General features: G+C 40.8%; 3 protein-coding genes across 11 annotated transcripts; all 3 read right to left on the reverse strand.

The window, feature by feature from the left end:
- Window positions 1-18,425: 18,425 nt before the first annotated feature.
- Window positions 18,426-31,214, reverse strand: SMPDL3A (sphingomyelin phosphodiesterase acid like 3A). 3 transcript variants are annotated; one of them, XM_039569467.1, is made up of 8 exons: window positions 30,872-31,214; window positions 29,171-29,384; window positions 27,934-28,078; window positions 24,892-24,988; window positions 23,459-23,637; window positions 22,140-22,320; window positions 20,124-20,248; window positions 18,426-18,948 (listed from the first exon to the last, which is right to left on the reverse strand). In XM_039569467.1, exons 1-8 carry the CDS (start codon window positions 30,960-30,962, stop codon window positions 18,637-18,639), a joined length of 1,344 nt encoding a protein of 447 aa, XP_039425401.1. In that variant the 5' UTR covers window positions 30,963-31,214; the 3' UTR covers window positions 18,426-18,636. The 3 variants fall into 3 exon arrangements, with proteins under 3 accessions (XP_039425401.1, XP_039425402.1, XP_010400526.1); XM_039569468.1 differs by lacking the exon at window positions 30,872-31,214 and adding an exon at window positions 30,598-30,753; XM_010402224.3 differs by lacking the exon at window positions 30,872-31,214 and adding an exon at window positions 30,263-30,463.
- A 2,065-nt stretch (window positions 31,215-33,279) lies between these two features.
- Window positions 33,280-37,149, reverse strand: FABP7 (fatty acid binding protein 7). Its single transcript, XM_039569469.1, has 4 exons — window positions 36,984-37,149; window positions 36,170-36,342; window positions 35,427-35,528; window positions 33,280-33,987 (listed from the first exon to the last, which is right to left on the reverse strand). The coding sequence occupies exons 1-4, from the start codon at window positions 37,054-37,056 to the stop codon at window positions 33,937-33,939; spliced, it is 399 nt and encodes a 132-aa protein (XP_039425403.1). The 5' UTR covers window positions 37,057-37,149; the 3' UTR covers window positions 33,280-33,936.
- Window positions 37,150-48,598: 11,449 nt separating this feature from the next.
- Window positions 48,599-102,443, reverse strand: PKIB (cAMP-dependent protein kinase inhibitor beta). 7 transcript variants are annotated; one of them, XM_010402234.3, is made up of 3 exons: window positions 102,278-102,443; window positions 53,632-53,806; window positions 48,599-49,472 (listed from the first exon to the last, which is right to left on the reverse strand). In XM_010402234.3, the coding sequence occupies exons 2-3, from the start codon at window positions 53,777-53,779 to the stop codon at window positions 49,387-49,389; spliced, it is 234 nt and encodes a 77-aa protein (XP_010400536.1). In that variant the 5' UTR covers window positions 53,780-53,806; window positions 102,278-102,443; the 3' UTR covers window positions 48,599-49,386. The 7 variants fall into 7 exon arrangements, with proteins under 7 accessions (XP_010400536.1, XP_039425626.1, XP_039425627.1 ...); XM_039569692.1 differs by lacking the exon at window positions 102,278-102,443 and adding an exon at window positions 101,806-101,918; XM_039569693.1 differs by lacking the exon at window positions 102,278-102,443 and adding an exon at window positions 101,606-101,753.
- Window positions 102,444-114,446: the final 12,003 nt, after the last annotated feature.

Here is a 114,446-nt window from a genome sequence, read left to right on the forward strand (position 1 = left end):
TCAGCTGATGGCAACTACACAAATGGTAAATGATGAACGGGAAATACACCACATTTGAGAGCAAGCCTCGATCTGGATGTTATCAAAGACCTTTTAGGGGCTTCTGCCTTGTGAAACTAAGTTTGGGTTGTCCCAAGCATGTGGTTCAAAAATAATGCCTCTCTTCTAGAAGAGCAAAATTCTGAGCAAAGCAGAAAAATTTAGCAACTGAGAGAGCCTAACCCTTTCACAACCAGTGCTGAACATCAGTATATTAGCTTTGTTCAAGCTCCTGTGTGAAATTTCCTAGCTTCAGGCTGCAGCCCATCAAGTCAAAAACACTTCTTGACAGAAAAGAAAGCTACATTTTGCCAATATAAATCAACTATGATTTGAAAACTTGTTTCTGCTAAAAATTCAAAGAGATTGTAGAAGCAGGATAACCTGTCTAAGAACCCTACAGTTGGAAATATGCCTGTTCCCAGTAGAGTTGAGGAATCTAATTTGTAAATCATAACAGCAAGATATCTGCACATTTAGAAATCTACAATATTTTCTACACTGCCTTCAAATATATCATAGTCATCTGCTGAGAGATTCTGGTTAATCTTTCCCACTTTCCAGACAGAGTTGGAAAGAGTAATAGGTGTGATTCTGATTTCTGTGTGCGGATACTCTGGTGAGGTGCAGGCAATGGACTGGTTTGCTGCTTGCCATACACTTATCTGGCAGTACAGAAACTTACTCCAGCTTGGTAAGGAACACTAATATTACACAATTCATGTTATTTCAGGATAAATATAGAATTGTAACCAACCTCTCTTTCAAAGAAAAGATGATGTTACCTCTTTCTGGCCTGAGCAGAGAGCCAAGAGCCTGGGGTCTTGTGATTTATTTCAAATGCAGGACAAACTGCCAGAAGCCAGCATATCTTGGATATAAATTAGTTCATTACAAAAAGTGTTCAAAGTCACCTTTCAAGAGAAAAGATAACAAGGGCAGGTTTCTCACCACACAAGTAAAGGTTGTCCCTTTTGAACAACACTTAGAATTCTCTTTCTGTTTTCACCCTTGCCTGTTTATAATTGTCTTTTGTAGACTTTTCTCTTGGTTATTTCTGTCATTCTGCATCCCACAGATTTGAAAATCATCATATGGCAAAACCCGTTTGTGCTGTTGTCTATTTTAGATAGAAACTGTTTTCAGTTTTTTGAATACCTACAGAAGCATAATCTTTTCTTACCTTTATCCCTCACACAAACCTTTTGTTAAACCTAGAAGCATTTAATGACATTTAGCCAACTATAACAACATGCTGCTTCTGAACCCTTTGCAACAGCTACAAAATTTCTCATTGCTGTGAACAGCAGCCATATACATACAGCCCTGTGCCCCAACATCTATTTCAGCAAAAGGCAGATAAAGAAAAATTATCCTGGTATTTGGAGATAAAGAAACAGTAGCATAATAGTTCTCATATGTTTTAGTGCTTCAGCTTCACAGAGGTGAAGTGACAGAAAAGGAATTGACTCAGGAGTCACTACAGGCTACACAGCAGGATAAGCTGGGTGCTGGAAGAGGGAGAGATCACAGCAGTGCTGCCTTTAGAAATCCTGTCAGTAGGTGAATGTTGTGAAATATACAACAAACAATAGTATGGATTCATGCTTAGCAAGACCTTGAAATGTGGTCTTACTTGTCTTTCATACTGCATTTCTGGAATACTGTTTTTGTCTTAATAATACACACACACACACATACACACACACACACTCCTTCCTAATTAGCCATATCCACTCTTCCTTTTAGTTTTGAACTACTGTGGGCAGACATCTATCTAGATGTCTGTGAGTATGTCTGCAGTGCATGTGAAGGTCTTGAAGCCTTAATCCTAAAGTGAACTCTACACAGCAAACAAACAAGCTTTTTTTTGGGTTTCAACTGAGACACAATATTTACAAAAGTATTTACAAAACTATTTTGAAATTTAAAATAAAACTCATGAGGGGTTTCAAAGCAATGTTTATAATTGATTTGGATAAGCTCAGCTTTTAGGATTACTTCCTGCTACTTTTTAAAATAACTGGATTATCTGAAGGATGAAGAAATCTTTGACCTATATATTCTAGTTACTGTCTCTTTCTTCCATTTACTTGGTTTTAAAGCATATTAAGACAAGCTAACCCATATAAAAGTCTTACGGGACATTAGATCCAATTTTAGTCATGCAAAAAGTACCTGTGTACCACAGGAAGACAGATGGACAGACTCTTATTTTAGCACACATTGCATGGCAAAAGGAAACCGGTGGAAAGCAGGGTCTGAATTTCTCTCTACCCCAGAAAATTACAATCACAGAATTAACCCAGAAAATTGTGATGAAATAAGATTTAAAAAAAACCTCCCAAAACAAACAACAACAAAACACCCACAAAAGAAATAAACAAACAAATAAAACCTCCCAAAAAATCACCTTCATGCTGCTTGTATTGATACTTCTCATATCAGTGTTGTTTAAATGTTCATCAAAGCTACAAAAGCTACATATTATCAAGAAGAAAGGACAGACAGTAATGTAGCAACTTAATTTATCAGTGAATTCCAATTCCTGCATGGAGGATGTGACAGGCAGATGAGAGAGTAGCATTTAAGGAAATTGTTCTTTACTAAGAAGGAAATGAGATAGATATTGTGTAAGGAAATACTGTAGAAGCACTGGTCCAAGGGTGTGAAGCAACAATCCCTTTCCAAGCAAGAACCACAGCTATTTCACATTACACCTCCCAAAAGTCCAAGGAAATCTTAGTGTCTTGGCTGCACATCAAAACTTCTTGCTCATGCATGGGACTGGCACACAGCGGCACGCAGTGAGGCTGCCGTGAGGCCCAGGGCAGAGAGGCTGTGGAAGTGCTGCTCTGGCTCTCCACAGGGCCTGCTAAGCCATCTAAAAGTATGGATGAAGTGAATCTCCTGCATCTGCACACACAGTAGATATTTGACTTCATTCTCCTGTACGTTGGCTCCACCACCTTTATGTTCAGTCTTTCTTTGAGTAATGTGTTGATTTAGATAGCACACACAGCACGCCTGTACTCCCTTTCATCCAGGAGAAATGTGCACAATGTTCAATGCTAAATGACCCAGATGGAAGAATATCTGACTGACCCAGAGAGTGGCAAGTTTTATTACTAACTTATTTTTTTCCACTTGCCTCTCTGACAAACTTCACTGAGAAGTCAATATCACTATGACCCCTGGAAACAATATGTAAAACAAAAACATGGCATAGTCCTTTGGTGGTTTTGATTTCTTGTTCTCTAAATAAATTAAATTCCCCCTTTCCCACTCTTAAGACAAACAGATTTATTTGAGAGATAAAAAAGACAACAGTAATATTTCAATTTAGTAATAAAGTCACAATATTGTTTTCTTAACCATATTTAAACGGTTTTCCTACCAAACGTAGGCATTTCCAAACTGGGACAGGGGAGGGCACTAAAGAGTTATACATGGATCTGAAAGCTGAAGCGGTGCTTTGTCCAACATATAAATTGGCTCACAATGATTTCAGGCTCAGCAGGTACATTTCTTGAATGAAAAATAAGCTTTGATACAGCCTATTTTAGCTGCTTCAACCACTTCCTTAATCGTTGAGAAAAGCTGCTGAAGCCGAGCTTTCCTTTTGTACTTTATCATCTTTCAGCCACATAAGGAAAAATATATCCCTCTCAATAGTTTTCTAAGAATATGTTGGACTCTGAGAAAAGTAGACATGGTTTGAACAAGACTAGTGTGTTTAGATGTGAGTTTTATTTGTCTCTAGTCAATCAAATTAACTTATAGGTTAAAAAAATATGGTTATAAGCTCTTTGTTCTACCTGGGCTAATACCACTAAAGAACTGACACAGTTCTTGGACAGCGTCAGTTTGGACAATGGACTGCAACCATTACTGCACTGTCAAGAAATCTCCTGCAAAACTATTTACAAACTTACTGCACTTGTTAGCTCCTTATGGGAAGCAATGAGTCATCTTCATGTGCATGTGTTTTGTCGACAGAAATGAACAACACACAACTATTTACATAATTAATTACCATCAGGCTCACAGTAACGTATGAAGCTGAGACAATTCTTCCCATTTTCTGCCTGTCAGAGTCCACTATCACAACTAAGAACATGAACTGAGGTCTTTTTTTATACAAGCACATCTGAATGAAGACTCTTTTAATTCTAGCAACTTCTTTTTAATTAGTGAATAATTCTATAACCAGTGGTAACATTTGTAATGGTGCAAGGCTATAATCAGATCTCACGCACTGGTGGACGAATTTATCACTGCAGAGATCAGGAAGGCTTTATGAACAGCATTCAATAGTTCAACAAAGTACACGTTCTGTATTTTTCTAGAGATCTTCTTTTCTATCTTTCATACTATGCAACATGTAATAGAGCAGGAGTAAACCTGGGTGTGTTGGCCAGTCACGGGAGAGTTATGAGGCAACGGTATGCAGTGCACACAAGGAAAAGAAATTCTAACAGAGATGGAGAGATATGAATGCCACTCTGCACGTCACTGATACAGTTCTGGCCCACAGTTCTGGTCAACCCTGATCAAAAAGGTAAGATTAAAAAAATGGAACAGAGATATCAGAGGGAGACTGTTAAGCAGCCCTGAAGCTCTTGAGTTGATGGATGTCTCGTATGCAATGAATACATATGTAACACATCCTAGGGCTTCATTCTGATAAACATCCAACTCAGCATCATAGTTTTTATTTAACAACTCCAACAGATGCTCTAGGGTAAAAGGGGTTCCTCTAGCCATCTGGATGACATCCTCCTTATTGACATTTTAGAAGGAGTATCACATGCAGCAGAAACAGAACCAGGGAACAAAGTGAGGCATGGAGGAGAATGCCTGGGGAGTCCTAGAAGACCTCAGCCCCTGCAGAGGTGCGGTGAACAGCAAAAGTCCTCCAAGAGCTCACCACCCCATGGCCGAGCTCTGCTCTGGTTTCCAGAGAAGGACAAGCTTGCTGCCTGCCTTCATGGTACAGAGAGACAAGTCCCGTAATGGCTCACAAAACTTGTTTTTCTTTCCATGATCACAGTTTCCCATGACAACCGTGTTTCTCCATAGGGACACTATGCCTGCCTGCCAAGAGATGGATTTTTGTGAGAAACAGAATTTTCACAGAAGCTGAACCTGTCCCCAGCAGACAGAAATGGTTCAGGTACTTATGGTGTCCAAAGTATATACAATGTGAATCCATTTTTCCACCTTTGAAAGAAGCAACAATGAAAACCACATTGCAAACAGAAAAATTAAGCTTCTTTTGAATTTCAAAACAGAGGAAAGAAGGAATCACTTTCTCTTGAGAAAATACCAGGAGCTTGCAAAAACAAGGACGAGCTGTGCAAATGTACCCATCTTGACTTTGTGGGTGTAATAGAAAACTGGAATCACAAATGCACACCATGTGTTACAATATTTTTTTTTGAAAGAGATCTGGCTGCTGTGCTACCATATTGACACAGACTCTCCAAATCAATTGTAAGGACATTGCCACGAAAAACAGGATAAAGGGAAGTGCTTGGTCTTCCCAGGAGCCGCAGCGGGCTCTGCGCTGGGGGTTACTGGAGGTTATTTCCTCCGCACACTATGCTGCCCTCGCCCAGTCTTTCCGATTACACACCCTGCTTTTGTGTGTCCCGGCTTGCCGGGGGAGAGAGCTCTGTGTGTTTGCGGTTTTGTTCCCTTCATTACCATGCAGACAATATTAGGCTGTTCTCAAGGAAGGTCTGGGATCCCTGCTTTTTTCCCAGGCTTTCTTCTTGTCCATGAAAAGAGGAAAAACAACGAAGAGCCTGTTTGGCTCCGTCTCGCCAAGCCATGGGCTGATGCTGATGTAACAAGAAGCCCGGTGGTGAGTGGCTGCAGCCAAACTGGTCATGCTCTGTCCAGGCATGGCGTGGCCATCGCCTGGCAGCCGCCTCACACCTCAGCCCCCGCCGCCGCACAAAGGCTCCGAGGGGGGAGCATTCAGCGGCGACCAAAGTGCCAGCCAAGCATGAAGTGGAAGGGGATCTCCCCCTCGGCACAGGGATGGCTCCCAGCCCTCACCCGAACGCCTGCCCGGAGCTCGCACGCTTCCTGGCTCACGCTGGGGAGCCTGCCTGGGGCTGCGGATATGATGATGGCGATCATTATTAGCTGGTAGAACGGGATTTTGTGAAGCAGGGGCTGGCTGGGGGGGGTACGCGCAGAAGGAAGAAAACCGAGTTTGTTTTCGTTTCGCAGATCTCAACTGATGTCAATCAGCATAGCCTCATTGCCTCCAGCGGCAGATACATTCACATACAGGTCAGCACAAAAGCCGGTCCATGATGTCAGATAACCGAAGGCAGTTTATCTCTGCAACTGTTGCACAGTTCCTTGTTGGGCAATTAGTAAGCTAAATGTCTACTAGCATACGTTTAAACAGAAGCATTAAGGCAGTAGGTTTGAAACCAGTTTGCTTTTTTTTTTTTGGTCACTTTTGAAATTTCGTTTTGCATAAATTTATTATTCTCAGTGGGGGAAAAAAAATCCTTAGTCAATCCTTTGGTAATTGCTTGTCAGCTTCCCGGTTTTAATTTTCAAAATGAGTTACATGATTATAACTAGAGATAGGTTGCCACAGAAAGACAATGAATAATTCTCAGGCTTATTGTGTGATCTTGCCAGACACACAACACGGAATGCAAATCCCCAAATATTTGGAGTTTCTTCACAGTAGAAAGCAGTAAATACAGGATTTGTCCTTGCTAACAAACTTGTTAAGTAGCTACTTTTACAGTCTTCATTCTGCCTTCACTCTGCCTTTTAAAGACTGACTCCTGGGGTGACACATTCAAACATTTTGTCTCTCACAATACTTCTAGCCTCTTTACAGATCCATGGGGAATGAAAAGCACTGGAAGTTTGCAGCTTGTTTTCAGAGGGGCAAGACACTGAAAGCACGTAGCCAAATTCTTCTGAGAAAGTATTAGACCTAAGGTAAAGAGGAGGAGGATGAGTGGGAGGAATTAAGCATTCCATGTTATCTGAAACATCTCTCACCTTAAAATTTGATCAACTTCCAAAGTACCAGTCGATTTACTTTTCAGATGCAACTTCCCAACACATTGTGGTATTATTTAAACTTGCATAATAGGTGTCAGACAGCAAGCAGTTTTACTTGCCTTCCAGAGCCTTGAGTTTGAAGTGTGCTGTGTTTAAATTCAGCCTACTTATAGGTTGTAAATAAATTAATTTTTCATTATAAAGAAAATAAGTGCCCAGGTAGCTAACCTGCACGCCTTTATACTCATTAAAACATTAAGTACAAATAAACAGTAAAGCCCTGATTATCACCCAGCAACACAAATGTTCCTCAAAAAAATCTATCCTCTCATGTTTGTCATCAGACTTTTTAAGTGCTTCACAATACATTTGCAATTTTCTTTCTGCTACAGTCCACTTCTCAAGAGTATGCAGGTGCTGCCTGTTTCTGCAGCTCAATGACATACAGTGCATGCACAAAAAGTGTAATGAACATTTTCATTTGGGAGAAGTCTTATGGGCAGTTCAGTCTCTCACTGGCATTTGGAGATTGACACATAAAAATGGTGGTGCCAAAACTGAGATTTACAGCAAACCCATCCACCCACCAGGACATTCTAAGTCTGTCTCTTTACCTTGCTGTATCTCATACATGCACACACAAAAATATTTATGACAGCAGGAAATGTATGCAGTAGAGGGACTACAATTACACTAGTAAAATCAGAAATTAAAAGTGCTTGGAAAGCGGAAAGGATTTCTGTATTAAAAAGTAAAATTAACAATAACTGGTGAATTCCCTGAGCCTGCCACTGGATGTTTTTACAGCAAACGGAGCTGGGGAGAGGAGCATTTGGGATTGATTTGTTATTTAAAGAAAAAAACCTAAACAAGTCACAACCTAGAAAATTTCAAAGTCTTCCCCCAAGCAGTTCTCTTTGCTGATTAATTTGTCTTTATCATTAGGCTGTTTTCTTTTCCTATAATAACAAACTATGTTGTATGACCTCTCCCTTTTTCTTGATGGTACTTTTCATCTCAGTGCTCTACTCTCTAGCAAAGACTACAATTCGCACAAGGTTATTATTATTGCAGTTCTGTGCTGTCAGGATTCTTGTTTTGACTTGGCAATTCACAGTTCAACCTGATTTTACCTTACTGCCAGTAATTCCATGCCAAAGTCACCTTTGAACCATGAAATCTTAAAAAAACCTAACAACAGTGATTTCTTAAAGGCTAGTCCTGTTCCACGGGTTATCCAAAGCAATGGCTTCTGGATGTAGATGCCCCATCCCTAGAAGTGTTCAAGGCCTGGTTGGATGGGGCTTTGAGCAACCTTATCTAGTGGAACATGTCCCTGCCCACTGTAAAGGGGTGGAACTAATGATCTTCAAGGTTCCTTCCAACACAAACCATTCTGTGATTCTATGAACTCTTGTATTTCTCCAACCGCTTCCTGTTTTTTACTGGGTCCTCTAAGCAAAGTCAAGAATTGCTTGAGCTATAATTTTTAACATATAAACATTTAAGCAAAATACAGAAAATGTGTCTAGAAAGAGGAAGGCAAGGCCTGTGGACAAAGCACGTGGCTTTGGTTTTATCTACTTTGTTATCAGGCTTACAGTTGCATTGCAATAGTATTTCCTGGGCAAAAACTACCCAGTGTTGATACTGATAGTGACTGAAAAGCAGCAGAACAAACAGAAGGTAGTGAACATATTCAAACAAACCACAAAAGATAACTAGGGCACTATGCCACTTCAGAATCATGGGTTGCTTTGGTAAAATTCATAAATTATGTTAAGAAAAAAACAGAGAAAAAATAAGTAAAAGTGACATAAGCCTCCAGAGGAAAAAAGAAGCCATCTATCTGTACTTATATGAATATGTGTTTGGTTGGTTCTGACAACAGTGAGCTCTATTGTAGGGAATAAACTTTCCAATTCCAGAGGGGAAGCCTTCACACTTCAGAAAGGCAAAAAGCAGAAGAGGCTTTTCATTCTGCTGTGAGATGCTAGGTTTTGTACTTGTTATGTGTGTGGGGACCCAAGCTTTCATGCTCATGGGGAAGTAAAATAGTTCTTTATGGAGTATTTTATAAAGGACTATCAATCATTCCAGTATGAGTCTGAAGCAGAAGGGAGGCAAAGGAGAGGTCATGCACAAAAATGGTTGTGTTTCATGCCATGCAACGAAAGATCTGACTGTGGGAAAGCAGATTCACATTCATGCAGACCCTGAACTTGGCCTTACAGAGCAGATAAGTGCTGCTTGTGCCTGCAGTATCGTCTCGCTGAGGTCTACCACCTCTAAAATAAATCCTGTAATGAAAGCAGATCACCTCATAATGCAGTCCTGGAAGGGGCTGATTCATCCAATATCTCTTGCTTACAAATGTACCACAGGGTTACCATAGTTCAGGCAGCCTCATTAAAAGTGGTGCAAAACACGGAGAGCCTGAATGGAGATGAAATAAAAGCCTTATAGATGGCTGTTACACATAATCCATTTGTTACTATGCTTTGGGCAAACAAAGGAGCACATTGTTTATAGAGCTGCTTTCTGCCAGCAGCAGAACAAATTCTTATATGATTCTAGTGAATATTTTACAACATTCAACAAAACGAAGAGTGTGCCTCCTTCATAATGCTAGTAATTCATAACTGGGAGAGGGATGAAGGCAGAATAGAGAGTGTGAGAGTAAAATAGTGAGATCAGGTAATTTGTAACAGCTGTACAAAGAAACCAATTTTATTACTGATTCTGAGCACCCGAAGACCTGTGCTGGAAAAGAGATGGAATTTTTCATTCTTTTATATGCATTGAATATAGTATGTATAAAGTTTAGAATCTATTCCTTAAACACTAAATTCAATGATTTATCATTTTGCATGCCAATAGGTGAAAAAGTCCCACTAAGTTCAGAAAGGCAAAAATAAAAGGATATTCTTGAAATAAAAACCGGAATTGAAGGCACTGAATGAAGCAATGTATTTAACAAATATAGGACCTGTCTAGTTACACAATAAGAGTTTAAAATATAATTGCTATTTCTGGTTCTATATTTGGCATGTATGTTGAAGGCTTTTTTTCACCTAACAAGTTATTGAAAAACATATTTTGCAGTCTACATATTATTTACTTTCTCATATCCTGGGTTAAATTATGTAGATGATGTAGATGCAGACTTCATCCTGACCTCACTGGAGTTGCACCAGACTCTAAACATGCCAACATAGGTGTCAGCCTAACCAGTCAGCACTGGTTAATTCATATTTTTTACCACACCTAGCTTCCTTTTTCAAACTATGTCTTCAAGAGTACACTCTCATTGTTCATATATGTGAATAAACAAAAATTCCCAAAGTTGGATTTCTAAAAGGAGGCTAAACACTCCTTAGGCTGGCATAAGATGAGAGGTGGGACTTATATCTAAACAAAGGAAATGTGTGATTATTCTTCAAGCTGAACATGCAATACACTGCACACAGCTAAACCCCTCGCAATTTAAGCACAGGACACTGGTCTGTCACTCCACCTACACACACAGTGTTAGAAAACGTATCACTTGAAAAAAATTCTAACAAAAGGGGTATCAGAGACAGAGCCCAAAAACCCCCAAACCTATTGTGAGGTTTTATTTAGCAGCAGTGTGATAACAGTTGTGCAACTGCAGCTGAAGCAAGAGATTTTCACCTCCCCTGGTCATGATATGACTTACCCCAGCTTAGAGGAGATGGGGCAGGTCTCTCTCAAATGGCCTTAGCTCTCCTTTGGGAGGGAAAGCAAAGCAGAGAGACCCTGAATGCAGCTGGGGGCCTCAAAAGGGAATCGATGTACATGCAAGGAAATGGCACACCATGAGGCCCTGACTGTTAATACTATCTTTGTCCCGTGAAGAGAAGTGGCAGCAAAACATGGCCTGGTGAAAAGACGTGAAGACAACACTAGGGCAGATATGCAAATTTCTGTGGGAAAACATCCCATCGGAGGCATTGAGAAGAACTGACATGTTTTCACATAAATCATTAGGCAAGACAGGACCCTATTTTTCATCCAAAAGGACTCCAGAAGCTGAGGGCCACCCCTCTTCCATGCACAAACAACTGCTTCTGCCTCTATCCAGTGGCTCACACAGCAATTGCCTTTCTGTATAAGTATATGAAAGTAGCAAATACGATAAGGGTTGTAAGGAGTTTATTGTTTGTGTATGCACAGTAAATACTGACAACTGGGATACAGGAAGAAACACATTCAGATTTCCCAATTGCTGATTTTCTGGATTCTAAGTTTCCAAAGTCATTCAAGGCACTATGACACTGTTTGTGTCAGTGCAGCAAATATATTCAATACAAACTCCACCGGGATGGATTTCTGCTGCAGCTGTAAGGTCTTATGGACTAAGTTAGCAAGTAAATGCAGTGGGTGAGTGAGTGGGAATTTTTTGACTGTTTCAATGGATCAAACCTTAATTGTGGGCATATTCTGAATGCCGGACTCTACTGAAAGCTTGAACTGGTACTATGCAAGAAAACTAACAGGCAATAGCTGACATTTAGCAAATAAATAAAAGAGGAAATATGACTGGGTGACAGAGAAGGTTGCCAAGCTGTGGATGTCCCATCTCTGCAAGTGTTCAAGGCCAGGTTGGATGGGGTTTTGAGCCACCTGGTCTAGTAGAAGGTGTTCATGACCATGGCAGGGGGATTGGAAATAGATGATCTTTAAGCTTCCAGCTAAACCATTCCATGATTCTATGACAGGGAAAAACCTGGGGCCTTAGAGAGGTGACTTTAAAATCCAGAGCAGAGGGACGGGCTTAGGTGAGGGGTGGAGGCCGCCCAGGGAGCTACTGAGGGCACGGAGCTCATGTTCCTGCCATGAGCAGTGGCACCTGCTGAGCAGCGCTGCAGCTCCAACACGCGATGGAGAACTGCTGAACAAATGCCTTCATGAGCCCAGGGAGAGTGTTCTGCTCTGCCCTGCTGCCCCACCAGCCTGCCTCTGACCCACTCCCCCACCAAACTCCCTGCTCCTAATCCTTCCCCTGACCAGACTGAAGGGAAAACTCCCGTTTCCTGCTGACAGGAATCCCTCCATCCATCCCTAGAGTCTCACACGCTACAAGTAACACACTCCACTTCCTCCCATGGGTCACTTTGAGGGGAGTTCTTCACCCATACAACTATTTAGCAACCGTTTTCAGTAGAAAATTCCCAGCATCGCATTGGATGAGACTGTGGGCTGAGGGCAATGCAGTGATTAATGGGTCCTCTGCAGAACAAAACCTCCTCAGCTCTGTCACAAGATAGTTGCTATGGTTTTTTGACATTGCTTAGCAGAAATTTACTTTGGCCAGGGGATTGGAGGAGGGGAAATATAAAAAAATACTATAGAAAAGCCCTCCATTGTACACTGGCAATTATTCTGAGCAAATCCTGTGCCTGTCTAGAATTTCAAGCTCTGTATAAATACTTTCAATTAGATTTAAAAAACAAAACCAGAAACAACAAATGAGACTTTGTAAAGAGCAGACAGCTTGAAACATGTCTTGTTAGCTATCAACAAAGTCTGTTAGAAATGCTGGAAGGTTTCAGCTAGGTTGATGTAAAAACAACATCAAATATCCCCTCCTGTGAGAAGATGAAGTTAAATGTTCTTTGCAGTGACTCAGTTAAGGGTAGGTAAGAATGTACACTTCATTGCAATCAGCTGCAACAACCTCAGAATCTTTCAGCATGATATTTTACCAAGGTCTCAAGTTTCAGCTGTCTCTGTGGCAGATGGCAGCTTTCATAGGTGTAAAATGTTCTAATATATCAGACAAGTTCTGCCTAAAATGTTCAACAAAATAGGAATATGAAGTTGGCCAGGGAATGTTTTTGAATGTGTTAAAAATGGATGCTTCCCATTTTTTTTAAGCATAAAAAGGCCAGAGCAGCATGCAAGTGTTTTAAGGCACTCTACCCATCTGGAAGAAGAGTCTTTCTGCATATATTTTGAGTGACACAACCACAGGCTTGTATCACCACCCCCACTTGAAAGAAGATCCTGCTAGACTGAATACTGGAGATTTGGGTTTCAAAGCTTATATAAGATCTTAGAGAAACTGCTATTCTTTGGCAGCCTTAGGCATGCCTAAACTGTCTTGTAAACTCCAATCCACAAGATGCAGAGTGCCCCACCTCCTTAGAAACACTGTATTAGGGTGTTCCATCTATAGTCAACAAACATCAAACTAGAACATCTGGGAGTACAATTCATCTGGGTTTGTACACTTAAGTCTGTTGGTATGTATCTGCGTATCATAAACCAACCTTACGTAGGCAAACATCCAGGGTAACTTGGAAGGGAAAGCAGGAAGCTGTGCTATCATGTCACTCTGGGCTACAAGGGGAATTATTCCAGGAAAAGCAGTATACTGATACAGATACTCTGCTACTGCTACCTGCGTCTGCTTGTTCAGTTCCAGGAATGACTGCATTATGTCACACAGAAATGCTTTTTAGGTGTATTCAAAAACCCAATCCTGAATCTCAAGTGGAATTATTCATTTCTTTTATTAATTCATCACTTCACTAATTTCAGTGCTCCAAAGTTAGTATTTACCATCTGATTATCTGATCTGCACAAATTATCAAAAAACTTAGACTATTCAGGACTAATAAAGCTGCTGCAGCTTTATTGACATCCATTGGCATGTACTCTGTTGGACAGGCAAGGTGTCAAACATTATAGCATGTGGGAGAAGTTTTGAGAATTGCTTAATAGTTTCAGTGGAAAATGCTGCATCACTACCAGAATTTTTTGCATAAACGTAACAGTCCCAATGAAAATTTTAATTTAGAAAGTTGTTTAGTTCCAGGGTAGAAGGAGAAAGCACAGTCAACACCATGACAATGCACAGCAAATGCTTGAGGGGGAAGGTGACAGGCTCAGGTGCAAATCCCCACTTTGCATTTCTCCCTGCGTAAAACCAGTGTTGGATTTATTCCAGTGGGGAATACTGAAATCTCAGGATGCTTTCTAGGGTGGGAGAAACTTTTTCTGCCCAGGTCCCCATTTGCAACTTCTCCAGCTCAATTATTCCTGATGTCTGAGTGGTTGCTTTCAAATTCAACAAAGAGTTTATAGGGTATGAGAATGGTGTCCATTTTTCTTACCCAGTGCAAACTGGAAGGCATGATGGGGGAATATTTCAGTAATTAACTGTAGCATATTTGACAGGTAGATTCAGATAAAACTTGAAGACATTTGATACATGCAGATAATAGAAGCAATTTTCTAAACAGTCTATAAATACAGCCCTACCACTGAAGGCAACATAAGTTTAATTTGAAAAGCTGCAATTTGGACACATCTGTAAGCATGTCTATGCTCTTTCCACTCCTTCACTAAGTCTTGGAGGCTGAGGTTGCCACATTTCCAGTAGTTTTCCTTTCAACATTTTTTCAGTTGATTCCCTTGTTGTATTTTCAGTCATCCACCAATTTACTGCATGTTCCATCCTACATGTGACCACTCTCCTGATACCTACTTTGGCAGGAATTCACAGACAGTGATCAGTAGCACAACAGCAGTGTTTAGTACTGTGCCTTCTCTATTCCCACAACCACCAGAAACTAATTTGGCATTTATAAGGTACTTTAAATTTTTGGTTATTTTTTCTCTACATGTATTTTTTTCTCAGTTCCTACAGCTGTTATATTCCACACACAGTATGAAAACAACATTCACTTCACACTAGAGTTCTTTACAGACCAGGAAATAACTAAACTGGTGGAACTCCTAGGTAGGATGTTCCTCCAGCAGAACAAGAAAGCTAGGGCTGACAGACGATGAGTTAATTACCTAAAGCAGTATCTTCTTGTTGAAAGCTCTAGTGATAAGCATACAGAAGCTAGTCTTCAGCTTTTGCAAAACAAGGAAGGAAAGCAATCTTGAAAGGTCCTTTCTTCATTGTCATTGTCATAGCTTCTTTTGACTGGGCATGAGAGGGACTTCCACGAGGTTTATTTTATTCTTGACCAGTGTGACAACTCACCTTCTTGAGACTGCTTTTTCCATGGAGGGAACTTAGATACAGCATTAAACTAGATACTTATCCTTGGAGATGTTATGTGCTCATCATTTGTCCATTTTACCACAAGAGAATACATGTACTTGGTACTTCTGGTCTTAGACTCATCAATTTTACTAACAATATGTTACTCACATATCCTCCAATCCCATCTCCTCCAGTCACTTCATTTCTTCAGGCTGACAAGTGAAAACAACAGAAGTGATGAGATCACATCCAGACGCTAATGAATGCAATCTAAAGCAATTAACATGTCCATCTGGATGCACCTTCACTTTGGTTTGGATCAGAAGCACACTTTTGAACACAGTTTACTGATCATCCTCACATGTGCCTTTATTCATGTTGCAGAGTGCTCTTGGAGAGTGTTTTTTCAGATGTAACTTCAGCTGGCAGCTGCATTTCAAGGGTACCTCTAACATTCTTCAACTGTTACTGAAATGTGCAGCAGTCAGATCAGCTCCTCAGCACCAACACTCCTGTTAAAGAAGGCACTCCTACTAGGCTGCAGTACCTGTTAATGTAGACATAAGCTTCCACAGGATTCGGTTCTTCCCTGGATGGGGGCTGAGACCTGTACCTACTGCGACATGGCCTCTAGAAGCCAGCGACCATTTAATACTCAGAAGAAGGGTGCAACGTGGCAGTACTGCTACAAAGAAGTAGCAGTACTTCCTTCGAAAACTGGTTACCGTCAAAAGCTAGGCGTCACATCCTAGAATATTTGAGAGATCCTTGTTTATATACCTCTAGTTCAACTGCAGATAAATTAAAACCCTTTTACTCCACTAGGTGGTGTAATTTGTCTTTCTGTGAAATGTGGCCTGACAAATATCCCCCCTAATTCATTTCAAGATGGGGCCATAAAAATATCACCTGAAAAGTGAAGCGGGAATCTGGTCTACAGCAGTCAGCTACTTTATCAGGTCATGTTTCTTTGGCATTTTCCATGATTCCTTAGAAAAGCCTCTGTCAGCACAGGATAAATTTCTTGTAGAACACGCCTAGATCCATGAAGGAATAAAGTAGGAAACCAAAACAAAAACATCACGGTCTTGCTCTATTTCCTCTTCTACCCAGGCATGGTGCCTAGGTATCTAAGATATTAATGTGCTTTATCTCATGTATTTTAAACTGCAGCATTTCTAGAAGCTCTTTCCTTGGTTTACATCCGAGTTACAAGATGGTGCAGTCAAACATATTCCTGGATCTTTCTTGTCTAGTTATGCTTGCACTTCCATGGCTATAGTTACATTCAGGAAAAGCAGAGAATGCCAGCCTGCATAACTGGATGTATCTTGGGAGATATATCCTGGCTAAATGTAACCCTGGTGGCTATAACTCTCTGTCTTTAGCAAAAAACACCTTGGTTGGTGCCACTCAACTCTTGGCTTCAATTGAAGTCCACATTAAAAAAAAAAAACAAAGGTGTGCCTGGGTCATAGATTGCTATTTAGATATTTGCAAGCATTCATTTGTTCATGTTCATTGAATAACATCTACTGACACACAGACACCAAAAAAAAGAAGTAATCTAGTAAGCAAGATGCCCAACATCCCATCAGCAGCATATCTCTCTTCCTAGAATTCTGTAGCTGCTAAATCACCAATCATCATGGTCCAGCTCTCCCTAAAGTTTAGCAATAGAGAAGCCTGTAATCAAAGAATACAAGTAGATAATTTTTATAGTGTTTCCAGGATGTCTTGTAGGTATTAAGCTTAAACGGAAGCCACAGAACCCACAGAAACAAACCAGCATGGTTGAAAGCTCAAGACTGAACTGAACAAAATCCATCTGGCAAATTGGAGGAAGCTCAGCTGTCCTACCAGCTCCAATTGCCCTTATGCTATCCACCCACAGCTCTGCTTGCTTCTCTTGGAAAACTGGTACTGATAACTGTGTTTTGAGAAACACAACCAAGGAACACATCCAACACTCAGGGAATCATGAGCTTTCAGAACAGAAACTTTATGGCACTTCCTCACAGTCTGTACACTCACAGCCTGTACAGTGCCCACGTTAATTTAGGTTATTTACTTATCCAGATTCATTTGAGGCCAGGCAGAGCAGATAGCTCTAAACAGTTTACATGCTCACTGTATCTTCTCCAAGCACCAAATTTAAAATACAAGACTGCCTGCTGTGCACTGGAGGATTTGTTTCTGAATGCAAATTTAACAAACCAACCACTTCCTCTGTGGATGATTGATGCATGACAAATCTGAGGTATCTGAATTTACAGTTGTGCATGCTACAGACTCAGAAAATTTATCTGAAAATTTTCTGCTATATATTTCAAGCTTGGGTGGAAACAAACCCAGGAAGTTACTCAACTGCTACAGTAAAGGCTTTAATCTCATTATAAAAACCCATCAATTGGATTTGTCTCGTAACCACTTCTATGGCTCCACTTACTCAGGGATAATATAGAGCAGGGTCTGTGCTGTACTTTATTGACCAAAGCTTCCAAAAGTATAGCTCTTTGTGTGGCAGAAAAATGGGTAAAGGTCCTTCTTGGTTATACACACACCAAATAAAGGACCATCTTAATAGCGTCATCTTGTGCACTTATTTAGCCTTAAGAAGAAGAAGCAATCTCTGCAATTGTAAATTTGAACATGTGATAATCTTCACATAAAGTACTAGACTGCTCTGTGAAAAAAGGGAAACCTAAAAAACAGCCTGACAAGTACATGTGTATCTGTGGCACACAGAGAATGTATATGCTATGTCCAATTACTGATGTTGGTGAGTTTAAACCTGATTTATGGTCTGCTGCAAAATCTCATACCAGGACAATCCTTGATAGCTGTACTAATGTATATAGTTCTATCATAAGAAAAAAAATACTCCATGCTGGGCAAACACACACATTCTGAAAAATTATTAAGCATTTACAGGATCGAGGTTTGTGTTCTGTTAAGTCACTTTTTATGCCATCATTAGAAAATGCCCCTAAGAAGAAGTGAGTTTGAGGGATTAACAAGGAAAACTTGGCACAGGGAGATATCTAATACTGGCATTGCATCAACAACATAGCTGCACTCAAGTCTCAGTAAGTGCAGGTTTTGCCTACTTCAGTTTGCAAATTTTGCAAATTTTGACAGCAGAAGGTTGAAACCTGCCCCCATAAAAATCCCATGCCTGAAATGGTATTGCGTATGGTTAGACGCCCTGAGAAACAGGGTTTACAAAGACCTGAGTAAGTAACTTCTATTTGCACACACTGGGACACCTGTTACAGAGGATACAGTTCACTTGAGACAACAGCAAAGTATCTGGCCACTATTACATAGTCAATAAACTTTTATTTAGATGATAAAGGAAAACACATTTGCAAGAAGAAAGATCGAGGGAGTTTTACTGCTCCCCTGAAATGTAGAAAAGTCCCACAGGCTCCCTGTAAGCATGTCAGCACTTGAGTGAGAGAACAAGCAAGTTCTTTAAATCACAGGCTAAAGTCACTATCTGCATTAACTGCACAGAGATTTCATCTCCATGTTGCCTCCTGATTGATGCAATCTCTGTATGAGGAGTAATCTAAATATTGGATTGCACATATTTGGCAGGTCTTGCACCCGTCTTCACAGAGAATAGTTCTGTCATAACTCACAATGTAGTTACTGTAATACTGCTCAAACAGTGTGCTGTGTGGCATAGACAACTGCTTGGCCATTTCATATAGGCTTTCTGGCTTCAAGTCTTCAATGCCATAAGTTTTAGTCAGGATGTATTCTAATTTCCAGTTCGATTCATTTTTCTTGTTGGCATCTCTGAGGTCTAAGTAAAACTGCCAAAGATCCTACAGTTAAAAAAAAAAAAAAAAAGAAAGAAAGAAAAAATTAGGCACCGCTGTATTGCTTTCTTCCCTGCTTCATTAAGTCTCTGGAGTGATATATTGATTAGGAAGCTGTCACTCCTCATTATTCACATGTGAATAGAAGGTCACGTCCCACCCCAAGAGCTGGGCTTACACCCAAAGCTGGTACTTGCAGTGTGGTAATGGTGGGGGGATGGGGAGGAGAAGAAAAAGGAGCCACAAAGGCAGCAGTGGCAGTGTTAGAGGTTTTTCCTGTCCAAACTCCACAACACTCATGACTGCTGTACGAGTGGGGCAAAAGGGTGAGAGCCAGAAGGTTCCTTTCGGCAGACACTACAAGAGGGGCAGAACAGACAGGAAAAGAACAGCCCAGGGAGAAGTTAAGGAAAAGGAGAGATGTCGATGCAGGAGTGAAATCTGCACAAGAAAGGAGCAGCCTGAATTAGCATAGGTCTCCAGAGAGAAATCCCAGTCCCAATAAAACTGCAGGGTGCATTGTCACTGAACTCGGCAGGGTCAAGATTTTATCCTGAATTCCAGAGAGAAAGTCTAAACCATTCACAGCCAGAATAATTACACTGGATTCACTTTATCTCCAAAAATCACAGGAAACTACAAAGTAGAAGCTTTCTACTTTTTATTTTCCTTCTAAATTTATGTTAGATAAATTTCCTATAAAGACTCTATATAGGAAGGTGCATGATTACAAAAGATGTTATACAGTTAAAAGTGCTTACTTTATCAGCTCTTCTACACCTTTTAGAAGCATTTCATGGGCTGCATCCCAAAACTCAGGCTATCATCAGCAAACAACATTGGTATGTAAATAAGACCAGGATTTAGGTGAACCTCTTTAAAACTTGCAGAGCTCCCTGCAAATAGTTTTAGGATTTTGCCCAGAAAAATTCTGACTGTCTTTGCTCCTACATCATAAGAATATTCAATACAGAAGAGAAAGTACTGGGTAGTTCTGCAGGCACAGAAAGACCAACCAAGTTCTCTTTCAGATTTCCTTTCCTTTGCCCAGGTAGAAAAACTAAGAGTAGACACCAAACTTCCATCACCAATGGCCATAATACAAAGGCTGACATCTCGCTGTAGTTTTTTACTGATACTATATTTAAAGTCTTAAACAGTGCTTTAAAATCTTTACTTACCAGCAAGCTATAGTCAAAAAGATCATATTGATACAATCTGACACCAGGGTTATTGGACTCCATTTGCCATACATCCTTCACTGGGGTTACAGCAGGTGCCACAAACAAGGAATTGACTGGATTTTCTGCAGAAAAAGGGAAGTTGAGGAGACAGTTTCATTTTAATCATTTCTTATTCAAATAAATGGTTTTGTAGAGTACCAACACAGCAAAAACAAGAGTAACTGGCTTAAAGACATTAGCAATTTTTTCACCTGATTTAGCTATATCACTGAGAACTGCCATACTTCCAATGGATAGACCAAAACCCGTGTGAAATACCACAGACCCCCCTCCAGGGTGTACCAGTTAAGCCTGTCTATACTGGAGGCTTCCCCACCAATTCACGTACCTGTGCAAAATTGCAAAATGGTCTTGCCTATATGTAAATTCTCTGTATTTTGTATATTTCTACTAAAGAAATATTCAAAACCTTTAGCTGCTGTTTCCATACTGTATTTTACAAATTGCTTTATGTATTTATCATACTATTAAAAACACCAGGGTCTGTTTCATCACCTGACCCTGACTAGCCCAACACCTACTGTGTGAACACCAACCTTTACAGCAACAGAAACATGAGGATGTACGTGGGTTTTATTGAGACAGAATATGCAGGTGGGTACATTGAGAAGCTCTCTGTGGAACAAGAAGCCCTAACTATTCCCATCTCTGACAGCATCACAGCAGTGAAATCACAAGATCAGCCTCCACATATAGGCAGAAGTTTAGAAAGTTTGGAAATCAGTAGATTCTTCTGGAGAAGATACAACTGAGCTCTATTTTAGTACACTGATGTTGGCTGCAATGTTGCATTTATCTTGAATTCTCTGGAATTTTGTCAAAAGGAAAATGTCATGAATAGAAGACAGTCTAAAACTGTACAGACAAACACAATGTGTATTTGATTACCATTTAGATTTTGTCAAAAGATGCAAAATTACTAAAATAATTTGGAAGTGGTTACTTGCACATGCAAACTTTAATGACAAACACCAAGATCAATCTATCCTCAGTGAAATTTGCTGCAGAGATGATGATTTCATGAACAAATAGGACAGTGTAAAAAAATATAGGTGTAGGACTGCATTGAGCATCATTAAAAAATAAATAAATAAAGAAGCCAGTTCTTTCAGTGGGGTGGGTTCTTTTTTACTGGAGATTAACACCATGGAAAAGGGTAAAAATTTGGAATAGTATTACCTAGTCAGTATTTTGGGCATTGCTCATATCAGTTTATATAAAATATAGATGAAGAGCCAATTAACATTTGGGTATTTCACATAAAGCAAAGCAATTAACCTCTTACTGTTCTATGGTGCAGACAAAACTTGTTAGAGTTCTTCTGTTAGAGATGTTAGAGTGCCCCATATGGCCATGCCCATGCTTAGAACTAAGGGATTTCAAAGCAATAAACAAAAATTTCAACGTGGGTGATTTTCTTGAAGGGAAATTAGCTGATCTAAGAGATGCAACAGGCAGAGACTTTCTTTCCCCTCCCTCCTGCTTACCCTTATCTTAATTAACTTTGAAGCAGCAGGGAACTCAGCAGAGAGGCACGGTAATGATGCAGGAAACACAAGAATATAGAGCATGTCTAGCTGGCCTGAGAACATTCCCTTTGACACATTACACAATAGAAACTGGCTAGTATAATTTGCCCATGTCACTGAGAGAGCAGAGAGGAAAGACTAGAAATTCTTGTCTAGGCATAAGCATTCATTAAAAAAAAAAAAATAGGAAGCTTGGGGAATCTCTTCTGACTTCAACAAAAAAAAGACAGTCACCCTTGCAAGGTTCTCTTTGGAAATAAAATTGGAGTGTGTGAAACTCGAATTCTTGCAGATAAATAGCAGTAGTTCCAAATTTCCTTTTTCAGTTATTTATAACACAGGCTGACTAGTAAGAACATGCAAGAAAGTATTAATTTGCTTTTAATCAGGAAGAGAAAGTTCAGGTGTCAACAAGCATCATTACCTTCTTCATCCAGGAGGACCATGATACTATCTCTATGTGTATGTCCAAAAAACTGGCCCGCAATAACACTACTGTATTTGCGAAAAATCTTTACCAGTCTCTCATTGTAATACTCCCTGATAGCTGTAGTATTCCTTGCATATGGCAAGTATCCTACTGGGACATGACCTATTATATACACCTAAGGAATTAAATACAGAAACCACAATTAGCACCTTCATTTGAAACTTAATGTCTTAGCTGTAACCTAGAAGTGATTACCACAGTTTCATAACAATGCTGTCTTACAAATGGCATTCTAAAAGCTGTAAATCATGACAGTTTTTTATATAAAATCCCAAAAGTAAGATGGCTTAAGTTCATACTATTTAGTTTAGTATATTACTGAGGAGAAAAAAAAGTTCCAATAAATCTGTGCATGATTTTAGGCCAAAGAAAATATTACCAATTACTTCAAATGAAAAAAAAAAAGTTACTAGGGCAAGGCTTATAACTGGGCATCTCAAGGGGATAGAAGAAAAAAATTTGTCTGAGCATTACAGAGCCTGCACCAGAGAGTCAGAGTCACCAGAAACATGGAAAACTGGTTAAAACCCCTGTCTGAGGTAGAGACTCAGTGCCAACTGCACACACCAACTAACATGCTGCAGGGTTTCCTGAGAAAGGGAAATCTCTCCTTTCTCCTGACTGTAATATCATATTCTAAAATCGCAACACTGTAGCAAAATGTATACGTTTCAAATGAAACACTTCTGCTCAGATGATGATCCAATCCCCACACCAACCAATTAATCAATCAATCAGGAGCCAACAACTTAAACCTTCACTGAAAAATCTGCATATTAAAAGACAAGTTATTTTTACACTCAAATCATAGCAATTACTGCAGCTTGGCTAAGTTTTGTGGCTGATAAACTCCTTTCTAATTTCTATTTCTGATACTTTTAATTGCATTACAATGCAAATGAAATATGCTAGCTTTTGTCTTAGGCCAAGAGTGTATGTTTTAAAATTAAAGGCTATGCATAAAAAGGTCAGAAACTGACTTCTACAGTATTTTACATAGCAAGAAAGAAAAGGTATTTTACTGTCTAATTTGGGAAACTTCATTCAGCTAGTTTATTAGTTGTTGCAGTATTATGTGCATATTAAAGAAAGAATTATTAAAAAATAAAATTTTGATTTTTTAGTATCTTTGGCAGCGTTATTATTCTTCTAGAACCATGTTTATACTTTCATTATCTCTACTTCTTCCTTCTTTTTTTTTTTTTTTTCCAAAATTGAAACAAATAATGATAGGTTCTGTTCCTGATCCCTACCTTTTCGTTCTTTTGTGAAGAGGTTTCAAGTATTCCCTCCAGCCAGGCAAACTGGTTGGCTGGGTCAGTAATATTCACAGTTACCTTGTTGGGGCTGTAATATAAATTTGTGTTGAGACTGATTATCCTGAGTGGTTGATAGCTATTACTGGATTCAAACAGCTGTGTGTAGAAGCCACCTGTGAAAATAAGACCAACATCATATGACAAATTAAAGGCTTCAAAGCACAACTTTACAATCAAAGTACACCACTAACAAAATACCCAACCTTACTCTTTCTAATAGAATATTGTGCTTATTCAAGCCACACAGTCACCTTACCACAATATAACATGTTAACAAAGTTTTCAGCCACATTTTACTAGAAGTTGACACTGAATTATTTATTAATTCTTGCCTGTATTATCTTTGTATTTATTTGGCAGTATTTAGATGCAATTATCCAACTGACGTGCAAGAAGTGCCCTGTAATATTTCTTCCACATTGACAGATACAGTACTTGTTAAAGGTCCGTACTTCTTAAAATACAGCAAAAATACAGGCTCCTTCAGGAAGAACTGTTTGAGTTAAGTAGCCTTGTACTTTGAAAGTCATTTAACTTCAGACTCATCACATGATGAAAAGTAAGGATCACATTTTTCAATCCTTGCTCCCAAAATTCTCCATGGCATGCTGAGCTTCTTCAATAGGTATAACTTCATAGTTCATGGACTTCAGTGGAGCCACAGCAACAGAAGTATAACAATATAATTTAACTTAAGGTCAGCCTCTTTGAGTTTTATTATCCTTATTCAAGTTTCTACTTCCACTCTTACCCAGATTTGCTCTCGTTCAGGACACAAAAAATACAAATTAAACTTCAAAATCCCTAATGTTTGAGTGGATTAGAAATTGGGTTGAATTTTTTGGTCCTTTGCTAAAAAGAACAATTCTAATTACGATATCAATATTCTGCCAGTTCAGTAAGTTGGACACAAATATTAACAGTATAATCACCACAACTGTGTGCTATCATAACCTGAATAAAAATGCACCTATTCAATATGCTCTGAAATACATGCACCATTAAAACAGAAACAACATTTTAACAGTTTTTTACCATCAAAATATAGTTTTTGTGTGCATCATATGCCCTCATCTAAAAAGTATGATGAGGTCTCGAAAGCAGAAAGATGTACATGCATTGGTACAAAGTCGATAATACTATACATCTTATAGGAAGTGATAAATATTGCATCAGAAAGTAATAAATGTATTCTGAATATAGGCATTGACATTCAAAAAGATAAGTAACTTCTTCCAGGAGAAGCCTTACAGATAATCCATTGTTCTGATTCATCCTATGAGACTTAGTTAAACAAACAGGACAAATCCACAGAAACATTAATTCTCTAAGCCCCAGCTTCACAATATATTACTGCCATACTTTACCTTTTCTGAAGGTATTGATTGCTTCATCACTTAGCCAAGGTTTCCAGAAATCTGCTACAGCATTGTAAACTTCACTGGTAGTTACAGGAAGCTGGTCCTGTGAGAGAGGAGAACCTGCCTAGTCAGTATTCAGACACACAGACAAAAAACTCAACAAATTATCCTGCCTGACCTCTTGCATAACATGTAAGTGTATCTAGTCATCACCAGGAGGAATTCAAGAGAGGGAAAAAAACAACTTTTGAATATCCAGTATTGCTGATCAGGAACAAATGCCTAAACTTAGTCAGAACTGATTGCATGGCCTTGTTAATGCATTATTAAACTAACGCCAGAAATATGTCAAGCCTTAGGAATACAGCAGACTGGAAAACAATACATTCTGCAAAATTAGTAAATATACCAACTGGCAAGTGAAAATCTAAAAATAAAGTCTTTTGACGAAAAGCTTGAATAAAAGTTTCTTTTTCAAGCAACTTGGGTTTCATAGCAGCTCCCCACAACTCCACTACAGCCCTCAGAAGCATTCCGGTGAAATTCACGTATGTTTCCATGATGTCCTGTTGTTCTTGTAAGAAAGCATTTTAAAATGCACAAGAAAAAGTTTTGTCAATGTTTCCTCCCACTGGCTCTAATTTGGACTGTAGTACTCTTCAGTCTGAGCCACAGCATAAGACCCATGCTCTGATCTAACCCTGACAGGAAGATACCAGCCTGTCCTTGCCTTTCCTAAAATATCTGCTTGGAGTCTTGGTGCTAGAAGGAAAAAACAGGGGTTGAAAAAATTGTGCATGCTTTCTTAAACATAAAATTTGACCTTTCTAAGATCTTTGAAACTAAACCTACATGATTAGAGGTTTAGGCAGTAAGTCTCTGTCTAGGAGCAGAGCAATCAGACGCCTGTTGAGACATTTGCTGATTGCAGGGCACTGACATGAGTTATTAGGACAGCTTTGAGCCAGAGCCAACAGCCACTAACAGACACAGCAAAAACCTGATCTCAGATAAGAGGCCATGTTATGGACTGAAAGTGCTTTGGACCCAGGCAAGTCAGTGCTCTCTGAACTGCTAGAAGCAGTTTGGGGATTTGTTTTAAGCAGGAGCGAGGGTGTGAAACAAGTGAGACTATACAGAAAGGCCGAGGTGAATATAGGATCTGAAAGGTATCCCAACGGTTGATTAACCTGAGTAGTATTTTTAACATGTTCTGCAAGAAAAATCACCCAGGACTGTTCAGTTGTTAAGATGGATAGCTCAGAACACAAGAGAGCAATAAAATTCTTTGGTGCATGGTGAGTGCACAGCTTTCACACTTGCTTAGGAACAGCCTACAGTGTGTGGCTTGCTCCATATCACTTCCAGTCTACAGGACATTTGCCAAGCCTATCCATATGAAAAAAGAAATGCCATAAAGAGCAAAAAACAAACATTAAAAAATTGAACAAGTTGAAATGACCCCATAGTGGGCATTGTCCAATCCCATGTCTTTTTCAAACAGTAACTGAAAAGCATGCCAGTTCTGTACACTGGTGAAGCATGCCATTTCAAAGTATCACAGAAACACTCCTCAGTGGCTTTGTGCAGGGAGAACTAACAACAGTAACCAGTTATTCCAATTACCAGCTTGTTTCAATTTTCTATTTGCTGCTCATCTGCCCTTCTTGAGACTCTTTTTTTCTATCTTCAGATTTAATTTCACAAACAAAATTCATATTTGTTGAAAAAGTTCCCTACATTCTTTGTTTACAAGCTATTTGTAGGGTTTTTTCCTCTATCAAAGAAGATTGCTGAATGACAACAATTCTCTGCTAAGACATTTTTAAAAATGAAACAAAGTGAACACAAAACACTGCATGACACTTCAGTTAAGGTGTTACTTACCAAAATACTTTACCTTTGGTTTTTAGTGAACCAATCCGTCCCCGTGTCAGTGCATATGAAAAGCCAAAGCTGTACTACCACAGAACACAAAAGACTGAAGGCACAGTTCGGTATGTGCACTTACACTTCCAATACACGTCTAGCTGTTATTTTGTCTCTCACACTTCCTTTGCCTCATCTCTCAGCACCTCTGCTATGCCCCGATTTGGAAACCACTAACTCCAGCAATGACATGGGCAATCACACAATCATCTACTGCACCAACCTACACCCTAACAGGCCTAATAAATAAATACCACAGAAAGCTTGAATACAAACCCTGAGGATGTGAAGGGGTGTTACTAAATTCCCATGAGGAATTTCAAACAACATACTTTAGTTGACCTGCTTCACATCCCTTCCAATGCCCTCACATCCAATGACAGCATTTGCTTCTGATCCAGTGTGCTGCCAGATCGACCCACGGCACACTTTAAAGGACAAATGAAGCAACTGTTTACTTTTGAGTATGCCAAGAACAATATTCAGCACAGTCCAAGTGAAAAAGCACCATCCTCAGCTGCACATAACTAGTGAATCATCAATGTGATTATTTCTAAATGTCCAATAAGGAAAGAAAAGTAGACATATTTTTAATAGTAGTGGCAAAACTATGGGAACTTTACAAAAATTCTGCCATTACTTTAGTTTAAAAAAAAAAAATCCAGTGATGCCAGCTGACAGATTTCCAGTAGGGCTTTCAGGAGGCCTTGAAACTTACTGCAGACTCACAGCTCCATTAAGGATGTCACTTCAGCTAGATTAATTTGCTGTATACACACGCATGACATACACAGTAAGGAAAAGTATTTGTGTATTAACTACGTTGGCACGTGGTGGTTCTAAGCCATGAGGAATGATTAGAAATAAATTTGTGTGACCTCAGGCCATGTACAGATTCTACCTGGCAACAACATTTCCTTAGGTAAGAGCACAGAAAGTGATGTAGTTTCTGTCCTAGCGTGGAAATATTTATAATATTAAATGCTAGCTGAAGAACTGTGGAATTCTTTTTCCTGAATAACAGTTACACAGAATTAACTCTTATTTTTCAGACCTGCCTTCTCAGGAGTTAACAACACACCTAATATGATGTATGAACAAATTTCTAACTTGTTTTACCTGTGGCCAGTAGTCATGATTGCCTAAGGCTGGGAAAACCTGAAGATCTGGAAAGAAATTACGAATTGTAGAACTCAGATTACCAATGATGCTAATGACCAACTTCGTGGAGAGCTCTTTTACAGGAACATGAGGAGGGCTATCTCTGAAAAAGGAAAAGGCTTGATTAACAAAGGTTTGTTAGCAACATAAGGAAGGCAAAAAAGTCTGCAAACACACCTACATTCTAGCATGTAACACTACTATACACTTTATTAAAGTCACAGAATGAAAGGCTCTCTGCAAAGGCTTTTGTTTAAAAAATCCCAAACAAGTAGACTTGTTTAGACAATGTCTATCCTATGATTCATATTTATCATAATGAAGATTTCTCAGAAATCAAAGTTATCATTTTGAGCTACTGTGCAGTTTGCATTATATATCTTTCATCACCTGCACAACATTGCAAGTTTCTTTTTTCCTTTTTAACATCCTGTTGAAAAGTAAGTGCAATGAGGTAAGTTAAATAAATTCATCACTTGTCTTCATATATTAGTATTTGCTTTCCCAGCAAAATTACGTGATATAGCATAAACAAACTAGTTCTCACACTCAAAAATACTAATCTCTTTGATAAATTATCCATCAATGTATGCCATAAAAAATTGTGTGATGGTAGAATTGAGAGTTCTGCTATGGCAGAAGGGCAAATCAATGCTCTCTTTTATGAATACCTAGAAAGCAACAATGCCTTAATAGCATAGGACTATCAGGTTGCTCATATGCCCCCCTTTCATACTTCTTTGTCTAGTCCCTCTCCTAGGGCACACAAAGCCTCACAGGTAACATCTCTGTGAGAGAGTATTATTAAGCCCACTTTATAGTACTGAAGACTGGAACAGGAAAGGTAAATGCTTTTACTCAACAGAGGCCTGCAATGAGTCAGTTATTGCCCTGACTTTTCTTTTTGCTTTTTCCACTTCCCATCCTCCCTGCACCATTTCCATTAACTCACACTAATTCAGTCATATGCTAAATATCTCAATGAACACTCCAACAGTTATTTCAGAGATCAAAGTCTGTTCCTGAGGCCTTATATTCTCAGTCAGTCTTCCACTTAGTAGCCATTTGGACAACTGAAGGGACAACTAGCATTTGTGAGATACTGAACTCAAATCTGTTGGTGCAAATACAAACTTGTGAGTTGCCACACTATCTGGCTAACCAGCTCTAACTGCAGAGTGACTTGAACACTTACCCTGTCCAAATCATGAATGAAACCTGTTCTTTTGAATCCTTCATGAATGCAAATGCTGACAAAATAAGTTGATAAGGAGAATCACACAAAAAGTCTCCAAAAGGGCCTGGGTTGGAGGCATTGACTCCTTTGGATGAAGAACAAACTTTGGTGTGATCAGGAGTAATGTGGTAAGTCGGATCTAAATGTAGATCAGATACATGCCAGAATTGCCCTGTTTTCAGAAAACAAAGATTAAAGAAAATGCATTATTTGCTTTTGAACTGGATATACAGGGGTAATGCCAAGTTTAGTCCAGTTTATCTACTGCTACTCCTCTTTAAAGTCTTGAAAAGGAGAATAAATTTAACGAATTGTTGATTAGCCTGTCTGATAAGTGTGCACAAGTTCTTCCTGAGAGTCCTTTGTGAAGACTGCTTAGAAAAACTGAAAACAGAAGCAGAGGTAGGAGTTTATGCTATTCACCAAAAATGAAATGGAGATTGGCAGGAACTGAAAAATCATCTCATTTTCATTAATAACAATCTGGAAACTGGAGAGTAAAGGAGGAAATAGAAGGACTTCTCCACTCCACTTGAAAAGAGAGGGAGCTGCATTTTAATTATCTTTCCAGACCTTCCCTGGCTGGGAGCTACTATAAAAGATCACAGTCTAGAAAGAAAGGCAAGAAACAGCATGTGTGCAAAGAGACTGGGTTTCTCACCATAGAGCAGTGTGTCAGCCGTACCTACTCACTACTTTCCAGGCTGACATGCTGTCAGCCACTGCTACATAGCACTGCATGGATAAAGGAGCTGAGAAGTATAGGAATATACGAATAAGATGAACGAAGTCTGTCTTAAAGCTACCAGACTTCAAGTTTCATGTAAAATAAGAGTAATTTCTTTCTGTCCGTTTCAAAACACTTGGTAAAGGCACACATGTATCTGGGGCAGTGGTTGTGAAATAGGGACAGATATAAATTTGGCATTTCCCAAGGTCACGTGCTCACGGTGGCTGAGGAGGCGCCACACGACTGTTACCCATGGAGTTTTATTTCAGGAATCAAAGACCAGAGGTGATCTTCAAAATCTGTAAAACTGTGACACCTACCAACAGGAGACAAGAGAAACGCCGGGACATTGCTGCGTGCTTGGTCCGAGGCAAGTGTGAGCAACATGGAATGAGAATTCCGTGGGAAACCATTTCGGAGCACTCACCTGCACGCACGGCCCGAGCGGGGATCGCGCCAGGCAGAGCGTGTGTGTTTGCTGCCAGCAGAGCCCAGCACAGCAGAGCCCAGCCCAGCACAGCACAGCACAGCCCCCAAACGCGGTGTTTGCAGTGCGTGCCCCGGGACACTGCGGCAGAGGCAGGGCGGGGCTCACCTCACCTCACCCGCCGGCCTGCCCGGACAACTAAATATAAACCCCGAGTAACCCCTGTACCTGAAAAGAGATGTGTTGACTGATCTAGCAGTCACGGGAGGCTGAGCCAGTTGGGACAGGGAATACTACGGCAGCAGCTTATGTGCGGGCAGCAGAGCCAGGAGGAGGGCAGGGGGCTGCAAGCGGGGACCGCGCAGCCCGTGCCCCCGGCGCCGCCGGCATGGCCGCGGCCCCCGCCCGGGCCTCCCTCGCCGGGCCGCCCCTCACCCGCCTCCCCCCGCCCCCCACGGGCGGCCCCGGCCGGGCCCCTCAGCCGCTGACCCGGCCGACTCACCCACGGCGGAGCGGGGCCGCTGCGGGCCGGCTGGCGCCGCCTCCAGCGCAGAGCAGAGCAGCGCCAGCCCGAGCGCCACCCGCAGCTCCATGTCGGCCGTGCGGGAGCGCCGGGCCCGCCGACGGCTCTACTCGTGTGACCGCCCCGGCGTCCGGGAAAGAGGCGAGCCCCGGACGGCTTGTGCAAGCCCTTGCCCTCCTCGGCGCTGCCGGAAACCACCGCGCCCCGCCCGCACCGCTCGGGGTGAGAAGCCGCCCCAGGCCGTGGCCCGCTGTCGGACGGCGGCTCGGGCTGTCGCCTCAGCCCGCCGTGCCCGGCGTGACCTTCAGGAGGTGCCACCCCCGGGTCAGCGCTAAGGGGCTCGCAGGAGCCAAGCCTGGCCGCGGGCAGGGCTGAACTCGGGGCACTGGGTGATGTGAGGCGGCCTGAAGGAAGGCTGTGCCCGACACCCCATACCAGCCTCAGGCATCTCTTGGAAGGAAGGTTTCTCGTGGCATACATGTAAAAATGGATCCTGGTTACTTATAAAGCTTTCAAAAAAACCCAAAAACAAACAAAACAACAACAAAACAAACAAACAAACACTTCCACCAAACCAAAAAAACCCCCAACTTGATGAAATACACTATTAAGTGCACCTTTAATACAGCTTCAGGGGAGCAATGAGGTATGTTGTAAATACAAGTCTCCACTGCCAAGGCTTTCAGAACTGCTGTTTATTGAAGTCAAAATAGTTCCATATAGAGGAAGCGTACTTGGTGTCAGTTTTAGGAGAAGATCACAATAATAATGTCATGGATCCTGTGGCTACCCTGAAATGTCCCACTGCTCACTGTGCTGTTCCTTTCAGATCTGCATTCCAGGGCTCTGCAAAGCTATGTAATCGGCAGCTGGAGGTCCCATATGTCAGTATATTGCCCTCTTTTCCACTCCTCTGAGCAGCATTAGTTACTTCATAGGCACCACTTCTCCACTTTTCCTTATTTAATTTGACACTAATATTATTTATATTTAAATAGGGAAAAGTAGCTTTTGTTTAAAAGGCTACCTTTTCTCTTTGTATAAAAGTAACTGTAACACAAAATGTTTACCATTCAGGGCTTATTTGTAAACTAAATCTTAACAATTTACCTCTGTGTTCCTTTCCTCATACTTAAGAAAAAAACCTAGGTTTTTTAATTCATGACCCCACAAATCATTTGTTGTGAAGATGAATGCCGGTATTGGGAAAGCAAGTCTGTTTACACCAGTGAAGAGGGAAAAGCAGCTGCTCACAGCTTTCTGAGAAAGGATGGCTGGTAAAGACTATCATGTGGCAAATGCACCCACAGGCAAGAAGGCAGCGGCAGAGGGGAGGCAGATGAAGGCTGTATTAGACACTGAATCTGAGGATTAAACATGGATTGATAAAGCCAAAGGGCAGAAGATGCTGCTTAAACATAACTCGCACTATACCAGTGAAACAGCCCAAAGCATAGAGTGGAGCTCCCCATAGCACTGGAACATGTTCTACTTTTCATTTCTGTGGTTGAAAAAAGATAGTGCCTAGATTATAAAAACTATCAATGCCCACCAAATAAAAGATATTTATAAAGGTTGATAACTAAGGACTTTGTTTTCTAGATGTATAGTGTTCCCCACAAGAGAAAACAAACTTGAATATTACTTTCAAACAGGTTTTTGTGAAAAAATAAAGCTAACAACACTGAATTTTCTATTTGTGCCAGTTATGTGTAAACTTTTACCAGATTAGTTGCCCATGTTATCCTATCGTTCCAGGGAAGCAAGAAGCCTCTTCTCATATCACACAGCAGATCTGAAGGATGAGGGCTGGGAAGTTGGGCAGGATGCCCATCCTGCACTTCCCGCTGCAGCCACATGCACCACTCACAGAGCAATGACCAGCTCAATCTACAGCTCAGCTCTGCCTTTGTTTACAAGGCTGTAGGTAGCTACACGTCCATGTGGTTCTCTGAGTCAGTATTTAAAAAACATGGACTATCCAAACAATCTCCCCCATGCTGCCAAAAATCTGTTTCAATTTTCCTAAGTGTAAGGCAGTTTTTCCCACTCTGGTCTTGTTCAGGCATAAGGGTTTAATTTTATTTTATTTTTATTTTAAATTGCTCACAGTGCAAATTGTTATCTCTTGTACATATTAGCTATGAAACAACAGTTCAGGGAGGGGAATTGCAGTAGGTTCATGTTGTACTGTTTTCCCACCATTCCTGTCGAGACTGATGTAAGGGAGTTAGCATGTTGACCCTTTCCTCCCACCCTGTGAAAGACTTCAATATTTGCATATTATCAAAAAAAAAAAACAAAAAAAAACCAAACAACAAAACAAAACCCAAACCTATCAAAACAAATTAAAAATCTTTAACTATTAAAACCAAAACTCTATGAGCTCTGGAACATCATCTGCCAATTTATTGACCTTAACATGCACTGAGTAACAAGTTCCCAGGGAAGAGGAAAGCTGAAACCGATGTGAACATCTCACTTCTCTGTCTACATAAATACAGTTAGTTTAGATTTTTTCAGCAAAAAGCCAACAAAGTCAATTTTTCATTTCCCCAAGTACTCTACACTGCATAGAAAGGCTGCTGCACCATTGTGTAGCACATGCTTTTCTGTCCTTTAACTCAGAAAAAAGAACTTTGAACACCTCCCTCCAGGACACTGGAATGTTAGCTGATTAAATACAAAAGGAGCAGAGTTAAAAAAACTTTTTAATTTGTTTGATCTGCATTCCAAAACAATTCAAATATTTTCCATTTACTGTAAAAAAAAAAAAAAAAAAAAAAAAAAGGAGAGGCAAGTGTTCCAGAAATTTAATGCCAAGTTTAACCTGTTTTCACTATACAGCACAAGTACACCAATTTGATAGCATAATGTTTTTGGTTTTTTTTTTTAATAAAAAACACCCTCCCCCCCCCCCCCCCCCCCCAAAAAAAAATTATTAACCTTTCATGCCAGAAATGTGCATTTTAGCTATGATCAATTATGGACAGGACATTAATCCATCCAGCAGAAGTAACATCTGGACAGAAGTCAGGTAAACTCTACGCTTTCTCATAGTGACGAACAGCAACCACATCACCAAAGGTGAGAGTCTGCAAGTCCAAGGAAAAGACAGACATGTTAGAGGCTGGACCATTTTCTATAATTGTTTAACACATTATGAAGTCCATAGTGGATCAAGGTTGGTTTACATTATTTAATTTATAGAAAAACAAATAGATCTAGATTATTAACACTTTAAATGAACAAGAAGCCAAGCCTTAGTTATGGTTCCCATAAGAAATGATACTTTGCTGCTCTCACACCCAAGAAACACATAATGCACATTTACAAGGAGGCTGTTAAAAATTAAATTTACTGTTTAATTATTTTAAATATAGCATTGTTTTAATACAGACTTAACACTTATTTTCCCAAAGCTTATCCCAGTAAGATGTGCAATCTAAAATTCCAAGGCCTCTATACTATTATGCATAGGTATAAACTCTAGGAGAACCTCATCTTAAAAAAATGCATTCTGTACCCTGTGTAGCTAGAACTAACAAATACTCTAGACACTGCAGTTGTGCAGAACACCAACTACAGTGTGCATTCTGGAGGTATTTCCTGAAGTAGAACAGGGCATCTCACTGTATTCCAATTACAAAAGACAAGATTTTCTGTATTTGCGTGATTTGTGCATAGCTGTTCAAAAAGCAAAGCATGTGTTTTCCCTTGAAAAACTTGCCACATTGTGTTTCACTATGTTTTAAAGTTTGTATTATTTGCAAGTCTTCATCCACACAGATACTTTCTGAAGTACTTAGGAAACAAAATAACTGGTCTTCTCCAACAACCAAGTCTGATGGATTAGTATAGCTAAACACATTTTATTTTTGAAAGCTACACCTGTGTGCCATGAGAAGTGCTATCCTGGACATAAGCTGTAGTAACTCACAACATTTATTCACCCCATACTCTTGTTTCTAAAAAGTCAGGAAAAGCAGGTGAATTTAAGCTCAGACTTTTCTCCACACAGTTTATCATAGTTTTTAATAAGATAGGAGGACTAAAACCTTTATTGTTAAACATGAAAACGCTATTAGCTATATTGTAATTCTTTCCTTTTTTAAGGAAACTACTTGTTCTGTGTAATTAAATACTATTTATGTGTGCACACATAAAACAAGTTTTTAAAGAAGTCTAAATTGCCACTGGCAACAGATAATTTTCTATGTAATCAAGAACTTTGTATCATTACAAGCTCACCAGGACTTTTTTTCTTGGGTATTTACACAAAAGTCTAGAAAGAGAACACATACAGTCTGGAAATCCACAGCCTAGCCTGCCTAAAGCCACTAAAAATTTTTTAATTGTCGGTAAAACAATACACAAAGCAAAACAAAATAAATATTTGAAGAGTCTCTGCTAGCTTTCCTCACCAATTAGTTTAACGATTTGTGTCTAAATCACACTGTTCACAAAGCTTGAGATAAGAGTAAGTTGGGAGTGTTTGCGGTGCATGCAAATGCTCAGTGTGCTTTATACTTACCATTACCATTTTGCCATCCTTTATTTCTCTCACAAAGTTTGTCTCTTTGCCATCCCATTTCTGTATGTGCACTAGCTTCTCTCCATCCAGGGTCACAACTGACTGTGAGATACCAAGAAAAACAAAGACATGCCTTTATTTTGGGTAGTTGGGATTCTGCTCACACATTCAGCATGCACTGTTCTATTGAATTCTCTTCTACAGATGGATGTGGATCTAGAATGATAAAGTAGTCCCAGCCATTTTAAAGCCAAGGCTTTGAATCATCCTCGTTTTAAGCATGAAATCCACACAATTCTTGTTTGTGTCAAAGGATGAAAAAGTTGTTTCCTTTGAGTTCCAAGATCTCACAAGATCCCACTTCAGATGTGCCTTGGAATAATATTTGATGTTAAGCTCCCAAAGTTTATGCCTCAAAAGAGGCATCTGACTATTTTGACTGGGAAAAGTTATGCCAGATGATATTTGGCTTGTAAGACAAGCAAGCAACTAACACAATCAGTTGACACTGGAAAGCAGACAGGGAGCTGGCAACGTGATACACTCAGAAAAGGTAGGGTGTAAGCGGGCAGGACAAGCAAGGCTCAATCTTGCCTTTTTTTTTTTTTTTCCTGTCCTTTGCAGTGCTCTAAAACTAGTAGCATCAGAAGTTGCATTTTTTCCTTTGACTGTACCAAAGGCAGAGCCTGGGGGGCGGGGTGGGAAGAAAAAGAGAGGCAACTGCAGCCCCAGAGTTCACTTACTTTGCAGTTTCTATCGTCGGGGGTAGTTTCATCAAATTCCTCTCCCAGTTTAAAGCTGATCTCTGTGTTTTTGAAAGTGCTTTGAGTTCTGATCACTACTTTGTCCCCCTCGCTGCTGATAATCACAGTGGGTTTAGTCACATTCCCCACCTGCCGTGTTGCAAACCCCACTCCTAGACCATTCAAGGGAAAAGAGAAATCCATCAAACTGGGATTTTTGCTTTTTTTTTCTATATATTGAGGTACAGAGATCTTTTACCCCGCTCTACAGCTGCCGGCTATCCCTGTGAAACGCTGCTGTCTGCTTCTCTCATGCCCTTGTACCGCGAATATCCACCGCTACTGTCCGCCCGGCTGTAGCTCCGCGCCCTCCCTCGCCGCCGAGCACGGCAGCACCGCACTCCGCCCGCGGTCACACGCACGGCCGCGATCGCTTCTGCTGCTCAGAGTTTCAATTCCTTATCACTCCAGCATAATGATTGCTTTTTTGCGTGTTTGTTTCAAACTTATCCGCAGGCAGCACGTGCTCGTTTCTCACACGCTTCCCTTAGCCCGGGGACATTTCCCGGAGCCTGTCCCACACAAACACACCCGACCGCCCAGGTGAATAATCCGCATAGAATTAGCTCTATGGATAAGAAGCACAGTCGCCACAACCACCCCCTCCATCACCACCACTGCTGCCAGTGTCTCACCTACACTTCTGGCAATGGGGGAGAGCCTTTTCAATTTTTTTTTTTTTTTTTTTTTTTTTTTTTTAAGATGGTGCAAAATTGCAAGGTTTCCTAAGGTGCCGCCACCCGGCCGTACCTACCCAGTGCCTTCATGTACTCGTCGAAGTTGTGGCTGTCCACCAACTTCCAGGTGGCGCAGAAAGCCTCGACCATGGCGGCCGGCTACGTGTTCCAAGCGCGGTGCCGGAGATGGCAAGAGCACCGGTGCCGCCGCGCCGCCCCGCATTTAAAGCCGGCGCCCGGCGGGGGGCCGGAGGCGGGGGTGGCCGCGGTCCGCCCCCGAGGGCCGCCGCGGAGACGCCCGCACCGTCGGGGGAGGGGGCGGCGGGTGCCCGGCCGGGGAGCGGGCAGGAGGTGAAGGGGGCAGGGAGGGGGGCTGCCTCCGCCTGCCGCACCGCTCCTCCCCTGAGCCGCCCCGCGGCACCCCCGTCCGCCCGCCTCGCTGTTAAATGAACGCGCGGGCAAAACGAGAAGCGGGCACCCAACGTGAAAGGCTACTGAGTGAAAACACGCGATCGTAACGCTACTGCAGGACACCACCTCCAAAAGTTTTCCCAAGAAGATTTTCATGCCCATTTTGATCCTGGCCAACTGCAGATCCCTTTACCCACAATGGCATGTGTATGGACGCTGTCTGAACTTGGTATTTGCTGTCACTGGCTCGAAACAGCATCTTGGCTCCACAACTGTTAGCATTTGGAGAATTAAGAATGAAGAAAAAGGAAAAGAGCTTAAAACTCTTTCTTTTCCTTTCTCTCTCTCTCTTTTTTTTTTTTTTTTTTTTCTTTTTTCCCCTGCAACAGAGGGAATGTCTTCCTTCTAGTTATTCTCTGAAATTTGTTGAAGGCATTAGGGGTCATCTTGTCTCATTTTGAGTACTTTTCAAAAAGCAGCCTGTCTCTGTGGGACATCCCACAGTGTCAGCTTTTCCTGAATTATGGCTTGGATGGATTCCAGAATAGTGAATCTAGCACTTCAGCTCTTGCAACAAAACTCAGGGACTAAGTGAAAGAGAATTTACGTGATTTAGGAACAAAACCTCAACAATTTTCTACCTAGTTCAGCCATACAAAATATAAATAATTATGAATATTTTCTAATGTTTTTTAATTAGTTTTTGACCATCATTTGTATTTCTTTCAGGCTCTTCTAGTATGGCACATTCTTTGGGTGTAGGGCAAGTGATGTTTCTGATGGGAAATTAATTTAAACATGCCAGATTGGATGGGGCTTTGAGCAGCCTGGACTAGTGGAACAGTCCCTGACCATGGCAGGGGGCTTGGAACTGGATGATCCAACCCAAATCATTTTATGATTCTATGATATTAAATTCTAAATTATTTTACCAAATATCCTCATGAACTGGCAGTGTCTCCTCTCCCAGTACAGACAAGACAAAGTTATCTGCTCATACAGATTTTGTTTGCAGTATCCCTGGAGCCCCTGTTTATTATTCTGGTGCAGATGTGTGCACAGAGCCTGGGAGAGCTCATGCTGTCTGTGCTCACTGGGGCTTGTTGTATACCACTGGCCTCACGGACTTTGTGATATAAAACTCCTGAAAATGATTCAGTGCCACTACTGCTGGCTGGACTCTGCAAGGACACTTCTGCCTTGCACCTTCTTCCAGACAGTGCTGCAGCCTGGGCATTTGGGAGGCAGATATTTCAGGATCCTTCCTAATTTAAGCAGTCATACCTAAACTGATGGGACCGCTCTGTTCTGTGAGGATTTCTCAATGTATTTAACTAAAACAAGTATCTAGAGTGATGACCCGCTCTTAAGGGGAAGAAAGCACATAAGAATTTCTTAAGAAAAATACATTCTTTAACACTGCGCATCATGCTTCAAATATAAAATAGGTTCTGCTAAAATGTTCACATTCCTTCTTAAGTGGAAAGGTTGCCAAAGTCTTCACATCATGTTTTATGATGGTGAGATCCCACCTGTCTGTGTTAGTGATGATTTGGGACCAGCGTAAATCAACAGTAGGAAATGTTACATTATTGACTCCTTTTTAGGGTGACAAGCCACAGTTCAAAATGTTTTCCACAGCATCTTATGCCCTGTGTTTGATTGTGGACTCTTATCCAAGCGTTATGCTAATATCAAAAACTAGTACAAGTCATCTTGATGACATAAACGCTTTGCTATGGCTGAAACAGAGATCACAGTGTGAAATACACTGACCTGGTGTGCATTTTAGGTTGCTGCACAAGAGATCAGCTTGGAGTTTCTTTTGTACTGTCAGCAGTTGGATGCATTTAAAAGACTCTACTCCCATGATGAATAGTATCTCTGCAGATTCTGAACACCCAGGGATTCATTCTCCTTTACACTAAACTCTTTACACCACATGAGCAGTGTAAGTAGGCACACTTGCATTCCCTGTACAAGGCCTGCTTGAAAGATGAAAATTCTGCAGCAAGATATCCCTGTCTAATGAGTAATCCTTGCTTCCAAAGGCCATTTGGTGAGACTGTTCTAACCTTCAGCCTTCAAATACAGGACACACAACCTGCTTTTGGCTACCTTTCCCCCCCATCCACATTATATCCCTGCTTCACATGCCCTCAGACATTCAGAGAATGAGGCTGTCAGCCTCATTCAGTCTTCATTCTGTACTTGAAAGAACAAAAATTACTTCTTCAGGAAAAAGGAAAACAAAAAAGGGTGTGGGGGTATGGGGAGGAAGGGAGCACCACAGGATGGTCACCAGGCTGCTCTGGTAGAAAAGTCTGACCATGAGGTTCTGTCATGTGTGGATTCCCCTCGTAATCTATGTCAGGAACTACTGAGCATCTAATCACTGTAGCCAGTCACTAAAGGCTTTGTGTTTGGCTGTAGAAAAGTAGGGAAATTGGTGCAGCTAATATTTGAAGCAAGTTTATCTGTCCTTTTGCTCTGTCCCTCTCTGGATCTAATGCAGGTGGGGCACTCTTGCTTCACCAATTCAGTTAAATCTCTGTCCTTTCACCATCTTCATAGTACAATAGTCAGGAATACTATGTTAAGGGGATACTATGTTATAAGACCTTCAGATAACGTAGTGGTGACTGCATTATTCAAACATTTCTGGCAATGAAGGTCCTGGAACTGCAGAGCATCTTGTACCCATATGTGCAACAAAGGGCAGCAGTGATACCAAGGCCTAACTCCCCTGGTACAAAAGCAGATGTAGGCATCCAGAGGCCTTTTAGGTATTGAATTCCATTGAAAGCCAACATGATTCAAGGTGCTAACTCACTTAGACATTTCTTTAAACTCTTAGCATTATGAAACATATAGCGGGCTACTTTTGAATTAAGGAAACTGAAAATAATGTGCAGATGAAAGGAAAAGTTTTCTCCATTTATAGGGTATTTTCCTCCATTTTATAGGGTATTTTCAGCAAATGTGAAGCTTGTTTGAAGCCCTGCTGTGAATCTCTGTGCAGCTTTGTTCTCAGTGTAATACAGAAATGAACAGAGCTTAGTAGCTGTTGTGTCAGACAGGATGATGTTACTTCAGGGCTGAGTGTGATTTGGTTTTTGGTGCTGCAGAGAAATCTAATGTCAAACAGGACAGTAGAGAGTTCTTAACTAAAAATTATCTCATATGTCCTCTAGTTGTCTAAAAGATTTGCTGATCCCCCTAATAAAAATAAACCATCTCAGTGCTGTTGGTGAATCACAGAAAATATCTAGGTTTATTTATTCTATCAACGGATAGCTCATTAGAAATCCCAGAGATAAATGCCTCCTGGAGAAGACACCCAGTTATGCAGCTGCACAAGCAAGTGGTGACAGAATGGCCCCAGGTACAAAGCATCTGTATGAATCCAGTTTTGTACTGCATAAATGCCAGGGGAAGGGCTTTGCTGGAGCTTTGGACCAGATGATAGGCGAGGTGCAAGGTAATGCAGGCAGGAGCAGGAAAGACATGTTTATACCATATCCTTTCTAAGAGCATGACATATCTTAGGCAAAACTTAGGAACATGTTCAGCAGGTTTCCTGCCACTGTAAAGCTCAAGCAAAATAATGCCAGGACAGGCTAACATTAGACACAAGTCATGTTAAGGTCTAATTCTGGTGTTGGTTGCTAATTGGTGAAAACGAAGTAGTCTGTGATCATGCATTTCATTCTTGTAGACTCTCTCTTATGTTACAAATTGGTGTGACATGAGATTAGGAGAGTCCTGGAAAGTAAATACCCACTAATACCTCATTATGAACTATTAGACATATATTTGGATTGGTTTAAGCTGGGAGGACAGCTGGTTGACAATGATTTAAAGTAAGCAAATGCAATGAAATATCTCCAGGATGTTCTCTGCTTCTAAAAGGCATTTGGGAGGTTGTTAGCTCTTGTTTATTACCGTATCACTTACATTTAGATGACTCAAGACAGACACTCTCCTCAAAGAATTAGGCAGCATTAAAGCCAGCCACCTTCCTGGCTCCTAATTTAATTTATTGAAGATGCTAATGACACTTTGTGTCATTAGGCCTCTGTTATTTTTTGTCTTTGCTTTCTTTTGCATTTAAGAGTAGAAAAACTATTTAAAAGCCTTTAAAATGTAACAGAAATGCCTGATACTGGGTGTCACTTACAATAGCTGTCTAGTTACTGTAAAATCAATACAAGAAATCAGCTTCCCAGGCTTACAATTTCATCACGGGCAAAGGTAAGGAAGAAAGAAACAAAATCGTATAAATAAGCAACCTGACTATTTCAGGGGTAATAATGACTCAGAAGAATTTAGAAGGCATATGAATACTATGGACATACTAAATTAAAATAATTCTTACTAGGAGGAATGGAAAAATAGCCTACAGGTTTAAGGAGATTAGATGACTTGCATTTGACTTGTTGCAGGTGATTCTGAGAGACGTGTAAATTTGGTGTTCAGGTCTGTTTGGTCTGTTCAGGGCAGACTACTGAGAATATTAGTGGAACAGAGAGACCCTCTGTATTAAGGGTCCAAGGACTCTGTATTATAGCAAAGGAGGGAATGATTTTATCATCATCAGTATAAATTTTACAGTGTCAAAGGTACAAGTTTAACTTGTCATATGTCATAAATGTCATATTCTCTTTCTGTAGCTCTAGAATATGCCATGGAGGCTGTCAAATATATACATAAGTGTGACTATTTGGAATTCAGTATAATAAATCTCAAGCTAATCAATCCCAAGGTAAATCCTTTAGCAAAACAAAAGACAACTGTGCAATCTGCAAGGCTGGATTTAAGAAATTTTTGGAATGGCTCAATGTACCTTCATTCAGTTTGTCCATACCAAAGCATTCAATTTTCTACAATATCCTGAAATCACTCTCAGTACCAGCTGGGATTTAGGCAAAAAGTAAAATCAGGTTTATTTGGCTGAATTTCAAATCTGAGAAAACAACCAATGAATTTGGAAAACAGATGGAAAGTTAAAACTCAGTTCATTAACTACCTGCGTTTGGATATTCCTAAGGTCTTCCTCTGTTCCACTGAGCTATGGACTGACAGGACACAGTCAGAGCCTGTTGGATCTCCCAGCCACACTCCTCTGGGTTTGTGTCCTCTAAATCAGAATCTCTCACCTGGAGCAAGCCATTTCCTCAGAAGTTCTAAAGAGCACTGTTAGTGCATCCAGAGAAATATATGGATTCCACAGTCTTGATAAATAATTTAATTAGGTTATCAATTTATGGGCCTGTCATGGATGAACAAATGCCTGACACAGATCAGGTATTTGAAATGTAACCTCATGCTGGCTGACCTAGCTGGTATTACATACCTAACTTGATTCATTCAAGAGTGCAACCATATCCCTGCTTTACATGTTGGTTTGTGACCAAGCACTGAGTAATTTCTCAGTTTTCATGAGTCTAAATACATGAACTTCCTGGAACACAAAATTTTAGAGCAATTTTAAGCATTGCAGGGTTGAGATAGCTCATAACTAGCTTTAAATAAGGACTAGTACCAAGACAAACTTGGGGAAAGTTTGATCACACTGGATGTTTGAAGACAATCCCAGAGAAACAGTGGTCTCTTCAGTTTGGTACACAAAACTCCAGTGACTGAAAGTTAAACCTACAGAAATTTATATTAAAAATGAAGTTCATACTAGCTGCGAGGAGACTTAACCCTTTGGCCGACTTTCAAACTGCCTTACAAGACTTTTCATCCCTGCAAATTGTGAACTATGCTAACAACCACAGCTATTGGACGTGATGCAGGAAGTAATTCAGAGAAGTTCTGTATCCTGGATTATGCAAGAAATCACATGAGATGGTCACAATAGACAAGTTTATACCAGGAAACTTAAAAACACATCCTACTTGCTAAGTGTGGGTTTGTACTTTGCCAAATCCAGAGTCTATTATGGGAAAAGACACAGATATACACAGAAAGGAAAACAGGCATGTAGGCCCTGCCTGGATAATCATGGCACTCACTTTGTGGACTGCAATGCACTAAGTGCCAGTGAGGAGGTATAGATACAGCCACCATTCCTTTAATTCTACACATTCATGTGTACTTGTTTCAAAAGACTTTTCCCTCAGTGTGGCAACAGTAAACATAAACCAGACCCTCTATTGTCAAAATCATTAACTAATCTCGTAATATTTAAACAAGGCTTCTAATAGCATCTTCTTCCAGACCTTTGAAACTTTCTTGAGTGGCTGATCAGCCTTGCACCTAGAGCTCAAAATATCCAGAGTCCAGAGCCAGTGAAGGGTGCAGGAGCAGGCTGACTTCCTTGCACCATGACTGGCTCAGCTGTTCTGATCAAAGAAGGGCTATGGAGAGGAAATATGGTGCAACTTTCATGTTTTTAACTCCATTTCATTGTCCTTTGTCTTCCCTCCCTTAAATATACTCCTTCTTACATTCCAACATTTCATATCATCCTTTATAAATTTACCTAGAAGTTTCTAGTCACAACAGCCAATGTTAAAAAAAAAAAGAAAAAAAAAAGATGCAAAGTTCAAAGGCTGTCTTAAAAAAGATGCCCGGAAGAAACTTATTTCAGCACTTTTTTAGATTGCAACACCACCTCTACTTGTATAACGACATGCTATTTTTTTTCCACAGAAGCTTTCCCTCTCTCCGTGTTTGAGACAAGGGCTGTTCTACGCCTGGCTCAAAGGTCTCTCATGAGTCTGTCTGATAAAGGAACATTTACCCAGTGCTTCCTGGGAGGAACAGCAATGAGTTGTCCTTCTACCATCTTATTTTAGCAAGTATGGAGGCAATTAAAGAGATTCATTTCTTGTATTGGGCGTTGAAAGCACTCACGGTGGATGTTGAGCTTAACGAGGTGTGAGTGAAGCAAGCGGTGAGCACTGAAGAAAGTAAAAGAGTAGATGGATTGAGCTTTGAACGGAGTTAGGCGGCAATCCAAGAGGGAAGGAAGGAGCGGGGTGGGATTGGGTTGTTGAGCCCTCTTGCCCTGGCTGGGAAGCCGCGGGAGTTGCAGCGCCCAGGGCCCGTGCGGGGGGAGCCGCCGCGGCGGCCGCTGGAACCGAGGCCGCGCCAGGGCAAGGGCGCCCTCTGCCGCCACCGCTCGGCGCCTGTGGGGAGCCCCGTCCTCCGTTCCGCGGCGATGCCACGGCCCCCGCTCTTCCTCACGCCAGCGATCATCCCGGAGGAGACCCGAACCCCGCCGTGCCCGGGCAGCTGGGGGCCGGGGGCCGGACAGGGGCTCGGCTGTGAGGAAGGCGAGGACTCGGCTGTGTGCCTGGCGCGGGCTCGGGCGCCATCTTGTGCCCGCCGGAAGGGAGGTGCCGGCTGCCGGCGGCGGAGCCCATCCCTCGGGAAAAGGTGCTCCTGCACTCTTAGGAAACCGAGCCCGTCACTGGAAAACTGCTTCTCGAGTACTGCTGGGCATTAGCAGCACTTCACATGCTCCTTCTTTTCATGTTTACTCTGCTGATGTATCATTGACAAACATGCCCAAACAGTCTGGAAATAAAAGCACAGTAGGATCAAGCCAGTCTCTCACAGATTAGCTTTTCCATACATTGTACGATAAGCACTGGACTTACAGCATCAATCATTGTACAGCAGAGTCCCAGGAATAAAGCACTGGTAGGGATTGTCCAAATCCTCACATCAGGGCCCTTTGCATTGCAAGCAATTAATATATCTATGTTTAACATAGAAAAGCCCTCAGCACACAGGTAACCCCTGCCCCCACCCCCTCGCCCCCAACAAGCAAACAGCACACAAACAACAAAAAATCCCCACAACATATTCCATCAAATATAAGTCTTGCACTAAAATCCAGAGATCTGGCATCGGGATGCGGCACATGCCAAGATGAAGTGATGGCCTTCAGGTTTCCTGTTGCTTACAGCCATCAGGATACCAACTGTTCCCTACTGGGCTGAAAAGAGAAAAGAACCAAGATAGTCAAGTAGGAGTTCTCAGCAATCATTGCTAATTGCTAGCCAAAGTAGAACAGCTTCAGGTTGAGAAGATGAAACACAATTATCACTAAAAAAGGTCAAAACAGTAATCTGTGGTGGAATTTGCACCCAAGCCCAAATTGCAGAGTGGGCACCTAAAGCAGGGTAGGCTGGAAGCCAGACTTGGACATCTGTTTTATAATAAGAGTTTATGGTTTGAAACACAAGATGCCTCCTGTTTGCAATCACACGGACTTCTGTATACAGAGACACCAAGGTTCTGAGCCCATAGCAAAACTCCTGAAGTGAATGTGTCGGATCAGCTGGAGACCTTCTGCCTCTCACCAGCCCAGTTTGCAGCTGGGTTTGAGGTCTCTTAAACTTGTCTCCCTCCACTGCCTTGCACAGCCTACCTGGCAGGCTGAAGATCCCACTAGATGGCAGGACAGTTTAAGCCTTTGCTATTTCTACTTCAGAGCAAGCGCCCTGGGACGCCGGTGGACTCAGCCTCACTGGTCTGTGCTGTCTGGACCCGGGGGAATCCACACTCACCACCATCTGGGGCTTATGCTCACTGAACACACCGGTGGAGAAATCCATGCAGAAGTCTTTGTTCAATTCTGTTTCATAGGCTTTATCACACACAGAACACCAGCAGACAGAAGAGAGGAATATGAACTAATATTAATTTGCTAAATCTTGAAGTATTCCTCTTTGTGTGCATGGTACATAAGGATATTTAGCCTACTAATAGTAGTAGGTAAAGTGGTTGTAGTGGTAAAGTGCAGTTTAAACCTCTTATAGCCACTGCTCTTGTAATTTTTAAGTAACCAAGTGTAATTATAATTTCTTAATGACATCTGGAAAACATCAAGGCAAATATTCTATATATTCAAAACACCTAAATTGTTTTATATATGTGCAATAAAATTACAAGGGTACTTCCTGCCTTTTTTTTTTAGCATGCTGAGTCGGTAAGAATGGATAATTGCTTCATTATGTTCTAAAATATGGAGACAACAAAGTTACCTTTTTTATTTAGTACTAATATGAAATTCTTTGCTTTATGAAAGCACGGGATAGTGCTGTAAGATGATCAAAAAGGTGCTATTACCTGTACCAAACTTGCTGGAATGGAAATTGGGATTAATGCATTATAATACCAGATTAGCCTTAATAGAAGTTTGCTGCTGTCATTTATCAAGGTAATTAAGTATGTACCTAATTTTAGGCACCTAAGTAGTTCTATTGACTGCTGTGAAACCTGTCTGCATTTACAGTTAAGCATGTTTTAAAATACCCTGCTGATTCAGGGCCATAACTTGTGGCCACGTGAACCAAGAGAATACACTGTTATCAATTATCCATTAGTCGAGCTAACGGGAGGGTGGTACAGCCTGGATAATGGTTGAAACTGCATCAACTCGCTCAGTGACAAACATATTCAGAAGCACTTCATTTGCTCTTTACAGGCTCAGCTGAAGTTTAGCAGCACTGTTACCTGTCTTCAGTATACTAACAAGAAAATGAACCAGAGCTTCCCCAACTTTAGCTGTGCTTAAGACGCACTCTGCCCAAGCCCCAGAGTACTGGACCGCATGGCACAGAGCCTCCCAGACAGGCCTAAAGGGGTGAGTTCCCACCTGCCTGAGTCAAGAAAAATGCACCACTAATAAACTCTGCTCCAAAGACCACAGTTTATATGGTACAATGTCTCCCACACCAGTCAGTTTGTGCATCAGTCTATACTGGTCAGAAATATGCACCTGGCTCACAAATGGAGAAATGTGGTAAAATTTGGGCATACTTAAATACTCCTACTGCTACAACTAACTACAAAAGAGCTCTTTCATGCAGTCTAGACTAATAATGGTTTAGACACAAACTGAACATGCATGTGGCAAAGCAGCATTTCTGTGTTTGTAACTTGGTTAATCTGCAGCTAGATAATACACATATAACATATTACAGATCTTTTAAAAATGTTCACCCTGCTTTTAATTTAATTGCATTTTAAACCTTAGTTTTTACTACTGCATTTTTCCAAATTTTCTGTTAAATTTCATCTTTTTATGCAACATATTTTCAATGACAAGTTCATACAGCTCAAGTACAAATAAACACCAGAGTGTTTACAGTAAATTCCCCAGGGTGTTGAGCATTCTTGACTAGTTGTAAACTATATATTTGTGAGCAGTTAATACCATTTATGTATACAGCTATAGATTGGGTTTTTTTATATAGAATTTAGCACATGAATAATGTGTAAGTTCAGCTGGTTCATAATTGGTGTTTTAATAGCAAAAAATTTCAAACTAGCTTAGACTAACAAAGTACCTAAAGTATCTATTCCTGTAACCCAAATTTCAGTGTCTGTATTATAACAGAGAAGAAACTAAATATATCCAGTGCTGCAACTGTGAAAGAAGTGCAGAATTTGATATAGGCAATGAAGAGCAAAGCATATGAGGACATATTTTTCAGTAATACTCATATAGTTGATTTTGATGGGATCACCACAACTGCTTTTAATGTACCGATTTTATGTACTGGGATGCTATAAAGAGGGCTTGTATAGGAGAATGGGACTACAACCCAGAACAAGAGTGTGTACCACAAATAGAGTTACCTCCTAGTCCCTCTCCACTGTGGTTTTCACCTCTGATCCTCCAGTGTCAGCTAGTTCAGTCTCTCAGACTTTCTTAAGCCACCTGTTTTGATCCAGTGGAGTCAGTTATTTTACCTGTCCAAATCTGAAAAAAAATTGGGATGTTGCACTTATTAAATGAAAAACAGGTCAGTTCAGTTGAATTAAACTGGATGCTTTATTGAATGGTCCCCAAAAGGCAGGGTGTGAGTAAATGCACAGTAGGAATGAAAGTTGTGCCTTACAAGCTCTCTTGAGCTGTTACAAGCTCCCTGCCAGGTTTAGATTACACAAATATTTCATAGATGGAATACCAGTCAAATGTGAGATGTACCCATCAGAGATGCTTCCTCTGTTTTTGTGATGTACATAGGTGTCTGCTGCCCCAGGAATCATGAAGGTTCATGTCTGTACCTGAATCTCAGGTTTCCTACAATAAGGGAATGAATGCCAAGTATTTTCAAGAGCATGATCTCCAAAGCAAAACAAGTCCTTTCAGTAGAGAAAAAACTTTCCTAAAATCTTTGTAAAAATCACAATGATTGAAATATCGTCACTGTCAGCAAACAACAAAGCAAAACTCAGATGAAATAAAAAAATATGTGGTTTTGGGCTTTAAATATTGTCCTACAGGAGAAACATCAAGAAATCAACCGAAGACAGAAAAGATGATAGATATTTAATTTCTACAGTGAGATTAAACAATTTTCATCATACACAAACATGTCTACTTTACTTTAGATACACATGAACAGCTACAATATTCAGCATGAAAACAAATGACCAAAGTGGCAAGACTACTAAGAGTGGGAGAACTGAGATGGTCTGCCATAATCAAACAGAAGTAAGGAGAGTCTGAAAACAAACACTGATGTTTTAGTTTATAAAACCTTCTGGTGACAGGAGTAGGAGAAAATTTTATTTTATGTATTTATTTTTTTTTTCTCACACCCATTTACATATGTCTAATGATAACAAAAATCTCAGGAGATAAATTACAGATAATGTCTGTGATCTAATATATACTTAATATCACATTGGAGGGAATGAATACACCTCTGTGTCAGAGAGAAAGAAGCTGATCTGGGAAATTAAGAAACAGGATTTTTATTTTGAAACAATGATTAGTTCCTGGTACATCTCCTAGGTATATTAATTGAAACTGTCAAAGGAGATTAGTAAGGATGAATACTATAACCAAAACAAGAGAGAAAACTGAAAACAAGAGATATATTCTTTAGTTCTCTTCCTGTTTGGATATGCAGAACATTGCTTTTGAAGGATGACAGTAGAAAGAACTGTATGCCATCCACATAATCATCTAGGTATGACTGTGTTGCAAAGTCATGTCTGTGCTGCTAAAGTTGCTACCACATTCAGAAGGGGTGACACAGGGAAACTGGGAAGTCTGTTGATGGGATTCATTAACCCAGAAGTCCTTAGGTGTTAGGAATCATTGCATTTTCCTTCCGCCTCTTGACTTTCCAGCAAGGCTTTGGATGATGACACTTCTCCACCCTCTGCTCCTGCATCTAAACAAAGACAGAATTAAACATTTTTACCACACATATTCTCACAGATTTTTTAATGCAGCCAAATATTTGGGTTCACTGATCATCTCTGTTTGGACTGACTCTTTACTACCACAGTCATGGGTGCTTTAGAAAGAGAGATTAACTCAAGAGATAAAGAACTTTCAGAGGCATCTTCTAAAAGCTGCTGTCTATTGGTGTTGATTTGCCCACTTCTTGCACAGGCTGATCAATGTGCATTTGGCTGTAAAAATTGAAATAACTTTGTATTACTGTTATTATTTTTTTTTCTGGGTCATTTCCAAAATCAAATTAGAGTATTTCATTCCTTTGAGCACTGTATGGTTTCAGGTAGATAACATTACAGTTTATGGACATGCCAGTTATCTGTCTGACCTTTGACAAGAAATACCTGCGTGAATTCACCCTGTCTTCACAAGATGGGGGATTTTTTGTTGCTCTGAGTTGGAAGTTCACTTTTCCACAGATTAGAGTAGAGTTGAATTCTTACAGGACTGATATAAATAGAAGCTCCCCAGTGTCTCTGATCATTATATGAATTGTTCCATGCTGTTTCTTTTGATTAAGTTTACTCACTGAGAAGCAGAAACTCCTCTTGCCTTGATTTCCTTGCAAACAATAATAATCATTTTCATATTACCTTCAAGTCCCACATGGTAGTACCAGTGGTAACAGAATACCCAAATCTATGGGAGTCCATAGCTTTTGGGGGACAAGGAGAGGTCTGCTCAGCATATCTGGCTGTACTGTCCTCCACTTCATACTCCTCCATCTCCTCCACAGTCATGATCTAAGGGTACATTTTCAGACTTGCTATAAATATCACAAACAACTCTCAAAAGAGTTATACATCTTGGTCTCTACATACCACAGCAAATATATAATGTCATACACAATCCACCAGCTAAAGCTCTTGGCAGAAACTGCTTGATGTTTTAAATCTGCTCAGAGGTTCAGAGGCTTTGGAGTTCTATAGTGATAAAGGACTGAGTTATTTGACACCCTCCAGCCTAATGTAGCTGTTGGCTGGTTTTGTGCAGGGTTGGACATCTAGTATCAGTGGAGTCTTTCAGACAGGGTAGAGGAAAAGAGTTTGTTAGAGGAAATCTAATCTCATACTTTGTGGCACTTAGGTGTGCAGTAGGTGCTAGTTGAGCTGTTGAGTGTTATCGGCAGAATGGTACCCTAAGGCAGGTTACCAAATGTAGAAGACCAGTACAGCTTCTTGCTCTCAAACTTCTTGCAGCCTCCTCTTCAACCTTTGGGTCACCAGTGACACCAATCAACTATTTAACATGGTTCCAGTATGACCTCCCACCAGACCACCTGTGGAAAGTCTCAGCGGTCCAAAACTTACACACCACCAGACGATTATCAGACAGGATACAGATGGTCTGCATTTCAGAGTTAGGCTCCAAGATAAACAGCTGGTGCCAGAAACTCTCCTGTTCATCTCATGAGAACATCAACTTCATGTGGCTTGCAGAGTACATGGACATTTGTATCACACAGGTAGGGTCCTTGTGTATTCATAAAAAAATAAAGCAAAGCGTCTTTCCTCTTCTAAACCAAAAGGTACTAGCACATCTTGTTCCTGACTTTTCACTATGACAGTAGCTGACAGCATTTTAGAAAGAGGATATGTATGATCCAATGACCATTAGCTAAATTTGAAACAAGATGGAGAGAGTCCTCCTCACCATTTCCCATAATCTTCACTGAATCTGAATTTCAGAGTAGCAACAAAATAGGGCATACTTTATATAGCCACATGTTCCATCTTCTCCACTTCTCTCATTTATCTAATTTCTTTATTCTGAGCTGGAAATTACTTTCTTTTTTTAACAACTTATTGTTAAAGTCAGAAATAGGCAAAAGGGACGTCTGTTAGAGCCCCAAATGTTTCAAAAACAAACTATTTCCCTGTCACAGCATTTGAACTTCAAAACTGTCTTTCCATTTTGATGAATTCTCCTCTGTTTGTTTGCTGTCTCATCAAAACTTTAACTTACAACACAATGAGGCTAAAATTCTCATCTGGTACTTGTGGAATTCCCATTCCCAGAAAGCATCCAAGCTGTCAGAGTGGACCTAACTGCATCCTGTATTCACTTCCTCTTATCACTACTGTAAACTGCTGATAACAGAATCTGCTGCCTTCCGACATGCTCTGGCACAGCTACGTGTCAATGACAAAAGAAACGGACAATTCCATGCTCTTAATTGTTCTTTAAATCCTGGCAGTGCTGGTCCTGTATTTCTAAGAAAGCATCAGCACATTTTGCTAAAACTGTGTTTCATTTCTTCTTCTTTTTAAGGAATTGTATGGAGACCAAGAGAGGAGAACTATTGTGTCATCTGAAGGGCTAGATACTTATTTTATGCCATGCTTGCACTCTTTCCTGTTTGTTTTTATTCAGGGAGGGCAGGAAAAGACCAAAGAGAGAACTTTTCTATGCTTTAAAAAGTGCACTCTTTCCAACTACTAAACTTGCCAGAGGCTGAAGTGAAACAAACATGAGAAACTTATTTACAGCTGTTGTATTCTTTGATGCTGTGTTTAACGTGGTGCATGTCCTTCAAGGATCACTGCTCTAAACAATACAAAAGGTTAGTTACACATAATATAGCAATGAATATTTCCGTGGGTTGGACTGGTCACTGCACTTCCACAGCTCCTGACACTGATAGCAATATAAATTCCTATCTGCCTCCTCTTTAATGAGGGAAACATTTCTCTCCTGCTGGAGCCTGATCGTACCAGGCAGAAGATCTATTTGGCACATAAAAAACCATGCAATTTGAAAACAAAAATACTAAATGTTACGTGACTCTTTGTACTTTGGAATGAATTTCCAGTGCTTCAGTTGCATGGAGAGGGGAAAAATATATAGGGACATAATTTGCATATTCATAGGGAAAAATCTCTCGTTGAGACAAAGCAATGCCTTCTTCCAGCACCCCTTCAGATTCTTAATTTCTGCTCTTCTCCTGGTTCAAGTCAGGATATGGTCATTTGGTCCCTTCTCACTCCTCCAGGAAATGTTTTTTCTACCTGCTCAGCAATCCTTTGCTGTATCCGTGTGGGGTTTAGATTACAGAACCCCAAACACATAATTATAAATTAAATCACCAAAATAACAACAGTTTGTGATCAAAGAAATCCTTCCCCCCAGCCTTTATGGTGCTTTAGGAGGCTACACATCTAACATCCTGTAATTTCTTAGGGCAATGTAAAAGGAGGCTATGCAACTCTGGAGACTAGGAATCCCTTTTATCATCTACTTCAGTTCGGATTCATGGACCCTTCACACCTCAGCACAGGCTTGCCTTCCCCTTTGCTGCACCCACACCATCACTGCTCTTGGATGTGGGACCATCTGTTGTGGTGGTATTTGTCAGAGAAGCAAAAGTGACAAATGAGAAGAAAAAAAATTCTGATTCTGATTTAAAAAGTAGGGACAGACCATGCTCAGGGCCAGTCTGTAATTTTCATTTCATAGGCATTAGAAATCAGATTTTTCTGAACCTGAAAATCCCCCTGAAGTCAGTCTGAAAGTAAAAAAAAAAATTCACAAAGCTGGTGTTGATTAGATCTGTGCTTTATCAACAGAACACCTTATCAAATTAAAGGACATGGCAAAATAGGGTACTAGTGTCAGATAGCAAAGTTGAAATCCTACTAGCAGGAGTAAATCACTATAAACCCTACTCTTAATGTATATGTCTGAGTTAGGATAGCTGTAATTGTATTAACAGCACAGCCCTGCTGTCTTTTGCAAAGTTATCTCAGTGCAGGTGTACAATCAAATTTATAGCTGGAGTGATGGGCTTTCCAAGTTGTCCGGAAATGAAACTGTGTTTTCTCTTCCTCAGGGGATCTGGAATTCAGTTCCCAGCACTGAACTGTTTCCCCAGGCTGCTAACACTGGATCTATGGATGGATATGGATATGGGTTAATATTAACTTGTCTCATCAGGAGGGACAAGTGATAACTGCTTTGGAAGGTTGAATTTAATTCTAAATGATGAAAGAAATATTAGTGTTGACATCAAAACCTCATGGTGGTGGAAGTCTTAAAGACAAAACAAAGGACGACTGCATAAAAATGTCCCTTTCTGAATGCACAGCCATTACCTTCTGAAACAGAGAGCTCAGCCAGTTTGTGTGGCAGCTCTGAAGTCCCAGCACCAGCAGGAGAGCCCAGGATATCTGGTAAGGCGTTCCGGCGGCCTGCGCGTCCTGATGCTGCAAAATCTGTGACCACAGGCTCCACATCAGTCATTGCTGACTCCTTTCCTCATAGCAACATCTGCATATGGAACAAACAGAAGAAGAAAGCAGCTATAACCTGATGGATGCTAATCACCTGCTCAACAATACAATAGCCAGAGGCTTTGCCCAATGATTCTTTTGTTATTAAAAGCCTTACATTTCAATACTGAGTGTTTAAGCTTTATTTCTGTCCCTGAAGAAGATAGTAGACTCTGTGGACTTCCTTAACTTACCGTTTGCACATCAGACTAGCACAATGAACAGCTCTGCATGTACAAGAAACCTGTGAATAGGGTCAGCAACAGGCCTTTCTGTCAGCCATCTGTCTGTCCTTCTATGACCCGTTCCCTCTTTTTAAGTGGCTTTGCCATACAATCACTTGGAAGAGAACTAAAACGGTTGTCATATAGTCTGTATGAAATAAAGCATGTTTCCCTTATTATGAATCTTGTTCAGATTCTTATTTAGAATCTTAGAACAAACTCATTTCACAGAGGAGCAAATGATATAAAATGACCTCTCAAAACACAAACTGAAACTCTTCGTAGAATTTCTTTATCCTTCACATATCAAACCACTTGTTTTCCTCTGCTGCTTGTTATCCTGGTTTAACCTTCATTTGTGCATGTGACTTTTATCTAATAAATTACTGAATCCTGGAAATAATGGAACCAACGGTACACTGCTCCCTTGATCCCTGTCTCAAAACCCACTGAACTGAATGGGAAAACTGCTGACCACAATGGGTTCTGGACCAGGCAGAGAAATGTTTGCAGGATCACACCCCCAGTCAACAGATTAAGTGTGTACACCTAGAGCAGGATACTTGGCTGCAAGTGGCACACAGAGTGTGAAAACTGCCATTAGCAGTCACAAAGGCTATAATACAATCATTTACACAATAATGTGATAATTAACAGAGCAATTTATAATAATTAGGTACCCATGACTCAATTATAAACAATAGTTACTTGCTCTATATGAATGAAGTTCTGTTGGAAATGTGGGAGCAGTAATGTTGTCTCTTTGTGTAAATACGGTCAGTGCTTTGTGTGGTAAGGGGTACAGATGGTACTGGAGACCAAACTGACAGAAGGGTGTCAGCTTTTGGTTGACAACTGGCTGTATTTAGACTAAGAACTGGATATGGAAAGTGTCAATCATGTTAGTGTTATTCATGTAAGAAGCAGAGCATCACAGTCTCCCTTTAAAAATTCTGCTAAGCTTGGGAAATATTACTGCTTTCATTTCATGGATAGAAAAAATTATACAAATAGATATCAAGCATAACTTGCTCTGATGTGCAAGAAAGAAGAGGCAGAAAATTGATTGCTGATGTTGACCTGCCATTTCTACCACAAGCATTTTCTTTTTCTCCCTCAAAGTGCCTTTCAGCTGTGTCAATCCAAAACCAAGAAAAAATAGTCTTAATCTTTTTTGTATCTCTAAGTACCTTGTAATAGAAGAAACAAATTGTTATTGGCAAGAAACAAAGGCACAAGTAGGACTGCCAAGTCTGAAAGATGACCTGAACATGCAAAGAAACTGCTTGCTTTACCAAGATCAGTAAGTGAAAATTCTAACCTGGAGATGTAGCAGAAGGTCCCTGTCCTGCATAAAAACAGGTCAAGTCCAAATGAAACTTTTCTGTCAGAGGCAAAATGTAGAAAATATACATGGACATTCAAGAATGACCCTTTTCAGAAAACACATAAAAATCATGGAGTAATCAAGGCTGGAAGAGACGTTTAAGATGATTCAGTCAATGGTCAAACATGCATCAACATTCTCAGTTAGATTTAGCATTAAACTATGACAGGGTGAGATCAGCACTTGGCATGAAATATGAAAATAAGGAGAACGAATTCATGTTTGCATACACAAGTCTCATGGCTTTTTGGGGGTGTTCATATTTATTAAACTGTAGGTGTCCTAAATGTTTTTCTTCATACGCTCACCACAGCAAGTAAAGAGATTGTAAATTGCACTTCAGAACAGAAAATGCTTGGGGTCTTCTTTTGCTTAGTGAAATCACTAAAGTTACTCTCAGTGCCAAAATACCAGCGTGCTTGCAGTTCTTGCCCATTTCATTTCAGCCATTAATACATTGGAGCCAAAAATACTCCGGTGAGCAGAGTGCTGTTCACATAAGACCTACAGAATGACATGAACATCAAAACACACTTTCTCAAGCCTGCCTTGTGGACTTCTCCCCCCCGCCCCTTTTCTCTCTTGCATGATGGATGTTTTGGCCCCTAAATGGTTACTTTTTAAATGGAGAAAATTTGATCTCCAACTCATGCCATATGAAGCTACTCTCTTCTGCAGTACAGTTTGCAGTAATTTGCACTTTTGCACTTGTTTCAAAGCCCTCCCTTTCCTCTTCAGCACATCTCCTCCTCTGATGTAATCTCCCTGCACTGTGTAATACTAGACAACCCAGGAAGATGATGAAGGGCACAATGTGACGTGCCTTCATGTAAGTGAATTTTGATTTATGCACTTGATTTAAAAAGTATGCAGAGACAAATCTAAAACATCTGTCAGACAGAAAATCAGCTGATCATTATCCATCCGTCTGGTGGCCGTAATTCAATTTTAGCTATCTAAAAATACACCATCCTTTACATACATAACATTTACCATTAAGGGTTTTCACCTCTGTTTTTTCTATCTACACTGCACTAGCACAGAATGTTCTCTAAGTATATTTGAAAGATGAGGGACTACCCCAAGAGGCTTAGAATTGACATTACAAAACATGGGTCCATTTATAGGTCCATATAATGCAAAACTTAAGCTCACCTCTCAACATATTACAGACATTATTCAAAGTAACTTGATGCTGTACTCGAGAGAAATGCCATTTTGTTCGTTAATGTTCTAAGGGATTTCTTCAATTTCATTCTGATGTTCTCTTATAACAGTATTTTCTAAGGCCTACATCCAAGTAAGGATATAGAGTTTCTCTGCTCTTTATCTGTTTCTACCTTTAATTTTTTTAACACATTCATTGGGAAATATCTACCTTTCTGTCATCTCCTTGCATCTGTTAAGCACAGTATTCGTCATGCCTCCTCACAGAGTAAACAATAATTACAACGTCCACAGCATCTATTTTCTCAATCCACTCCTCCTCCTCCTGCTGGCTATATCTCCTTCAGCTTCACTGAACCCATTTTGCTCTAGCCTTATCCAAGATAAAGATACTCACATGTTGCCAACACCTTTGTGCACTTGCTTCTCTGAGTTTCCAAATTACTGTTGTCATTTTTCTCTGTCACTGCTCACCAGACTATGGAGCACAGTTCCAAAAGAATAGTGCCAGATTTCCAAATCACAAAGTTCAGTACTCCCCCAGCTCCCTTTCTGCCATAGCAAAAGCCCAGTCCACCCACAAGTATAAGGTGACGGGGTGGAAGAGTTGGGCAGGGATGTGGAGGGTCAACAGTAGGAAGGCAGGTGCATGTCCCAGAAAGGCTCACCTACTACAGTTAGAGACTGAAGGCTTTGACTGGAACTCCAGCTAGCACTCCATCACCAGGACTAACTTTGCAGCTCATTACTGGGCCAAGACATCACTAAGGAGGTTTTGGGAGTATTAAGTTAATCCTCTCATATATGCCTCTGAAATCTCTGCAGGGTCACCCAGAATGCACAGCAGACCACTCAGGTGTGCATTCTGGGTGAAGGAAATGCTCTGCTTGTGAAAACAGATTACAGCCAAAAGCAAAACTCAATTAATGATCTATCAGACATTCAAGTAAGTGTCCTCAGACAGAACAGTGGCAGGCAAACTACCGGTGGCATTTTCTCTAAAACACAGCTAGTTTGTTAATCTTTGCGTCTTCTTTTGCTGGCAGCATAGCCATCCCTTTGGGGGAAAATGAGTCACAGAATCTGGTGACAATTTATTTAAATAAATGACAGGAAAAGAACAATAATTCTCCTGAAACAATTTGTGTTGAGAATCAAGGGAAACAGTGCTTTAAAGGTGCTCAGTTGTAGCAGGTGACACAGTCGACATTAAATGTCAGTGTCGTCTCTTCCTCACTCTTATCTGTTAGAAAATAGATAAATCATCACCTTAAGTACTTGTGAAAGCTATTTTTGCTTCTGATCCTTCTACTGTTTAACGGAGACAGAACACCAGATTTGTTCTGCTTGGAAGGACAAACTATTCCTCAATAAATATCAAAAAGTTTCCAGCATTGGCACTGTGGCAACTCAGCTTCACGCAGGAGACTGAAAGACCAAATACATCACTCCATTCTATTCAGGCACTTTTGCCAAAAACTTATGAATCGTCTCTGCCTGTGCTATCAGAGAAAGCTACATTTCCGAAACACTGTTCGTTCTGAATGCTCTTTAGTAGGAACAAACTAGAAAGCATGAAATCCTCTCACAAACAGGTGAAAAATTCAATAGCCAAGTAGTACTTTCAGAGCCAGACTGACTGATTCTGTGTCTCAAGGGTCTCTTACTTTAATATGCATTTCAGCATCTTAATATATTCAGAAAAAACTTCAGTCCTTTAAGTGGTGTTTAGCTTGTTTTTATTTACTTGTAATGAGTGTTCTCCAAGCACCTCTACCTCAAAAGCCTGTTGGTTTAAAACTTTCTAAGTAAGGAGAACAGAAAATTAATTGAATGAAGTGCTTCCCACTGTGCAACTGAGATGAAAACCACATCTTGCTATGCAGTTGCCACGCTTTCACATCCACTTCTGCTGCAGCTGCATCCTCATGTCGTTGTCTCCTCTTACCAAAGGTCTCAGAATAGGAACATTGTCACTACACATGCTCACGTAATCCTTATGCTTTATCGTGAGGCATTTCTGGACCAAGAAAAGGAAAAAAACCAGCTAGGAACATCCATGCTTTTAAGGAAGACAGCCCAGAGATTATGATGATGACTAACAGTAAGCTGGGCACTCACATAAATTTTGTGAGACAAATTTATCTTATGTGTTTTTTCACATCAAGAACGTTTGTTACTCACTGGCAACCTTACTGCTGGGAAGCACACAGAAAGATAAGTAAGTGTTCTTTATCAATACATCTTTACCATATGTATATCCAAACACAGGGGTCTTGATTTTGTTTGGGGCTTAGGACGAGAGACCACACATATCTTAGTATGCAGAAGCAATATAGTTGACTATATGAATGTTAGAAGTGATCCACTAAGGAAAAAGAATTAAATTTATTACCTTTTGGGTTTCTTAATATATGACTAAACTTGAAACAAGAGTACTTTTTATTATTTCATGTTACAAAGATGATTTTGGTTTTCTGTACCAACAGAGTTGGCCTTTCTCAGAAAAATGTTCTCAGAATGGACAGACATTTTACACAAATGTCTTGTGTGTTATTTCTGCTCTGGGTACATGACCTGCACTACATTCTTGCACCAGAAGCAACATCCTTATCAACAGTGACCAAAAATGGCTTCCATACATGATCTTTGTAATGCCAAAATGGTCAGACTGGGATATCATGATTACAGCATTCCTCCACTTCCTGCCTTGGTGCAGGCAGAAGCACTGACTGAATACCCAGAATCTTGATCCTGTTGTTCAGAAGTCCATCATTTTAGGGCACAGAATCTGAAAACCTTGGCCAAAGCTGTAGGACTTTTTTCTTCCTCAGAATGGAACTTGGAAACTTTCAGTTGAATTTTCTGATCACTTCCATAAAACCAGTATTATACTCATGGGAAAGACAAGAGGGGAAAAAATGCCACATAACATTAATCCTGCTGCCTTTAAGCTTCTGGAGAATGTGCAGACACCAATGGTGCAGTTCACCCTCTACAAACCCATAGAGAGTAGAAAGCTTGACTGTGAGCTGTGTCTGACCCCTGAGTATGCACAGTGCTCTGATGCACAGGAGAACACATTACAAAACTAAAAGCAGTTCTAAGTAATGGCACAATTTTCTTTTTGTGAAAGAAAATAAGGGAGAGAGGAGAAGGGCTCATGATACTGACAACTGAATCAGAAGTTATCTGCAGCAAGTAATAAATGAAGTGACATTAGCTGAAGGCAGTCAATACCAGACAGTCAATACCAAGCATGTCACTTTCTGAATGTCTGTGAGTGACCAAGAGCAATGACATAAATGTTAGTCGACTTAATGGGAAACACAATTCATTTCTGACTCATCGGCTATGCTGGAAAGAAATCAAACACATCACCTACTATGGAATAAGAAATGAAACTCGGTGGTAATGAATCAACTGACCAACCTAATTCTTCCTCTTATATTTGGGCCATTCATTCCCACAGAGTTTTCATTTCCTGTTGCAAATGCACATGCCACTTTCTGAGTTCAGCCACACAGATCCAATCTTCTAAATCCTTTCTTAGAATCTGCATCTGGCCTGAAATACAAGAGAATTTTGCCCACTTTCAGGAATATACATGAGGAGCAATTTCAGAATTAGAAATAATTTTTAAGGTTAACCTTGCCTTGCAGAGCCCCTGCAATCACAACACTGCAGTTCAATTAGATTTATGCTCTTTTGCACTCTCAAAGGCACGCAAGGGAATTAGTATCTCCCAACCTCTCCAATCTCCTTTCTCCTCAGCTTTTCAACTGGGAATTCCTTAGGGAAGCATCAAACAAGTTTTTTCCCTCTGCTTTGATATCTGCTGCCCCCACATCCCACAAACACTTCCTGGAACACACACAAGTCATCTACATAAACCAGCATATGTACATCAATCTGTATACTTCATTAGAAGCAGCAAGGGATTTGGTTCTTTCCAGTTCTGTGGAAGAAAACTATTCTGACAAAACCACTGGGAAAAGCTGAAGCAAGCAAAAAGCTTGAGGCATACTGGAGTCCACTTACACAATGCACTCCAGTAAAGGAATCAGCACTGTGAAATGTAAAATGCTTTTGTGAGAAGATGAATTTACAATTTAGCAGATACATGAGAATGGAACAATCCCATGCACGTAACCAACATGGCTGTGTACCCAAAGTCTCTCAACTGGGGAAGGCCCAAATCTCCTTGAGATCTGCTGACATGAATGAGGAATGTTTCCACCTGGCTCAGAGTGAATCAGAGTGTACCTGGAGGTACAGTATGTTCCCAGGAAGGGAAGTCCTTGTGGAAGTGCTTAGAGAAGAGGAGTTGCAGAGCAAGAGGAGTTGCCTGGTAGCAACACATGGGCACAAAGGGTTGAAAGCTGGGAGCACAAGGCTGACAGACAGGTAATAACCATGGGGAGCTGTATCTGTGCTTGTACGTAGAGGAGAGAGATTACGTGAGGGTCTGTATGAGACATAGAAATTACATTGGAAGCTAAAGAGACGCAGGAAGAAAGGAGAGCTCTGGAACCTTACTGAGGAAGAGGAATGAAATCAGTAGTGAGGAGTTTCTTTGGAAAGCAAGCAAGATGGAGACAGGGAGGAAGAGGCTTGTTCAGTTCTGGGGAACACTGCAGGAGAGCAGGTCTGATGATGGATGAGCAGAGAGATGGGCAGAATGGAGACCTTACGGCTTAGCAGCAAACTAGATAGGTAACAGCAAAACAGGTTTGTCTTTTTTTAACTTAAAAGAATATGTGTGTAATTATCCCAATAGACCAGAAGAAGAAAACCTGGAGAGTATGCACAAGAAATATAAGGGCAGTTTACTACACCAAGGATCTTTCTTTTCAGGTTTTTTTGAGGTGGATAAGTTATTTTGTTAATATGACATGTGCTACAACACCCTGGCCACCAAATCTATAGTATTTGTGACAACCTTTACAGACTGATATTGTCTGAAGCCCTCAAAAGAACAAGCAGCTCCAATGAGACCTTCTGCACAGAAGTGCATTCTTTGCCCTGCAGGCAGCACCCTTCAAGGGAGAAAAGTCCCTGTTTATTTCATATTAAGACCTCCAGAGTGTCCCCTGGAGGTAGAAGTGGGTTTGGTGAAAGGGTTCTCCCTCCATTATGAAACTTGAGAAGGATGGAAGCCTGTGCTTCTTTCCATTCAGCAGTTAGGTGGTAACAGTCTGGCAGCAAGCAGGAATTGCAGTGTGAATAGGTGCAGGCACCTTGCTAAGTTCCTAAGCCTTCAAAGCATGGGACTAGGGCCATTTCCATTAAAAAGCAAGGACAAGTGCTTAGAAGCACTTGATTGTTTTAGCTGTGCAAATAAAATCTGACTTTTGATTTTATCTTTGTCATGGCCAGATAACACTCCATAATGATACACAAAGCCAGATTAATTGTATTTTATTTGTATGATTCTTCCTTCTTCAAATCTACAAGCTGTATTTTTTTGGCCTGGGTCAGACCAGGAGACCATCCCCCATCTTCTTCATGGACTTCTTCCCTGGTCATCTCAGTTTCACCTGACTGATGTGGAAATACTTGGGTTTAGCCAGTTTTGCAGTCACACCCCCTAGCATTTCTTCACCTGAGCATAGGAGATGATACTCTCTGTCTTATATACTTTATGTCTGATGAACACTTTGGAAAAGCTAAAGTCCAACCAAATCCAAACACTATTCTCTCTGAGTAAAACTTTCCTATTTAAGTTTTTCAATTCTGCATTCTGGTTTCATAGTGCAAGTACACACAAGGAGTCATCACGATTTCCAGAACAAGAATTACTCGTAGCAGTCTGTTCTAATACAAAAAAAAAACCCCAACACAAACCAAACCAGCAAAAAATGAAGTGAAACTTAGTATTAAATTGCTACATACTCACAGAGGACTGGAAACAGCATTAAAAACGAAGTCAGCTTAAATCTATTCTTTATTGAACAGTTAAAGTACTAGCATACTAATAAAGGCTAGTTTTATTTTCTTTACAATGGAAAGCTGCAAGACAGCTCTTTGACATGAGTGAGTCTGTAAATCTAACACTCCAAATTTTTATTATTCTGCTTGCTTCCTTAAGCACCAGCCTGACAGGTAAAGCAGTTGACAACTTCAGCTATTTCAGTAATGCTTATTGTTGGTGGGAGCATCTCTACCACCCTCTTCAGCAAGTATCAGTCCGAGAGCCACTGAGATATCTTGCAGACATCACCCCAACACTTCTCTCAAACACTTCTCTCAAACACATGAAACTCTGTATAACTATTTCCTCCATAATTTTTCATGTATTTCTCCACAAATGGTCTGGGCTTCCTGAACTATTTTTCTGGCTCTTCCAAGAATACTCCTGGAAATCCAATCCAAAATACTTCATTTGGCATTCTTCACTGAATAGGATGGTGGAAAGAAAATCGTATTTGCTCAATTCAATAAATGTTTCATTAGTTAATAAAATATTATTTTATTAACTCAGTTCAAGGATAGTAAAAGGTCTTTGATTTTGCTAATGTAAGTGAACTATTGCAGGATAATTCTATATAGCTATCTCTGCTGGCCTACCCAAAGGTTTTTCCAATTACATTTTTCTAACTAATAAAAGATAATTTCTTTCCCTAAAAACTTTGTCTTGACCATGTCCTTAGACCACCACAGGCACTGGAAAATTCTGCAAAATCATTCTGGTTGAGTTTGCCCTCAGGGGAAGATAAACCAACCGAGAAGAGAACACTGTGCTTTTCAGACTAATCTGGTGACTGTTAAAGTGAGCCCAGGAAGGAAACAGCCACTTGGCAAGTGAAGTCTAATACAAGGAAAATGAAGCTAACCTCCAACTTCAAGTCAACTTGGTGCCCTGAAACAGCCTTTAATGAGTTACTTAAGTTTCCTACTGCTCTCCTTGACATGTCAGTGACTCTAACACTCACAAAGCTGAAAAATCAATAGGACATATGGATATATTTCAAGAAATTATATGACTTTGCTGCACTGTCTTCAACAATTGCATTTTAAATGGGGCCCCTCAGTTCCTTGCTCAGTATGTTCCATTTATACTTTATTTATGCTTTAGCATAAATTTTTGCCTCAGAAACAGTATTTCTTCAGTATTCAATGAATAATTTTTCACTTTCATTTCATTCTCCAGCATACGTCGTGCTTTAATACAATTTCACTGAGGTCATATCCTTTACAGTTTGCCTGTTCAATCTTGGCAGTAGTCCTATTTACTGATTTTAATGAAATTACAGGTAGGAAAATTTGCCCCCTCTCATGGTGACTCACCAAGAAAATAGACCGAGATTTGAGAAATCCATCTTCTTTTAGGCTTAGAATTTAAGTTAAATAATGACCTTAATTCACAAGACTTTCTCAATTATATTTACAATAGACTTTAAATTGCAAGTAAAAACATAAATTAAATCAATTACAATTCACTGAGACATATCCTGATAGTACAGGTTTACAATTTGACCCTGCAGTTCTCCATGTACTTCATCTAATTGCAAGGCTTGTGCTGCTTCCACTGAAATTTGATAATACAGCCAGGAGACAGTACTAGGAATGAGCGCTTTGACATTCAAGAGCAGATCACTGAATCAGATTTGTCCCACTCAGATTTGGTGATAAGAGTTATCTCCAGGAGATAGGACACCTGATGATACAGTCCCTGTTACCTGCACACCAGAAAATTTGTGACTGAACCATTGTCAGAGACCGCAGGGATTTTACACCCACGGGCACAAAGGATCAGAATAACGAAACCCTCGGGTTTAATCATCTGCCAGAATGTTCTGAGACTGGGGGAAAAGCTTTTTCCACAGAATAAGGAATATAGGGACATAAGTACTTGAGAGCATCTTGTTCTTAAATTTTCTAGGAATGAGCCAGCTAAGCACTGCTTTCATCACCGATGAAAGAAATTAAATAAATCAAAAATCCACAATCCCACACTCTTGAGGAGTAATGACAGAAACAAATAGGCTAAATGATTATCCGTAATACACATTAAGAAATTTTTCCTTAGAACTTATTTTGGATTAATTTTACACTTCAGGTGAACAGTTTATCTGAAGTACTATACTTGCTTCTCCCTTCCTACTTTTAAATGACTCTATTTGTTTCCTCCGCATGTCTGCAGAAAGGGTACCATTGATCACAACAATTCATAAACCTCCCTGACTTTCATGCTGCTTCAGAGTGTCTCTTTTTCCTAGGAGAATAGGTCTAATAGGTAAAATTCATAGTAGTTACAAGCCTAAACAAGTCAGTAGAATTACACATGGGATTAATTTGGTTTAATTTCTTTAGCCTTTCAATATACTTCTATTTTATGAAAGTATGAATCATCTCTATTGCTCTCTAATAACCTTAGCCTGGGACACTATCTTAGGGCTTCACAGTTATAGACTAGTTTCATAAAAAGAAGACATATTGCAATCAAAATTCTAGTAAAATATACTAAGGAAATTATTTTATGGTCTCACTGAGCTTACTTGGCAATTAAGAAAAATGACTGTCCCTCAAAAAATCTAAGACCTAAAAGCAAATCCCTATCTCCAATTATTATAGTCTATCTGTTTTTCAAGAACAAGAACAAAGCAGACCTTTCCAAGGCATATATGAGGCTGGCAGACCGGTAATTTCCACACAGTTGAATTAATGTATTTTAAATTAATTCAATTAAAATTAATTAAGGCAGATGGCTTTCAAAGAACCCTTTCCATTTTGATAAATGATCCTTCAGTAAATATGCCCTGCTATTGAAACACCTAGATTAAGTGCTTCAAATAGGGACCAAAAAAAGATGTATTTATATCCCAAAGGATAAGGAGGCTGTGAAAATCACCAGTACACATAGGATGATTTAAAAGATGACAGGAGAAGGTTAAAGTGTGCTTTTTATAAGTTATTTGAATGAAACACTCAGACTTTCAGTACTGAAAGGGGGCCTAGAAAAGCTTTTTAGCAGGGCCTGTTGTGACAGGACAAGAGATAATGGTTTTAAATTGAAGAAGGGTCAATTTAAATTAGACATAAGGAAGAAGTTTTTTACAGGAGGTGGTAAAACACTGGCACAGGTTGCCCAGAAAGATGGTGGATGCCCCATCACTCAAAACATTCAAGGTCAGGTTGGACGGGGCTCTGAGCAACCTGACCTTGTTTCTGGTCTCCCTGCCATTGGCAGGGGGTTGGACTAAAGGACCCCTAAAGATCCCTCCCAACACAAACCGAATTTTTCAATTCTATGATTCTAAGTATGGCTGGGCCCTTAAGCTATTTTAGATGGGATACCATGATCCCCAGAACTTTGATTTAACTTTCCTAATCTGCATGGACCATTGAAGCTTAAGTGAAGTGGAGGAATGAAAACCAAAATATAAACAAGCAATCAAGTCTTGTTCCTATTTGTCATATGACAACATTAAGTGGAAGTTCCACATACTGAATCCTTTGGATTTAAAAGTTTAACAATCAGCTTGCTTTCTCCTCATCTTTTTAGCTTTAATTTAACATTTAGTCTGCTATATTCTGAGTGAGAGGTAGGTTTAATTTTGACACGTTAGAGCAATGCCATTCTTCCACAAGAGTAGCAGAAGCAACAAGCAAGATCTGTCTAAGCAAACATTGCTTCCCTTTGGAGCAGAATTGAATAGGATTTTCATCTTGAAAACTCAGAGAAAAAGGAGAATCTGCACTTCCACTGCATAGGAGTGGAACCATGTAATTCCTGAATCACATCAATTTTAATGAAACTTTTTTACTAGGTCTAGGCAAGAGAGAGACCTCTGACTGCTCCTGAAGAGTTGCTTGCCGCTACTCAGGGACTGGCACAGGGTGGGATGGCAGTCAGCTTGAGTTGCTACGGATATGGTGACTGCTTTAATCGCCAGGATCTTTGATCCCTCTGAAATTTTCACTTTCTGGTTTCACTGCTGGAAGCCCACAAACACAACCTCACTGGGCTTTCTTCCTCTGGAAAGAGCCTGTACACAGCCCCAGTGATACAGGGCTTTCCTAAAAGGTTAGGAGGCAAGGAAATCCCAGACCTTGCTTGGCTTTATCACAGGAGGTTTGTTCCTTTGTGCTCTCATCCAGCACTGAGACAAAAACGGTCAAACCCTGACAGGTACAGAGGTCATGCAGGAGATGGGACATCCTTCATCTCTACTCCATCTCTTACCCCAAAAGAGACAGCACCAGCCCTGCGTCCCCTCTTCCTACCCTCCCATGTCAGCAATGCCTTCCCTCCTCTTTCTCTGTCCTACAGCAGCACATTCACATGCACACAGGCATGCTCTCTCCATGCAGAAAGTGCCAGTGTTCCCCTCCCCACCCAGCCTCTCCCACCCTGCCCCACAGAAGGACCACGGCAAAAGTCTCCAACATCCCTGCCGAGGCTCTTCCCCAGGCAGCACCACAGGTGAACCTCCCCACAGAAAGACAGAAGAATGAGCAATGCAACCTGCAGGCGGGAAGTTACATCTGCCATTTGGAGTTACTCACATCTGCCATTTGGATTTACTCACATCTGCCATTTCAATCCCTCACTGAAGGCACTCTGCTGCAGGGGGATGAGGAGCCCAAAAGGACCCATTTCCCATTGCATAAATATACTGCTCAGCACTGACATTTTGTACCCTTCAGATTTTATGTTTAACTGGAAATAACAGCCCCCCTGGCAAGCTCCTCTTAAGCTTTTGCAGCCTCCATGGCATTTGGTCAGAGCATGTACCTACCTGTGTACTAGTAATGTAATGTGTGAGTGCAGGAACTGCAGAACGCTCACAAACAAATTATTTTTCCTATCTGCTAAGCTAATGACTGCTCCTAAAATGCCTATGAGCTCTGAACATTTCCTTTTTTAGTTTTGCCAGCATAATCATATTACAGCCTGACACCCGGCGGTGTAAATTCATCTGTCTTCTTTTATTTTTTTATTTTCCATGCACATTCCTCAGAAGTCTTTTTTTTTTTCTTTTCCCTCATTTTGTCTTATTAAGCACAGAAAGAGAGAAAAGGCAAAAAACAGATAGGCATTATCACTGAGTGAATCTTTCTGCAAACCGATACTTCTGTTTCTAAATAGTTTGAAACCAACAAGACCATTTTAGAGGACACGCTCTACAAAGATGTGTCTTTCCCAGAAATACACAGACCTAAGTGCATTGCTTAATGGAAATTCCATACGAGGGGGTTTTTTTTGTGGAAGTATGAGTTGAACATTTCAAAAGAAAGCCTGGAAGTGGTACTGACTGACAAGTGCAGATCATTGAGGGATTGTAGTACTCAAAATATTTACTTCTTGGTTTATGTACTGGGATTTAGTTCTGCATTAAGACCTATATATTCAAAAGGTCAAAAATAAGAAGATGCTTGTCATGGTCTCCCGATGAGTGCATATCCTTAGAGATGGTGGATTCTCTTTTCCTAAACTCCACTCATCACTGGAGATGAGTAGAGCCTACACCTCTTCTCTAGAGCCTTGCAAGAATCTGGGTGGTAAACTGCAGATAGTAAGATTTCAGGGGACTCTTTCTGCAGACGACCTCTTGTTCTTGAAGAGCTACCAAAGATTACAGGCATGATAAAAAGCATTTTTCTCTGATCTTCTCTACTACATTTTTATGCCTAACTTTAAAATGAGCAGTTGAAAGGTTTGTTTTATTTATAACTTGTGTTTTTCTATAGAAAAGTGCAGAAATAATTTTGCATTTTCTTGACTGCAGATGAACTGGCACAACCTTTCACTGAACAGACCTGTATGCCAGTCTCATTCTAAAACCATGGGTCACATTGTGCTCCTTACAACATCAACCAAACCACCACAGATTTGTTCAATGAAATAGAGATTTAGGAGAGCACTGACAGAAAATAAGTCCTTGCAGATACCCCTCCACAAAATCCTTGCTCATGTATGCTGATAGAGGGAAAAAAGTAAGAGCAAGATTTGTTTCTGCCTGAGAAGTTTCAGAGCTCCCCCCTCAACTGTAGAGTCCCTCACATTAGTGATGACTGTGTGAAGGCCAAGGACAAGCAAAACCAGCTATTCTTGCTCATTTCAGACCTGTTTGTGTCCAGTACTCCATCTCAGACTCCTCATGGTCACAAACAGCTCCAGAAACCTGTCTCTGATATGGATGTCTCTGCAGGACTGACCTGACAGTCTGCATTTTAAGGGCCACATAAATGAACCCCTCTTCCCCTCTGAAGGAGGAAAAGATGCACCCACAGAGAAACTAAACTCATTTCTGTACTTCTCAGAAGGGAACTCCCTAAAACACTGATAGTCGCAGCCAAAGAACATAATTTTAACATATAATATGGAGGGGTTTTTTTGGCTTTTAATCTAACCACATTTATTATACCAAACAACAAGCTAGTTCTAGCGTTTCAAAGGAGAGCCTAGAAAGACAAAGATGACTCCCACAGTGTGTAAAACCCAGCAGCAGAAGAACACTGGCAAGGCTATGAACATTTAAATAAAGGGGAACTTCTCTGTTTGCTTAGTCTGTTCAAGGCAGTAAGGAAACAAACACAGCTCAAGTTGTTTAGGAATGGCAGATGCTTATGAAATCCTGCTAAAATGTTTTAAAAACAGCTTGAAAGAGGTACAGAACACAATATAGTAAACGAGAGCATAAGAGCTACTTACAGGACAGCAAAAAGAGGGTGATGAATACCAGCGACACCCAGAAACAACTGGAAAGTGATCTCAATGTCTGGCTTTTCAGCTGACTACAGCAAAACACCAAGGAAATGCTGAACTGTTGCCAAGAAGGAAGATAAACTTGCATACATTTAAAATAAATGAACAGATTACAAATTCACATACAGGAGCACATGCCTTACAGGTAGACTTCTGGACTTCAGCCTTTTCATTCAGATACAGCCTTTTCATTCACTTCTGGTACAAAAATAAATCCTTAACAACAGTGCCATTAAAGGAATTCTCCATCCTCTCAAAACGGAAGGCAAATCTCTCTGCACCAGCAGTGCTGTTACGTTCACCCCAAAGGTGGCAACAGCTGCCCGGACACCGTGTAAGCAACAAGCTGTGGCTGTTCCATGGCATTCTGCTATCCAAACAGAGAACACGTAACTGTGGCATAAAAACTGCTTTCACACTGTTCTAAGATAAATAGCACTTTGCCAACGCATTTTCAGCAAATGTCTACAACAGAGTTTGTATTTCAGCATCTAAACACAGAGAGTTTCACAGCAGACAAGAAAGCTACCTGGAAATAACCACACTGCCTAATTTTGTATTAGCTGTCAGTTGATTTGCATGAAGAACTGACCAGCCTGTAAGAAGAGGGTCATTTAGTATGGCTTCTTGGCAATCTGCCCGATTCTGCCCCCAAAATGCTAAGTACCTTAACATTCATGGTTCAGGTATGACTTCATCCCCACGGCACGGCTTCAAGAGGGGCCGGCATGAGCTACAGAAGAAAGCCGGTGCTCAAGCTGTGCCAGCAGCTCCAGCTTCCACTGTCTCCACAAAAATAACCTGCCATCACATAACTACCAGAGAAGCAAATTGCCACTGGAAAAACCTCCCTGCTTGTAAAAATCAGAAAGGCTGCAGCAATTTGAAGCCACACACATCTTTTGTGCTGCGTACGTCAGCAGGGCAAAAAAAGGAAAGAAAGAATCAAGAAAAATTAACTTCTTGGTTGAGGAAATGATTCAATGTTCTGTACCAAATCAAGGTTGCCTCTATCTGACATTTTTCAATGGTCAGTCACCCACAAGTGGGGGGCTGAGGGGGAGGTGGAAGTTTATTTACCACTGAAAACATTTCTTCCAACACAGAAGATCCAAGCTGAATAAAACTCAGCTGCTGTAAATCTAAAGCAATCCCACAAGAGTTATGTTTTTCTAGATGTGCACTGGGGCAACTTATGTATTAATTTGGGCACAATATGAAAACATGTTAAAGTCTACACCAATATATTCAACAATTCAGTGCTTGGCAAGTATAACCTTTTCTTCCCCATATTCTCTCTTGGATGAACACTCTTTTCAGTAACCTTTTGTGCTGAGAAATAATGAAATCACTTCATGAAACACAGTACAAACTTTGTGAAGGGCTCAGAGAACTCCTGCCTGTTTCACAGGTACTAGTCATAAAAATGCTGCTCCAGAAAGTTATTAGAATATGAAGTAGATACAGGTTCATCACAGAGAGGTGGCTGGATTTCAAAATACTTCAAAATAAGTTGTACCACGTTTCAGCTTCCACCTCAACATTTCTGCTACAGTAGCCAATACAATAAAGACAGCATAAATTTACAGGAAAACCACAATCTTGCCTGAAGCTTTAAGCACTCTGTAAAATTAGTTTTCTTCTTGTGCATGTCGGTTATGCCTATTTTATTGGTTTTGCTCAATTAACACCATCCAGAAGAAAATTCAGCGATGCACCTGTCCTTGGCCACTGGTTACAAAATGTACTTCATTTATTTTAGTATAGTTGGCAAGGCAAAGCAAGAATGGATTTCTAATTAAGAACCAGGATCTGAAGAGAGTAGTGTGAATACAGAGAGACAGAAAATGTTATCAGTTGCAGAAAGGAGGTGTGTGGTTGGTACCATGCTGATGCTCATAGTCAGCTCAGCTGGGGTAATGCAATGGCAACAGCACCATTAGCCCTTATCCCAAGCTGTTGTCTTCCCTTCTATTCCTCCTCCCTTCAGTAAATCATGCCTGGTATCAGCAGGGAAGCATCAATTTGTGAATGTTATCACAAGTTAAAATGCTGTCTTGTTCCAAATCTGTTGCTCACCTGAAGACCAAAGCCCACGCTTTTACTACATTACTGAACAAATTGTTAGTACAGTCAGTGCTTTGAACCACATCCTTAGCCCAGAATGCTTTCTTTGCACACATGCCCTTTCAAACCTGACATTTTGTGTATTGATTTTAGCTGCTTTATAGGTACCTAAGTGCTGAGGAGAGGAAGAAAACAACATGAACATACAAAACATCTGTTGATGGGTTTTCTCTACTCTGTTTTGAAGAACAAAAGCATATATATTACACATCGTTGCAGCTCTTCAGGGTTTCTATCAGCTAAAGGATAGATTTTTCTGAACAGTTACTGCAGCTTCCAAAACTGTGACTTAGAAATCAAACTTTCACACTTAGGAGTTTGGTAAGTGGCTTGGTGCCACATAAACTAATGATCTAAGAGCTTCCTAATATGCAGCAGGATGCTTTAAGTAAAATTTGTCCATTACATATGCAAGGACAGGTTATTTGCTGTAAACTTGGATAAACTTTGTTGGTCTAGCAGCAATGAGAGCATTCAGAGTCTCCTAAATAACATACTTAGGTTGTGTAAAGTCCATCCTGGCATGTCATAATTTATTAAGTCACTTTTGCGTTTCAAGAAATTTATTTTTCAGATAATACTTCTGAGACTGTTACTTGCTGACTTTTTCTACAAAAAGAAGTTCTATTTATTAATTTGTTAACATACGAATGAAGTATTCTGAACTTGAATTTAGTGCATTGGAGAAGCTCCGTTAAGTCTTTTAATAGACCAACCAAGCTATCTTCTATGAAATTTTTAAAGAAATCAAAATTAGACCATGAAATATATTATTGGATTGATGTCCAGAATGTTCTTAGGTTAATGAAACACATATAAAAGCATTTCAGGTTATTTGTAACATGCATTTATTTTGTATTATTAGGTATGGACATCCCTACACAGACGTCTGAGGAGATATGTCATCCAATTTCTTGTCTCTCTGAATGCTCTTGCCATAGCCATCAAGGTGAGATGACTAGCGATGAAAAGAAGTTCTCAGAATTTCACTGGATATGAAACTGAGGTCATCCTACAACTGACAAACCCACACTTTTCTCTAAAGTCAATAACGGTGGAGTTAAGCCCAGTGCAAGTACACACTTGCAAAGTAAAACTTTTTGTGGACTGTCGTGATGAAGGCCCACTACTGTCCCTGGAACTCTTACTGCCTCTTTTCTTGTTTCACACACCACAATTCTTCACAGCATCTGGGACTGGATTTTCTTTATTCTTCAGCCAGGAACATGTCTATGTATGACAGGTGGCATGACACCTTTGCTTGAGGTAACAGATCTGCAAAGTACAGAGAAGCCAACTGCAGAACTAGATGCCAAAATTTCTTCTCCCAAGTTGGACGCTTCAGAAAATTACTTCAACCTACAAATTTCATATATGAAAGAACAGCCACCTGGAACTAACCAACAGGTAACACCTGAGAGAAGGGCCTGCCTAGGGATCCCACCCATCACAGACTTTGTCCTGCTCTGGGTTGCCAGGCAGCACCTGCATGTACTCCCTGCTCACTTCAGCTGATAAAGAAATCATCACGTATGCAATGACTCCTTCAAATCACCAGGCATGGTGATTCTTCCTTTTGAAAACATGCCCAGAGGAATATCTTGTGATTTGAAGAAAAACTGCATAGAGATACTGTCTCCTAGGTGAATGCTTTGATCCCCAGGGAAGAAATTAAGTTGAGCAATAGCACTTTCTACTGTGCAGAAGTATTGTAACTGAAATTCTGCTCTTTTGATGTCAACTCAAGCTTTGCCCTAGTCTTTACGCTTTAACCTCTAAGGCAATGTTTTCACTGAGGGAAAAAAAACAACTGTGTCACAAAAGCTGGGGGTCAGGACTGGCATTTGTCAGGCCACCACTTGAAATACAAAGGAAAAATATTATTCTTGTAACCTAAAGAAACCTGCTTCTGTAATTTATACAGTGACTATTTCTTATACTAGAAGAGGCCTTGGAACCAGACCAACATTCATAGCTTCCACATTTCCAGCTGTGTACTGTAATGACTGTGCTTGTTTTCTCCCCATAAGCCATGAATTCTTACCTGTCCTTTCCTACAATTAGCTCCCAGCTAAATCTGGAAGCTAAAAACTGTCAGAAGCACAGAGCTTTTAGAAAGGGTTAAACCAAACATGAGCAAAACCCAAACAAAATCAAACCAAAACACCATATGTTTATTTAAGTAAGACTTGACACTAATAACATTGACTATGCTGCAAGGAACTGCTGAGCGTTCCTCTGAAAGAATATTTTCCTTGTATTGCCAACATTACATTACCAAAATACTGATAAAGCACTAAAAAAGAGCCCAACAAGACACTGTTCTCTTGGGGACAAGAGTGGCAAAACATCTTAGGACATTTACATGCCTCTTGCAATTGGAAGTGAATGAGATCAATCACAACACAGACCTGCTGATCTGGTGACAGGACAGTTGTAATTGCCTCTCTTTTTACATGCTATGTTAACTCACCACAACTAATAGTTTGATTTTTCTAATCTCCCTGGGGGAATGTTTATTAGAATTTATCCCTGCCAATGAGGAGTTACCACACCTATAAAGAAAGTCACAGCATTAAAAGAAAGTTGAAGAGTCAGTTTTCAATTGTTTGTATTATTTGCATGTACCAAACTCAGACAGGGATTATTTACACTGGAAAGAGTTACTAGACAGGTTTAATACAACTATACTCAGGAAAAAAAACCCTGTACCTCTTGCCAGCCTTTGGTGAAGTTCAAGTGCATGCCATAAGTTTGTGAGGAATACTGGACTTAGAATTCTGAAAATGCTAAAGGAGGTCAGTGTAAACTGTTAGACACACACAGTTCTAGAGCTAAGGAGACCACTAACATGTCCAAAACAAGCAGAAGTTATTTATGTAATTATTTTGGACCCTCTGGGCACCAGTTTTTTGTGTTTACTGTGTGTCTCCTACTGTCACCTCAGTCCCCAAACACTGACAAGCTGCACCAAGTTCAAGAGCTGGATCATCACGTAGTGAGGCCTGAACTGATGCCAACGCGTACTTCATCTTCATCATACATCACAAAATGCCCCTTGTTTTATTGCCCTCACCAAATAGAAAGCTGATTTACCCAGGTTCTGAAAAGCCTTGCTCACATGGATTTTTTGGAGAGAAGTTCTCAGGCACATCCCAAGTTAATCACTGAATTTGAAGTTAGTGAATTCTGCAACTGCTAAGAAAACAGTGATGACCAGTTCTCAAGGTGGATGAAATGAAGTGACTTTCGATAGGCAAACTTATCATTCTGCCCCTGTGTCAACCCAAGGCCCTGTGTTTTCTGGGAGAGACTCTTTGCTCTCCTTATTGTAAGCCAATCTAGCAAGTTCCCTCTTCAAAGTAACATTTTTAGGGAAAAAAATGCAATACCAAACATTCGACAGTGGCCAAAAAAGAAGTGTTCTTGTTATATCTTTTAACACAATTTTAGAAAATATATACATCATTAATCCCCATTAGAAATTTGACCTCAGAGCCCCTTCAATTTTAGGAAAGAAAATAAATTCTAGAACTTTCCTAGCATTATTTCAGATTTATTATTAAGTCATTATTTCAGACTACTTCTAGGCACACTTAAGATGATGTCTTTTGTATCTGCCCATTCTGTATGAATCCCGACTCTGCTGCTGAAGAAAAGCATGAGCTTTCTGAGCTCTTCTCAACATCAGCTGAGAAGAAGAGGGGAACAAGAAATATAATTAGTAAGAGTACAAAGTAGTTCAACTTTATTCTGTTTAGTCTTCTAAAAAAAAGTTCTGCATATAAAAATGAATTAGGGTCACTGCTTCTGGGACAACTAAAAAAAAAACCTATTTAAATCAAAGCAAGGAATCCTGCTTGACTTTGCTGAATGCTTTCTGAACAGATGGAGTGCATGAGACATGAAGAAATGTCTGTGAGGAAGCAGACTTTGGTGGCTTCTGAGAGGCCACAATCCACTGATGCTTGCTTCAGAATATCAATACCGATAAATTTAAGAATAGACTGAAATGTCTGTATCCTGAAAAAAAAAAGAACAATCAACTATTTCATGGTGAAAACAAGTTAATAAAACAGAAGTTCTCCTGTTCAGATGGGAGTAAATGGATGACGCAGTCAGGTAGAAATCAGTAACTTAAACTTCAGCATTGGTCATAACCATCTTCTTCCCCAAGCAGATTTACAAGGCCACAGAGACAGACTGGCATAGGTTTGAACTCTGGGACAGAATCAGTCAAGGTGTTGACTGGGTGTGAAACATGTTTTACACTCTTCTCAGGCAAGAAGTCACTCAGTCTCTCGCCAATGACACCTGGTTTTGCTGTATGTGTTTTAATTCTTTTTTTTCCATCTGTCTTTTGCCTAAATAAACATGTATCCACTGTCTTTGGCTCATTTCCTGCTCCCGCCCCCAGAAATTGCTCCACTTCATTTTGGACCCTGAATACAAGTTCTTTGAACTTGCTTGAGGCTGGAACACTAGACAGTATTATTTCTTCGTTTGCTAAAGCAGAAAAACCCTTCATTTTTGTGATACTAAAATACCTCAGCTAAGTGTTGGAATTCTATTCTGCCTTCCTGCTAATTACTGCTATGGCTTCTTGCCAGCCACCATTTTGAAAAGTCAAACACCAGCTTCCAGATGAGCAGCAGTGTGAAAGACAACAAAGAATCATTCTAAATAAAATATATGGCAGCATGAAAAGAAAGCAAACGTTTTCTTGCTGAGACAGCTGCCTAAAAGTCCTGGCTAAGCAACTCTCTTCTGAAGACAAGGTAGGGTTTTGTCAAAATGGGAGTTTGTCCACATCCCAAAACCAGCCCACTTTTCATCACGTCAAGGTTCACTTGGTGGAGAACAGCAGTGTTACCTGCATTGCTTGTAGGTCTCTGAGAGCGGGACAGGAGGAGGTGACTGTGACAGAGCCAGAAGCAGAGGACAAATCAAGGCTGAAAACTCAGTGTTGGAAAATCATAGAATAATTCAGGTTGGAAATGACCTCAGGAGGTCATCTACTCCAGCCTCCTACTCAAAGCAGAGTCAATAGCTAATTCAGATCACACTTCTCAGGGATTTGTTCTTTCAGCTAATGAATATTTTCAAGGATAGAAACTCTACAACCTCTCTGCACCAGGATTTCACTGTCATCATGAAGAAAAGGTTCTTCCTTACCTCACGTCTGAATCTGTCCTGTTCTAGTTCATAACCATAGTCTCTCATAACCATAGTCTCTTGCTCTCCTGCTGTGCAACTCTGTGAAGAGCCTGGCTCCACCTTCTCAGCAACATAAGGGAAGGCCATTCATAGGTCCCCCTGAGTGTTCTCCAAGCTGAACAAGTCCCAGTCCCTCATTGTCTCCTCAAGTGTTCCTTCCTGACCAACTCCTGCTCCAGTTTATCAACATCCTTTTGGTAAGGCAGAAGCAAAACTGGACAATCTTCCATTAATGGTCTAATGAGTGCTGCCCAGGGTGTTGTTATGCCTTCCTTGGTGAGTAGTTTAGCTTGCTGTGGGCAATGCACAGAGCAGAGTAAGGTGGTTACAGTTACCAAGAGTATTTAGGCTGAGCTGCTCACCCCGACAGGTGTGCAAAAGATGGGGAACTATCCACTGATACAGCAGGAATCTGTATTCTAAGAGCCTCCATGTTTTGGAAACTGGGCATGGTGACAGATTTCCAGTTCGGCTGTGAGACATATAGAACAGAGCATGTGGTACTCCAAATCAGGCATCAAAATTCAGCTTTTTTATTCTGAATAGGGCTGGCACCGAGTCTGGTTTCCAGATGGTTTTCTGTTGTGTGTTTCTGTTGCTTAGAGGAACACAGCAAAAGCACAAGGGGAAGCCGTTCCCCACAAAAAAGGAAGGAATCAGGAAAACAGAAGTAAAACCACAAAGAACGAGTCAATAATTAGTAAGTTACATCACTTTCCGTGTCACTTTTCTCCAGTAAGAAACCAGCCATGGAAGCTCTCACTTTTACGCCAAACAATTCAGTGTTTGATTCTGCTGTCTGTAGTAGCTTTGGCTGGCATTTTCCAGTCTTATTTATACAGTTAGATGCAAAGCAACCCATTATAATGCTTGTTATTTATTAAAAAATGTGGTGTTTGAAAGGACAGATGCTCTTGTTTACCATCCCTTCAGATTTCAGTCAGTCTTTGTATCAGTGTTTATGCTCTACACTATACAAAGTCTGGCTTCTTTTGTTCTTTATTTGCTTTTGATATTTAATTTTTTGAACTCCTCGATGACTGCATTAGGGTCTGGTTTAGTTGTTTCTATATTTGGAAATTTTCCTTACAGCTCACTGATTGCACATTCATTTATAGATCTAATTAAAAGCCAATGGGAAATTTCAGTTTAAGAATTTGAACCATGGAGTAGCTGTGGCTTCTAAAAGATGTCCAGCACAGCTGCAGGGCACATACTTAATACAGTGGCGACATGACAAAGTTGACCTGAAGGACTTCTAACTACACTCACCTTCAACAATCTGTAGGTGTTCCATTTATTTGTTTTATTAGAGCCCACTTATTACCTAGCAAAAGACAACTCAAATACAATAGAGGATAATGTCAAATCAATAAACTGAAGCACACTACACAATCAAATGTCATTTGAAATCCAAGTTGTAGCACTACACACCATTGTACTACATAGCTCCAGTACACAGGAGCACTCGATCGCGTGTCCAGTTTTCATAACTGCATCCTTAAAAACAAATTCTTAAGCACTCTGTACAACTGGGGCCATAAATATGTATTTCATCTTATTTTCTAATTTCATCTTTCAAAATAGCAGTTGGAGGCTCAAGAGAGACTACCAGGGCACAGAAGGTCCAAATGTTCAACTTTCTGTTCTCTACTCTGCAGAGTACTGAGCACTGCTGACATCTACAATTTTCTGTCTCTGCTGGGGAGAGGTAAAGCTATTTAGCAACTTAAAGGATCGAGCCCTATTAAAATTACAGAAATGTGAAAGACTTCATCAGAAAAATTTATTTCCTTGGGGAAATTTTCTTTTCTAACAGTAAGACTTTTCCCTGCCATTTGATCTCCTATAACACACTGGATTGTTCTTGTAGGGCTATTTTGCCGCTGTGGTCTTTGAATGCAGGCCCTCTGAGGAGACCAACAGAGCAAAGATACAGCAAGTTACCAAAAACAGGGTTCCCAGGATACCATGCTGCCTAAGGGCATCCATAGGAGCCTGAGCCTGGGGGTTTTGGCTGCTGCTAAGAAGCGGTAGCTGGGATATAGAGGAATTGGGGCAGGATGCACAATAGCCTCTAACTTTACTGCTCTTTCAGCCTTTGCCTCTTGACCTTCAACCCATCTTACAGTTTCCTCACTCCTTACCAACTTTTCTCTTTGCCTTCCATCTTACTGATGAAAAATTCAAGGTAACAAATAAGCTTTGTGCTCTTACTACTTTTTCATGTCAACTACAACTTCCTTGGCTTGAAGCAGAAACCCAGGCATCTACAGACTGTGGCAGACAAAATGGCCAACTACCTTTGCACGGAGATAAGCAGTGTATGGAAAGAGGGACACCTGTGTCCCTAACCCTGCAGAAGCAAAAGAACAAGTGTAGCATTACTGCCAGCTGCACTGTTAAATGTGTGGTTGCAGCATTAGGACCCATGAAATACAAGGGTCAGCAAGCAGCATTTCGAAGGGTAATGCAATTTTAATCCCTGGTCAGAGATTTGCCAAAGGTGGAGAAGGCACTTCAGGCTTGCCACTGTCCGCAGTACAGCCACACAGATGCCAGCGTGTCAGTGAAACACCTTTTTTCACGCGCCCAAGCACAAGGCAGACACAAGCAGAGCCACATAGACACAGCAGAGCTCCAACCAGCTTCATCTGCTGGCCTGAGATCAGAAAGAGCCACAGACTCAAATAGGGCCAGGGCCGAAGTATAGCTAAAAGGATTTAGTCTTTCCCATTATGTTGTAAAATCCATTGTGCCTGTTTGTCACATGGAAAGGGAGAGAGGAAAGAAATCTCCCCCAAACATCATTATACAATCTTCTGTGGCTTGCAGTCACAAATCAGCACATTCAGAGACAGACCTGAGCAAGGCTACAGCTTATTTCTGTGCAGGCTATCATACTGTGCACAGGATTTTTAAAGCACAATTATAGCTTCTGACATCCTACCTAAAGGAGTGGAGTGGTCACCATGGTAACACCTGCAGCACATGGCAGTGAACACCTGATACCAATCAATCTTGAAAACATCTTTTTAAAGAAACAGCCTCCTGGAAAACTGCAAATGGAGATTTCTTGCTGAAACTAAGAAGATGCTCTCTTCTAACAAAAATGAAAGTTTTACCTTACCATCTTTTCATCTGACTCCCCCTCCATACAATCCTATTCTGTATCAGTTTAGAAAAGTGATAGAAAATAAAAAAAGGCAATGGTTCTGTATTGAGAAGAGTGACAAACATCATAGTACAGCTGGCATGTAAATGATACCTTGCATTTTTTCCCCAGAGCATGAACTGTGGCTTCTGAGAATATGGCCATGCTCTGGCTGCTAAAACAAAATGTAGTAGTATGTAGTGCTCCTCCACCTTCCCAGGACAACAGATTTCCCTCAAATGTTAAAAACCCCAGAAATTTCATCAGCTTCTTTCTCCCTTTTTGCTTTCCAAATCTGCAATTCGATTTCATTGATTGGAGTTGTATTCCTTTGTGGGGGTATAAGAAGAAAAATATGTTTAAGGAAGTGAAGTTTGCACTCAGCTTGGCACCGTGGCTTTCTGAAGTACATTCTGCCACCACGCCTCTAGACACATCCAGTAGCCAAAGAGCAGATGTTGTTGCTAAAGTCTCCGTGGTTTTTGGCAGGTTGGTTTTTTTTTCAGCTCAGTTCCACCCCACCAGCCTTTGGGTTCTCTGTGCTGTGACTGCTCCTCTGCCTCTTTCAACAGTCTGCCGCCTCCTGTTATCCCAATAAGGACAAATAATCCCAGAAAATACCTCATGCACAAAGTTCAACCAGTCTCAGCAGTATTTCCAACATAGTCTTTCTATTTCCTATTTAATTCTATCTCAAGTTACTGCTACTTCCATTATTTGAAAGTCTGCTTCTTAATTTTCCTTTGGTAAGACTGTTTCTTTTCAGATGGCTTCCATTTTTGTCATCTTCCATTCCCTCTACATTCCCTTTTTCAAGTAATTCAGAGCTATAATCATCTATTCTGACAGTGCCTCTCCTTTACTAAATGTGATTTCAGAAAAGGAGAGTCACTGAATCTGCAAATACCATTGACTGACAAAAGCTGGATATCCAACTGCCACAGAACTAGTAAAAATATACACAGAAATTCTTTCAGCATCATGGAGATGTGCAGAAAAACAGCAGCAGTAGACACCACATGAGTCCAAGGAGGTAACGAGACATCCTTTCGTGGTTACTGAAGTCACCAGAACAGGCACCCTCTGCCATGCCCTCCTCACTACTGAGCAGCCACAACAGACTGTGTGCACACGAACTGCTACCACAGGCTGTTTGAGCTCATGTCTACACTGTACACAAAAACTGATTAGGAAAATGCTTCCAAAACTTATTGCCAGAGTTCTGGCTATATCCAGAACTAACTACTGAACTCATCAGATGGCCACTTAGAAAAAAGGTGTGACTACTGCTGTTCAAGAGGAGTGCTATCAGGATTTTTCTGACAAAGGCAGTGCAGTAACTGGGTGGTTACAATACATATGTCACTTTGCGTGTATCCAACTGAAATGTCAAATCATACTTGTTTAGCTCAGGTAGGTAAAAAGATCCAGTTGTCTCCCATTTTATTATAATATTGGCCTCTACCTACAGGTGTGTTTCAGGAGAAAAGCAAGGCATGTTGCTTTGAAGCAAGAAAAATAAAGGGGAATTGATGATATGGAAAATTTGTGGCCATTGTTCTCTGCCCTCAGTATGCTATGCAAATAACTCCCAGCAGCTGTAACAGGTATTTATACTGTCTGTGATGCTCTACAAGTCAGAACTAGCTGTCATGCAGTCTTGTCATATATGAGGAAGTCCACATTTAATTCTGCTTTCATAGTGTGGAAGTTGCATTTACTCAGCTGTGGTTCTGACGTGTGTCTCACAGTAAATGGCATTATTGGTCAACAGGGCAACAGACTTCAACGATAGAAATATAATGCTCCAAAAATCAAAATTAAGCAGTCCATAAAAGTGTATTGGGTTTTAATCTGTGCCAAGGCCCAGCGATGTTTTTTTAACTGCACATAATCAATGACAGAAGAGAGCCATTTATTCCATTGATTTTGGCCAGGATCAGAAACCATACTTTGACTATGTCCAGTATCTTTTGCAAAGGTAAGTGGCAAGGGAATATCAGGCAACTGCAAGAGAGTCGTTGCAGCAATTGAGAACACTCTTGTGGCTTCCTGTGTTTTATCAGCCTGTAAGAAAGTATTCAAAACCTCCCCTTCCCAAATCCTTGGTTTAAAGACAACAACATAATCCATGCAATGAAATGCACAAATGCAGTCTACCCTCGCTCTGAAAGAACATTGTCGTAAATAACTAATTAACTATGCACTTCAGCCTGGAAGCTGAATCTTATACTTGCCACCACAAAATGATGATTCATATGTTTACTATATCCATTTAAAAATGAAGGGTCAGCACAAAAAATAGCAGTGAGGGTCAAAACTTCCATGAATATTTTCATTACCTTCTCTATCAGGTTTACATATGCTTTTGCTGACAGGAAGATCACAAATCTTTCACCTTTGTGCAGCCGACTCATCAGAGCTGCAGGAGCTGTCAGTACTGCAAGTTTTGAAATGTATGCTAAACTGATGGTTTCTGATAAGGCTGCTACTATCCGTATGTGTATGAACTTCAAATACCATATTCCAGACTGTGAACATGGCATTGTAGGCTGGTGTTCATTTTTTAGTGCCCCCTTAGGAATATAATCTTTGTGTAGGCACATCTACACTGGGAGCCTTTTTTATCCCTTGATGCTGTGCAGTAGAAATAACTAATAAATAGCTTGCTAAAGAGTTATTTATCCAAGTACAAACACAAACCCACTAGATTTAATAATATATTTTCCTTTTGCAATAGTATAAAATAGTAGTGAAATAAAAACAACTTGATAAAAATTTGATCCAAAAAGAGAAAACAGGATCAGAACAGCAGAGCCCTCAAGCAAAACAAGTCAGACAGTTTGCCTTTCAAGTTCCCCTTTCATATTCAGACTTCCATCCCTGGCACCTATGGTAAAGGTTTTTTTTCCCTAGTCCAGTTACAATTTCTGAGTATCAGTACTATCACTCAGACACATATGATGTCTTTTTTTCTCCTCCTTTCAGTGTCTCAAAAAGCAAGAGGCAAAGATAAAGCCTGGATTCTCTAACAGGGTTTTTCTTCACACTGTGATTAATAAGGTTAATGTGCTTTACTGAATTCTCACTTGAAAACGTCAAAAACCAACATCCCCCTGAAGCAGTGTGGAAGAAAGGCAGCAATTCACCTCCTTGCTGCTGGCAGCATGGTCTGAAATTGCTTAAAAAGGCTCAAAAACATTTGGAGACAGAGGGTCTGCCCTTCTCCTTGCATTTCCCTATGAATTCCTTTAGACATAAAGCATTGACCAAGCCTGGGACTAAGATTGGACTCAGATGCACCAATGCTCCAATAGGAATTTAGAAAGCAAGGGGGTCCTCTTAGAACCTCATGACTCATTGGGATTATATCCCTTACCTTTTACATCTTTATCCTTTTCCATCCTTATTCTCCATGTAAATAATTTAAAATTTGGTTCTAATCCAAGTTTGTTCTGTGTGCTTTGTCTGTGTAGTGAGTCACAGAATGAAGCTTGCGATAGGACTTTGTCAAGATGCACCTTCACAAACTCAGATGAAACCCACTGCTGCTATTACTTTTGGCAGTGACCCAAACCACTCATCTGTGGCAGTCTCCTAAGAGAGAATTCATGGTAACTGTTGCCTCATTCTACCTTCAGGTGAGTTTCCATGTGTGTTAGGAGCAGCCTCCTAAGTGCTGACCTCTGCTAAGAGGCATTTTATGCCAGTTGTTGAGAGGCACATGATTACTGGCTGAATTCAGCTCCACTGCAGGGGAGGGACCAAACTTCAGCCTACAGACACCCTTCCCCTTATGCTTCCTGTTTCCATTACTGCAATTAAAGCATTGTATGTACAAGGCAAACTTGCTCTTTCTTCTGAATTACACAAATATGGCACCAGTTTAGACTGTGCATTGTGTAATTGTATTGATCTGCAGCACTGTTTCCCCACTTCAGTGTGGTGCCCAGTCTCTGGAGGCTTTGAAGCAAACAAAGGTGTGTATGTTGAAGAAATAAAGATGTGATGTTAAGGTGGATTGAATACTTTATCCAATTCATGCTTACATCGGGGGGAACATTTCCAGGATCTCAAATGCAGGACAGGGCTCAAAGAGGGGGATTTTGTACAGGTTTGGACTAGCAGCAAGGAATTCTGCCTTCTGTGAAGCATCTTTGAAACCCAAGAGGATGCACACTTAATCCTCCCACACAGCCTGCGCTATACATGAAGGATATTGGCAGGCATGATTTCTGCATTGTAAACTCATATTTGAGGAGTTTATCTCTAAAAAATGGATGGAGCTTATCAATTTGCACATTCTTACCATTCCCATACACAGAGACAGGTGGGCTCTACATCCAAATGGATACTGGAGGTCAATTCAATTTCTGAACCCATGTTGCAAATATTAAGCTGAACAACTTATGCCGTAAGCATCATCTGCAGTGAAATACGTAAAAAAAATGACATTTCATGAGTTCTTTTATCAAGGTTAAAAGAAGTCTATAGCTACTCGGTAGGTTATCTTATTCTTAAGCCACATCTGCTTACAGTTACAGTTATTTCCTCTACCAGTAACTTGCATAAGGACATTCTACTACTTTCAAAAGAAATTTCACAGATGCAGGGAAAAAAACCCCAAACTTTCCATACCCACTGTGATTAATACTTATCGACAAGCATTTAAAACTCTAAATCTGTTCTAAGCATTCAGGAATGAGCAATAAATGAAGATTGTTTTCAGCAGCAGAAAAGTTTTTTAAAAACAAATCTGTCTGTATTAATGAGGCTTAATTAAGCAACTTTCCCTTAACAATCCTGGCTCAATTATTTACTCATTTGCAGAACTGCAAAGTATCTGCACTTCTCAACTGGAATTTCTAAGAATTTAAGTTAAATGATAGAGTGTAAAAATAATCTGTTGTAATTAGGCTTGAAGCATTAATTACACAAGTTAATATAAATTTTCTTCAGATCTTCATATACAACACTGAGGAACTCTGCTGTCCTCAACAGGAGAGCAGAGTTCCTGTTTCTTCCAGAGCTGTGACTAGTTCCTGTTTCATTCTTTTCTTCTGAGAGATCTCAATGTAAACCATTGGTATAATCAATAGATAGATCATCTAGGGAGTGTTCACTGCACATACACCCCTTCTCACCTCACAGTATTTCTGTGTGTGCTGAGAGGCACAGGAGCAATGCTTCTGCCTTCAAAACTGCTTAGCCTGCAATGCACTGGCAACATCTCTACATACCTGAAATGGAGTAGAAAGCAATGGCTACAGCTGTGGTAGGGACAAGAAGAGAACTCCATCAGCTTGCAGAGGGTGATGATGAGACAACAGTAACATCCAAAAGAGAGGTAAAATATGACAGCAATGAGCCTTTGCTTTAGGAAGATTGTGCTATCATTCCAGATGTCCTGTCACTTGGCCAGGATGTCTGTCAGAAACCAACACTCTGCAAATGCACACACCTCCACAGATTTATGGTTTGCTTTCCATTACACATAATCTTAGTATTTCAAATATCCACAGAATTAAGAGGCAACAAATATCAATTGTTTCCAAGATAGAACCTGCTTGATGTCATGAAGGTGGCTTCAGGGAGCAATTTCTGGATGTCTCTGGCAAACCTACCCTGGATTTGAAAACTATGTTCAACCGAAAGAGCTGAGTAAGAAGTTCAGGAGGTAATTGATAATGTTGAGGATGTCATAAGAAACCTGAAGGAAGCAAAATCTATCAACAGCTGTTAAACACAAAAATACTATATCTCACTCAAGTAACCCATGAGCTGCTGAGCACAGGACACTTGGAGACTATACAGTGGGGAGTGTGTTCATAGTGTTTTCCCTTATTTTTGACCTCTCTCAGCAACAAGACACTATGCACTAGATACCCATTTGATAAGAAGCAGCTCAACCGTTCTTAACTGCTCTGGACAAAAATAGAGAAACAAAGTCCCCACAAATGAAATCCCCATTATGTTGGTTCTAACAAGAGTGACTTCCCTTCCTTCCAATCCCAAAAAGAAGTCCAAGTCATTTAGTCAAAATTGGTTTAAGAAAACCCATTCCTTTCTGTGACAAGGCAGAACATCAAGTTTCTAACAAAGTGAAGACTACAAAAAAGCATTTTCAGTTTTGATTTCAACCTCCAGAAGCTGGTGTGTGAGATAACTTCCTACCAGCCCCACAATCAACAATCTCCTGAAGAGGGGAAGGAGTATTCTCTCCTATGGCAAGGAAAAGTCAAATGTGTCTGCTGATCTTGGAGAAGTAGAAATCAGAATCTGAAAGTGGAAAATTACAAGGGTATTTTGTGCTAATAAGACATCAGCTTTCTGATGAAAATGGGAAAGGATCTTATTAACTGTTCATTCAGTTTAGTTTTTTTTTTTTATTTCAAAGAAGCATTAGACAATGAAAAAGCACTGTAAAGACTGAAAGAGCTCAATCAGAAAAGAACCTAAGATTATCAATCTTGTCTTCCTATTGAAATTGTGTTACCCCTCCACTTGTGCTGAACTCTGCTTGAATCATAAAATGGAAAGTTTCACAGCGCACAAATAGATGAACACACAGTTTTTTCCCATACTGATCTCCCTGTAAGCCCAGCAACTCTGGGCTGGTGGCTGCAGAGGCAGCCCTGCCATGCTGCAGAGTGTCCTTCTGGAAGGGCACCAACAGAAGTAACTAACCCCTGTAGCAGTGCTCTTTAAAGCAAGGTGATGATGAGGAAATTTAAAAGCCAAGTGTCTCAAAGAATCAACCCCTGCTGTCCTATCTACAGAGACATCTCTGACATTGGGCAGTCAGGAGATGACAATTTATGTGATGTTTCTACCATTAATAAAGCCATCAGCATAGATGTGAGAGCTGAAGTCAGCAGTTCCAAAACTAAATCCCTCTTTAAAACCTATGACAAGAAGGAAAAGGGGTCAGAAGCCCAGACAGACCCCAGCTGCAGGTTATGGTCACTTGCCAATGTTTAACTAAAGCAATATGCTCTCACACCAGGGCTCTCCAAGGGCTGAATGGCATTTGGAGGTGAGGGGAAGGCGGTCCCAGGGAAGACAATGAATCATATCTGATCCCTAAAGAGATGCAGAGGGACAGTGGAAATGGGCAAGGGCTTTCTTCAGTCTTTATTCTTGCTCTGTGCAGGCCAAACACAACTGCAGCCCAAGAGGTCCCCTGAGGGCTAGGATTGCACATCTTAGCCCTCCTTGGAACAACAGCATCTCTGCAAAGAGCAGGAGGACAGCAGGAAACATTAAACCCCAAACCTCTGCATACTCCCTGACAGCTTCATGCAGTACATAGGAGTTTTACAAGTGCTTTGCAATCCTCCCTGCAAGATTCCTTGCTGCTATCAGTAGGGGAATGCCATTTTATATATCATGAAAACATGGTATTTATATCTGCATGTCGAAAATAACAAGATGCATAACTGATATTAATGGCAGATAACCATGAAGCCTTGATGAAAAGCCTCAGGAGAAGTGTCTTCAAACCCTACTGTCCTATGTTCAAATTCGCTGCTGAACCCACCATTCATTTTCCCCTCTCTAATTCCATGTCACATTGTCACTGCGCTTTCTCCTGCCTTGTCCCCACACAAAGCGTCCTGCACAAGAACATCTGTGTCTGTTAGCACAAGGGCATCCATCGGGCAGGCTCTGTAATTGCATTTGCTAATGCTTCTTTTGACCCAACAGGCTGGGACTGACCATGTGATATTCCACGTGTAGTGTCACTGAGATCAAACCTGAAATAAAACAGTGGAAGAAAGCCTTGGCTCACATGGATGTCAGCTGAAGGTCACCTCCAGACTCAGTGTGCTGTGACACCAAACCTCAGGCAATGTGGTGGTGTTCTTGCTCTTCTCTCTGCTGTATATATACACCATTGAAATGATGGGAGACTGTCTACCTGGGCAGCTTTTAGCAGCCCGCAGTGAACATAATTCTGATATTAATTCACCAGGTATTTTTCCTAGTCCATCTCTGTCAGGTAGGCACAGCAACAACATTCCCTCTGTTCATTCCAGGAATGAATTCTTCCCTTCACCTCTACTGAGGAAAAGGATGAATGCACTTATGCTTATTCTGAACACAGTTCAGTGCTCTACACAAGGATATGGTCAGGCCACACATCAATTAACCATGCAGCTTTACAGCAACAAACAGGCAGATCTATAGATTTTTTAATTGCCCTTGGTATGGAGGACATCTCCCAAAAAAATAGTAGGGCCAGTGTACCACTGTGCTGCAGAGATCCATCTGAGAGGCTACTGTAGCCAGGCATGATCTCTAACAGATGTTCTGATATGTATCAGAAGCCAAATTCACCCTCATTTACCTTCAACTTCCACAAGGCAGAGAGGCACCAACACAAAACTCTACCCTTCAAGTCCTGGGTGGTCCATTCTTCAGGTCTTGAGGAGTTGTGGGTCTAAGCTGACTAAAAATACCCTGTGAGGCAGGAAACTGTTCTTTTGAGAGCTGATAAAAAGTTCTCCTAAGGATGCACTGCTTCCAAACAAATGCATAAAACCCCTTTGGAACAGAAATAGGGCAGGATACATCTCACAGAAATGAAAAGACACACGGCATAGCGCCTCAAGATTCCCTGTATTCAGCCAGGTTCCTTTAGAAGTTTTATTCAACATCATAAAAATACTCATGCATAACAAGTCTAGCATGTCCATTCCCACTGAAGGATGTCCAAGCTCTACAGCCAAATTCTCATACAATGCTCTGAGTTTTCTCTCTTTGTCCTTAGTATTGTTTTGCTTCTCCAAAGAATCCTCAGAGCAGCATGAAGGAGATACCAGGTATTTAGCAGAACTATCATGTCTGTTAGTAGCACAAAAGCTACCCTGCCCCAAATAGCATCAGTCAGGGGTTTGTACCTAACCCTCTTCCTACCACATGCTCTTAGGAGACATCAGTTAACTAGTCCTATACCATCCTCTCAGTTCTCGTGGCCACGGACTTTGATGAGCTAATACTTGATTCTTTAGAGATGTGTGCTTTGAATACATCTGGGAGCTGACCATCACAATACTCAACATATATATGAAAATTGTATCTACATGAAGAAAAGGAAGTAACTTCTACAAATAAACTACTCTCCTGAAATTTGGGTACCAGATATCAAAACCTGACAGACACAAAGTAACCTAGTCAAAAGAGAGTGAACAGCAAATTCACTCTAAGTCCTTTACTAGTGCAAGTGGCAATTTTATCTGAAACTGTAAATGACTATAAAAAGAACGCTCAAAGTCAGGATTTACTAATAGCCTTTCTGAGATTTCATGCAACAAGAAAATGTGCTGAACCTACATATCCAGGAAAGCTGCATTTAGTAGAGTGTGGTTTCAGATTGCTTGCAAAGTGACCTGAAATAGTTGAATGGACCTGGAGTCAGGAGCTGTAGGGAAACACAAGCTGAGCGAGAAAAACATTGCCCAGTCTTGCAGTGGCAGTCCCCTTGCCCTGTGCAGCATGTCAGTAAAGGTTTCTGGGATCATAAACTTTTCACAATGAATTTCTATTATCACATGGTAGGCTAAATCCAGGGCACATCACTCATTTGCCTCACTAGAGGACATGAACTGCTCAGTCTTTCAAGAAGCCTCCCTGGTGACACAGTTATCCCTTCTGTGCTTTGAAGTCTCCATCTCACAACTCAGAAGGTAATGTGTTCCCACTTTAGCAAGGACAAGCTGGAGATTCATGGGAAAACCTTCTCCTACCTCAAAGATCCCCAAATGAAGGATGGCCTCCAGCCACAGAAGAACACTTTCAATGCAGGATGCCCCACAACCATCCATGTCACTAAACCACATTATGGAGGGATCTTTCAGGTGCCACAACCTAGACTGTGGCACAAAACAACTCTGACAGCAAGATGTGGCTCATCATCAGGCTGGGGAAAAGGCTGAAGATGAGCAGCAATTGTGGCCACAAAGGGCCAGAAATCCACCAAGCCGAGGTGGAGGTGTGAGGTCAAAGCCAGTGGTGTTTGTATCCTTGGATAAGGTGGCACTTGCTATGCTGCCTGGAGGTACTGTGAGCCCACACATGTAGGCTTTGTTGAAGCTCATTCTGGATTGATTGGATAGCTCCCCTCACTACTCAGTCCCAGGGAAAAAAAAACCCACAGAAAACAATCAGGGTTACATGGTAAAAATGCTTCTTCAAGATCAATTTATGAAAAATAAGAATGGCTTAAATGAATTTCTGTATTAGAAGTAATCAATTTGGTGGTGTAATAGAAAAGCTCTTTTGATCTGTTTGGCTTTTTTGTTTCTTGGTGGTTTTTTTTTTTTAATCTGAACCATCCATCCCTCTAAAGCTCTGTACAATTCCTGCATTATCTCAGTTGGCACTCCTGATTCAAAGCAAGGATTAGTAACAAACTGTGCCACCCCAGAGCCATTAAAACAGCAAGTTGGTGGATGGGAAAAGGGCATATGCATCAGGATGACCTTTCCCACAGATATTCATGTTTGATTACCAGTATCTTTTCTAGTTATACAGATCCACCAGTACACTGTAACATCCCAGATCTTCCTGAATCGTGGAGACAAAAATAAGATAGTCTTTACCACCACAACAGTGTTGCTTATCATGCAAAACCACTGGAACAATTTTATTCTTACGAGTAATGAAGATGTTTTAGTAAACCCTATTAAACCCCAGCATCAGTACCAACCCCAGCATTAAACTGTTGAATATGGAGCAGTTTTCCTATGGGAAATTTACGACCAGAGGAAATATTCTAGCCTTGTTATTTTTATAGCATCCATTAATTTTTTAATGAAGGAGGGAGCTATTCAAAGTGTCCTCTACCTTGAAGAAGAAAAGTAACCTGCATTGGAATACAGCGCCACAGCTCCCAAAACATGAGACAATACCTGGGTGCAACTGCTGTTGCCAAAGCACATTCATTTAGCCAGCCAGCATTCTCCTCAATAGACATCCTGCACATTTTGGTTACAAAACAAAACCATCCTAACCTTTTATCTCACTCCTCTGCTCAGTAACATTGATGTCCATTGCCAAAGTTTACTGACAGGGGTCCTCAAGCCCTCTGCACAAGCCACAGACCTTGTTCCCTGAGCTCTCACTTCTCTGTCACCTCAGCTCTGCCCCGCTCTCCCACTGGTGGCTGCCTTTCCCAAGGCTTCCAAGTGAACATCCCACAAACTCAGTACCCAAGATGAGAACCACTGACAGTTCATGAGCTGTTTACCAGTGACTTATTACCAAGTGCAGCATGACCTGAGGAAAAAAATTTAAAATTGCCTATTATTTTTGTTCCTCTAATTTAGAAAATGAGGGCACAATTTCCTCCAGAAAGCAGATGCCACAGAATTATTAGTGGGTGTTTCCTGGTATTTTGTTCACAGTTTAAACATTCAAATTGCAGTTGCAATAAGTGTTTGTTGAATATTTAGCAGAGTTAAGCTCTATTTTTATCTAGAGAAGTATCATTTCAGATGTCACAGTTCAGCAACAAATTCTGAGTACCATGTTTGTGCAGTGTGGCATTTCTCCTAGGATCTACAACTCCAGAGTTGCACTGAAACACAATTAACAATATAACGCATCACTGCAGCTCCTCTGCATTTTCCATTTGCAAACAAACTGGTGCTAAACTCTGTCATATCCCAGCACCACTCTCTGCTCAGCTTCCCTTCCTCCTCACCTCAACTTCCCTTCCTCCTCATCCTCCCCCCCCAAATTCAGAGACACAAATCTACAGAAAGCATGCAAAGACACTTTCCAAAGAGATATAAAAAGGAGAACAGTGTCATGTATATTCCTCACCCAAAGTAAGCCTATGTGCCTTTTATACAATCCATATGCTTATTTTCTTAACAATTTTTGAAACTCCCATACAGATACCAGACATGAACATGCCATAATATTCCTTCCTCAGTTTCAGGGTTTTTCCCCCTGAGGATTTCACTCCCCTGAACATTCCCAGAACATCTCCAGCCTCTCCCAGGTCCAGCAGTGGCAGTGTTGGCACTGTGCAAACACAGCTCACAACACCACTGAGCTGTTTTTAGCTCCCATGCTGCCTGAGGCTGAGAATCTTCCCCCTCATCACATCCCATTTAGTGATGAGCCATCTATCCTCATGCTTTTGAATGCTACACTCTCTCTTAGATGGAGCCTTAAAAAGACATGCTCCATCAAAAGAGCATGTCTCTATGTGTTCTGCTGTCAAGGCCTTTGCCCCAAAATCAGAAGGAGGTCTTATCCTGCACCTCTTTTGTTCAGTTGTATAAACAGACTGGCCTGCTGTCTTGCTGGAGCAGTTCAGACTGGCACAGGAGGAGTGAAGCCAGATCCCCCTGCCAGCTCCTGGTAAGACATCTGAACAAATATCCCCATTTTGGGAACAGCTTAACTTCAAATGGTAATTATGTCTCACCTTTGAGGGGCTGCTGCTTTTCTAAGCCTGAAGGCTGGACCGCCTCCCCCGTCACAGACACAACCAAGGGATCCGCTGCCATCCGTACATCCAATGTGGCTCCTGTCAGATGGCAGCTCAGGCTGTCAGCCTCGCTTCTCTTCCTCCATCAAATACTGGTGCTGGAAAGTCTTAACAGGGAAACTGGGATTACAGGACACATCCTTTGCCCCAGAGACAGCACTGCCAGCTGTTATCTCTGCTCTCCAGTTCTCAATCAGGAATAGAGCAGTAACAAATGCACTCAATCCTACCCTGAAAGGTAGCCATACAGAAAGGTCTGGGCTGGAAATCCCAGCTTTTTGGTGGCTTTAATCAAATGGAACAGCATTGGGAAGAGAGGGGAGAGTGGTGGTGGGGAAGTGCTGAGCCATTCAAATTTAAATTGACTTTTTTTATTTTGCTTTGATTTACCTCTAATCTTACATTCTTTTTTTCTAAATTCTAAAAAGGTATAGAAATGATGCCAAGATACAGATTAAAATATATAAATTACCATTCCCTCTCAAAATGCATGCCTGGAAAAATTGCATAGTTAAAATATTTATAGTAAGGACTAATCAAGCCATTAAGCCATAAACAGCTTCATTTTAATAAAGGGTGCACCTCTAAATCTCATCTTTCTGTTCTTCCAGAGAGTATTTATTTTATTTTAGGCAATCAAACTTCCAGTTCTAGGTTTTACAAAAATCTAAAGAACAAGCAACTTTTAAAATCATTAAGGTGTGAAGTTTTAATTGACTTTTTTGGTTGTCAGAATCATAAGGCAGATACCACTCCATGTGGTTGTGCAAAATTGATCAGCTGAATAAATTTGTTCAGCTTTCTTCTGTGCTCTGTAGACCACCAACTGCTACTAAAGAGGCCTCCAGTTTTGTCAGCTCTCCCCTTGTATGACAAAATTTAACTCTCTACAAAGGCTGGATTGTTAACCAGTCAATTAACACAGTGAATATACAGATGAATGTCTTATTACACCCCTTCAACATAACTAAGCTTCTGTAAAAACATTCAATTTCCATGCTGTGTGAATCATTATAATTGACTCAAAACAAGAAATTGTCTCGCCTTAAATGGGATTACAGCAAGTAGGTTTCCATTTGGAATTATTTTAATACTCAGTAAAGCTAAATTAATTAGTATCTGACTTAATTTTTTTTTTTTTTTAAGTTTCAAAACTGGCTAGAACAGAAACAATACACTGAGTCTCTTGGGAAATCTGTTTAATAAACACACCATCCCATTTATTCTGTTTTGCTTTGGAGTGCTACTTCCAGCTACCTGTAAATAATGAGAATCTGTAAGGAGAGAAGGAGCATAAAAGTGAGTTAGTCATTAATAAAAGGAACTGTGTGGACAGCATGTACTCTCTCTTCAAACTGTAAATAATAAAACTACCAACTCAGAAGAGAAAAATCCAGCATTGCCTTTTCAGTGATCCTTTCTCCTAAAAGCACCATGGCTTATGATAAACACCATCTCTGTTCAAGTGGAGACCTTCCAAACCCATCAATAATAGGTTGTTCCCATTAGGAACTGGCTGACAATTATTTTTATTCAATTTAATTCCTTTCACAAATCTAGCTTTTCCAGCAAACAAATGCAAGTTCAATGGGAAAAAAAACAAATATTCCTCCAACCGTCACACACTCATCTTTTTAAGCCTTTTTAAGCTCTCTGAGGTAAACAGCAAGCACTTTTAGTGACAGTTTCTGAGTAATGATGGGGAAGAGAAGGGAAGTGGTTGAAAGCACCACTGGCTTCTTAATGCCAACTCTTTTATGTTACTCAGGGAACATATGTTCAATCACTGCTTATGAAACAGCTTTGACAACATGGAGCAGAGCTTTTTGCTTGATGTTTGCTTAAATGAGACCCTATCTATTGTAGAAGCAATAGCTTATAGTTTACTTTTTGGGGGTAGTTCTTTAGTATTTTTTTGTTAAACAGAAGCAACTCACAGTGTTAATAATAGTCTAGTCAGTGGCTGTCTTCTCTGAAGACTTCGTTACTGTGAGGTTTCACTGCAATCCAGCTCTTCTGAGAAGACATTTAAAGAAAATATCAGAAGGGTGGTACAACAGAATTTCTAATGCCTGACCTTTCCAAGAAGAAAAACAAGTGAGACACATTAGAAGAACCCCATTCCCACTTAGGGACCTTTCTTTTAAACATCAAAATCACACCACTGCACATGATGCCTACTTCCAAGAAAGCAGTAGTCTCAGTGTCTCATTTCTGAACAAAGAACATAACTATCACATTAAAGCTTTAGCAAAACATGTTTACAGAAGTCCCTGCATTTTTATTATACTGTATTGTGCCTTGGAGAAAGCTTTTCTTTAGTGAACAAAAGCTGCAGCAGACTGAATTAGACTTGAAGCCTGAAACAGATCACATGCAGTATACTTAGAAGTTGTTTTACAACATTGAATTTAACCATATGTAAGGCAGACTGTATTAGCAAGCTGTTTTAAGGCAGGGACTGAAAACCACTATGCTGTTGTTAGCATCTATTTGTTATTTCTTATTAAAGGTCTTTAAAGGCCTTTCAGTCTGTTAAATAAGATTCCTCTTCCCTGTTATATTTTTCATGCATTACAAGGACTTCACAGCAACTTTTCAGAGGCTCAGCTTTGAGCTTGGAATGACAGGGTCATGGGACAACTCAGGCTGGACAGGGCTCAGGATGTCCCTAGTCCAGCTCAGCACCAAGGTCAGATGAGGCTGATCAGGGCTGGGCTCCCCTGGGGCTAGAACCCCCCAGAGCAGAGCTGGCCCAGCCACAGTGGGCAGCCCACACCCTCTGCCTCCCTGGATTCTTTTCCTTGTGCACCATCTGAACCTCTTGGTCCATTTGATGCCCCCTGTGTCTTTAGCTCTCTCTTTTTGACCACCTCCCTCCCCGTGGTACCAGAAGCTGCTGTCAGCACCTCCAGAGCCATATTCTCCCAGACTGAGCCAGCCCGTCCCTCACACTTTCCTCATGCAGGAACTGCTCCAGCCATAACCATCATCATGTTTTTGATATTCTAGAAAATGGCTCCTTCCCTGGAGAAGAGTGCATCCTATTTTGCAAGGAAACAGGAAAGGTGAACTACACTGACACACTCCACAGCATCCTCTGACTCCCTGTGTCCAGGGAACCACGATCCTGTGTCCAAGCCTGGCTCTGCTACAGGCAGGGTTACAGCTAAATCAGTGTCTCATCTTCCCATTACAAGCTGTGTCTGCAGGAGCAGCCCATCCATGCTCTGGAAGAAGTGGCAACAGAATTGCAGACCTCTGCCCTTCTCCTCAGTTCCAGGGCAGCTTTCCTTTCTTCAGAGCAGTTTATAAAGCCAGCCCTCAGAATTTCTATTCATACAAACAACAGAAAAACCTCAGCACTCCCACTGTATTGTGGATTTAAATCAAGATGAAGTGCCATATGATTGCTTAACACTTTGCTGTGTTATCTGCCAAAGCCAACAATGCTATTCACAACTGGCTAAGCCCTGAGAAATATGCATACTTCAGGTATTAGGCAAACCATATCCTTCTACTTGGTACCATGGGGGAATTCTAGTTCAAACACTATTTTCATAACTGCTTGTCCACTCAGAGACAGAATTTCTAGACATCATCTTCTCATCTTCTGCTTCATTTAGTCCTCTTACCCAACCAAACCTTATCCACAATAGATGGAACAGACATACAAAGATCTCCACATATATACTTCCAGGACAAATCTTACCAACACTAATGGAAACTCCTTTAATTAAGGACTATAAAATCCACCTGTGTAGATAGAAATTGCTTACGACCAAAGCATACCATTTATTGCCCAGGAATTAAAGCTATTTTGGATGAGGCAGAGGAAGGGTGCAGAATCATCTCAATGACAATCTCTTTGTCATCACTCAATGAAACACCACAGAGCACTTTCATCAGTTAGTATGAAATATTTAACAAGTGCCAATGCTTCTGCAGCTGTCTGAGCAAGACCAAGGTACCTTGTAATGAAGAAGATATAAAATATCGATGGGCCAGGTGCTCAGCTGAGACACAAATGACACAAGATTCCAAACTAGGCAAAACAAATCTTAAAAGGGATGTTGAGCCTGAGCAAAGGGCAGTAGTTCATACAGACAGAACACCAAGTTGTATGGTGTTGAATGCTGCACATCTTCCAAGGGCATTTCAACAACTCCAAAGCTGCATTACTAATCACAGTTCCAGATTACTCAGGAGCCTATGGAAAAATTTCTGTATTTCCAACAGAATGTTGTGAACTGGTTGCACAGGTAATTGAAAAAGGCTAAAATAAAAGTCTACCCATTTTTCCATGGGGGCTGGAAAGCAGAATAAATTATTGCCTCTGTTCTGCCTCAGCAGGTGTTCAGATCTGCAGGCATAGACCTCACTGTGTACCATAAACCCAGTTCACCTTCCTCTGTTGGATGGAATACATGGACAGGATAGGGAAAGCCAACAGAGATAGCTTTGCTATCAATTGTGTATGTAGCAAATACTGCTTAATCTGTAGATTAAAATAAGAAGAAGCAAAAAGAAAAAAGCACGTGCTCCCTGGTTTTCAATTGCTTCTCTGGGATCTTCCTAGGGACACAGAAAATGGAAGATTTTTAATTCAGAGCTGCGTCCTTGCAGCACAACCCAGAACAGAACTGCCCCTACCTCTGGGTTCAGCACAGAAAGATGTGTGCCACAAACCAAAGCAAAGACATGCGGAAAAGCTTCTGCTGCATATATTCAGTGCTTTCTGTGCTCTGGGAATCCAGCTGAAATCCTCCTGTCCAAATGCCTCAGCCTGGGTGCACCTGGCCAGAGCTCCACACCCACAGGCTGCTCAAGGTACATGTCTCCCCATGCACAGTGCAAACCCAACCCTGGTAAATCATCACCTCCCTTTGCTGACAGTAGGCTGTAGTCAGATGAGCTGCCTCGGCCACAGCTGAACCATGTGAAGGACTCCTGCTCTCAGCCCACCCTGGCCCACCCCCTGGTCTGGGCAGAGGCCACACTGTCTCTCTGCTAGATGCCACTGCCCTTCTCTGCCCTGTCAAGGTAAAGGCACAAGTTTGCACACCCTACCCAGTCTTTCACCACAGCACAAGTTGAACACTTCCACTGGCAGGGTCTTAAGATCCATCCCTTGAATGCATTTGAACTGAAGCAGGCTGGGTAGCACCTACGTACGATGCTACCTCCCACATTTCTGGGAGCAATGGAACCACTGGTGAGGGGTGGGGGGTGAGAAACTGCTGTGGGAGTTGTCTCTGCCATCAGCTGGGAGGCGCCCAGCCCAGGGTGCAGGGTAGCAGCTACCCAGAGCACAGGGAGAGCTGTGTGGGGCTGCCAGAAGGCCAGGTCCTTGTGGCAGGGAAGGATGTTTGGCTCCAGCCAAGTGCAAGAGGATGAGGCAGGGCAAGACACTACAGAAGTGTTTGTGCTTGTTCCCAGAACAAAGACATCACTGTGCACCTCATCCTTCCTCTTGCTAATATAGAACAAGAGAATAAAGTCAAATGTAATTGCTACACAAGCATGGTGGTGCTCTGTCTTTACTGGGGAATGAAGGCTTTAATGTATATAAATGATTGTAAAAGATGTAGAGGAGAGCTTTGTGCAATGTGAACGCTGAAAAATATTTTCAAAGAAATCAACATTATCCAGTGAGCACTTTACTAAATTAATTTCATTTATATATGTATATTCATGCCCAGAGAGCAAGACCAGTTGATACGATTTCTACAACAGGAAAAAAGCTAGCAAATCAACTTAATATACTATTAAATTTTTCTAAAGAAAAAAAAAAAAAGTTTTAAAAAATAAACCAAACCCAAGCACCTCAAAAAACCTACCCACAATAATTTCATAGGGAGATAATGAAAGAGAAAAGACAGACAAGTATTGTGATGCTACTAATATTGGCAAGGCAAGGAAGGAGAAAATGGGCAATTACCCGTGAACACAGCTCTTAACTTCAGTTGTGTAACAGAACAAATAATCAGAACAATAACCACCTTTTAAAAGTCAATAAAAGCAACATGTATTCAAAAAGGTCGTGCTAGATAAACTCACAACACCTTTTCGTATTTCTCCTCCATTATTCTTCTCATGACATGGGGACATCCCATGTGCAGAGAAAGCTGTAGAGGACATTCAGATGTAGCCTTAGCCAGAAGAAATAGCAGTGGCAGTAGGAAGCAAATTAAATTCTAATCAAAAACTTGTATCAATTGAGAGAAACTGATTGTGGAAGAAGCTAGGTTTTATTGTGACCACAGTAATCGAGTGTTTGCATTGAGTCAAGATAACAAAGAAAATTACTGCTCCGTTGGCTATCAACCCTGTATCAAGGAGTATTAAATTGTGGGCTAGGAAAGGAACACGTCAGCTTACGAAGTGGAGGAATGACAATGTCTGTATTCCTAACTCATTACCAGAAACATCTCAGACCTATTGAGCTTATTTTGAGAGGACTATGGAGAAGAAAAAGCACGATCAAAACTTCCACAACTATGCACTCCCAAGGAGCAAAGAAATTGAAAAATATAATCACCAAGCCTTGAGCAGCAGAAGTTATAAAGCTCAGCATCCCATGGAACACCTGCACAAATTTCCTTATGTCTATTAAGTTGAATGCTTGATACAGCTCTTCCTTCAGTAGATTCAGAGAATTACTTTTGTAATTCTCCCCTTTCAGGCTGGGGGTGATGCATTAACTGCATCTCTCTCATCTCCCTGGTCACCAGAAGTCTTGAGGTTTGTAAGATTTCATGACTTTGAAATCTCTACTCTTCTATTTATATTGGCAGAAATTAATCTCCAAGGGTAAAAAAATTATACCAAGGCAATGAGGGGAGCTATCAGTCAGACAGCATTATTATTATTTTAGCTTCATCTCCTTAGGAAACCAGGATGAACTTAATATAGTCAGGGCAGAAGGGAAGAAATAACAAACATAAATCTAAAATGGGAAAAACTTCTAAAACTGGAATTTTTAAGTCAAGTACAGAAGACATTATTTCACGTGAGGAAAGCCAGATTTGGGAGCTTTTCACAAACAGATCACCATTTCTGACTTTCTAGGATTTCTGCTAAGCCATACTCTTACGCTGCAATGAAAATCTGGATGATCCCCTTGTAAAAACGCCAATGCCAGAATCTTAATCCATTCTAACACAGATGTTTGACTGTCTAAATACTTCTACCAGACAAGATCACTTGGATTTACTTTTGTAATTCTCCCCTTTCAGGCTGGGGGTGATCCCATGGGTCTGAGTGGCCAGTCTGGATGCCACAGAGTGAAAAAAACCAATCCAAAATCCTGAACTGTTCCACTGCTCACAAAACTATTTGAGAGAACAGGGTGCACCCTAGGGAGATGCTGCAGTGAATGGATGCTCTTTAGACATCAAGAAGTGGTGAGAACACACCCATTTCCCTCACTTTTCCCCCCAAAGCCAGACAAGAGGAAGCCACGCCCAGAGAACCGAGTGTGGTCTTGGGGCACCTTCACCAGGAGTAGAAATCAATGAAGTCCAGCAAAAAGCTCAGCAGGAGTGCAGGGAATATATGATCTTGAACTGGTAGAGAAAACTATACAAATTATTCCCCACAGGTTTTCCATCCCAGGTTTTAGAAACTGAAACAGGTTTTAGTTACATTCTGAACGGCTCATTAAAAACCCTCATCAATATACTAACAGCAAATATTATTTGTAGCAGGATAGTCAATGAATGGACACAAGGGAACAGTTCTGCACTTTCAGACAGATTAACAACATGACCTGACTGAGTTTCTATCTCTCTGCATTTCATTATTTACATCAATATTTTTAAAATTTGTCATGACTTTGAAGTTCAGATATATTTTCATAACATACTAATGTATGTTATGCTGTTTCACCTTAATTTGTAACTGTCATGACACATCTAATAAAAAAAAAAAAAAAAAAAAAAAAAAAAAAAAAAAAAAAAAAAAAAAGAAAGAGACTGGTCTCTGTTCCAGCAGGGTGTATTAAAAAACCAAGCTACAGAACTAAACCTTCACTCTAATAGTACAGTAAAGTGTGTGCTTTTTGAAGTTACATGGGTATTTCTAGTTAAGTTTCAATTTATATATATATTTGCTATCAACAACAATTTAATATTTCAAAACCATCATAGCATGAATATTCAAGTTCAAAACTTCAAAGAGAATGAGTTGAAACAAAAAACCTCAGTAACTCAGACCATTCTCATCCCCATGACTTCTTCAGTCTGAAGAGGTAAACAAAATGTCATTGTCTTTCCTTCAGCTGTTTTCAAGGTCTCTGTTTTGATCAAATTTTTCATCAAAAACTGTTTTTTCCCTAGATACAGAAGGTGATGAAGTTATACTGTGTAAGTCAATATGTGCTATACATTTCCACAATCCTAACCACAATGCCCCCAAATGTAGACAGTAATTTTATCTATTGCTTCAGGAATTTTTAATACTCTTTTACTTCTCTCTTTGCTAAAAACACTTGCCTGCTCTGCAGAGTCCACAAATAACTTCAACAAATGCTGAAAAGGATCATTTATAACTGGATTAAGAAACACTTCTCTTGCTGCCAACATTCTGTGGCAATCAGAAAGGAAAAATTCCTGCCTCGCACGTGATCTAAGTACAAGGACATTCCTTGCAAACACAGAAAGCTGAAAGTCAGTGATGTATTTTAACTGATTTTCTAGGAATATATTTTGCATCCACAAACATCACTTTAGTTGTTCGTTGTCTTGTACGTGCAACCTAAATTATGGACTTTATACACAACGGTTGTTTCAAATAGTGTTGTAGTATACCTAAGCAGTAAATTGCTCTCTAGCCCTCGTGTTGTCACCACTGATTGATTTGACCGTATAAACATAATTTCAGGAAGGAGACGTAGTTAAAAATCGCACCTGGCGCACTTCTGATTGCTTTTCTGCCGGAGAAAAAAGTCATTTCAGTATCCTTCCCGATGAGAGAGAGCCTACGTATGACATCGATTAGCGGTTTCCCCTAAAGGTTAATACCTGGCGCTAAGAAACATTAAACCTGGTCAGTCCGGAAGCATCCAGAGCAGGGAGACACAGGCAGATCATCCGTGACCTATCCCGAAGAAAGCCTGGGACACGGTGGTCGGGCACGGGACATCACGTCCCCAGGACCACCCTCCACAGCAGCTTCACCGATCCTCGCCCGGAGCTGCCGGGCCGCCCGCCCTCTGCTCCAAACTTCTCCCCGTTCCCGTCGATGCCCGAAGGGGTGCCTGGGGCCGGGGTGGCTGGGCCGGGAGGGACGCGCACGGTACCTGGGCACTCCGCGTCGCCGGGAACGCTCCGGTTTGCGGGGCAGGGCGGGCGGCCCCTCCTGCGGGATGTTCCCTGCCGGCAGCCGGCCCGGGGGCCGATCCAGCCCCGGCAGCCACGGCCCTGGTGGAGCGGGACGCCGCCCGCGCCTCTGCCCCCCCGCCCGGCCCCGGCTTCCCCCGCCCGCCGCCGCCGCCCTCACCCGGCGCCGGAGGTCCGTGCCCTCGGATCGCGCTGCGGCCGTGCCCGGGGGCGGCGGGATGCCGCGGGATGTCGTGCCGGGCTGCCGCGCCGGGAGGCGGCGGGATGCCGTGCCCGCCCCCCCGGCGCGCCCGTCCCCGCAGCCCGTCCCGCGGGGAGCAGCGCGGGGGGCCGGGCCCAGGGGCTGCCAGGCCTGGAGGCGGCGGGCGTGGGGCGCCGTTCCCCAAACTACCGAGCGTGGGACACCATTCCCCAAATTCCCGAGAGCGGGACGGCTCAGGCGCCGTTGCCGCCGGGAGAGGGGACATGGCTGGGACTCCCCCTCCCCTCCAGCGAGTGCGGAGGGACGCACCTGCCGAGGGTCCCTGTCCCCCGTGGCCCTCACAGCGCACAGAGATGTCCCGCTGCAAACTGATGTCAGGGGGAAGAGCAGGTCCCGGTGCCCTAAAAACAACAGGGAAAACGGCTCTTACCTGGGGCCTTGCTGACTTTACTCCCTTTTCTTTCCTCTTTTTTTTTGGCTGCAGTCCCTCAAACTGCACCAGCTAAATGACACAGGACATCCTCCCACTCCTGCCCGACGAAAGCAGCGAGCGTGTCACAAAAAGTTGGCACCTGGATGTAGCCATATGTGACCCTTTTTGGCTCCGAGCCTTGTTACGTCGCACAGGGAGAGGCCGTGGTGCTTCTGCACGCCTCTGTCAAGGCTGCCGGCCTCTGGGACATGCCTTCATGCAGGGATTTGAAAAATTCCAACCTTGGCCTGAAATCAGCACTTCACCATTTTCCACTTAAAATGGTGCCCTGTGAAGAATACTGCAAGTTCTCTATCTTAATGACTGTGTTTCAGTGGAAACACAAAATTTAACATCTTCAGGCATATTCTACCACATTGTATCTAACTGGCTTTGAAAGCTTTTTTAAAAGATCTAGACATTTAAAGCATTGATTTTTATAATGGATTTATTGGTTTGTTTTTCTTTTATAGTACCAAAAGACTCTAGACCATCTATTTTGAAATCACTTTAAGCCATTTTGAAATGTGTGTGATCACTACAGTCAATCTATATATACATATATATATATATGAGACTTCATCCAGCCATTTCCCTAGATGCAGGCAGAGCCAAATAAAAAGGGAATCTGCACAGAGGTTTTCCATTTATACTCAGAAACTTTCCATTTATATTCTGAGAACTAGACAAATGCAGACAAAGGTGGGTATCTTACCTGTGTTTTTCAGTGTTTACACTACAAACCATCTCAAGCATTTTATCATGTTTATTTATCATAACAAATAAAGAGAAACAGAGGATTAGAATTTTATTCCATTTTGAAAATAAGGTTGGCTTTCATGAACCTAAAATCCCTTGGTTTTACTTTACATTTTTCTGGCATGACCTAGAATACTTAGGATCTATTTTTAACATTATTTAAGCCATGTTGTTAGAGTAATCCTATTTACAATGGGAACTTTAAGCACCAAATAACTCAGGTGATGGCTTAGAATTGTTTGATTGTCTTGCGTTTTTATTAGATCTTTCCAAATGTCCTCTCAAAGTACAAGAGCTGCAGTTTGGAGTCCTGCCAATACTCCCTCTAAAATATTTTTCTTAGAATATAATTTACTGTATCTCCTTTAATGATTAGCCCCTTTGTAATTTATTTCATCATTTGGGCAGATGGCTTATTTCTCAAAAAATCCTCTTATGACTGCTATTTTTACCTTAATGACAAAAATAATTGGTAGGTGTCTTTCCTTTTCCAGATTATGAGGAAGGTTTATTCAGAAGAATGAACCTGCAGTTATTCTCTCACAAAGCTAGTATTTGTACTATAGATTTACATTCAGCAGAATGTAAATCTATAGTACAAATCCTTTTTCCAGCAGAAACTGAAATTCAGTGTGCTGGTCACTTTCAGGGCGTGGTTTGTGTGAGAAGACATGAGCTAAGGAGGATAAACACATATTCCTGCCAAGGTCCTGTCCTGCACTTAGCTTGGTAACAAGCGAAGGCCTTGACATCCTTCTAGCCCACAAGTGTGTCTTCTGAGGGAAAATCCAACCTGTGTATTCCTTCAGGCTGAGGCAGTGGTAGGAGTTCTGAGGTAGTAGGATGTGCTCCTCACCTTTCCTGATGCAGCTGGCATATGCCATGTGCAGGTGGGATTTCATGTGTGGGGTTTGGAGTGGAGCACTTCAGACACCCGCTCTGAATCAGATCCAACACGAACGCCTGGAAGAACCACTGATGCCTATGAGTGAGATGACAACTCCATGACAACGAGTTCTTCAGGGATGTGCGTGTTCCCAGTGTGGCACTGAGAGAAAAACCATTTCTGCAAAGGAGTGAATCAGATACCTTAGTGGGGTTCAGTAGTGGAAAGCTGCTTTGAAGCATCTGGGATCAACTTATTTTCTGCTGTGGGCATGCCTTGATAGAAATGTGGAGCTTCTCTACTTAGATCCACAACTGGGTTTCTTGTTCATTTCTTTATTATAAACTGATATTTCTTTATTGTATTTTCTCCTCTCTTGTAGCAAAATCAATGTCACTTGAAAAAGAGATTTTGTATTTGTAAGCCTCGCTGAGAAATTTTTAATTTGTAGCTCTGTGCAGTTTCTATATTTTTAAATATCTGGAGGATTAGGAAAAAATCCTAGTGTACTTTAATAATATTCATACCAAACCTATCTTTCTTTATACTATGCATATTGTTGGGAGTTTTGGATTCCTAAAGACGCTTCTAATGAATTCAATTGCTATCACAGGAAACAAAACAGTGAGGAAAATACAGTAGATGAGTGTTTCTGAATTCCAGTTGCAAAATGTATGGAGAAGATTATGGTTTACTGTAGTGCCTAGGAGACAGGGAATGAAGTCAGTGGCCCAGATCCTTGCTAGTCCTGTGACCATCCCATGTTCCACTTGGCATCTAAAATTTTAAAGATACACAGGACATAAATAAAGTAAAAATGAAACAAAGGCAGAATTCAGACTTTTATGACTATTTTGCTCTCTGCAGTGGGCAGTGGCAGTACAACCAGGAGAGGAAGGGGATTACATCTGGGGAGCAGTGGGGAGCTGCAGGACCAGCATCCTTCTCTGTAGGCCACCTCACTGGATGGGCCATGTAGAAAACTTCCTGCCAATGGCCCTTCCCTGGGGATTGACCTTTGCTGAGCTGGGTTTTTGTGGGATTTGAGCAGCCACAGTACCAGATGTAGCAGTGTATCAGAGGCTGAGGCTGCCATTTAAGCTGGAGGCAGAATCTTGCCACAGTAAAGGCGTCTGAACTCTCTCTCTGGCTAGAGCACTGGTTTTAGAAAGCTGACATTTTGCACTCGTTAAAAGCATCATCTTAAGAGGCAAAAATAAATGAATATTCATTGGGGGGGAAAAAAAATATTCTTAGATAAATAAGATGACAAAGCTAAATAAAAGAGATTTAATCTGAAGGTAGAAGACATTTTTCCAGAAGTGGAGGTTATGTGCAAACAAGGGAGCTTACACAGATCCTAAACTCAAACAAATTTGGCTTAAAAATATAAATGAAGAGTTTGTAGAACAACTTGCTAAAGGCAAGTATAAAAGCTACTCATAAAACTTTAGACCACAAGAATGAGGAAGTTCTGCAGAGCTGAAGGGATTCCCAAAGAATAAGAGGATCACAAAAAGGCAGAGAGGTAAAAATGGGAGAGGTACTAATGCAACTCTTTCTTTATAGTGTTCTCTACCAAAGAGCTTGGAGTCATTAATATCCATCCACTTTCTTTACAAAAATCAGGTCTCCAGAGTTATCCCATATTGAATGGTTGGAAGGAGAAAAAAAGCTCATATAAGGAAAATGGATAACACAATCAGCTTGCCTGAGTCCAATTCACATACATGTATCTTGAGAGATCAGATATTGAACAACTGTCCCACTAACTTTGAGGTAAACTTGCCATTCAAATACTTTTTTAACTCACCAAATAGAAAAGAACAAAATCTTGAAAAGTACTCCAGAGGGTATTTGTATTTGAGACAACCCACTTAAAAAGAACCTAAAAAATAATATCACTTGACATCTGAATAACTCTGAACTAATACCATCCTGGCCTGTATCAGCCAGGATAATAAAAATATTAATTATTAATAATGTAGAATAATGTGGCCAGGACCAGGGCAGTGACTGTCCCCCTGTACTCAGCACTGGTGGGGCCACACCTCAAATCCTGTGTTCAGTTTTGGGGCCCTCACTACAAGAACATTGAGGTGCTGAACCGTGTCCTGAGAAGGGGAATGGAGCTGGTGAAGATCTGCAGCACAAGCCCTGCGAGGAGTAGCTGAGGGAGCTGAGGTTGTTTAGCCTGGAGAAAAGGAGGCTCGGGGGGACCTTCTTGCTCCCTACAACTGCTTGAAAGGAGGTTGTAGCCAGGGGGAAATTGATCTGTTCTCCCAAGTAACAAGCAGTAGGATGAGAGGAAATGGTCTCAAGCTGCACCAGGGAGATTTAGGTTGGATATCAGGAAAACTTTCTTTACCAAAAGAGTTGTTCAGCATTGGAAGAAGCTGCCCAGGGAAGTGGCTGTGCCCCCATCCCTTGGACATATTTAAAAGATGTGTAGGTGTGGTGCTTAGGGATGAGGTTTAGGGTGGACTTGGCAGGACTGGGTTAATGGCTGGAATAGATGATCTTAAGGGTCTTTTCCAACCTAAATGATTCTGTGATCCTATTGTATCATTCCATCATATAATTTTTATGAGGAAGCCTCAACATGCCTTTTGTGGAAGGAAGCTATGCCTCTGCCCATCTCCTGGAGGCTTCATCAAACTCCTTCATATGTAAATGATCCACCTTCTATAGACTTTTAAATTTCATTAATGCTTCTGTCAAGGTCTTTCTGGAAAGAACTGTGAAGACCTTTATAAGGAGTCTCAACTACCCTGAGATGAAAAAGATTAATAACTACTTAAAGGCCCATCACAGCATACTAAAGAAAGTCATCCAGATTCAACGTCTGTCTCACAAAACAAGAAAAGAATACTGAATAAAATCCTTAGGCAGTGTGTTTGAAACAAAATAAGTACTTGCTCTACACCACATGTTATTTAATGACACTTTGCCCACATGTTCAGAGAATAATGTGGAAACAAAAATCATAAATGGGTAAAAAAGTGCAAATTATGGGACAAGTATTTGTCAGGTGCAATTAAACACAAAAATTCAGATTCCCAGTTCTTTAGATATATGAGGCCTCTAATAAGTGACCCAAAGCAACAAGGCTTATAATAGGGTACAGAAACAGAAAAGCAAGTGTATCATCTGTGTCTCAGCTTCTTGCAGCTTTAGTACTTGTGGTCTTTCTTGGGGAAAGCTCACATTCTGGAGACATTCAGAAATCTTCTCAGAGAGAATGTTAATTGGGAAAGGTGTTCAGTAGGAATGCTAGTTTTATTTACTTAATTACCAGTATTTCCATTAAAATACCTGCAGCATGAGCATTGCATGGAGCCCTCCCTAGTTTGCATAGCACAATTACTCTAAATGTACCATGATACCCTCACATGGATCAAAAGCAGGACAGGGCCTCCAAGATGCTGGCCTGCAGCAACTGGCCCCTGAATTAGTACAAAGCAAGAGTAAACTCCACAGAATTTGAAAGCAAATGTGAAGCAAAAATCAAGCTTCTGATTCATGAGATTGATTACATGCATATATCCAAATACATGGAAACTTCCACATGCAGACATCCTGTCTGCTGTGATACAGCATCAAGTGTCACAACTTGCTGCGGCCTCAAACAGAACTGACAGCTCTAAATACACTTTGAGTTAAATCTCTCTGAGGAGAAGGGAGGAGATTGCATTGCCCAGAGGATCTGCAGCTGAAATGTGTGTTTGTATCAGAATGACAAAGCCAGGGTGTGAACAGAGATGCTGCTTTTTCAGCCCGGAGCTGGCTCTGACAGGTTACATGTGAGATGTGCCTTGCAGATATCCAGTTCCTGCCTCCTGCCCCTCCTCATGTCCAGGCTTGAACATGAATTCATAAAAGGCTTAGAGGATTTAAATAGCCTGGTTACAAAATTGTATTGAAATATAGATACTGATGCAAATTGTACAGCCTGTTGGCACTGCATGAATCACACCAGGCCTAGAAAGAGTCTACATTAATTCCAATGTGCTGTATTTCCATTTCCAAACTGTTCCCTTTTCATATTCATATTGTGTGTTGCTTTCATTTAGATTATTTTCTTTCTTTTTTTTTCTAATTTTCTTTTGCATCTGTTAATGCATTTGCCAAGTCTCTGTATACATAGCTAATTTCCAAAGCTTCCCTCATCCTGTTCTATTTGATCTCCAGTTCTTCCTAAGGAATATATACAATGGCAATCAGAAATTGAGATAAAGAAAGAAGCATCTCTTGAACTAGTTGTTACAAACAAATCCCTATTATAAACAGAACCAAAAGAATAAGAAAAGGGTCTTTCCCACTATAAAGTTGCTTTTTTTGCATCCCAGATATACACAGTGGATTGGTGTCCTATCATTTTGGTCATCCTCCCTTCTTTTGTATGAAAAACTTGTGCTACTCTTTGAAGCCTGTTTCTGGTTTCCAAGGGAAAGCGAGCTGCTCCCAAGTCACTGCCATGGGGAACACAGGCACACAGGCAGCCTCACCAAGAGCACATGCACCATGCCATCAACAGCAGACTGCTCCTCAAAGGATGGAGAAGAAGGAAGCCCAGTCTGGCTGGTGACACTGTCACTGAGCAGACTCCTTGCTGAGATGGCTGGTGTGATGCACGGCCGTGTTCAGGAGAGACATTTGAGAGTGGCTGTAAAACACCTGCTATTAGGAATCTGCATTTACAAAGTCAGACATAACTTCGGTGAGTCTGATGCCTATGGGGATTAATGGGCAAGACACTCAGCTCTACGTGCTGCAGCAGCTGCCATGAAATCACAACACTGTTGTTCAGTGTTCGCTTCCAAAAATTACAGAAGCACTTGTAACAAATACAGTTGTTCATAAGTCCCTGGAATAGCCTGCTGGGTGAAAAGTTCATTAAAAGTCACATTCAATTAACAAATGACTGCCACCGCCAGATGTGTATATCCTGAGGTACGGTTTAATATATGTCAGACACAGACAAAATGACAGGCTAAATGATGATTAATGCTTAGCTGACAATATCACGAAGCATCACACTAAGTAAAGGAATGCCTCTGAAATCAACAGCCTAATTTACACAGTGTCAGCTCACTGGGGTGAGAATATGAAATAAGGAAAAATAGATGATACCAAAAAAACAAAGGAGAAATGCAATGTGCTTGCAGTCATCCCCCAGGATATATTTCTGTTTCACCCAGCTGAGGAAGAAACATTTCCTTTTCAGGTCAATAATTAGACAAAGATTTTGTCTGAAGTAATGAACCAAAGCAACAGAGCTGTAAGTGCATTCCCTAAAAGACAAAAAAGGCAAGGTAGGGTCTCAAATGTGACTGACTGGGCTTCTAAAGAGAAGCAGCATCACATAGAGGCTCAGAAGACCCAAAGTGGTGGTGTTCATGAGCAGTACCAGAGCTTTGTGGAATATCCTCCAGGCCTGACCCATATTATTGTGATGTTACAACAGAAGTACAGGCAGCTGACACTGTGCTTTCATTATATGAATGTGCTGGCTACAACACTGAGTTAAGGATTTCATCTGCCTACTTCACAGACGGTCAATTTTAGCTCCATGAAAAGGTGCATCATCTCCCACAAATGGCTGTGGGCTTACGCTGTATCCAGGAGCAGCAAATGGAGCATAGGGCAGGCCACAGGCACTAGTGAATATTGCCAGAGGGGTACCATGAAAGCATGATCTCCACTCAAGCTCTGCTACACTGCAACCATCAACATGTGCTTAATTGTGTGGGTCAAGACCTGGGCTGACTTGGCAGAGCTGGAGTGTGTTCAGGGATGGTCTTTTGCTGGGGTGATGTCCAGTTTATGCATTGGCATTTAAAGAGAAGACACTGGCTCCTCTTGTCACACAGACGAGACGTCATACAGTTCCTAGTGCAACTGAAGCAGTGAAGAAAGGTTACCAGGCCATTACTTGTCTACCAATAGTTGGGTTTTGCAGCACGAGGCACAGAAAAGGTACAATGCAGGCACTGGAAAATTGCTGTCTGCTTGCTTTATAACAGTGAGAAAAACAATGAAAATTGCTCTTGTTTGTGAAATAGTTTCCTAACAGTCTCTGGTGTTCATGATTTTGTCTTCTCTACTCAGTGACCCCTGAACCTCTGGTGACAGAAATTACCTAGCAAGTTAGTTCAGTGGGAAGATTCACACAGTTCCTCATCTCTGGGCTATCACATTCTGGACCAAATGCACCAGTTCCTTTTGCATTTATGTTTATATTAATTTTTTCCTCATTCTATTGGAAAGGTACAAGGAAGTTAGAAGACTTGTATGGCTGTCTGCATGGTGTTTCTTTATGACTAAGGTCAGTTCAACCTCCCACAGCAGCTAACACTGTCTGCCACAGTAATATCACAAAGTGTATGAATTCCTGGGCTGAACATTTTCCTTTTTTCTGAGCTATCTGTCCTCTGCAAACCATAGCAGTTAGACAAAAGGATCATATGGGATGGGGATATGAACCAGTCCCAGGTGGAAATGTTGGGAATTGTCCTACCAGGAGCAATCTTGTCAGATGCCCAGAATAAGCTGTATTTACTGGGGAAAAGTGCTAAAAAGGGAGAAACTGAGGCAAAAAAAAAAAAAAAAAAGAAGAAGAAGAAAAGAAAGAAAAATAGTTGACTATGAAGAATAATCTCCAGTTTTCACACTCTACAAGGACCAGGTGCACAGCATACCTCTTGTTCACTTGTTTATGTCATGGGTATACAGGCTGCAGTGACATCTCTGAGGTCTTCTCATGCTATTTATAATGTACTTGATACATCTGTAACTGTTCTACAATATTATTGTGTCAATAATTTTTAAGTAAAGCAAATAATAACTTCTCTTTCAGCTATAAATTCCCAACTCTGGGAATTGGCTTAGGAGAACTGCTCTTTTCAGATGGCAGTCCCAGCTAAACGCGTGGCACGTTAAGGTACCCAGCTTACCTTGGTCGTCTCAAAAAAGCCAGGTTGTTCCTCAGACGTTTGTTAACTATAGAGCACTCTTTAGTAAGCACTGTGTAAAGGAGCTGGAGCTTTTAAAAGGACATAAACAGGACTCTCAGTGGCTGCAACAGCTGGAAGAGCAAACAAGCACTGAGATGCGTCAGTGAGGAACGAAGCACAAATCAGTAGACAGACAAAAGACAAGAGAAACAGCATTGGGGAGAATTATCTGCATGTCATCACAAGGTGATTGGAGAATTACAGGCATCCAAGCACATGACTATCTATTAATTTGGCATTAGTTGTCATTTAAATTTAGTATCTGAGTAATCTGGACAAAAAAAGTTCCAGATATAGAAGATGCTAAAAGCAAGTAATTTGGATTAAAAGAAATCAGACAATAGAGTGGACTTTCCACTTCAAATGTAGACATCATTATGTCAGGAATGATGTAAGCAGTAACAAGCTTGGATTGTGTCTTCCTGGGAGGTACTGATTTCATGGCTGGCTGAGAGACCCCTCCAGGGAGAGGGCACGTGGATACTGAGAGCAGAAAAAATCAATTCCCAAGAGGGGTGAAAGAACTTTCTGTCTTAAAAGAAAAAAAAAAAAAAAAAAGACAAGAGAAGATGTTTAATGAAAGAACCTCTCAGAATGAATCAGCTCCTTGGAGTGCATCAAGTTAGCTTTACAAAACAGACTGTTTCTATGTATTCACCACTCAGGAACCTTCAGTGATTTAGTGAATTAATTGTTTCAGGAAGTTTCTGAGAAGTGCCTCACCAATATTACTGGAAGATTAATCTTTATAATTCAGTTGTCAAACAGCGTGACTGATCTCCTCTAGTCTAATTCTTGCTCCCTCATTACATAGTCTCTGTTTCAAAAAGATGTTTTCCCCTTAAAAAAATCATCACCTAGTCCCAAAATTAATCTCAAATTTAATCAGTCTTGAAGATCAAAGTTCTTAACTTTGTGTTTATTAGTCTCAGGAAGTGAACATATCTAGGGCATAGACAATGAATTTGAAGAAGCAGGCTGACCCCATTAAATAACCTTGTATAAGATTATCCAGGCTTTTGTAGGACGGGAGTATTAATAAATCAGAAAATCTTTAAGATCTTTAAGAGAATGATGGATTTGGAGGTCCAAAATATCATACCAGGTAATGAGACTGTAGGGGAAGAGATTAAGGATGGAAATACCTGAGATTTGATCATTTCTGAGGTAGGCAGTTTGAGCAAGAATCCATCAGAAAAACCATCAGTGAAGGGTTGGGGAGAGAGATGAAGTTTTAGAAAGCAGAAGTGAAATATTTCTTCCCTGATGGCAACTAAAATGTGAAATGTCCAACCAAAACTACCAAAACTGTTGAAAGAAGAAATCACATTCAAACAAAAGTTGGATGTGATCAGATGGTGCCAACTAGAAATTGTGTCCTTATCCAGAGCCACTGAACGGGGATATCTCCAATTTATTCAGATTTTATTAGGCTGCCAGAGCAGCGCCTCTGTTCGCAGACTCTCCACGATTGTGAGAACAGCTGTAATGATTCACACAAAAGTTCGATGACTGCAGAAATGGTGCACGTAAGCTTTCTGTAATTCAAACTTACAATGAAGTTCCTTCCTGCCACAATAATTCAGCAACAATAAAGGCCTTGGTTATTGTGGAATGCAAAATTTTCAAATCATCACTATGTAGGGGATGCATGGCCTGAGGGGTTTTTCCACTCTCATAATCCCTCAAAGTCATGTTTCCTCTAATTGTCCAGTAGAAAATATTATTTCCTCTTCAGATTTGTAGACATACCATGGGACAGTTTACAATGTGCAGAGATGGCTGGTCTTCTTCATTAAGAAATCAAATTGAGGGGCTGTCACTAATAAGTTTGTTTGCTATACTGTGTAGAATTTATGCAATGTTCACTCACTTGAATGTGCTTCTAAATTTAATAGATCTGCTACTATAATTAAGTCTTCACATAGAGGACAGACAAAGTAGCTCTTGCTACATGGAAAGTGCTAAATATTGACTTATATATTTTTCCTGGTTTGGTTTCATGCAAGAGAACAGAAATTTTTCTCTGCTACACCACAGATATGAAATATGCAGACAAAAAGATGTTTCCCAATCAGTAAACCTGACACTTCTTTTTCAGTTTGTGTGTGTGGGGAGGTGCTTTGGTTTTGGTTTTTTTTTTTTTTTTTTTTGATTAGTTAATTTAGAACAATACAACTTGGTCATGAGAGAATAATGTCTGGAATCAGAATGTGAAGAGAACAAAAGGAAAAAAAATGTTTTTCATTGAAACCCTGAAACATAGAAAAAAAAAAAACATTTTCCAAACTTTAGTTTTAATTAGCACCTTTTAAAGTACAGCCCCACATCCAAAGCAAAAGTATGAGATCTTATTCCAAAAAACCTAAGTGTTCATGGCAAGATATAACTTCCATAGGGGTTTTCTCCATTATAAGGAGCTTCTAAGGATGTTTAAATGTGAATGTACCTCTTAATTATTTTTCTCTTAAGCATTAACTGGATAACCAGGTAATGCGACAGATAGCAGGAGCAAAAAGTAAAATATATGGTATATAAAACATAAACAGTTTGAAGGTGAAACTACCTTAGACTGGGTTGTTCCAATGCACATTTTTGCTGTAGACAGTTCTCCTTTATATTAATTATATTCTTATTTCATCTAGGTTTTCTTTCCCTCCTAGATCACACAGTGCAAATTGAGGAGGTGTTGCTGCCTCAAGACTCCTTTCCACAAAATGCCCATGAGATGGCCACGGATGTGCCAGCGTAGGAGTACAATGGATCTGTAGTTTTCTCCCTTCTTTTCATTCCCTGGAGCATGAAAATTTCTGGGACTGATCTTTTTCCTTTCCTGCAGTCAGTTTTAAAAACCCCACTTTTTCTGCTAATGGCATATTGAGTCTTGACATGAGAATGACAGAGTGATCCACAAAATGGTGCCAGCCTCCCAAGCTTGACTATCTGTTGCCCTTGCTTTAGGAAATGTGCATAAACCCATGTTTAAACATGAGTTCCAGCATTTATACTGCTTGCATATGAAAATACCTGCTATTAAATGGAATGCTAGGAATGTTACCTGGGGTTCAGGACAGCATCTGTCATTAGCAAAGTTGACAAGGATAAAAACATAACACTGTAAATTCAATTTATAGGCATGGTATAATGAAAAATATTCAGTATGGGTTTAACGTATTCCTTTTGCACAAATGTCTGTGTTTTATATGCAAAGATAGGCTGCACATTTATAGGCCCAAACTACATCCCACGTTGGGACACCAGACTGTGCCTGCTTGGATGTGCAAGCCCAGATTCATCCCATCCCTATCCCTGGAAGTGTTCAAGGCTAGGCCAGATGGAGCTCTGAGCAATCTGGTCCAGTGAAAGGTATCCCTGTCCATGGCAGGGAGGTTGGAACTAGAGGATCTATCTTTAAGGTCTCTTCCAACTCAAACCATTCCATGATTCACTCCAACTGATCGTACCC

The sequence above is a fragment of the Corvus cornix genome, chromosome 3 (assembly GCF_000738735.6).
Source record: "Corvus cornix cornix isolate S_Up_H32 chromosome 3, ASM73873v5, whole genome shotgun sequence".
Lineage (NCBI taxonomy): Eukaryota > Metazoa > Chordata > Aves > Passeriformes > Corvidae > Corvus > Corvus cornix.

Bases quoted from the DNA above. Each gene is read 5' to 3' on its own strand.
- SMPDL3A (XM_039569467.1), bottom strand. From the start codon at position 30,962: ATGGAGCTGCGGGTGGCGCTCGGGCTGGCGCTGCTCTGCTCTGCGCTG. The intron at 29,385-30,871 runs GTGAGTCGGCCG...TTCTGAAAACAG, and splicing joins GCGGCCCCGCTCCGCCGTGG to GGCAATTCTGGCATGTATCT. The intron at 18,949-20,123 runs GTAAGTAAAGAT...TTTTAACTGTAG, and splicing joins TTTTTGACTATAGCTTGCTG to GATCTTTGGCAGTTTTACTT.
- FABP7 (XM_039569469.1), bottom strand. From the start codon at position 37,056: ATGGTCGAGGCTTTCTGCGCCACCTGGAAGTTGGTGGACAGCCACAAC. The intron at 36,343-36,983 runs GTAGGTACGGCC...TGAATGGTCTAG, and splicing joins CGAGTACATGAAGGCACTGG to GAGTGGGGTTTGCAACACGG. The intron at 33,988-35,426 runs GTAAGTATAAAG...TTGGACTTGCAG, and splicing joins AGGATGGCAAAATGGTAATG to ACTCTCACCTTTGGTGATGT.
- PKIB (XM_010402234.3), bottom strand. From the start codon at position 53,779: ATGACTGATGTGGAGCCTGTGGTCACAGATTTTGCAGCATCAGGACGC. The intron at 49,473-53,631 runs GTAATGGCTGTG...GTCTTTGTTTAG, and splicing joins TGAGCTCTCTGTTTCAGAAG to ATGCAGGAGCAGAGGGTGGA.